The following is a 144,179-nucleotide window of genomic DNA, read 5'->3' as shown; positions in this document are numbered from 1 at the left end:
CTACTGAGTTGGCAGGGCGGGAGCCCCATGCTTTTGGGCGCAGCTGCAGCCATGCAGCCATGGCTCCTGACCTGGACATCCTTGCACTCTTGGGGGCCTGGGAAGCCCCCCTTGCCCTCGCAGGATCAGAAGTGCCTGCTCCTGCTCCCTGACCTCTTCCTGCTTCCAATGCCCACTCCAATTTTAGAGGAAATTTGAGACCGAGCCTGCGTGCTGTCACAACCCAGCTGAGTGTGCATGCACTCATGGTGGTGCTGACATGCCAGCCCCCCCCCCCACTTCCTCAGTCTCCTTCTAACTACAGGCACTAATGACTGTGGGAGAGAGGCCAGGAGTGATGCTGAGGGCAGCTCAGCATGGGCCTGCAGGCACCCCTTGGCATGAACAGCTTGGGCACCATGGACAACATGTTGATGGCAGGAGGCAGACGGGTTCCTGGGCAGAAAGGGGTGGGTCCCTGGTCTTTTCAAGCCAGGGATGGCCTGAAGCCTGGAGGCTGAGCTGTCAGTGCCAGGTAAAGTCCACAGCCCAGAATGAGAACTTATGATGCTTTCTCTGGGCCTGCCCGTGGCCACCCATTGACCAATCAGCATGCACTTCCTCTCTTCTGAGCCCATAAAAACCCTGGACTCAGTCAGACTCACACAGACATTGAGACTACTGGCTGCAGGAAGGAGCTACCCATTTTGGGTCTCCCCAACTTTTTGGGATGACTTGCCTACAGAAAGGAGCTACCCATTCTGGGTCCCCTCTCCTCTGAGAGCTGGACACTCATTGGATGACCTGCCTGTGGAAAGGAGCTACCCATTCTGGGTCTCCCTCCCTCCACTGAGAGCTGGACACTTGGGACTATCTGCCTGCAGAAAGGAGATACTCACTATGGGTATCCTCTCTGCTGAGAGCTGGATGCTTACTGGGATGACCTGCCTGTGGAAAGGAACTACCCACTTCAGGTCTCCTGAGAGCTGTTCTGTCATTCAGTGAGGCTTCTCTCCACCTTGCTCACCCTCCAGTTGTCCACATACCTCATTCCTCCTGAAAGCAGGACAAGAACTCAGGACCTGCCAAATGGTGGGACTGAAAGAGCTGTAACACAAACAGGGCTGAAACACACTCCCTGCTTGCCATGTTGCAGGTGATGAGAAGAAGAGAAGAGAGAAGAAGAGAAGAAATGCAGCCCTTTGGTGACCCCAGACCGAGGAACTCCCTGAGCCAGGGCTATGACTCCCTCTTTGGGGCTCTGCAGTTCCTTGCAACTCCAAGCTTCTGGGTGCCACCACATTCCCTGGTGCCTGCAGTGGTAGCCACTTGTGTTATGCCTGGTCCAGCTGCAGCCTTGCAGGGAGCCAGTACCTGTTCCAGTGCCTGCAGCTGCCCACCCCACTGCAGCTGGCATGCCTGGCTGTGCACAGTGGCCGGACCCCATGCTTGCTCACACACTGCTTGCCACTCTGCGCCTGGCTCACCCTTAGCAGTTATGGGATCTGGGCTGGTAGCATGAGTTGAGTGCAGCCTGCCAGGCCAAATGGGCAGAATGAGCCCAGCAGGCCTCAGCGAAAACTTGGGCAAAGGCACCACTGGCCACAGAGGTTTCTGGCTGGAAAACCAACACCCTAAACATCCCGAGACAATGGGATTGAAATTCAGGCAGGCAAGTTCCTAAATTTGTATTTTAATCATTGTACTATATTGCAGAGTATAGAGCACACCCATTTCTCCTGCATCTCCCAAAATACACACACACACACACACACACTTTAGGAAAATACACAAGAGGCAAATGACATTGGTTATTTGGAGAAGAGTGACATGGAGGAGTGAGAGGAAAGCTTTTAGTTTTTTATTTTATAGATTTTTGTGCTGCTTTAGTTTTCTAGCCATGTGGATAATTTATTTCTGCCTTAATATGAACAGAAATGCAATTTTAAAATGTGTACAAAGGCCTTGAGGTGAGAAAGAGCATTCTTTGAGAAACAAAAGGAAGTTTTCATGATTGATGCATAGAGCCAGATGCAGAAGAGAAATAATAATTGCTTGGAAAGGAAGGTAAGTCTTTGTGGGCCATTTTAAATATTTTGAATCTTGTCCTAAAAGTAATGGGAAATTATTTAGAGTTTTAAGCATGAGAGCAACATGATCAAATGAATGTTTATTTAATAGATCACTGGGTAAACATGTGAATAATAGATTGGAGATGAGCAAAAATAGATGCTAGGGACTATTTACTAGTGAATTAGAGTAGTGCAAAAAATAAGATAATGGTGACTGAGACTATGGTCGTGGTAATAGAGATAAAAATAAGGAATGATTACACAGCTACCAAGTAGGCAAGGTCAATGTGATTTGGTGATTGATAGGATGATGAAGGACAGGAACCCAGTGTTTTGGCTTGTATATCTCATGAGTAATGGTGACATTCACTGAAAAGAAAGCAAAAACTGGGGAGGAAAACCTATGTTCAGTTTGGAATATGCTGAGTCAGAGGTAGCAATAGAAATCCATGATATAAAGCAAACAAATGGATATATGGTTTTGGAGCTCAGAAGAGAGGTCCCTGTTCAGCACAACATGGCTTCATGGGAGTCAACAAGAGAGACATATGGGAGAAAGTGGCTGGTGAGCAGGCGGACTGAGACAGCCAGCTCCCAGGAAGGACCCAGCAAGTAATTGTTGAATGAATGAACGTATGGAGCAGCCAAGGAGACTGCGGAAGTTTTCCATGAAGCAAGTGAAGGAAAAGATGAGCATTATTTAAAAAAAGGAAAAAAGGAGTGATTAGTTTCGACAAATAAAGCTATGGAGCAGATTGCACTAATATAGGTTGATAAAGGTATTTATTTATTTATTTATTTATTTAGAGGAAGGATTTCACTCACTGTATCCTGGACCTTCCGAGCTCAAGCAATTCTCCCACCCCAGCCTCCCAAGTAGCTAGAACTACAGGCAGGCACCATCATGTCCAGCTAATTTTTAAAAAGTTTTTGTACAGACAGGTTCTCGCTATGCTGCCCAGGCTGGTCTCAAACTCCTAGCCTCAAGTGATCCTTCTGCCTCAGCCTCTCAAGTTTCTGGGGTAACAGGTGTGAGACACCATGCCAAGCCAAGGTATTTATTTTTAAATAATTCCAGGGTTAGTAGAGATCTGACCTAAAATCCAAAACCTTCTTCAAATATTGTATAAGTGACAAATGTATCGTATAAGTGACAAAATTATGGTGTTGCTGGGATAGTATAAGTTGCAGAATCAAAGAAAAATTTTATTTTGGCCAATATGCTCTGTTGGAAAATATAGACTAGCATATGATTCTGGAAATCATCCACTTATTTAAAAAATTAAAATAATCAGTTCATCCAATTTTCAAAACAGATAATTAAACAAAAGGTTTTTAAATTGAACCTCAATATAATGGGTATAATTTTTAAAAAGTAACATGGTTTCAAGTAGGTAAAAAATGTGATTTATAAATGTGTTAGAGTAGAATTTTTCCAGGTATCTCAGAAATAATAACTCATATGATTGATTGAGTTTGTGGTATTTCCATTCTTAACTTCATTTTCATGGTATTTCTAGAGTGATTATCATTGACCAGACAATGTTGTTGTATGAGGGATCTCAAGATAATTTAATTTAGTTCTTGTTCTCAGGAGCTTGCATTTGAGTGGAGAAGATAAAAACATAAGCATTTGTTTGCAAAGATACAAATATGCACAAATTATTGAGGAAGTTCAACACCTATTAGAGAGATCTCCTGGGCGATTTATATAAGAACTGAACATTAAAGACTGAATAGGAGTTGGGCAGAGAGAGTAAGGAATCAGTCATAGCAGAAAGACAGAAGGGCAACCTAATCTGAGAAGCAGAAACAAAGGAAAAATTAATTGTGTTCCGTACAAACAAAACCTATTGATATTAATACAGGGTAAAATATTGGACCTGCAATGAAAGCTCTTCTTCAGATTGAATTGCTAAGTATGAGTCTAGGCTTCTTGGAGGAAGAAGAAATATGCTCTTTAACCAGGAAGTGAATGGAGCCATTGGAAGAGTTTTGTATAGATGGGTAATGATTTCACACACACAAATCTTATTTATTCATTTATATGAAATCAGATTTCATATATTTCTGTGTTATATATTTAGATTTCATATATATCTGTGTTAATATATTTAGAGAGGAAGACTTGGACTCAGGCAGTTAAGAAAGTTCTAATGGTACTTTAGTTGTGAAAAGAAAGACAAGAGAAGCATAAGGTTAGAGAGGGAGAAATCAATTTGTAGTGGACGTGTAGGATTTTCTGTGCAGCACCTCTTTCTCTGATTGTTCTGATAACACCAACTTCTCCATTTAGGGATTAAATACTTGCCCTCCACCATGCCAGCTATGTGGATGGATCAAATCTGTCAGTTCCTTCTATCCTCTTATCCTCCAGCCCACCACACTAACTGGGGCCAAGCAGGGGAGACATAACACTAGATGGGTCAATAAAAATCAGTTCTAGGATTGGCATTAAAAGAAGAAGGATCCTTTCATCTCCACATGAAGCTGTAACTCTGCAATTTCCAGGAAGGATATACAGCCAACACACAGAGAAAGGCAGAAAACAGTGTGGGGTAATATGAGAGAGACTGAGAAATTAAGAGACACCTGATAGCATTAATTCCCTTCTCTCCCAATTATATTTCCCCCAATCAAGGTGATATAAGCCTATAATTTCCCTTTTGCCTAAGAGAAATTGAAGCTGAGTTTTGTTTCAGTTACTTAGAACCTAAAGTGTCATCATTTATACAAGACTTGGGTAATATTTAGGAAATAAAATAAGAAGGTCTTGAAAACTAATGCCATGTGGGGATGGGAAAGTGAGAAAATGAAAATAATACTAATATTCTAGCTAATGAAGGATGGAGCATGGTACTATTAACCGAGATAAAGTACACAGAAGAATAAGCAAGTTTTGGGAAAAAGCTAATGAGTTGAGCTTTACACATGTTAAATTTAAGGTGCTTATCAGCCATTCAGAACACACACAGTTGACAGGTGGATATAAAAGTCTGAATAGACTTATGTCCAGTTTTGGAAAGTACAGGCTGAAGAATTATCACATAAAGGTGATAGACAAAAACTTCAAAAATGATGAGGTTAGACTTGGAAAATGTGCAAAGTGAGAAAAATGGTGGAATGAGAATGAAAATCTGGAGAATATCAATATTAAGGGTCCCACGTGGAAGAAAGTATTAAGCAGATAGAGAAAGAAGTATTATAAAAATACAAAAAGAAACAAGGGTGCTCAGCAATATAGAAACTAAATGGTAGAGAATATCTTGAAAGAAGTTACTGTTTTAAAAGCTACAAAGAGCTCCAATAGTTCAATGTCTTAAAAGTCTTCATGGCATCTGGAAGGCTGTTGGTGGTCTCATAGAGAACTATGTTAATACAACGTGAGAAATAAATAAAGTTTCCAGTGGGCTGGAATAAACATGTGAGGTAAGAAAATTAGCTATAGCCAGTGCAGTTCTCCAATTTTCGTAAACAGATAATGAGAAGTTGGGCCATAGTTGGAGGGGAACACAGGCAAGGTTTCACTAGATTAGGAAAGACGCCAACAGGGAAACTACACAAACACACACACACTGAGTTATATATACAAATATATATTAAATACACACACACACACACACGTACACACTTACTTATTAGGCTAGTGCAAAAGTAATTGCGGTTTCAGACCGTGAATTTTAAATCATTACAGCTAGGCTCAAACACATCTTTATTAATCAAAATAGGAACCATTATAATCAACAAATTTTTGCCAGTGAGAAATAAGTTTGTTTATTCCTGTAGCATACCAATCTATGGTTCAGGATTAAATGAACACTTGGAAAGCATTTTCTGCATCCTGCTGGTTGTGGAAGCATTTTCCCTGCAAAAAGTTGTGTTGTCAAGATGCTTGAAGAAGTGCTGATCAGTTGGTGAGAGGTCAGGCAAATATGGCAGATGAGGCAAAACTTTGTTCAACTTTTGAAGCATTAGCTTTGCAACATGCGGTTGGGAGAAGAATTGGACCCTTTCTGTTGACCAATGCCAGCTGCAGGCATTGCAGTTTTCAGTGTAGCTCATCTATTTGCTGAGCATACTTCTCAGATGTAATGGTTTTGCCAGGATTCAGAAAGCTGTAGTGGATAGGAGTGGCAGCAGACCACCCAAGAGTGACCATGACCTTTTTTTGTGGTGCAAATTTGGCTTTTGGAAGTGCTTTGGAGTGTCTTCTCAGTCCAACCACTGAGCTGGCCATCGCCCACTGTCATATAAAATCCACTTTTCATCGTACTTCACAATCCAATCATGAGATTGTTCACTGTTGTGAAGAACAAGAGAAGACAAAACTTCAAAATGACGATTTTTTTATTCTCACTCAACTCATGCGGCACCCATGTATGGAGCTTTTTCACCTTTCCAATTTGCTTCAAACGCCGAACAACTGGGTTCTTTGGCAACTTCTCATGTAGTTGTAAAAGGATCATCTTCAAATATTGCTCTCAATTAGTCGTTGTCAACTTCTGATGGCCGGCCACTATGCTCCTTATCTTCACGGCTATTGTTTCCTTTGCAAAACTTCTTGAACCACCATTGAACTAAGAGTTGGTTAGCAGTTCCCAGGCCAAATGCATTGTTATGTTGCCAGTTGTCCCCGCTGCTTTAAGACCCATTTTGAGCTCAAATAAGAAAATCGCTCAAATTTGCTTTTTCTCCAACATCATTTCCATAGTCTAAAATAAATATAAAATAAGCAGCAAAAAAAAAAATAAAGTGAGAAATGCCCATTAAAATGATGTATAACATAACCACATTTATTTATGAATGGATTCCAATATCAAACAGCAAATTCCAACAATGCAAAACCCAGAATTACTTTTGTACCAACCTAATATCTTCTTGGGCCAGTACTCCTGGGCTTAAGTCTTATTAGTTTTTTGTGCCAGGACAATCTGTATAACTTCTCTGTGCCTCCTTTATTCTGTCTGTAAAATATGGATAATGGAATAATAATGGAAATTACTTATTGGAATTGTTGTAAGGATTAAATGAGTTAATGGGTGGAAAGAACATAGAACAGATACTGGTACACAATAAGCAATAAGTAAGTGTTAGCTATCATTACAGCAAAAATAGTCCATCTTAAAGAGCTTTTACAATTCACTTAGAAACCTCTTCTTTCAAGGCTGCTCAAGTGTGTAGGTGGAGAAGGATGCCAGCACTCACACAAATACGTCATTACCTCTATTCCTTAATAATGGACAGTACTCTTGATGCCAAAAATACTTTGGACAGGCCGGCAGAGCATTAAGCATTGATTTTCTGGCTTTCCTGTAGGTCTTTTTCCTCAGAAGTTATTTCTTTTCCTCACAACTCTAGGTCCTCAGGTGTCTTTGTAATATAATTAGTCTGACATGCATTCTCTTTGACTCCTGGAAGTGTTACTTCTCAGTGGCATGGTGGGTATGACATCATTATCACAGAGGTACACGTGCTTCATTCTGGAGCTGGCCATTATTGATGGCACCTGCCCAGGACTCAATCTTTCTGCAATACATCTAAACTCATTTCTCATAAATGTTGGATACCTACTCTATAGAATATGAAGAAATTTAAAAACGTATGAAGAATTATTAAGGATAAAATGCATGAAAGATGTTGTAGTAAAAATCAGAAAGCAAAAATTCATCCACACTATAATTTCAACTCTGAAAATGTATACATGTACGTATTCAAGTTCTGCTTAAAAACACAGACTGGAAGGAAAAACACTGACAACTTAAACTTGTATATATCTGAATGGTATGGTTTAATTTTCTCTATTCTTTTTCAAATATTTACAGAGGTCTTTTGTTACTTTACAATTAAAGAAAAAGTTTTATTTTGTGGGCTGGATATTCAGAAAAGTTACTGACATTCAAAACCATCCTCCTTTGTATTGTTCCCAAGCAACACTGTAGCCAACTTCCATGCTCTCAGAGCAAAGCTTTTGTGAAAGCCCATTCTGAAAAGTTCCCATGGCAATCCAATTCCTAAGCCATTTAAAAAGAAAAGTATTACCCATTTCTTCTGGTCCTACTTAAAGTGACTATATTTTTTGGTTTTGACATTCTTTCATACAACAAATATTTGTGCGCCTATGATGTGCCAGGCTTTATTCCCTGCAAATAAAGCAGGGAACAATACAGGCATTAATTCCTGTCTTCACAGAGCATTGCACCACAGGATATATTTAACTCTTAATTTTCTTATGATAGAATATTTGTCATTTAAGGATGGACACTGTGATATAGAGGAACACTCCTTCATCTCTGTCACCTAGTACATACACCTCACAGCCCTGTCTATGCTACCATCATTCTCCCTCTAGTTGACCCTGTCATTTCTGTGCGATGACCACCTGTCCCTGGGGTTGTCTGTCAGGGTTTCTGTTGACTCTTATTGCACAACTGGTTGTTCTAGTGATCAAGAAAGAAAAAGATAAAATAACTATCAAATGTCAAGCTTATTATTTTATGTAATCCTTACAGTTTCATGGAACAGGCGATATTAACTGCCTCTTATAGATGAGGAAACTGGTTTAGTGAGCTGAACATTTAGTGAGCTCTTTCCATCCTTCATTTATTTATTTTTCTATTAATTGACTCAACACATATTTGTAGAGTACCTAGGTGCTAGGGATAAAATGAGGAGTGAAAATAGATCATAAGCTCAAACATGGGAAGATAGGGTAAAGAATTTTGTGAAGAGACTAGAGAGGGCAACTTTTAGACAAGTTCTGCCTGAGGAGTCTGAGGGGCCCTCCAGGGAACCCTACCTATGGGGCAGAGAGAGAAAGAACAAGAGGCTCATAGGGCTCAGAAAAGGGAAATTTCCAGGATATTCTTTGCCTCCTCATTTTTTTCTCAGGATCCTGCCTCTAAAGTTAGTCACCATCCTAACTCTGATTTTTATTTTTAAACAATTTTTTTGGCATAATTTTATTTAGCTACAATAAAATTCATTCATTTTAATTAATGAATGAGTTTTAATGGATGAGTTTTGGCAAATGTATATATCCATGTAACCAAGCCCCCAGTCAAAATATAGAACATTTCCATCAGCCTAGAAAGTTTTTTACTGCCGTTGATGTTCCTCAGCCCCTAAACACTCACTGACCTAACGTCTATCACTCTAGATAGATTTTGCAAGGCTTTCAGCCAGCCCCCAGGTGGATACCTATCCATGGTGACTGTAATGTCTCATTGGCTGTGACTTTGCCCAGATTCTTGGCCACTCACTCAGTTTCTTGGAAAAAGTACAGTCATTAAAATCAATGGCACTATTTCTGGCATTGTAAAGCTACAGAAGTCACTTTCCACAAGTACCTACAGAACCCATTATCCTACAGGTCAAGACTTCTTAGAGGCTGAGCCAAGACCGAGCCTGGCTCCACAACCCTAGCTTCTGGGAATGTGGCTGAGCTGATTAAGGAAGGAGGTCTTCTCCCTTTTGTTTCTAGGAATGATAGTCACAGTCGTCCAAATAAGAACTCTCATATGTTTGAAATTATGTTGAATGCTGAGTGCTGAGGTTGTTTAACTTTCTTGTAAGAATTATAATAAAAAATTTATGAGTGTTTTAGTATTCAAAAAATTGATCTACTCAATGATTTTCTGTCCTGGAGTATCACTCACAGTCCTAGAGGTCTTAATATATTGGTAATTGTTACAGAAGAAACATCTGCTAATTAATAGGCAAGTGTGTATGTTTACCTACTGAGACATAACAGTAGAGATATCAGATATTCTTACCATAAGGTCCTCTGCTAGGAAATACTTAAAATTCATACACCTGCCTTCTCTAATATTTTCTTTATGGGAAGTACATGAGATACCCTTGTATCTTCTGAGACAAAGAAGGGAGAATTATTAGAATTCACCAGATTACCTTACTTCTATTCAGTCTCCAAACCTATACTCCTTTATGGAATTAACACTTATAAGGAACACAAGCTAAAAAGAAAAAGAAATCTGGAGATTTTTTTTTTGTTTTTTCAGTTAGTAATGCTGATAATATAAAATTTTATCAGTTCCAGGAAGCAGTTCTTTCCCTTATTGTTTTTTCAATCTGTATAAGAGTAGATCCTTTCTACTAAGCTTTAGAGCTGTAATATTTATTCTTCTGGTATAGAAAACTGCAATGAATCCTTATGCTTCAAAAATGCTTAGAGCTTCAAGAATTGTCAAATCCCAGGAAATCTTTGTAAGCCTGTGTTCTGAGCTCAAAATTGAAATGAGCAGAGAGTTAGGATGTTAGCACCAGGTATCTAGTAGATTTACAAGAAGACCAAAGCCCTCTATTTCCAGCCCAACCTTAAAAAAGAAAAAGAAAAAGAAAAAAACACCCTATTTCTCTCTAAGAGTATTACAAGTACATCTGGAAAAAGAAAAATGAGACAAAAGAAGAGGAGACAGAAACGCAATCAAAGAAATCTCCAGTATTCTGGATTCCACATGCCTCTTCTAAACCAGTCCTCAAGTCTATGGGATATTAAGAGTTTTGTTATTCCAGGCAAAAGGCAGCATTCCTTGACTGCTCCAGGTAAATTCCTAAGGCTTCCCATTTGAAATTTAGTTCTATTTCTTTTTCCTCCCATAATACTCTTTACTCTTTATTTACTATGACAATGAATATGGAATTGCCAACATGTTCTAATTAATTACATGTTTCCAATGGGAGCCCAGTTACCTCTTTGCTTCTCTCTGGAATTCTGATTCTTGCTTTACTCTTTCTTAGGCCACAGATAAGATGGATTTGGAAAGGCAAGTGGGGGAAAACAAATTGTAAATCACATTTGAATACACTGCTAAGCCTTTGCAATTTGTCAGGATATAAGGAGCCAAACACTTTGAAGCAATGAAGTAACATCCTCATTTACTGTTCTGATCATCTTTAAGAAAGATCACATAGGGAAGCATAAAGACCACAGAGAAAGATACATGAGACCCTGTTTTATCCTTTGAGTATGTATTATTTATATTTATTTTCCTGTCTTTACTTTTTTTTCTTTTTATAATCCACCTCAGATAGATGGAGAGACAGAGAGAAAGAGAGAGAGAGAAAGGTTGGGTGGGGGGGTGGAGAGAGAGAGAGATAAGATGACATCTTATTAGGGAAGACTGGAGGATCTTTTTAGGAAGAATGTATTTGTTTGCTCAGCCTGCCATAACAAAATACCATAGTCTGGGTGGCTTAAACAACAGAAATTTATTTTGTTACTCTTCTGGAGGCTACAAGTCCAAGATCAAGATGTTGACAAGGTTGGTTTCTTCTGAGTCCTGTCTTCTTGGCATGCAGATGGCCAGCTTCTCACTGTAGCCTCACATGGTCTTTCTTCTGTATGCGTGTATCTCTTGTGTTTCTTTGTGTGTCCAAATTTTCTTTTTTTATAAGGACATCAGTCAGATTAGATTCAGGCCCCCCCATTGGCCTCTTTAAAGGCCCTATTTTCAAGTACAGTTACATGTTGAAGTATTGGGAGTTGGGACTTCACATATTAATTTTAAGGAGGACACAATTCAGTCCATAGCAAAAGGTATAATGCTTTTGTTAGAGAAGACAAGAATACGCAGTGATGGTGATAGGAAAAAAATGGATTACAGATAATTTTCTAATGTAGAATTAAGATAATTTAATGATTGATCTGACATGGAAGGTGAGGTACAGGAAGAGTTGAGAATGCCTCCAAGTTTTCTAGCTTAGGCAGCTAGATATACAGCTGTAAAATTAACTAAAATTTAAAAAATACTGGACAAAAGACAGGTTTGGGAGTAAACCAGGATATTTATTAATTTACCACATATGTAGCAAGTTTTGACTACATCTCTAGCACTTCTCTAGAAAAAAATCTTTCCCGAACATCATCAAGTTTATACTCAAGAGTTCTCCGAACATGTAACACTTGTATCTAATAGATGCATGTAACACAGTATCTGTTAGATACTGAAAAGATTGGAAACAGTAGAGATGTTCAGTAAGCAGTTAAATATATAAACCTGAAACTCAGGAATTGGGTCAGCGATGCAGATATTAATTTGGCAGTAAGAGTATATCTACCACTAAAGCCATAAGTCTGAGTGAGTTCACCTGAGAAGCACGAATAGTGAGAACTAGTCTCTGAATCAGGCAAATGCATATGGGTTATAAAGAAGAGGAAAGACTAGTAAAGGAGATGGAAAAATAAATCAACCAGCAAAGCAGGAGGAAAACAAATGATTTCAGTTTTGACTATGTCCAGCTGAGATTGCCTGTAGAATTGTCATATATATAAAAATTACATTCTGTAATGCTAATTTGAAGGTGTATACATATATATATATATATATATAGTCAGATTAGATTCTGACTATATATATATTTGAAAGTGTATGTATATATATTTATATATATTTATATACCTTGAAATTAGCATTACAGAATGTAATTATTACATGCACACTTTATATGTTCAGGTCTTACCAGTAACTCTAATGAGTCTAAACTTAGAAGTTCCAAGGAAAGGACTTTATGCATTATCTACACCAATCTATAAGCAACAGGAAGCAGCACAAGTCCTTCAGGAGCCTGTTCTCTTTCCCAGACCTCTTTCCCAGATGTTTCTCTGCCTCTGGCAACCTTGTTTAAAGTACTCATTTGCTAAGCACGGACTGTGCAAGAGTAAACTGGAGCTGACCAGCCCTCGTGGGCACCGACCTTAAACACCTTGTGCAGTATTGACATAACTCCCACTGACTTTTGCTTGTCCATCTAAATTTCCCTTGTTTCCCATTAATCTCACTGAGACTCCCCACACTGCACTAAGAATCTCTTTCTTCCACATTTAAAGCCTTTAATTACTCCCCCAGACATCCCTTCCCAGTTTGGCAGTGCAAAAGCAGACTTTAGGGAAAGATTTCCTAGAATTAAACAAATAGATTACATCACTGTTTCCTGTTCTTTTCAGAATTAGGGCAAAATTATGTCTTTGTCATGTTAGTCCATGTGAGGTCAGGCCAAAGAGGAGGCTGGCAATTATTCCTTGGGGGGATTGCTAAGTGGTCCTTCATCAGCAGTCACAGCTGATAATGATAATTTTCAGAAAAACAAAAATGAAATCTCTGTGGCTTCTATGATAAGACCTTCATTTCCTTTCAGATATTGTTCTCCTTTCACCATTACCACATTCATGCTGCTAGTGAAGTGCAGCTCTAATGTGTCCTTGTCAGTTTTCTCCCCAGTCGTTCCCATTTTTAAGGTCGTCGTTCTCATTTTGTTTTTAAGCACGATCTACCTTTTGATGAGTAATCCTCTTTTCCAAATTCCTCCCAAATTTTGCTTTTCTCAAACCACACACAAAAAAATGAGTTTCTTTAAAAATACGCACATAAGTGTAATTTTGGCTTTTTTTAAACTTCCTCTAATGATAAGGCTATCACACACTCTCCACTTCCTAATGAGGCCAAAATTTGGAGGGGGGCTCACATTTTTGAAGCCTATTCTAAATGAATGGCACACTATAAATTAAATACAGACAAAGTCAACATAAATTTAGTCAGACAGATGAGGGAGAAAAGCCAAAACTCTGATTTACTTCTCTACCATCTTCTCTTAATTCCCTGGTTGTTTCATTTTGCTTGTTTGGTTGATTGTTTGGTTCCCCACCCCTTTCTTTTTTTCTCTCAAGCATCTCACCTCAACTTGGGTACAGACTGAAGACAAACCGCAGCCCTCACCCATGGAGCAGGCCCAAGTCCAGAATGCACAAAATAGTCCTGGTCTCTCTTAATGTGGTAAGGTAGGGGCAGTGGGCTATGCAAAACAAAGCCAGGGGTGGATACTCAAGGTCCCATTGAGTCAGGGAAATAAGGTACCTGGGAGAGCGCATCATTCAGGAAGAACATATTCTGATGTCTCCAGGGCCAAGAATGTGGCATAAATGAGCAAAGCCTAACAAAAAATGAGTGTGGGTCACTGCAGAGAATATACCCCATGTGGACAGAGCTGACAGTACATATCTGCAGCCAAATATTGCCATTTAGAACGATGGGGTTAGTGCTGTCTGATTTCTAATTATTATTTTGAGAGAACCAAAAACAAGAATTTTTTGTACGTGTGTAAAATCACCCAGTTTTGTAGTCAATTTTTCTTTAACATCATCATCTTAGAGACCACCAGTTTGAAACCTCTAGTTTTGCATTAAGAAAACAGCATTCCAGATGTCTGCCCATTAGCAATATGCTGATTAGCAGGCAGAGCTCAGATCAATGTATAAACACTATTTCTCTTGAATATTCTTTAACTGTTATTGGAATGAGTTTCCCAATTTATCAAATTTTGGAAAAGAAGATACAGAAAGCAATAATGCTTTTTAAAAAGGGAGATTAAAAAGGAAAAATAACAGTATTTTCCCTCCTTCACATATTGTTTTGATATATGCTTCTTGGTTTTTTTCTTTCTATGTCTTTTCAGAAAATAAAGAGATACACTCCTAGAGAGATAATTAAACCATTTTGAGGGCCTGCCATGTGCCAATCAACTTCTTCAGGACTTTTGGTAGGTTTTGCCTTTTAATCTTATTTAAGAAATTGGAGAGTAAAGTAGATAAACAGTAAATAAAATGAGATAAAAAATGTAATGCAAAACTTTACACAAAAATTTGAAAATAATTAAAGAATAACTTAAAAAATGATGTGTGACTTTAATTTCTTAAATATGTTGTAGGGTAAATATTGGGATGTAGGACAACTGTAAACTTGCATAGGATTATTTTAAAGTTATCTCTGATGATAAAGGTAAGAACTTCCAGCTTTACTTGAGGAACACAAGGCACTTCTCAAGACATATAAGATTAAGATTTTTTAAATTGCATATTTGAATACAGCTCTACTTAGAAACAGGCTGAGACTGAATGAATACAGATAACTAAAGGCTAAATTTTCTGTGTTAAAATGAGCACACTAGGAGAAAAGTAGAGTGTCTTGCCAGCCCAGAGCTAGTATATCTGGTACTTGTCATTTACTCCTTTTTGCCTTCATTCATTCAACACATATTTATTATATTCAAGCACAGTTCAAAATACAGAGTGATATAGCAAATATTGAAAAAGCCACAGAAGATCCTTGCCTTCATGGAGTTTATATTCCATCAAGAAGAGACAGACAAGAAAAAAACAGATAAATAAATGGTGTAATTTCCAATAATGCTAAGCACTAAGAAGAAAATAAAGCAGAGTATTAAGAAAGAGAGTAGTAATGGGGGGAGGGAGATGTTTTAGATCATTTACGTCAGAATCAGTAAAATCGAGAAGAGGAGACATGAGAAAAGAGAAATACAGAACTGGAAGTGCAAAGTACTGGAATTAGAATGAGCTTAATTAAGTTCAAGGGACAGAAAGAAGGTCTATGAGGCTGGAGGGTATAGCTCACTGCAACCTCTGCCTCCTGGGTTCAAGTGATTCTCCTGCCAGTAACACATTACAGACTCCCAGAAACCTTCAAGGGAAGAGTCTGACTTCAGTTGTTTTGTGCAAAGAAATGAGTTTGACTATATAAATACTGGCCAGAGCTGGAAGAATACCCAAATCTTACTTGTAAAATAGTACTCAGCCCATTAAACAACCAATCTGAACATGGACCTAAAGACATGGTTGGACCTGAACAGAGACAGTCCTCACCAAAGACAGCAATTATCACTGTGGATAACTGTAAGACTGTGCACTGCCGTCATTTATCTGTTCATCTTACTTTCCAGTCTTTGGTTGATTTTTGCCCTTTAATATAACCTCTTTAGTGTTTGTACACATTGTTGGTGGGGGTTTGTAGACATATGCATCAAGAATGATAAAACAATTTTACTTCTATGAATTTATCTTAAGGAAGTAATCAGAGGTGCTATAATAAGATAAACAGATAAAGAAAGGATAAATGCCCACCAATAGTATATGGGTTAGGTGCATTACGAACACTCTTACAGTCATTCAATATCATGTTCTGAGAAAATACTTAAAAACAGCAAAAAATTCCACAACATAATTTTAAGTAAAAACACAGGCTACAAAATACTATGTACAATATGAGCCTGGTTTTGAAAGTATGTACATTTATATGTACATATTTTATTTCAATTACATATTTTAATATATTAAAGTGATAATAGTGGTTCTCTCCTGATTATAAGTTGAACTGTCAATTTTTCTTTCTCCTTGATTATTTTATGAAGCTTTGATAATGCACATAATTTAGTTTTATAAATTTAAAATAACTCTATCAAATGTATTAATACTTCCCTTGAAAGCTTTGCATCTTCTAGCTTACCCAGCAGGGTTCTGGGAGGCCACCATGCCCAAGAGAACAGTGAGAGTTCTGAAGTATAATCCAGACCCTCCAAAGGCTATGTTACAAAAGGGTCACAAATACAATGTTCCCATGGCTCATGTACCTGAGGAAAAAAGAAGAAAAATCAGCTGCAACCCATTCCTACTTTGTAATTCCAACCATTTCATTTTACTTTTTTTTTAAATTTTCTTAATTTTTAAAACTTTTTGTGCATTTGGCAAAGATATGTTTTTCCCACTAGAATGTAAGCTCCACAGAGCAGACAAAAGTCTGTTTTGTTCATGCTGTATCCCAGTGTCGGGCATATACTAAAAACTGGGTAACTATTTGCTGAATAAATACATTAAAGAAAAATGCATTAATATGAATCTAAGTCCTATCAGTGGAGACTCAGAGAAAAACATGGCACAACAGCATAACAGGCGTGGGTGCATTCAGGTCAATGTTCAGTAAAAATGAATGTATAATGTTTAGGAGAACTGAATTAAACTTTTTTGTAAGGGCATACTGTCCTACAGATGTAGCTAGAAAGTGCCTTTTTGCTCCAACGGTATTTTAGAAGCTACTCATTTCTCATATGAGTGGCTTTAGACAGAGGTATCTTCTCAGCCACAAGCAAAAAAAGATGAAGGCCTATGGGAAAAAATTGATATTCATAGACTAGTATTGCTGCTGTTATCCTTGAAGGCATAGAATGAAAAGGGAGCACCTCATAGAGAAGAAAGAGAAGAAAATAAATGACACTATGCAAATTGCAAAAATTCTGTAATTATTTCTTCTATGCTATTCAAATTCAAAAATTATAAATTCAGGGAACATGCCACAAAGCCCTGTGGTATTTTATACAAACTAAATAAGTATCAATGATCTTAAAAATGTTAATATCTTTTGATGTAGTGATTCCACTTCAAGGATATAAACTAAGGAAAAGTAATTAATGCAGACAAGGATTTGTGTACAAAGTTGAACCCTAATTTGAAAAATAAATTTTATTTTATACATAAATCATAGGCAAATAGTGCTAAACTGGGCCTTAGATTATTTTCTCCAGAGAAAAATAATCAATAAGATGGAGAAAGGAGGGAGGGAGAGAGAGAGAGAGAGAGAAGAGAGAGAGAGAAGAGAGACAGAGAGGAGAGAGAGAGAGAGAGAGAGAGAGGAGAGAGAGATTATTTAAGGAACTGGCTAATGCAACTGTGGAGGCTAAATCCATATTCTTCAGGGTAGACCAGCAGTCTGGAGACCCAGAGATGAGTTGACATTGCCGCTTGAGACCAAAGACAGACTGCAGGAGCCAAGCATGGTGGCTCACACCTGTAATCCTAGCACTTTAGGAGTCCGAGGCAGGCAAATTGCTTGAGCCCAGGAGTTTGAGACCAGCCTGGGCAACATAGCAAGACCCCATATCTTAAAAAAAAAAAAAAAAAAAGAAAGAAAGAATAAAAAGACAGACTGCAGGTAGAATTCGCTCTTCTAGGGAAGTCAGTCTTTATTTATTTATTTTTTTCTAGTAAGGCCTTCAACTGATTGAATGAGTTGAATGAGGCCTACCTATATTATGGAGGGTTATCTGCTTTACTCAAAGTCAACTGACTTATATAATCTCATCCAAAAGACACCTTCAAAGCAACATTCAGGATGTGTTTGGCAAAATATATGGGTCCCCTGGCCTAGCCAAGTTGATAGATAAAATTAATCATCACATCAGCCAATATGCACATTTGGAAAGACTCTGAGAGAAGTGAATTTCCCAAGCTGGATAACAAATAAACCATTGACATCTTTCCTTAGTGTTAATATAAAGTTTTTCCTGAAGTTTATAAAAGGTCCTTCAGAGTCATGAAGCCAGAAAATATCAGACAATACCTTCTCTTCCTTTATTTTAAAATATAGAAAGCTTTGTTCTGAAAGTAGGTAATTCATATAGATAATCTTATTCACTTTGCATCCCAGAAGCTCTTAGCACAATGCTTTCCGTATTGTAGGCATCCACCACCTCCTGGAGCAATTAAAATCAACCTTGTTCTTTTTTTTTTTTTTTTTTTCCTTTTGATGTTGTAACCATAGGAAAGCAAGAGCCTTGTTCTTAATGAGCTCAATCAGAAAGAGGTCATGTTGCACAACCTAATTTATCTTCATTCTCCTAAAATATAACAGGATTTACAAATTATCTCTAAGATCATGTAAATGACAACTACACTAAGAACACAGGAGTTCAGAGGAGAGAGAAGGCAAGGAAGGCTCTTCATGAAGTAAGTGAGATTTGAAGGAGGAGTAGGATGCATATAGTCAGAGAGGAATGTGGAGTATTACAGTGAAAGTAAATAGTACGTAAAATGGAAGAGGTGGATATGTGCTCAGCAGGCAGTGGATTGAGCAGAAAGTTTTTAAGGGAAGCTATGAGACATGTGACTGGAGAAGTACCCGATAAACTTGAAAACAATATAAATAGTTTGCTTTTTAAAAGGACTGGGGAATTATTGAGAGTTCTGATTTGGGGTATAACACGATTAAAGTGGGATTTTATGGACAGGAAAAAAATATTCTTGCCATACTAATATATCCTCTTTAAACTAATCAATTTAATTTTTTCTTATGTCTCCCATGCCCCTGACTGTTTTTGCAATCACAGACAGAATAACCCAATTTCATGTACAAATTATACAATACTAAGCTGCAAATCTATGCACTACCAAAAACTAATTTAGAAGTAATTTTACCATACAAATTATTTCAATGTAGTTGTCACAACTAATTATCTGTTATTGCATTTATAAACGATCACTTGTCAGAGGAAAGATTTCAACAGGAAAACGTGGGCTGCAGAGAACCACATTAAAATGAACTATATAGATCTAGGGTAAAGGGAAGAGCATGATTTCAAAATTAAGAAAAAAGAGACACAAGCTGTACCCAGCTGTCAAATAAAATCTTCCAGGAAGGAAGGATTGGTGGCTTGCAACTTATCTCAAGCAGTAAAGAATTGACTTTTTCAGTGTATCAGACTGTGTGGTTGGTATTTGGGAAAGACAGAGTGTTGTGGGAATAATAGGAGTTGCTTTGAAGTCTGAGTCTTGTCTCTGTTACTATCTAGCTTGCTGACTGAGTGAATATTCCCATCACTAAGCTCTAGTGTCTCCATGTATAAATAGGCATAACACTATGCCCACAGTTAATAGTCCTAGTGTATTGGGTAAATGTGCTTAGCACATTAGCTCACATATAATAGCCCTCCTTAAGGACACCATTTACCCTCTGATCACCTTCTCTATTCTGACCATTGTCATCTTTAGCTGTAAAGTTGTAGCCAACACCATCAACCTCACAGTACCACTGTGAGAAAGGAAAAGAAATAAACCACTCTGAGTAACACCCATGAGGCTCTCATTGTACCAGGCCCCACATCATTATAACACAAGTTTGTAGACAAAATTATTTCTGTTTTACCTTACTGCTCTGTCCATTGAAAGAAAACAGCCTATATTTTTCTACCTGGTTAGAATCAGATGTATCTACCTTTTTCTTCACAGACTTCTAAAGTGAGCAAAAGAATACAAGGATTAAATAATTTCTGACGGAGTTCTTGTACACAAAAGATCTCAGAAAACTCTTCATCTTAGTAAAGAAATATAGCAACAATAATTTATGTTTATTGAGTTCTTATTATCTGCTAGGCATTCTTCAAAGTGGCTTACATGTATTGATTGATTTAATGTCCACAACATTTTGGTGGGGCCTATACCTTTATTATTGTCATTTTAAGGGTAGGAAAAATTATATAGAATTTATGAAGCATGCTTGAGGTCACCCTGCTTGTTAGTAACAGAGCTTGGATTAAGAAACACATATTCCTATGTACTTGTTGGTACATGAAGCATAAAGCAAATCATATTCATAATTGTGGCTTTCATTCTTTAAGTGAAAATAAATTTGAAAGCAAGTGAAGTATTAGACTTCTGATGTGTTTCAAATGTCTATACTTTCAAAAGAGTAAATTACATATCATGCAGTGAGAAAAACAAACAGCAAATTTAGTGTATCATCTTTAATCAGAAGTGTTTGGTTTTGGTTTTAACTAAATTTTATTTAAAAATTACTTTGGGAGGGCTGGGCGTGGTGGCTCATGCCTGTAATCCTAGCACTTTGGGAGGCCGAGGAGGGTGGATCACGAGGTCAGGAGATAGAGACCATCCCGGCTAACACGGTGAAACCCCATCTCCAGTAAAAATACAAAAAATTAGCCAGGCATGGTGGCGGGCGCCTGTAGTCCCAGCTACTCGGGAGGCTGAGGCAGGAGAATGGCATGAACCCAGGAGGCGGAGCTTGCAGTGAGCGAGATTGCGCCACTGCACTCCAGCCTGGGTGACCGAGCAAGACTCCGTCTCAAAAAAATAAATAAATAAAATAAAATAAAATAAAATAAAAACTACTTTGGGAGGCCAAAGCGGGCGGATCATGAAGTCAGGAGTTTGAGACCATCTGGGCCAACACGGTGAAACCCTGTCTCTACTGAAAATACAAAAATTAGCTGGGCATGGTGGCGTGAGCCTGTAGTCCCAGCTACTCAAGAGGCTGAGGCAGGAGAATCACTTGAACCTGGGAGGCAGAGGTTGCAGTGAGCTGAGATCGTGCCACTGTACTCCAGCCAGGGCGACACAGTGAGACCCCATCTCAAAAAAAAAAAAAAAAAAAATACTTTGTAGGGCCAGGCACAAGGACTCATGCCAGTATTCCCAGCACTTTGGGAGGCTAAAGTGTGAGGATCAATTGAGGTCATGTGTAAGAGACTAGCCTGGGCATCACAGGGAGACCCTAACTCTACAAAAACAAATGTTTTAAAAATAAGCTGGTCATGGTGGCTACTCGAAAAGCTGAGGTGGGAGAATTGCTTGAGCCCAGGAGCTCAAGGCTGCAATGAGCTATGATGGTGCTGGATATAGTTTGAATATGTGTCCCCACCCAAATCTCATGTTGAAATATAATCCCCAGTGTTGGAAGTGGAGCCTGGTGGGAAGTGATTGTATCATGGGGATGGATTTCTCATGAATGGCTTAGTACCATCCCCTTGGTACTGTCTTCATGATAGTAAGTGACCTCTCACAAGATCTGATCATTTAAAAGTGTGGAACCTCCCCGCTTGCTCTCTTGCTCCTGCTCTGGTCATGTGATGTGGCTGTTTCCCCTTTGCCTTCTGCCATGATTGTACGTTTTCTGAGGCCTCCCCAGAAGCTGAGCAGATGCCAGCATCATGCTTCCTGTACAGCCTGCAGAATCGTGAGCCAATTAAACCTCTTTTCTTTAAAAATTACCCAGCCTCAGATATTTCCTTACAGCAAAATGAGAATGGACTAATACAGTGCCACTGCACTCGAGTCTGGGAGACAGAGCAAGACCCTACCTCCAAAAAAAAAGAGAAAACTTTATGAAGAATTTGTGTACTATAGAGAGAAAGAATCTGTAGAATAATTTCCAGTTTCCAGCACTGCTGAGTCTTTTTCCCTCACAATACATCTGTGTTAAAGCTATGAGCATCTTTGGTATTGCGAAAGTTGAGAATACATATTGGGTTATTCTCATCACACCCGACTAAAACAGAGTTGAAAAGCCAGCGGGGAAAAGCACTCAGGGCACATAACATTGTTCCAAAAATGTAATTTGTCTGTAAGCCTGGCTGCTGAACCTACCAACTGTAACCTGATGCCAGTTTTATCTAAAGACTACTGAAACAACCTGCTGCAATTTTAAGATGAGTTTTACCCAGTTCAGTCACTCACCAGTCAGAGCTTACCAGCTCCCCCAAACTTCACTATTGCCAATGACCTTTCTTAAAGAGCAATACATAACGTTTCTCCTTTTAATAATACCTCTTACCTTCTCTTTGTTCTGCCATACTCAAGACCAGCCAGTCTGCATACATGCCCCAAATTGCAATTCTTTCTTCCCAGAAAAAACATTTTAATTTCAGACATTCATCTCTATATTTTATTTTACTTCAACAGTATATAAATAGCAGCTGAATTTATAATTCTTGGATATACTTTATTACTTTTAAAGAGATTTATTGAGATATTTAAATACTATAAAATTCACTGTTTTAAGTTTGCAATTCAGTGATTTTTTTAGTGTATTTACAGAGTTGCACAGCTATCACAACAATCTAATTTTGAAATATTTCCATCACCCTGAGAAGAAATATTTTCCTTATTTGTAATTATTCCCTATTCCTATTCCTACTCCTCCCCCTTCCCCACCACCCACCCTTTCCATCCCAAACTCTTGGCCTTAAGCAATCACTAATTTACTTTTTGTTCTATAGATTGGCTTGTTCCAGACATTTCATATAAATAAAATTATAAGATGTGTTGTTTTGTTTTGGGCTTCCTCAACTTAGCATAATATTTTTGAGGTTCCTCCATAGTATAGTATGTATGGGTACCTTGTTCTTTTTTATTGCTGTATAATATTCCATTATATGGGTATAAGGCATGCTTTTTCATGTCTTTTATCCAGTTGATTGACATTTGAATAGTTTCCACATTTTGATTATTATGAAAAATGTTGCTGTGTAAATTTGTCTTTGAGTGAACATACGTTTTCATTTCTCCTAGGTAGGTAACAAGTAGTGGAATTGCTGGGTCATATAGCAAGTCTATGCTTAATTTTTTTAAAGAAACTGCCAGATGTTTTTCCAAAGTGGCTACACCATTTTACATTTCCACAAGCAATGTATGAGAGTTCCAGTCTCTCCACATCTTTGCCAACACTTGTCGTTTTCTGGCTTTTTGATTATAGCTACCCTAGTGGGTGTAAAGTAGTAACTCATTTTGGTTTTGATTTGCATTTTCCTAATGATTAATGGTGCTGAACAAATTTTCACATGTTAATGTGTATACACTTTGAAAAATGTCTATTCAATTCCTTTGTCCATTTTTATTTCATTATTTATTTATAGGTATTCTTTCTAAATTCTGAATACAAGTCTCTTATGAGAGACATAATTTTCAAACACTTTTCTGCCAGTCAATGGATTGTATTTCATTTTCTTGACCATGTTTATTGAAGCACAATAGTTTTAAATTTTGCTAGGTACAATTTATCAAATTTTTAAATTGCTTATGCTTTTGGTGTTGTATCTAAGATATTATTGCCTAACCCAAGATCATGAAGATTTACTTTTATTTTGCCTGTATTATTTTTTAGGGTTTCATATATACATATACATACATGAAATCCTACATATGTGTGTGTATATATATATATGTATGTATGAAACCCTACAAAATATATATTTCTCATATATATAAACTCTATAATATACATATATTTCATACATATATACTACATATGTATGAAACCCTATAAAATAATAAATATGTAAGTAATTTAGGAATAAAGGTTCCCTGGAAATTAGGATGAAATGAAAGTCAAATTATTAAATGATATTGTATTAGTCTGTTCTCACACTGCTATAAAGAACTACCAGAGACTGGGTAATTTATAAAGAAAAGAGGTTTAATTGGCTCACAGTTCCACAGGCTGTACAGGAAGCATAGCTGGGAAGGCCTCAGGAAGCTTACAATCATGGCAGAAGGCAAAGGGGAAGCAAGCACTTCTTCACATGGCCAGTGGGAGAGAGAGCAAAGGGTGAATTGCTACATACTTTTAAACAACCAGGTCTCATGAGAACTCATTCACTATCACGGGGACAGCAATGGAGAAATTAGCCCCCATGATCCAACACTTCCCACCAGATCCCTCCTCCAACACTTGGGATCACAATTCAACATGAGATTTGTGTGGGGACACAGAGCCAAGCCATATGAGACACAAAAGAAAGGATGCAGACACAGCCACTCAATATTATGCACAGTGAAAAACTATGTCATCTATTTTTCTATGTTAAGGTGTATAGGAGGCAAAACACCCCCTTTACCATTACTTGTACACAGCATGATCAGAGTACAGTAAGACTGAATCAAGAGTACTGATGAAAGAAAAGCTAATCAACAAGGACTGTGCCATCAAAAAAGCAAGGACATATCCAGTTCTTACTCAGACTGTGGCTGAACAGTCAAACTGGAAAATACATAGACTAGTCAGCAAGAGGAGGTGATATGTTGACCAGGTAAAAGACACCATGCTCTGCCATGGATGACAATGGAAACAGTAAATTAGAAAGGTATTTAGAGGCACTGGAGTTTAAGGAAATTGATCTTAACCTATTTAAACCTTATGAATACTAAAGAATTAATTCATAATTCTCACCTTAATATGAAGTGTAATAGTGTTGCGTTCCTTGACCAACAGTAATAAATGTGTTTTAATGATCCGCAGAGCATTCGAAAAAGATGTCCCATTTGGAATATATTATCAATTTTCTTTATAAGGCTTTATAATTAAATCTACTATCATTAAAAAGTTGCACTATTATTTGCTTGAATGTTACTAATAACCTACTTGTTGCCAAATCTGTATGTCTTTTATTCTTTGAAAAGTAAGAAAAGGTTATTACTGAGTAGGAAAAGGTAACTTAAGGAATATGAGACAAATGTCTGTCAATTGAGAAAGCTGTTGAATTTTGAGGCATAACAATGAAAACTCTATTTATAGATATTAAGCTCTAGAATTTCACATTTTGAAGGAACATTAACAGCTTTTTTACAGCTGACGGGCTTGGAGAGATTGTTTAAAGGTTAGAACCCAATCTGGTAAATTACCTATGACAAGACTTCATATTCAAAACTTTATGACCCCGTGTTAGTCAAGGGTTATAATATATATGTTTCATCTCTTTAATAATATCAGAAGACTTTCAGGAAAAGCACTTTTTTTTTTTTTTCTGAGTCCTCAGCATCCAAAAGAGTGTTTGGCTCAAAAAGCATTTGTTGAGTAGCACATCTTAAGAGGTATTCACTTGAATTGTTATTCATTTTAGCTATTTATAAAAGCTTAATCCATTGTTTTCTTTGGAACTGAAACTTCTATATCACAAAATTTCACTGTTGTTTGCTTTTACATTTATCAGCTTTTGTTCTCTTTTATCTCACCATCTGATACCTATGTGTTGATGCCATCTGTTAATATCTTTTTACATTTTAGAGATAAGAAAGAATTCTAAAACTAATTAATTTAAAATAGTTTAAAAAAAAATAGGTTGCACAGGAAGAAAAGTGATTATCTTTGGAAGAATCTCCAAACAAATTATCTAGTCAAAGGAAAACAAAAAATAGTAATCAAAAAATTTAATTCAACTAGCACTGATTGAACATTTCTTATGTTTCATGCATTGAAGATATAACAGCAATAAGACATAGGTCTTACTTCAAGGAACTCGTATATCAGTAGAAGATACGTACTGTATAATAATGTGATCCGTTAGTTATATTTTAAAGCAGTAATAACACTTCATACATATAAATATGAAGTATTTTATATGTATTAACACATTTAATGCTAACAACAATTTTGCACATGAGAAAATTGAGGCATAAAGAGGTTAAATAATCTGCCCCACTTATGTAACTAGTTTTTGGCAGAGCTAGTATTTGAACTAGGCAGTCTGTAGACTCAGAGCCTGCATTCTTATGCCACACCGTACTGCCTCAGAACTCACTGCAACTTCTCAGTTTTTGTTTTTTCTTAAATTTTGTTCATGAGATGATTTATTTCTTTTTACACATATATCACCAAAATTAGAAAGTAAGATTTGCAGGTTATTTTACATCAGGACAATAAATCCATTTTTGACTTCTGAGAGATTTTTCATGCAGAAGTTTGAGGATTGTAAATGCCTTTACAAATATATGACATTATTAAAACATTTTTATTTTATGAATATGAAATATTTTAGAAGTAATGAGACAGCCAAATATAAAGGAGTCACCGGAGAACCCCCAACTGGCCTGTGTGCTGGGAGGAATGCACACTGGGGTGGAGCCTCGGGAAGTTCACTCTGTTTGCCCTGGGGAGGAGCCTGGCCCCTCCTCTTCCTGGGTGGAACCTGGAATTCAATCTGTGACGCGGGAAGCATATACTAGCAGGACTCTCACTCTGCTGAGGGTCCCTGTTCCCCCTTTTTCCCTTTTTGTCCAATAAATTCCATTTTCTCACCCTTCAAAGCGTCTGCAGGCCTAATACTTCATAGCTGTGTGGCAAGGACCCCATCTTTAGCTGAACTAGGGAGAAAGTCCTACCACAGTACAAACATCTGATATAACATATACATGCATTTCTGAAAAGCTTCTGATATAACATATACACGCATTTCTGAAAAGCTTGCATTAAGCCACATTGCACACTTCAAGTTACAAAGTTAATGGGGGAAAAAAAATAGAATTAGCATAGACCACTCAAAACTTGTGCCACTTGATGACCAGAGCATTAACAACAATAACAAATCCTACTCAATAACAATTTATCACAGTTTTTAAAAAATGTTAAAATCATAATAAAGAAAGCAATACTACAGTAACTAATAGGACTTTATTCTAAATACAAATGAAAGTAGGCTATCAGCATGAGGTAAAAGAAAGACTGCTGAATTACAGAAAAAAGCACAACATCATCAGAAGTTACAGGGGTAGCATTTTACATAATAAGCAGATGCAAGTTTCACACATACCATAGCAAAGATATGGCTGGTGATTTTGGATCAATATCTTGTCATTGTTTCTTTTGCACATGATCAACCTCTTGGGAAGACAGGATGAACGGACATCGTGTACAGTACTGTATTCTTCTATGGTTTGCTGTATGCAGCTTTGTTAGCATATTTTGCACTCTACTGCAGTGTAAATGCTGGCAGTGCAAAATGCAGGGGGAACATCCCTTAGGAGCCTTCTCACCACCCAAGTTATGTTCACATCATTCCCTCTTTAACAATCCTGTTTCCATTTACATTACAGAACGCGCTCTGTAGCAAAATAAACTATATTTGGAATGGATTACAATGAAGGAGAACATCAACAATTTTTATCACTAAATTATTTCTTATTTCAGGTTCCTTTCTCCTTTTCTGTCAAACACACTTAAAAGTTAAACATGCAAAATGCTTTTCTAGGTTAAGTTCAATTATAGTTAGTAGTATAGGTGTCACCGCATAGAAACTACTGCTTTCCAGACAGAGGTAGAAGGATCTCTTGAGCCCAGGCATTACAGACCAGTCTGGGCAACATGGCAAGACTGTGTCTTTACAAAAAAATTTTTTTTTAATTAGCCAGGCATGAGGTGGCTTGAATCAGGGAGGTTGAGGCTTCAGTGAGCCCTGATCATACCACCACACTCCAGCCTGGGTGACAGAGCAAGGCCATGTCTCAAAAAACTAAAATAAAATAAAAATAAATAAACTATTGCTCCCATTCCCAGGCAACAAGTATCCAAGAGGTCATTCACACATGTTCCTTTGCAATTTCAGCATGAGTGCAAATATTTTTCTTCTTTCATCTCTATCAACATTAATACAAAATTTAAAATAATATGGGATAACTATTATAGCCCTCATTCGCAACAGCCATAATTTAGGACTGAGGGATTAACTAAAGTTCAGTAACATTTAAAAGAGCAAAACAAAAATAGAAAATAGCACTTTTCCTAGTCATAATAAAAAAAGTTTTTGTCCAATTTACAAAAAGTTCCTGCTAATTAAAACCTACTTACACAGTCACGGTTGATATACCATCAAAGTTGTTATTTGAGTAGTCAATTAACTTTCCCCAAAGCACCACAACCAGATAAAACAATTTATTTTCTTGTAGTGTTGTCCTAATTTGGTCTTAATGAGGAGTTGAGCTTGTCTTGTATGTTTGTTCCTTGAGTTGCTGAAGGCTTGATTTACTTGTCCTAGTAAAAGTCTCTGCTTGTTCCCCTCCTTCTCTGAACAAAGACTGATTTTCATATGAAAAGAGTTAGTGAATGTTTTCCCTTAGGCACTGGGGCTAGCTTTTCCCAGAGAAGTAGGCTGTTGCATTGCTTTTGTCATTTTTCATCGCAGAAATGTTTTCAAAGGGCAGCATAAACAATGATAGTCAAGTTGGTCTCTGCTTTCATGAAGAAGGTGATGGAAGTGAATTTTAAACAATTTTAGCAACAAATGTTTGCTGGCACATGAATCTGGATTTACAGCAATTAGAGATATCTGAATTTTCACAGAATAGTCTAGGCAAATTTTTCTTTGGTCTACCAAGACTTGACACTCATTGTTGCTTTGGTTTTCCCTGGTACAGCTGATAACATCAAACACTTAAAATTAGCACTGCAGAATGCAGCTCCAAGCAGCAGCTTCAGGTTGAGTGATTTTATCAATGGTTACAAGAGTAACAGAACTCCAGAGCCGGGATTCTGTCTTGGCTTGTAAAATATCTTTCAGTTCTACCTTTAATATGTTTTTAAGTAGAAAGTAACTTAGTATCATTATGTTACTAAAAACCAGAATCTTTTTTGGAAGGGAGCAAAGGATTTTGAAACACTGAAGGTATGGTGACAAAATGGAGACATGCAAAATTATATTCTTCTATTGACATTAACTGTAACTCTTCAGTGGTACATATATATTAACAACAAATTTCAGGCATTCTAAACAACTGTTGAGGATCTGTTTGTGAACATTTTCAATGTGAGAAAATTCTTTACTCCCCCTAATAAAGCCCTATCTCATGATTTATGCATCAGTTCTCACAGCCTGGCTGCACAAAACAGTTTAATTCCAGAGTGCCAGGAAGCTGAAATGAAGAAGTTGAAGAGACTGAGAGCTTTCTTGGGAGTGCCTAGATACTTCTTCCCTGAAGATCCGTACCCAGAAGCCTTGAGAAATACAACTGATCCAGGAGAAAACGTGAACCTGCATCCTACGGCTCTAAATTCATTTCCAGACCCCCGCCCTCCAAACTCTGTTCCCAGCAAGTGACCTGACATTTTGCATCAGGCCCAAGAGCAGACAGCTGCTAGGGGGCTGGCTATGGGGCAGCCATACAGAAAATAAGCTAAAAAATAAATAAATAAACTTTGAGAATTCTTCTTTAAAATATAGCATTCTAGAACACTTTAGGTTTTCTCAAAAAAATGATTTACAAGTTAATGTTCAAATACATTAATCCAGAACTTTCAATTATAAGATGAGTAAGTCCTGGGGATCTAACACACAGCACGGTGAATATAGTTACTAGTACTGTATTGTTTACTTGAAGTTTGCTGAGAATAGAACTTTTGTCCTCATTCCTTCCCTGCCATGCATACAAAATGTTAACTATGTGAGGTGATGAATGTGTTAGTTAATCTCATAATTAACAGTAATTAGTTAATTGTAATTAATTGTAATTAGATACATTTCACAATGTATATGTGTATCAAACCATCACATTGTATACCTTGAATTTATACTGTTGGTGTTAACTTACCTCAATAAAGCCAGAAAAAAAGTTAAAATTTCCCCCCAAATTAATTCAAGAATGAAGATATTTGATTATATAACACTTGCATGAAATAGGAGTACCAGAAAGCATGATAATGGGAAAAGGCAGCAAATGTGAAAACCACCTTTTCCTGATGTAGTTCTGACTTTGCTCAGGGCTCATCCCAGGTGGTTACCTTGTGCATATGCTATATTCTAATTAAAACAGAAAAGAACATATTCAGAAAAAGAATGACTCATCTTAAAATTTTTCATTTAAATTTTATTCATTGAAATGTTTTCCTTTAAATTTCATTTTAAAATTTTACTGAATTAAGACAGAATTTGAAATCCCTAAAATAATTAACTATTACTAAGTATGTAGAAGGCCCTTAAATTCCATCTAACTTCTTTTGGTTCTGATATGAATCCCTGCATTTGTTTCATTTGCATTCCTTTCCCTTTGGATTTGAATAGGGAAATTGATTATTAAAATTATATTGCTATATATTAAAATATTGAAATGAAAATTAAAGTTTGAAAATAATATTTATCAGAAGTTAACCTTTTTGCATTAGGCCAGTTTACATTAGGCAAAGTGCTAAGAAAATTAATCTGTACAATATCAAAGGCATTATTATATTCCAAATCCCCAAAGTCTTTCTTGCCTCTTGTAGCAAGGTGCATTAGCTGACTAACAGTATTTCCAGGTAGAAAAATGGAAAGGAAAATGCTGAGCCTGTTATAGAGAAGAGCTTAATAGACTTGTGTGCATACATTAGCCTTCTGACTCTGGATTGATTTGCAGAGTGCCACTGCCAGCTCCATCTCAGGGAGTCCATCATTAACACTTCCACTGACCCCTCCAGCCCCACCACCCTGCCCCAAATTATTTTGCAAGTTTTCCAAATTGATACTTTAACTTAATATTTCCTTAAAGATGAGAAAGTTTAAGCAGATTCAAGACTAGTAGAATTGATGTCTCATTTTCTTGGGCAATTTCAGCAAATATTAAGTCTAGGATTTTCTCTAGATTTGTATTTATAGTGTCTACATTTCTATTAACATAGAGAATCAACTAATACTGAGTTCATAAAGAGGTGAGAGGAAAACAAGAAAAAGAAACCCTTCTGCTGTCCTTAAGTAATGACAAATTCCTTTTAAATTTCTTAAGATTTTCATCAGTTTTTAAACAAACAAGTAACACAAGGCGAAAATATATCAAACACACAAAAATATAGAAACTGGTGATAAATGAGTTTTATTTAGCTATCAAAATTGCTCCTCCTCCTTTTGCTTTCTGCCATCTTTCAACATGAGAACCAGAGATCTGACTGGAAATAGGTTGTTTTCCTGTGCATGAATAGAAAGTGACTAGTTTTGGGGGCCGAGGACGATGGTTCACGCCTGTAATCCCAGCACTTTGGGAGGCCAAGACAGGCGGATCACTTGAGCTCAGGCATTCCAGACCAGCCTAGACAACATGGTGAAACGCTGTCTGTACTAAAAATACAAAAATTAGCCAGGAATGGTGGAGCATGCCTGTAATCTCAGCTACTCAAGTGGCTGAGGCAGGAGAATCACTTGAACCCAGGAAGTGGAGGCTGCAGTGAGCTGGGATCACACCACTGCACTCCAGCCTGGGAGACAGAGTGAGACTCTGTCTCCAAAAAAAAAAAAAAAAAAAAAAAAAGTGACTAGCTTTTCTTTATCCCCAATCAAGTCCATAAATAAAATAGATTAAGATCTTGAAATTTGAACATTGAGATTTGTGTGGTGGTTTCACATTTCCCTTTTATATTTTCAAGAAGACTCTAAAGATATCACTTATAAGAATTATTTAAATGGGCTTTCTGCTATCATGTTTCTTGGGTTTGGATAGATGACTTGGATGGCTTCTAAGCAAAGCACGGACAGACAAAAACAATATTACCTACCCCCAAAGGAAAAAGAAATAATAAGATACACCTACAGACCATTACTGATTTATAAGCTCACCATATTCTAATGCTATTTCAGATTTAGCTGGAAGAGGAGTCTGTTTAAAATAGTTTATATTAGGATAAAAAGTAGTATTTAATAATGTATTCATTTTAATATTTCCAGGGTTCAGACACAGAGGGAGTTTTCCAGTTTAATCAGCAATGTCCTATGTGTGCTCACCTTGCCTTTAGATGAAATTTGACCGAGGATGTTTCATCACCACCGTTTTTTGTCCTAGAGAAGCCTCATTACTTTGTACTCTTGCTTGTTTCACCAGCTCACAACCCCAACCAGGCTCGACTGCTTTTATATTCAGATAGACAGCCCTCTTTCTCCTTTATCACTTTATCCAGTTCTGTTAGCATTTCTGTTTCCCTCATATCCTTTGTCCTTTCCTAAACCTATCTATTTTACCTACCTAGCCCTAATCTTTTTTTATTGTTAAAAATTTATCTATTTTTTTGTAGAGACAGGTTCTTGCTATGTTGCCAAGGCTGGTCTCAAACTCCTGGACTCTACAGATCCTCCTGCCTTGGGCTCCCAAAGTGCTGTGATTACCAACGTGAGCTATCACACTTGGCCCCAGCCCTAATCCTTAACCACTCCATTATCTTAGGTTCTTGAATTCTGGTGGGGAAACCACACCACCCTTTGGATAGGTGCTGCTCCAAATTTACACTCACAGTTGGCCTGCAGACTATCTGGCCAACCATGTTTATGCTCAAAGAATGCAGTTTTTGTCATCTTTCACAATGACAAGTCAAAGCCATCCACGTGCAAACTATTCAGTTGTCCTTCACCTTCCTTGCTGCTCCTTCACCCTAATCCCTTTCCCTAGCAGCACCCTTCTCTCTTACTTCACAGAGACATTCAAACCTGCCACCAGGTTTTTACCATCTGATTTCCAAGACTCGTGCATCTGTCTCTCCTTTAGATGGTCTTGCCTACTTCTCTAGGGTCTGTTAAGAAATATTTACCAGCGTCTCATCCCTCTCCTGTGTTTTCAGTTTCTTTCTCCTGTCTCCACATTCTCCCTGCCTTTAACAGACTATTATCTCATTTCTGTCTGCACTCTGCTAAAGTTTTCTGGCAAAGTTGGCCTGTAACTATCTAATATTGCAATGCAAAATACTGTTTTCATCTATATTAGCTGATTACCTGATTACACAGGTAATCATCTCATTCTTATTGAAATTCTCTCCTCTCTTCCCTCTGGGCACACACACTTTTATGGTTTTCCTCTTGTATTTCAGACCTTTCCATTCTAATCTTTCCCCCCAAAAGCTTGTGTGATTTATTTCCTGGAGCGAGGGGGAGGGCTGAAGTGGTAGAGCCAAGATTCTGAACCAGATAGTAGAACTCAGAACAGAGCTACACAGGTTCCATAATGCATAACAGCTTCAGAATTAAGATTTTTTAAAAAAGAAAGAAAAAAGAAAAGGAAGTTGAAATCCCAGCTTCACCAGTTACTGGATGGATACTCTAGGGCAAGTTAGTTTTGTTGAGCACTGCTTTTCTCATCTACAGAATGTAGCTAATAATACCGTTCAGATAAAGTTGTTCTAAGGAACAGCTCTGGTAATAAATGCAAAGAATCTGTAAACTGTAGCTTTCTAATAAATGACATTATTGAGTTTATGTTTCCTCAAATATATATCTTTGTTTTCAGTGTCAAGCATGAGACAAAACAGGGAGGTAGGGAGTCATTTAGGGCAGTGTTATGTTAGGGAAGGAGAGAGAAGCATTCTTGCCATAATACAGTCGAACCAATTTAACAATTACCTGAGTTTAAGAGACTTCCATTCTTTTGAGAGGCATGTTGATCTGAATTCCTTGCCAGCACTGTTAGCCAACCATTCTTCACAGCTTCCTTCTTCTTATTCTAGATTCCTCATGGACCAGTGACTCCAGATTCGCAGTTCCCGAAGCACATTCTCGTATTATCTCATTACTTTTACGACCTTTGTTCAACACCAAAGACAGAAACATTTAACAGGAGTTGACTAAGCAAATCAGAACACTTCTAATTTTGTGGAGAACTTTTTTACTTATAGGTTTATAATTGAAAGAAAAAACAAAGCATCTATAAATTGTTTAAAGCTCTTGATGAAGGATTTTTTATTGTAAAACTGTTACTACCATAAAAATAGAAAGCAAACTTTGTCAAATATTTTATTTAATTCATTAATTAATGAGAATACCAGTAAGATGTTATAATCACGTCAAAGGAGAATCTTTAGAGCACACATATACAACAGACACCCCCGGAAATTTGGAAGTGAATATACATGTAGATGTGATACTGTCAATACCCACCTAATAATAACTAATTAAGTTCTACCACACACAATTCATTTGCATTTCCATGGATACCTATTATTAGTTTTCTTTTCCTTTTTTAAGTAGAGTCTCTCTCTGCCACCCAGGCTGGAGTGCAGAGGTGCTATCTTGGCTCACTGCAACCTCTACCTCCTGAGTTCAAGCGATTCTCCTGCCCCAGCCTCCCAAGTAACTGGGATTACAGGCGTGTGCTACCACACCCAGCTAATTTTTTTGTATTTTTAGTAGAGATGGGTTTTCACCATGTTGGCCAGGCTGATCTTAACTCTTGACCTCAGGTGATCCGCCCAACTTGGCCTCCCAAAATGCTAGGATTACAGGCATGAGCCACTGCATCTGGCCCCATTATTAGTTTTTTTACAACATACAGAGTTGTGAAATAGTTCAAAGACAAGGAAAAGAGATAACTCTAACAGAACATTCAGTAATGATTTTGTCCATTGAAACGTTTTTCACATTTTTTCCTAACAGTTTAACTCTTAAAGTTAGGAAAGATACCAACTGTACATTTTTCTATGTCTTGATACTGTACTCAGATCATTTCTACTCAACCAATAATGAGACAGATTTAGAATGTATATAAGGGTTTCTAAAATAATATATAGGAATCAGATCCTGAATGGATTACAGAACCCCTGATTTCCACTTCTAGAGTCAAAACTTTGAACACTGTGTGTCCTGATTTCCTTAAATGTAAAATGACATTTACATTTTCTCTATTCTAATATTTCTATTTTAGAGTAGATGACAGAAATTACAGAAGCAGGAAAAATAAGATTCATCATTTGGGGATGCAACAGGTTAGTACAGCAACTGTTTCAACTTACATTTTCTCCTAATTCTTTTTCTTTCCCCCACCCTTCTGGGCTGCATGATAAAGCTTGATCGGGATCTCACTGGGAAGGGAAGGAGTGGTGCTGGTGCAGCGTACGAGGAACGTGATAGAGAATCATCATGGCATTTCCAGAACAAGTTCACAATGGAATCATTGTCAGAGTTCCCTTTGCTTTGACCCTGATGCTGAGCATGAGCTCAGGGCAAATGCCCCATAGTTCACCCAGCTGGAGCCCTGTGAGAACAAGGAAGGTGATGTCAGCTTTGGCACTCTGTTTAAGTACAATGAAGCCTGTGCCTAGTGAATTTCATGAAGATGGATCACCACCCTCAGCTCTGTGTTTACAAAGACATCAGGAATAAACACACATACCTTAAGTGAAAGAAAACCACAGCTACTCTTATCACCCTGAAAAATGAATCGATTTTTTTAAAAATGCATGAGTTATTTAGAAAATATCATAAATATACCATGAGACCCCTCTTTGCTAGTTAGTCAATATCATCAGAGCATTGGGAAAGCTGTTTTGCTTTTATTTTCCATGAGCCACAGCTCCTTGTCACTTACAGTTACTGCTCTAAACATCAGTTATTATGTCAGCCTTTACAATATTTTATCACTTTCACTTTAATGTTACACAGAAAAGAACAAATATTTTAGATCCAGAAGTAATTTGGGTCAGGCTTTCTTAAAATTCCTATAAAGCTCCTGGCACTTCTGAAGAGACTTCATTCTTTCTCCAAGAACAAAATTTTATTTGATTTCACCACCCCTAAACAACAATAGCAGTGATTAAACAATTGTTTTCATTCCCTTTACAAATAACTTTTTATTCTAATCTCCTCCTTCAAAGAAATAACTAATTACTGTTGCTTTTACAATCATACCAATTAGGCATGGATTTAAAAAATAAAGTTAATATGTCTAAGTGTATCATTGGAAAAGACTCTAAGGTAAAGAGGAAGAAAACAGAAGACTTACAGAGGTTGAGACCTGGGGGAGCTTAAGCTGGTTCAAACATCTGTAAACTAAACCTCCTTCTTTCCATGGAAAAAAAAAAAAAAAAGCAACTATCATTTGTCCACGAGTATTGCCATTAGTGTGTGTGCGTGTGTGTGTGTGTGTGTGTGTGTGTGTTTACTGCTTGTTTCTTTAAAAGATAAATGTTTAAGTATGTAATTGAGGAGAAAGAAATGCTTGTAAATATATTGTTTCCCTAAGCACACACACATAGGAAAAAAAAAAAGACTCAGTGAGAAAGGAACTTGCATATTTTCATTGAATTTTGACAGATAAAAAAATGAGAAAGAGATATAGCTGTTGATGGTAAACAAAGGTAGAAGCATTTAGCTTTTAATCGCCACAGAACAAAGTCAAAACCTGCTCTTTGTTTCAGTTCCAGAATCACAAAGGCAATTTTGAGATTTTTCTCACTAATTCTTGTCATTCACAACAGATAACATGTGACGAATGTTCATTACATGCCAGGTTGAGCTAAGTCTTTCACGTGCATTAACTATTTCTAACCCTTATAACAATTTTATAAGGCAAGTATTATTATTATCAATCTATCAACTATTATTATCCAACCCTTCATGTGAATAAGGAAATTAAGGATCTGAGAGGTTGAAATTGCCTAAAGTCACAGAGCCATAGGGATCCATGGCTCTGTTATCTTTCCTATGTTTTGTTTACAATGGCTTAGAAACTCCGCAGTTTTAGCACAGAGATTCTGAGACACAAGTAACCTAAACCTGGAAATGCTTCTCAGGCTCTGCAGCAATGTTTTCCAAATCCTTTGCACTTCTTAACATTCTAACATACACAGTACCTTAATTTATTTGTATTGCTTAGAGGTTTCTTTTCTCACTCTCTTTAGCTTAAAAATTCGATAAATTTTGCCTGCAAAGGCCCTTTCTCAGGTCCTTGTGCTTTTTCTATTCCTCCAACTACATTAAATTTTTATACAAATTTAAAAATCAATTTTTAAACCCGAGGCCTGCCTTGGAGTGCCCTACATACCCCTGCTCCTCCCCAATTCCTTGCCCCTGGCACATGTCCTTTTGCCCTTTACTTACCTTACTTATCTGTTTGTCCTTTGCTTACAGGAAGTTGTTTTGTCACCCTTTTGGTGCGATTTGGTGAGATTCAGCAGGAACCCAATCATATGACAAAGTAATAAGTAATGGGCTCCAGAGATTGTGTTAAGTAAAGGTATTGATTTGCCAGAATATTTTACACTTGTTACTGACATAATATTTTAATTGTTTACAATTTTAGATAATAGGAAAGAAAAGAATTGTTGTCCCAAACTGAAAAATAATGAAATTTGTATCTCAGAAAAGCCAAACCCTCTTCACTTTCTCTCCTGTGCTTTTTATGTCTTGGGTAGGGAATGAAGGCAATAGAGTTTTCCCTCTCCCATAAGCTCCTCAAATATTAGTTTCGTTTTCAAGATATGTGGAACTTCTATTAAACTGCAAGAAAGGAGGACCGATGCTTTATCATTAACATATTAATTATCCTGACTTCTTTCTCTGATTAGGTAACAACAACCTTCAGGACAAAAATAGCCCTTAGCTTCTAGCATAAGGGAGAGGGAAGCTTCCACTACTCTACGGTTGTTAGATTACACACGTTTCTTAATATCAGAGGTTATGGTCTCTGCTAAAGCAACACACACACATATCCATCCATGATTTTTACTTCTTATTCTTCTGTATTTCACTATCTTAAGTCTTCTGCTATTTAACACACAATTTTTGAGGATTCATTATTTTGTTCTCTTTGAAAGCTGAGATTACGTCTTAATTAAAAAGATAGTCTACGCTTAAGGAGCATACAGTTTAATGGAGGAAGGTGAAACTGACTAGGAACTTCTAAATACAATGCAATGTGCATAATATTATTTTAGGGAATTGAGTAATCTAGGAGCTGCTAGAATTCAGTTGACCTAGTGCAGAGTGAGAAGAAATCATCCTGTTTCTCCCACTCTAGGCCCCTTCCTGGACCACAGTAAGTGCAACTAATTTCCTCTCTGGGCCTGCTAAATAATTTGTGGGGCCCAGTATAAAATGAAAATGTGCCTTTAAAGGTATTAAGATATAAAACAATTTCCTTTCTTCTGTGGTCCTTGTCTCCTGACCTATCACAGTATTTTATACTTACTATTTGATGTCATATTCCCCCAGCATAGCGATGCAAGAGCCAACCTTCATAGGCACCCCAATGGTCCACCCCATGACTTGGAGCATACACATTGACTTAGCCCTCCAGCTGCTGGGTTCTCTTCCCACCAGCCGCTGCACCTATGCCATTTGGAATAAGTAATGCATGGTGCTTTCACCAGCAACAGGAAAGCTGAGCCAGGCATCATCTTCCCTTCCTACAGGACTTCCTCCCAAGCTATAGTAACCTCCATGAGGGTAGCAAATGCGATGTAGCAATGATGGGACTTACTTGGTACCTGGATTGGAGCTAAGTGAGAGGCCCACATGGGCTGAATTGCCTGCTGAATATGTCATTGTGCTGCTAACTAGGGGCAGTGACAGCCCCTGCCTTGTCTGGCCCCAAGATGTCCTGGAGCATTTGTGCCTGCCTCTGCTAATCCCCACTTCCTTGCCCATGGCACTGGGATGAAGGTGGAAAAAAATGGCAGTGCCAGCTGAGGTGGGAAATGTGTGCTGCTCAAGGGAAGTGGCAGGAGGAAGATGCATGTAAGCTGAGGTTCCAAGCCCCTGCGCAGGCTTTATTGTTGAAAGTTAAAATTATCATTTAGAATACCAAGACGGCAACCTCAGAGCATTAAATCCCTTCTAGTAGACCCTTCTGAGCACATTGAGCTGGGCCCTATGTGATTCCACTGACTTTATGTCCACATGGCCAGTCCTGTTCATTCCTACCAATCTCCCGCTCTATCATCTTTTACTGTTGTCGATTACTACTTTAGGAAAAAAATTTACTCTGCAGTTTTCTTAATTTTGATTTACCAGCTATTACTCTAGGATAAAGTAAAAGTGTCTTAACCTAGCAAAAATTAGGCTTCAAAATTTTGCATCACCTTCAGCTGCAGCCTTATCTCTTCCCACTGCTTTCCACTGTGCCTATCTCCTGCAGCTCTTGGGCTTTTTGCTAATAGCTAATGAACTCCCCCAAATGTGCTTGTGCTTCCACGTTTTTGCATTACTGTCTCCCTTTCTGAAAAATTCTCTAAACTTCTTTTCCACTAGTTCCATCTTAAGGCTTATATTGAAGGTTATGTCTTCCTAATTTCCCCAGTCAATCTCACTCCTCTCACCCAGCATCACACCTTGCTCCTTATGCTCCTCTGCATGTTTCTTTATGCCTTGGCACAGTTCCTAGATGTCCTTCTGGTGATCAAAGTCCAGGAAATTCTGAGATAATGCCAATTCAAATATTTGATCCTGAATTAAAGTCCACCCCAAATTTGCTGATACTCCTTTCACAGAGCAAGTAGGGTGGAGGGTCATCAGAGAAAGTGAAGGACAACGGAACAGTTTGCCAGTGGGTGGTTTTTGACTTGCCAAAGTGAGGGATGGCAGAGACTACTTACAGTGAGCATATACATGATTGGCCAAAGTGGACTGTAGGCCAGCACTGGTGGATAGGGGTGGTATGGTTTCCTCACCAGAACTGAAGGACTTAAGATATTAGATTGGTTTAAGATTAAGGCTAGGTAAGCTAAAGAGGTGAGGTGTAGAAAAGGACAAAGGACACAAGGAAAATGGCAAAGTTAGCAGAAGTGACTAAAGTGATCAAGGAGAAGGGGGTTGTCTATCTGAATATAAATCAGGTAAGTCTGGTTGGAGTCATGAGCTGATGAAACAAGCAGAAAATAAAGTAATAAGGCTTCTGTAGGTCAAAAAGTGGGAATGAAAAGAAAGGTGTTAGAAAGTTTGAAGAAATTTGACTCATTCTGCATTCTACTGATAGCATAAAATAATACATAGTACAGTAGATCCCTTTAAGTGCAGTTTCAGTTACCTACAGTCAACCATGGTCTGAAAATACTAAGTGGAGAGTTCCAGGAATAAACAATTTGTAGGTTTTAAGTTTCACCCCGTTCTGAGTAGTGTGATAAAATCTCTTGCTGGCTCATTGCATCCCACCCAGGACATGCCTCTTCCCTTTGTCTAGCATATCCAGGCTGCATACCCTACCTGCTCAGTAGTCATCATCACCACCTGCTCCTGACATCCTGCCATTGACATTGTCATGGCTAGATGTTCCAAGGTCTCCTGAAACAGATGATCCTCTTTTTGGTGTATCATCAGTAGGTAAACAGCAGCCAAATGCTACATCACAATGCCTGCGCCATTTGCCTCACTTCATCTCATCATGTAGGCATTTTATCATCTCACATCATCACAAGAAGGGTGAATGCAGTACAGTAAGATATTTTGGGACAGAAACCACATTCACATAACTCTTATTACAGTATATTGTTATCATTGTTCTATTTTATTATTCATTATTGCTAGTCTCTTAGAGTACCTAATTTATGTTAGACTTTGTCATTGTTATACAAGAAAAAAACATAGTACTTTTATAAGGCTTGGTACTATCTGCAGTGTCAGGCATCCACTTGAGGTCTTGAAACATATCCCTTGCAGAAGAGGGGAGGCTACTGTAATTTAGTTCAGATTGAAGAACTCTGTCTCTCTCTCTCTCTGTCTCTCTCTACATATATATACATATATATACACACTCACATATATATTGCTCTCTCTCTCTATATATATACACACACAGACATATATATATATATATATATATATATATATATATATATATATAGCTTTTTGATACTGAGGGAATAAAAAGGCTAAAAGCTTAAAAGAGACCTCGATGTGAATCTGATTGGTCCAGTAAAGTGGTTGTACCCTTTTACATACTCAACGTCAGTGTATAAGAGTTCAGTTCACCCATAACCTTACCAATACTTTCTTTCTAATTTTAGAAAGAAAGTAGTCTTTCTTTCTAATTTTAGAAAGAGGGTAGTCTTTGTTTCTAATTTTAAAAAGAGGGTAGTCTTTGTTTCTAATTTTAAAAAGAGGGTAGTCTTTCTAATTTTAGAAAGAGGGTAGTCTTTCTTTCTAATTTTAGAAAGAAGGTAGTCTTTCTTTCTTTCTGATTTTAGAAAGAAAGTAGTCTTTCTTTCTTTCTAATTTTAGAAAGAAAGAAGTCAGTCTTTCTAATTTTAGCAATTTTTATGGGTGTTTAGTGGTATCTTATTGTGGCTTTTTTTTTTTTTGCATTTCCCTACTATCAAATGATGTTGAACATCTTGTCATGTACTTGTCAACCATATATATTCTTTGTAAAATGTCTTTTCAACTTTTTGTATCCTTTTAAACTTTGGTTTCTGGTTTTTATTATTGTTTTGAAAGTTCTGGATATATTCTGTATACAAATCCTTTATCCAATACATGCTTTGCAAATATTTTTGTGTGTGGCTCATCTTTTCATTCTCCTTACAGTATCTTTTGAATAGCAGACATTTTCCATTTTGATGAAGTACAATTAATCCATTTGTTTTCTTTTTTGGATGGTGCTTTTCATATCATAACTAGGGAATCACTGCCTAACCCAAAGTCACAAAATTTTTATAAAGTTTTATAGGTTTCAGTCTTATAGTTAGGTTTATTATCTACTTTAAGTTACTTGTTTATACATTAAACAAGATAGAAATAAACTTTTTTACATATCAATAATTGTTCTACCATTATTTGTTGAAAATGTTATACTTTCTTTATTGAACTGCCTTTAAGCTTTTGTCAAAAAATTACTGTTCATATGTTTGTGGTTCCATTTCTGCATTCTCCTCTTTTCCTTTGGTCTATTTGTCTATCTTGACCCAAATGACACACTGTTACATGTTTATATATAGAGACGTTTATAATTAGTTTTGAAAACAGGTAGTTTTAGCCCTCCAACTTCTTTTTTTAAGCTATTCTACGTCTTTGCATTTTTGTTTGAAATTTAGAATCAGCTTGGCAATTTCTACAAAAATGTTTATTGGTATTTTGATTGAGATTACAGTCACTTTATTCATCAATTTTGGGAAAATTGACATTGTAACGCTATTGAGTCTTGCAACGTATAAACAACAACAAAAACTCTCACTGCATCTCTACCTCAAAGAATTTTTCTTAGTGGATTTTCCTTCATTTCTTCAAGCAATGTAGTTTTAAATGTACAGATTTTTGTCTGATTTAGTCCTATTCTATATTTCTGATGCTACTTTAAATGGTCTTCCTTTTTAAATTTTAATTCCTAAGGAGACTACATATTTACATTAGGACATATAACTCATTTTAATTTTCTAAGAAACTATTGTCTACTTTTCATTAATTCAAAATTCTTGCTGAAATTTTCAAGACATTCTTTGGCCTCCTTTCTATCTCTCACTTAATCCATCAAAAAAAAAAGTCTTATTTTTTTTTTTTTATATAAGAGTTCCTGTTTTTCTGAAGTATTATATAATAAAAGTTTGGGAAAGGTACTTAGTAAGAAACTGAATGAGGTTATTTTGAAGGTAGCTTTAAGGGAAATTTCTTTTTATAAAATTCTGAGTGTGATTCATCCAACAATAATAGTCTAGATACTGGACTTCTTTCAAGGATAGAACAGAAAATTAGAATATTTTGGTTGTTTTCTTTGAGCTACAATGAATAAACACTCTAGAGTATGTGTGTTTATCTACCTATATTATATTAATTGCTAGGAGACCAGAGTACCATTTAGTAAGTTACTTTTTCCAGAGCAGTGGATGGTGTTTGGCTCTCTAATGGGATTAATTTAACTAAGACAGTTAATTGAATCAATTCATTCTCCCAGAGAAGCTTTTACTCACCCTCCCTTTTCCACTGAATTAAGGAGAGGCTGCATTTTCTTTCTTTTTTGTGTATTTGTATTTAGCATTATTCCTTTGGTAGCTTAACAGCATTTAAGTTACAAAATGAGTTAAGAAAATGATTGATTATGGACTTTGGCAGAGCTATAAAGCTGTCTGGTAGAAGCTTAGAATGTAATCTATTTCTGAAATCACAGTTGAGTGTGGTCTTTTCTTAAGACACACTGAATCATACTCCAGAATGTGGGTCTTGAAAAACAAGTGTCTATCCAAATTTAATAGATTTTTTTGGAAGTCATATGACTTGGGAGTTTGAAAATCGGGAGCCATTTTTTGTGTGAATATTAGTATGTGGATCATCATATTCCTGGATTCCATCTCAGAGCCATTTTTACAGATTGGTAAACATAATTGGAAACTTTAAATGACATGCTACTCAGTCACATCATTAGCTACAGTACTGCTTGGAATAATATCTGTGATTCTCATAATATACATGCCCAGGGTTTACCGCTGTATGTATGAATCAACATAAGCACTAGACTAGGGTTTCTTAGATTTGGATTTCTGTCCTAGTTTCCCATGACTAACAGTGGCCAAGCAACTTTAGTATTAGTTTGTTACAGCTGCCCAACAAATTACCATGGACTAGGTGGCTTAAACAACAGAATTTATTTTCTCACAATTCTGGGGTCTGGAAGTCTGAGATCAAGGCGTCAGCAGGGCTGGTTTCTTCTGAGACCTCCATACTAGGTATGCATATGGCTGGCTTCACTCTGTGTGTTCACACAGTCGCCTCTCTGTGTATGTGTACTAATCTCTTCTTACAAAGACATCAATCACATGAGGTCTCAGCCTAACGACCCCATTTTACCTTGGTTATTTCTTTAAAGGCTCTATCTCCAAATACAGTCACATTCTGAAGTACTAGGGTTAGAACTTCAACATATGAATACATTATTTTTGAATTTCTTATCACGTTCATATGTCAAAGCCCTAATCCTAGTACTTTAGAATGTGATTGTATTTGGAGATAGGGTCACAATTCAACCCATAACACCCTTTAAGCTTTTGCTTCTTTATTCATAAAATGTGTGAATTGATTTGAGTATCACTAAAGACTATTCAAGGTCTAAAGGGTTAGTATTATTTTGAAAAGATGATCATTATCTTTTCTACAAATAAATATTGTGATTTTATGACTGCAAGCATCAGAAAATGACCCTGGATAACCTAAAGAAAATTTCTTGATTAACTGTGGGAGTTCTGAGTGTAAGAGGAGGCTAGAGGGTAAGGGAGGTCTCACACATGGGCTGTCCAGTGAGAGGCTGACACCAACTCCCACTAACACTACATACCATGTGAGGGTACAGGCGTTGCAGGAGACTCCTGAAAGGACAGGGAGGGGTCACAGAAAGATGCAGTGAATAGTCTAGAGCATCCCACTTCTATAAAATGACAGATAGCCACCAGAAACATATTATGGTATTTTATAACATTAAGCTAAATGTGTTTAGAAGAGCTGAAAAAACAATTAAGCAAACAATCTCCAGAAAGATAGTTAGACAGATGGATAGATAGATAGAAATGATGATAGATAGATAGATAGATACATAGATACATAGATATAGATATAGTTATCTGATAGACCCCTAAAGTGTCTTCTGATTTTTTTAATGGCTCCTCACAATTATATTTTGATAATGAATTTTTAAATAAAATTCAAATTAGAGGTAGAAGTAAAAATTACTATATTAAAAAGCTGCACTAGCTTTTTTTCACTCAGAAATCTCTTTAGACTTTAATGATCTTGTCTGTAAAATGGGAACAAAGCTACTTAAATTGTTAAAAGCAAGACAGATGAATTTTGGGCTTACACATTTATGATTTACAAGCTCTATGATTAAGTATTGAAGATGTGATAGATTTTTTTCCCTTCATCCTCCATCAGTGCCCTATTGTTTATCTTTCACTATTTTTCTTGGAAAGGTTAAATTGATGTTTTAAAAATCGATTTCCATAACTTCAATTTTCTTATAGATATTTCCTTGTAATCAATTCTGCTTACATTTTTTTCCAACAGAGCTCTTAGAAATTACTCTTTACATTATACTAAGATGCTAGTAATCACATCGAATTATCTCAATATTTTTCAGTTGCTTTACATCTTATCTTTTCCTCAACTCTGCTCTGAAATACAATTTTTTTGTTGTTGTTTGTAATTTTAACATATGTTACTATTTTTGGCCCAAATACTAGATACATAACAAAATCACTATTCAAAACTTCTCTTTAGATGTAAAGCTTTATTTTGGACATCTTAAGAATTTCAAGTTTTTGTTGAACTCAGTGTTATAACTTTCAGATTTCATGTTTAAATATTTTGAAAACTATACTGATTCATATTTTTGCTCGTTTTTAGTTGAATAAACTCTCTCTCTTTTGTTTTGTTTTTGAGACAGGGTCTTACTCTGCCACTCAGGCTGGAGTGCAGAGGCGCAAAAACAGCTCACTGCAGCCTCCTTGAACTACGGGGTTCAAGGGATCCTCCTGCCTCAGCATCCCATGTAGCTGAGACCGCAGGAGTGCACTCACGGTTGGCTAATTTTTTTATTTTTTTGTAGAAACGGTATCCCATTTTTTTGCGCAGATTGGTCTCAAACTCCTGGGCTCAAACGATCCTCCTGCCTCAACTTCTTAGAGTATTGAGATTACAGGTGTGAGACACTGCACTCAGCTTAAATGAACTAGCTCTAAAACCCTGATTGTTATGTATTTGGCTGTTTCTTTACATTCTCACTAGGAATTAATATCCACAAACTCTCATTCATTCAACAAATATGACTAACTACTATGTGTCAATTATTGTTCTTGACATATAGTAGATGTTCACTAATATTTCTTCATAGTCATGTTAATTGCAGTTTTTATTTGGCTTTTTTTTTGTTACTGAAAATTTGTGGTGAAAACAAAAGTTATTTTGCTCTACTATTTTTATTTTCTGAGAAATAGTAATGGATACTCTTTCTCATCCATTTACTTCTTGCAAATAAACATCAGGGCATAGGAAATTCTTTGAAATTAGAAGAGATCATTAAATTACTTCTTTGGAAGATATCTCAGTTTTGGAAGTTTCCAAACTGTTAAATGTATTCTTTTTCAGGTAATATCATACATATTTAAAATACCCAAAATTGCTATTTTTCTAGTACAAAGGTATTATATATTATATATCCAAATTTTTAACTTTTTAAAATTTCAACATCACTGAATAAGAACAATGAGCCAGATTTAATAAACATAAGTAGAAAATTAGAGCGACATTATGAGTGACATTTACAATCATGTCAATCTCAACATCTCATTTACTTTTGTAATTGCTAAGATTACACACTTTCACAAAGATATATAGTTGTTGTGTATCTTTAACGTAATCTAGAAGCTGGAAAGAGGAGGTAGTTGGACACTTTTATTTCAAAGTTAAATCACTGACAACATCTACCATCTGCTCACATTCCCCTTCACAAAAATAAAATTCAGCCAAGAAGCTTCCAAAACCTTCAGATGAAACCTGTAAAAGATATTATCACAATTCTTCATCCTACCCACTCACTTACTATTGCACAACTACTGTTAGGCAGTGATGAACACGTGTACAGAATACCGGCATCTGAGCCCTAACATTTAATTGGACTTGGCGCAAGTGTGCGGTGACAGTGTACTCAGACGTTTTTATGTGAAAGAACAAGCACAGACCTGAATTTTAAAAAGAAACAGAAAACAAGTCTTTCTAAACTGTGCACATTTGCAAGGAGCTCAAATATGTACTAATAGATATTAGGTCTTTTTTCCAAGAGCTTCCCTCAAGCAAGTTAACCTAGAAGAACTATTTAATGGGCTAAGTGGTTTTCAAAAACACAGTCTGAAATGCCCCATTTCTCTGCAACTACTTCCCTTCATGGGTGAGACACTGAGACCAGTGGAAGTCAAACAAAACACACAGTTTCTTCTCCATCCTTCGTGCTGTTTCCTTAACTTGGATTTCATACCCCTTCAATCCTACCTGGCAGGATATTACTCATTTTTAATAACCTTTCTTAGATACCAGGAAGCTTTGTTCTTCCTCAGACACGTATTCTTTCTCTCCCTGTCTCCCCATCCCCAACATTTGAAATGCACTTAACATATTTTCATATTTCATCCTGTATCAGAACAGAGGAACCTCCTGTTCTCACTTTATTGTAATTCTTACTACACTGTACAGCAGGCCATATACGTTATAGGCACTAATTAAACAATAACTTCATTGAGTTGTTTACCACAAAGATCTATAATCCTCAATAGATCATTTACATTAAAATGGCTTATATTTTGCCGAATTTAATGAAAGTGTTTTTCTGTAATCCTTTTCACATTCTTAGAATTTTGTGTATTTCTTCCAAGGTTTCTATATAGCAATATTTTTTCAGCTGCCTTAGTTCCTTTTAATCCAATTCCCCTAGAAACATTGTTGTTTAAGTTGGCAATTTTTGTAGTAAAAGAGAAGGCGCTACCACAAAGCTAGAAAGGCGTCAACAGTGTGGGATTTGCCTGTGGGCTTTGACTGAGGAGCTGATGAAAAATTAAACAACAGACATGCAATTTTTAGCCCAATTGCACTAAATAAATCTTTTTTTGTGTTTGCTAATATCTTCGTGCTGAATTGTATATGAGTGTGTTTTTCAGAATTTCCTCAAACACAAGATAGTATATGTCTAAATCTGTGTCATTTTATCTTTTGTTGAAGGCCTAGTTGTCTAGAAGCAAAGACTGAGACAAAGTCTGGTAAAGATAGGGGCTTACTATTATTATTAGGAGTTGACATCTTTGGAAGTGAAGGTCAGGAAGCAGGATGGCAGAGAGAGAACTCCCCATAGAGAGTGCAGGAATGCATATAGCCCATCAGACATGACTCACATTGGGCTGAGATGGCTGGGCCTCTATACCTCTGCCTTAATCAGGTACTCTGCCTGAAAAAAAAAGTGAGTGCTAGGCAATGTGGCTCTCTGCAGATGGGTCAAACCCTAACAAAGTTGACAACTGGAGGCTGTCTGCTGGGGCAGAAAGTTCCTTCTTTAGGGGTGATCTGGGTAGCACAACTTTATGTCCATCACACCTCTGAATGGAAACCCGCTCCACAAAATGGGGACAGAGACTACTTTTCAATTTTTTTGAGATTGAAAAACAGAGACAAATAGCTAATTGCCATCAAGGGTTCTGTAGCCAGGTAGGCTTTCAGTTAAGAAGCCTCATGACTCCTTTGGCAGATATTGGAGAGTTTATTTTTCTATAATCTCAGTATTGTGATTTCACAGCATTGATTATGTTCTGGCTTCATGGTTCCACACAGTGAATCCTGGCACAACATGACATTAGTTACACTGAAATTCCCAAACTCCAAATGCCAAGAAGCATCAGATTTTCTTAAGATTTCATTTTCTCAGATAAGTGGAACTGGCTAATTAACAGACCTCAAGAGGATTTAATTTCTCTGAGTATATCCACCATTTTTAGAACCTGGAGATTCAAATCACTTTTCTTTGAAATGTGGCAGTTATGACAATGTGATATGAATGATGAAAAATTAAGATTATAGACTGCTTTGAAGGAATTAGAAATCAATCTGGTTTGTAATGAGTCAATCTCTACTAGCAGAGAATCTGTTTCCTGAGACCTACTATGCACCTGTGCTTAGTGTCAGATGCCAAAGCCCAAATAAGGAAATGCCATCATATTGTAATAATTCAAATATGATAATAATTCTAAAATATTAATTGGTAGCTGGAAAATCCAGTTTCAAAGGTCTGCTTTAACATTGTGTTCATGACATTGAACAATTTCTATCTTTGGTCTTAATCTATGTTTACATTTTAAAATCTTAAGGACAAATCCTTTACAAAGAAGTTGTTTGTGGGGGTAGGGGATGTTTAACTCTTACAAAAATGATTCCATTAATCAAAGCTTTTGGTTCTTCTTTTGTAATTTTCTGTAAAATATTACTTTGAGAATTCTCAATAAGATAGTGGCTGGATTGAGAACAAGTGATTAAAGACATCTCTGGAATGGTCAGTGAGGTGATGCAGCAAGAAAGTGCCCAAAGGCTTGATGATAATCTTCGGTGTCTTGACTGCATAGCCCTTCTTTTGAAAGGAAACTGGAATAAGTTATAGGTAAGTTGATGCCTGGTTATTTTTTCAGTCATAGACATTTTCTTATTCTGAACTCTATGTTGCTCTCCTATCAACAGAACTTTTTTTTGTATTCTAAAGAGTACATCTTTAAATATGTATTGAAAATATGTATCGCACATTCTCAAAGTCTTGGATCTTAATAAGTAGCCTTCCAATTGGTTTCAGTAATTCATAGATCATTCTTAGTCTCTTATCAGTGTTTAATTATTTTTAAAACAAATACATTTATGAATGAATAATCATTGGTCCTGGTTATCATGGGATCTGCGATAAAGTTACAGACCTAAAACTATTTTCATTGAAACACAGCATGGTCTTCAAAGAAATTGAAACTCATTCTGCATTCTGATTCATGGGATAATGCTCTGGTGATTACTGTTGCTTCATCCACAGTGTTCTTCAACTTGAAAATGTGAAAACACTAGTTTATTTTTTTTTAATATGAAAAGGTATTTCAAAGAATAATAGTCAGAGTTTCTAAGTTAAAATATTTCACTTACTACTGCTATTATTTCATCCATGTACATCTAATAAAGCTATTGTCAAAATGACAGACTTACATGCTCACTTAAAATAATTCATATTCCCTGAAAAAAAAAACTTTACAGCATTGTATGTAGCATAATGGTGGCCATCACTTTTTTCCTCACTTCTTAATTACACACTAGCATCAAGCTTCTTGATCAGGGCAGACTTGTGAGGTGCCAGCACAGTGTACAATTCTACAGACTCCTCTGTTTCTGCAGTCCAAATGGATGGTAATCCCCAGGAGTGATACAGTGTACAGCCATGCAACTGTGGCATTGGCAAATAAAATAAAGAAAGACCCTGGTGAGGGCCCAGGACAGAACAGAAAGACAACATATAAATTGAATGCAGTTATCTTTTCAAATTCTATGTCTCTTTGTGGTTTCCTTCTTTAGGGGTGATCTGGGTAGCACAACTTCATGTCCATCACACCTGCTCCAGACACAGATTAAAGAAGAGACCGAGGAGACAAAAAAGTGCTTACAACTGGTCTGAAAAGTCCAGGAGGATCTTTTCACTGTGGGCAGGAGTTATCAAAGACAGACAGCTCCTTAGCATCAACAGCATCAATTACTAGAGACTTTAGAACTTATATAATCTGGGAACTGAAAATATATTAGATAAGGTTCACAATCTGAGAGTCTATGTTGAAAGATGGGAATGCTGCCAACTTCAGACAGGGCAGAGAGGACAAATATCAGGAAGCAGTTGGAAAAGAACTGTGCTCCTGAGAAAGTTAGGTGGGAGGTTCTTGTTGCTTGTTTCTTTTCTTTTCTTTCTTTTTAATTTTATGTTTTTGTGACAGAGTCTCTCTCTGTCACCCAGGCTGGAGTGTAGTGGCACAATCACGGCTCCCTGCAGCCTCAACTGATCTTCCCACCTCAGCCTCCCAAGTAGCTGGGACCACAGGCATGCACCACCATGCCTGGCTAATTTTATTTTTTGTAGAGACAGGGTCTCGCTATGTTGCCCCAGCTGATCTGAAGCTCCTGGGCTCATGCAATCCTCCTGCCTCAGCCTGCCAAAGTGCTGAGATTATAGGTGTAAGCCACCATGCCCAGCCAGGCTCTTGTTTCTAATGGCCCTTGTCTCTCACAATTTCCATCTTCTTTTCCAGGAATCTTCCACAGGATGCTTCTGTACACTAAAGCATGGAATATGAAGGACTTAATATGTACATTTGAATTAACTTAAAAATTCCTCTCACTATTTTAATTTCTGCCTTTACAGGCTTGGAACCACAATGTCATAGGTATTTTTATAGACAAGTATTACTTTTACTTTTAATATGGTTGTGAATATATATTTTTGCCCAGGAGAATAGTTTTGTATATGTGTGTGTGTTTGTTTTGCTTTAATAAGAAAAAGAAATGTAAGAAAATTCTAAAGAATATGTAGACTCACTGAATTGCAAGAAGCCCTCAAAAGAAAACTTGTGACTTTTTAAGAAAAAATACAGCAATGTGGAAAGGCCTATTTAAGGCATTGAGGAATGCTGAAGGCCAGGTAGGTGTACCTGTTCTCTATGAACTGCACAGAAGAGATGAAGTAAGCCTGTGAGGCCACATGGTCAGAGTAAGAGCACAATGTAAGCATGAGACAGCCTTCGTACAACTCCTTGGTGTAACATGTCTTCCCTCTTCACTGATGTGACTTGAGCAAGTTATTGAGACTTACTAAATGCCAGTGTTCCCTTTTGTAAAATGAAGATGATAATATGGGATTAGAGTGAAGGTTTAATAAGATAATGCATGTGAAATTATTAACATGGGGTCTGGAACAGGGTGAGCAATAATAAATATAAGTGATATTATTATCAAATGCCATTTTGAAAGATCAGCATCAGGCTGGGTGCAGTGGCTCACACTTGTAATCCCAGCACGTTGGGAGGCCAAGGTGGGTGGATCACAATGTCAGGAATTTGAGACTAGCCTGACCAACATGGTGAAACCCCGTCTCTACTAAAAATACAAAAATTAGCCCATTGTGGTGGGTATGCGCCTGTAATCTCAGCTACTCAGGAGGCTGAGGCAGGAGGATCACTTGAACCCAGGAGGCAGAGGTTGCAGTGAGCTGAGATCGCGCCATTGCACTCCAGCCTGGGCGACAGGGAGAGACTCCATCTCAAAAAAAAAAAAAAAAAAAAAAAAGAAAGAAAGAAAGATCAGCATCAAAGTAAATATAGAACAGTGAAAAGGAATGAAAGGGTGAGAACACTCAGGCAGTCGAAAATTTTTAAGAACAGTTGGCCATCAGTGGATTCATGGATTCTGAGTAACAATGTTTGAGGGTAGTAGCAGGAGTCTGAGAAACAACTTTGAAAAAAAAACTAAGAGAGGAAGGATAAACACTGGTAGAAAACATGTTTGCTTAGAAGCCCAGGTGTAGTTAACAGAGTACAAATAATATTTAAATTTGTCCATTGAATTTGATGATGCAGAGATGGTCAATGGCCTTTGCTAAAGCAGTATCAAAGGAGAGAAACCAGGAGGTTTAGAGAATTTGGGAATTGCTAAGTTTTAGAGAATTTGAAAAGCTGGGAAGGAAAGTGACTAGTACATTTTCAATAAGTTGGATAAGAGTTTCCAACATTTTCAATAAGTTGGATAAGAGTTAAAATAAGAGACGGGGGCACTTAAAGGAAAATGAAAAAGAAAAATTGGAGAGAACAGAAGATATTTATACGATGAAGGAAAGAGAGAATAGACAGGATACTAGGTGGAACAGGGTCCCGGAGCAATGAAATGAGATGACCTCATGAACTAAGGTACAGCATTTGGCCTGAAATGAGAAAATTGAGCACATTCTGTAAATAAAGGTAGAAATAGGGAAATATTGGTTTAGGTACTATAATATTAATAATAATTATTGAAAGAGACTCAGGAGGTTTGTGGTAGACTAAGCACATGCATGCTTTCCCTCCCTTTTGGAATCCTATAAAAGATGGCGCAGAAGTTCAAAATACAAAATATAGATGAATCTACAACAGTGGAAATAATCTATGTTGAGTCATCAAAAAAGTTTCAATAATTTCTTAAAGAGTGAAAAAAAAAGGAGTATTTTGAACAATAAAATAAAGCAAGGCAAACAGTGCAGAATACATACTGAGGGGGCTTTTCACCAGAACCAGAAAGAGCAGAAATGCCACCGAAAACAAATCAGAGGGATGAGTTAAAGGTCCACACAAGGAACAACCTCACTAGCCAGCACCTCCCCTCCCTTCTTCTGCTCCCATCTGAGTGAGCAGAAGCACTCATGTTTTCCTCCAGGCAGAAAAAAGAAGCCTCTGATCTAAAGATAAGCAAAGTCAAACTTCTGTGAGTGTTAGTGTCTCAAATGAAATTCCCTCTCATTAGAATGGTGAAAACCTTCCCTGTCACTTTACAGCAAACTCTGCCAGTGACATGACCGGCCCCAGTAATACCCAGACTCTCCAGTGACTTTCTACTCCAAGGGACCCATGGGGAACATACCTTTTTATGCAATGCAGCAAACAGCCACATGAACCCACCTAGACCAATCAGCCCATGATTTCAGACTTAAATATAAATAGGCAATGAGGGTCAACAGGCATGTAAAAAGAGCCACACACACACAAAAGACCACACACACACAAAAGACCAAAATAAAGACAAAAACATTGCCCTAAGATAATTTAGAGAACACAAAAGAATAGCAGCCAAGATTTGGAAATAACCTAAATGCCCATCAACAGATGAATGGATAAAGAAAATGTGGTACACTACTGAAAATAATGATATTTCTCTGAAAATGGAATACTATTCAGCCTTAAACAAGAAGGAAATCTGCCATTTTTGACAACATGGATGAACCTTGAGGACATTCTGCTAAATGAAATAAGCCAGTTGCAAAAAGACAAATACTGCACGATTTCACTCATGTGAGTTATCAAAAATAGTCAAATTCATAGCATCAAAGAACACAAGGATAATTGCCACAGGCTGTGGGAATGAGGAAATGGAAAGTTACTAATGAATTAGCATAAAGTATCAGTTAAGCTATGGAAATCTGCTGTGCATCATTGCACCTGTGGTCAACAATAATGGATTGTATTGTACATTAAAAAATGTATTAAGATGGTAGATCTCATGTTAAGTGCTCTTATTCCAATTAAAATAAAGTTTTTTAAAAACCTCCATCAAGTATTATAGAGATTCAAGATAACTTGTTTTAAATAAAAATAGAACAAAAAGAGTATAGACGAAAAATATAATTACTGAGATAGACGCATGCATACACACATTCATACATGGCAAAAGAAAACCAAATGGAATAAGATATAAGAATTAGAAAATCTGGCAAACCAAATTCAGTAGCACATCAAAAGCTTATCCACCACAATCAAGTAGGCTTCATTTCTGGGATGCAAGGTTGGTTCAACAAACACAAATCAATAAATGTAATTCATCACATAATCAGATCTAAATACAAAAACCACATGATTATTTCAATAGAAGCAGAAAAGGCCTTTGAAAAATTCAACATCCCTTCATGTTAAAAATGCTCAATAAACTAGGTATTGAAGGAACATACCTCAAAATAATAAGCATCATATATGACAAACCCACAGCCAATATCATACTGAACTGGCAGAAGCTGGAAGCATTCCCTTTCGAAACCAGCCTCTCTCATCACTCCTATTCAACATAATATTGGAAGTTCTGGCCAGAACAATCAGGAAAGAAAAAGAAATAAAGTGTATTCAAATAAGAAGACAGGAGTCAAACTCTGTTTGCAGATGACATGATCCTATATCTAGAAAACCCCATTAACTAAGCCCTAAAGCTTCTTAAGCTGATAAGCAACTTTAGTAAACTCTCAGGATGCAAAATAAATGTGCAAAAAATTACTAGCATTCCTATACACCACCAACAGGCAAGCCAAGAGCCACACCATGAATGAACTCCCATTCATAATTACCACAAAAATAATAAAATACCTAGAAAAACACCTAACAAGGGAAGAAAAGAACCTCTTCAAAGAGAACTAAAACCACTGCTCAAGGAAATCAGAGAGGACACAAATGGGAAAATATTCCATACTCATGGATAGGAAGAATCAATATCATGAATATGACCATACTACCCAAAGCAATTTATAGATTCAATGTTATTTCCATTACCACCATTGACATTCATCACAGAATTAGAAAAAAAATTTTAAAATTCATATGGAACCATAAAAGAGCCCAAATACCCAAGATGATCCTAAGCAAAAAGAGCAAAGCTGGAGGCACCATGTGACCCAACTTCCAACTATATTACAAAGTTACTGAACCAAAACAGCATAGTACTTGTACAAGAACAGACACATAGACCAATGGAACAGAATAGAGAACCCAGAAATAAGACCACATACCTACAACCATCTGATCTTCAACAAACCTGACAAAAATAAGCAATGAAGAAATGATTCCCTATTTAATAAATGGTGCTGGGAGAAGTGGCCAGCCATATGCAGAAAATCGAAACTGGACCCCTTTCTAACACTATATGCAAAGATCAACTTAAGATGGATTAAAGACTTAGATGTAAAACTCAACACTATAAAATCCTAGAAGAAAATCTAGGCAATACCATTCAGGACATAGGCATGGGCAAAGATTCCATGACAAAAACACCAAAAGCAATTGCAATAATAACAAAAATTGACAAATGCGATCTAATTAAACTAAAGAGCTTCTGCACAGCAAAAGCAACTATCATCAGAGTGAACAGACAACCTACACAATGGGAAAAAATTTTTGCAATCTACCCATCTAACAAAGTCTAATATACAACATCTATAAGCAACTTAAACAAATCTCCAAGAAAAAAACAAACAACCCCACTAAAAAGTGGACAAAGTACATGAACAGACACTTCTCAAAAGAAGACATACATGCAGCCAACAAACATGAAAAAAAGCTCAACATCACTTATCACGAGAGAAATGCAAATCAAAACTACAATGAGATGCCATCTCACACCACTCAGAATGGCTATTATTAAAAAGTCAAAAAACGACAGATGCTGGCGAGGTTGTGGAGAAAAAGGAATGCTTTTACGCTGTTGGTAGAAGTGTAAATTAATCTAACCATCATGGAAGATACTGTGGCGATTCCTCAAAGACCTGGAGGCAGAAATACCATTGGACCCAGCAATCCTATTACTGGGTGTATACACAAAGAGATATTAATCATTCTATTATAAAGATACAATGAACATGCATGTTCATTGCATCACTATTCACAATAGCAAAGACACGGAATCAACTAAATGCCCATCAGTGATAGACTCGATAAAGGAAATGTGATACCTATACACCATGGAATACTATGCAGCCATAAAAAGGAGTGAGACCCTGTCCTTTGCAGGGACATAGATAGAGCTGGAGGCCTTTATCCTCAGCAAACTATTATAAGGACAGAAAACCAAACACCGCATGTTCCACTTGTAAGTGGGAGCTGAACGATGAGAACACACTGACACATGGGAGGGAACAACACACACTGAGGCTTGTTGGAGGATTTGGAGTTGGGGGACAAGGGAGAGCATCAGTAAGAATAGCTAATGGATGCTGGGCATATATCGAGCTGATAGGATGATCTGTGGAGCAAACTACCATGGCACATGTTTACCTGTGTAACAAATCTGCACATCCTGCACACGTACCCCTGAACTTAAAATAAAATATAAATAAATAAACACTTGGAATAGTACCTGGGAAAAAAGATTTAGAGAATCTATGAGAATGTATTATACAAACTATGAGAGGCATGAGTGTTAAGTATTAAACAATTTAAAATGTAATATAAAAAATGTAATAATAGCCAGTAAAATATGAAAAGCCTAGGAAAATGTATATTTTCCCACATGTAAAGTATTTATAAAAGAAATAAAAAATAGTACTTCAGGCTACCAAAGAATAACTTCAAAATGGAGAGATATAACATGTTTTTAGAATTCATGATGCCATTCGTATAAACCTTAAAGCATATAAAGCAATGGTATAGGTTCTTTAGGAATACAGACATATGTAGCAAAAGTGTTCAGAAAAATATATGTTTACATGTGAGAATTGATAGTGTAGAAGATGGAAAAGGGGAAAGGGTTGATGGATGTGGTCAAGACAGGGTTAAGCAGTTGTCTCTAGCAGATTTGCATATGCTTCTTCCTTAATTTGATTCATGTATATATCCATGAATGTTATATTATTCCTGTACCTTTGTAATTGTTTTATATATTTTGTAATTTTGAAATATTCCTGGGAACTATGTGTTTCTTTCATATCTTAAAAAAATGCAAGCAAAATATGTAAGTTATTGAAATGTTTAAAAGTCTGACAGGTTTATTATACCTTGTTCCTGCAAAGCACATTCAAGGCTTAAATCTATTATGCTTTCAGGTACAACAATACAAACCATTTTATTTATTTCAAAGGCATTGATTCCTTGACTAATAACTATGTATTTAGAAGGGAAAAACAACTTCATTTCTTTTCGGTCACAATAATCTGGGTGTGCCAAAGTTTCTCTTCATTTGGCAGCTGTCATAGCAGCTGAGGCTATCATTTTTATCTCAAAGGGAAAATGGGAAGCTGCTGTAAATTATTCAAATCCTGAATTTACTGAAGCATTAATTACAAGCTACAAATCTAATTGATGCCACAAAACAGTCACTAACTTGCATCATTAGAGTCTAAATGCTAAAAATCTACATTTTCCCATTTAAAAATTCTAAGAGAAATATTAAGAAATCCTGGAAATTATCAAACATAATCAAAAGTGGGATTCTGCCCCCATTTTGTTTTGTTTTGCTTTCTTTTGTTTGTTATAACATATGGAACAGAATAGAATTACCTCACTTGAACAGCAATTTGTATAAGCAAATCCCTAGTTTCCTAACTATACAAAAAGGAGTGTTACAACATAATTTAAATAGTAATTTCCTGTGTTGATTTTAAAATATTTGATTTAATAATAAATTTCAAATCTCACATATATTTAGAACAAAGTTGCTTCTAAATTAGTTTGACCCTTTCTAAAATCACAAATCTGATTTTAAAAATTTAGTAATCATATCATTACCCAAATGAAGCTCAGATTTTCTCCATGTAACCCACCCTTAAAGAAAGACCTATTCTGTGCAATCTGCTGTGCCCCGAGAGATCAGAAACATGTGTTGCCCTACCATTGGAAAGTTCTGAAAATACAGAAAATTGATAAGTTTTTATAAAATACAATAGCTGGTTGATTTCACATATCAAAAATTTGAACTGGGATGCATACTCTCCATAGTATTCTTGCTCAGAATATTGATATCCTGTCAGCATTTTTCACTCTGGCACTTGATTTTTTTGGCTCTATTTTGCAGCATTTAAATTACACTATCTTATTTTCTTGTGGTTGTATGTGTTTAAATCTTATATTCCAGAGATAATAATGGTGGCTAATATTTATTGGGAACTTGCTTTGCCAGAGCTTATGCTTGGCCTTTTCTGTGAATTGGTTTACTTAATCTCCACAATAACTGAGGTAAATACTGTTACTACCTCCATTTCATAGATGAAGAGATTGAGTGATAATGAGGTTAACTAACTTGCCAATGACACCAACTAAGCAGTAGAGCAAGAACTTGACCTCAGACAGGTTGTCATCGGACCTGTAGATTTTAATCACCTCACCAAAAATTAAACATCAGATATTTATGTCTTTGTGTCACTTCAGAATGTATAAGACAGTGCATAATTGTTATTTTTACACAATCATGTCTTTCACATATGAAGAAATTAGACTCAGATTATAATTGACATTCCTCACATCACATAGCTAGTAGGTGTCAGAGCTGGGACTAAACTTAGGTGTGTTTAACACCAGGTCTAATGATTTTTCCACTGTATCATAGCTTTCTAGAAAACATGACCATTTTAGGTGGTACTTCAAAGTCTTATTTCTAATTTTTTCCGATTGGAAATTGAGACACTGGTTCATGGAAAGCAAATTATAGTTTAATGCTAAAAGCTGTGGAGGAAATAATTTGGGAAGAAAAATTTTTATCAACTCATACAGAACATTTTATTGCGGTTCTAAATTAGGAAACGACCTGAGCTGCTTAAAGATACATAATAGGTTTTATATAAAGAATAATAAAAATAATAAATAAATAAAGTGAAGCATTAGAACATCAATTGATAACATCAACTAAAATCTTGTCCAGGTATTACAGTCATTGACACAGTTTTTCTTCCCTGTAGTTGCTTCCAATAGAAGATAATATATTAGTTCTTGAAATAACTATAATTATAGCAAACATTATTTAACATTTACTATGTGCCAGGCATTGTTGTGATTCTAAGTTAGGAAACTACCTGAACTGCTTAAAGGTACATAATAGGTTTCAAATAAAGAATAATAAAAATAATAAATAAATAAAGTGAAGCATTAGACCACCAATTGATAACATCAACTAAAATCTTGTCTAGGTATTATGGTAATTGACATAGTTTTTCTTATCTGTAGTTGCTTCCAATCCAAGATAATATATTAGTCCTTTGAAATAACTATAATTATAGCAAACATTATTTAACATTTACTATGTGCCAGGCATTGTTGTAAGCAATTTGCATGAGTTGACTATTATCTTTAAAATTCTTGCAAGAGCTCTATGAGGCAGTTACTGTGGTTATCACCATTTTTAGATGAGGAAAAGGAAGCATAGAGAAGTTTAATAATTTGCCCAAGCTTAGATACCTGGTCTGTCTCCAGAGTCAGTGTTTTTTACTCTCGTTGCATAATAATGTGAGTGTCTACTATATGCCATGGGCTCTAAATATATTATTGCTAATCCTCTCCAGACACCAACATTACAAAGTAGATATGCTTAGGCTTGCTTCACAGACTGAAACATGAAGTTCAGCAGAGTTAAGTAATTTGCCCGAAGTCACTCACCAACTGTGTGCTTAAACCAAGACTCGCATCTGTCAAGCGCAGTGGCTCACGCCTGTAAATCCCAGCACTTTGGGAGGCCAAGGCAGGCAGATAGCTTGAGCCCAGGAGTTCAAAACTATCCTGGGCAAGATGGCAAGATCCTATCTCTACAAAATATACAAAAATTAGCCGGGTGTGGTGGCACACACCTGTAGTCCCAGCTACTCAGGAGGCTGAAGCATGAGAACTGCTTGAGCTAGGAGGTCGAGGCTGAAGTGAACTGTGATCACATCATTACTCTCCAGCCTTGGCAACAGAGCAAGACCCTGTCTCAAAAAAAAAAAAAAAAAAAAAAAAAAAAAGAAGGATTCAAACCCAGGTTCACCTTACTTGGAAAATCATGTTTTTCAACTTTACAATTTGACTTTCCACTCTATAAATAAATCCATCATGAAAAAAATAGTGTTAGCTGGTCACATTTGGCTATTACATCCATTAGCCTGTTTTATATACTCACATCAACTGCATTAACGTAGACATCACTGAAATATAAATTGCCTTTTCTTTGTAAAACAGCAGGACCCTAAATAGCCTATTTATGTTTTAAATTGTGCAGGATTTGATGTTTCTTGGAGAAAATATTTTATGGTCACAGTAGCCAAAAAGCAAAATGTTTCAAAGACAAAATGAATTTTGGTTTTCGAGATTGCCAAGTGTATGACAAAGTCACAAATCCCAGACAGTATAAACAGCCATGTCACATTATTTTCCTAGTAATGCAAGACAGGAAACTTCTGATTCTCTGAATCTGAGCTGACCCTTCAGGATGTATCAATGACATCTGATAAAAAATGAATCCAAACTACCTGAACATTAGGCTTTAACATTATTAGATGTTTGCTGCTAATTGCTCATTTGATTTTACTAAAGATAAGCAATAGCGTTAAATAATTTGGGATACAAAATATTACTAATAGAGTTGGATTTCATTGCCATAGGCTGAGTTAGAAGTCTGACCAAAAGTGCTCAATGGCACTGTACACTTTAAAAGTAAAGAAAAATGATGTGTCAATGTAGTTTCATCTATTGCAACAAATGTACCACTCTGATTCTGAATATTGATAGTGGGAAAGTCTGTGCATGTGTGGGGGCAGGGTATATGGAGACTCCCTACTTTCTGCTCAATTTTGCTGTGAACCTAAAACTGTTCTAAATAAAGCCTATTTAAAAACTTAAGAAAGTGGCTGGGAGCAGTGACCCATGCCTGTAATCCCAGCACTTTGAGAAGCCAAAGAGGGAGGATCTCTTGAGCCCAGGAGTTTGAGACCAACCTGGGCAACATAGTGACACTCCATCTCTACGGGAAAAAAAAAAAAATTAAAAAATTAGCCGGGCATGGTGGCACATGCCTGTAGTCCCAGCTACTCCAGAGGCTGAGGTCGGGGGATCACTTGAGCCTAGGAGTTCGAGGCTGCAGTGAGCTATGATCATGCCCCTGTACTCCAGCCGGGGCAACACAGTGAGACCTTGTCTCAAAAAAAAAATCATAATTTTAAAAAATTAATAAAGTAAAATATAAAATTTATAGACAGTTGACTTGCCATTTACACAGTAGACATGTGTAGAAGTGAAAGAATTATCTTCTATAAGTAAATGAAGATGTGAGGCTGCAATATTTGCCATTTGCCTACAAATGAAGAACATTATTATGGAACTTGTATGTACAAGATGTTGGCTATGACTATTTTCACAGGTAGACTTTCAGGGATGAAGTGAGACAGCTGTTCCTTAGTATGCATGGGAGATTGGTTTCAGGACCTCCCCAGGTACCAAAATCCACAGATGCTCAAGTCCCATATAGAAAAAGATATAGTATTTTCATATAACTTATGCACATCCTCTTGCATACTGTAAGTCATCTCTAATTACTTGTAATGCTGAACACAATGTAAATGTTATGTGACTGGCTGTTATATTGTTTATGGAATAATGACAAGAAAAGAAAAGTCTGTACGTGTCAGTACAGATCCAATTTTGTTTTTTCCCGAATATTTTTTATTGGTTAAATCCGTGGATATAGAACTCACAGATACAAAGGGCTGACTATATACATTCTTTACCTCATCCCAGAGTCATGTTTAGAGACAGCCTCATCATTTCTTAATTTTTGTCATTGAAAATAGAGTTAAAAATGAATGGAGAGTTTGAAACACTAGGGAAAAGGAAGAAAAGGGAACTGGAACTTTTTTGGTTCAGAAGGAGCTGTCATCAGAAGTGGTGGCCAGACTGCTTGGAAACAGCAAATTTTCCGGTTGAAGGAAAGCCCTAAAGGAGACACTGATCTAATGTATCTTGACCCTTCTGAAAGCAATCTTAGCTCCTCTTTAATTGTATTTTTGAATCAAAAACATTCAAATAATGTTTCTATGCTACTGTTTATTTGGACTCTGAGGGAAGTCGGTTGAATGAAACAATTTTTGTAACATCTCTATGCACAGTTACAGAAGTCTGTAATTTAGGGAAGATCAAAATTATCTTTCTGATGGTGTTTTTTATACTTTATTTTCTCTCTCAAAGTACAAAAGAGTTCCTTAATGCTTTACTCTACTTTACAGATTTGTTCTCTTGGCTGTTGCCCAACCCTCAACTTTTATGCTCAGCAAATTTGAAATGAAATTTTCTCTCTCTTGTTCTAATTCTAGTTTGTAGGCACTTCTGTTTTCTTAACAAAATAAGTCGGTGGCTAACAAAAGATGAACATCAGGGCTTATTGGTTCTGTCCCTGAAACCACAGGAAACTGGAGATGCTGGCCAAACATTTAATTTTTAGTGCTTCGTGCATAAACTTGGTCAATCTTTTGATTATTTCCTCAATCCTTTGCAGTCATCTTAAACTTTTTTATCTTACAATTTCCTGAAATAATCAATGCAATGTGGTATCCATGTCATACACACAATGGCTTTGAGCTATTCTTACAGATGTCAAAGCTCTCTGGAAGTTTTTAAATTGTGGTTTTTATTTTAGTGGTCCCGTACCTCAGAGACAATGAAAATGAACCAACTGTCATCACCAAAGGGCTGCTTAAAGTTTGAGCAACTGCCGTAGAAAATCTTCATCTTACCCGTCCTCTCTACTACTTTGGTTTTTATTCCCAGAGTCCCTATCTTTACTCGTGAAAAGACAACCTCTTTTATAAATATAAACTGTGTTTATTTTTAATTACTTTTCATGTTGTATTTATTTCATTTATGAATTGTTACCACTTTGTATAATTTTCCATCATTTTGATTCCTAGGTTATTTTCTAGGTAGTTGAATGCTATTCTTTATGTCTGTACCACTTGGGTCATACAGTTTCCATGGCAATAAGAATAGAGTGGACAGACATATCCTAAAGGAGAGATGACTTGTGGAGGCAATGCAATTTGTTCAGATAGCATGGTCCTAGAATAATCAAGAGGGCTTAACCCTACTCTCTCTAGTCCCAAAGGATACATATTAAACCAATGAGGGAAAGTTGTATGTTTGCTCTGAAGAATGAACTTTCTAATAATTAGATTTATTCAATATGTGCTGAGAAAAGGAGGTTGTGTGCATGAGTTTCCAAGCACTGGAGATGTAATAGCCAAGACCAAGGAGGGGTGTAGTTTAATGAGATCTGAGATCCCTCCCAACCCTGAGATTCCACAGCTGTCTATTTCATCATGGGATGGGCACCATATACAGAATATGTGTTCATTTACTATTCATAGAAATCATGGGAAAAACTCAGAGAGCTGAGTTTCTTCGATTCCTACTAGAACTACAACTTCATGTGCTGGTTTTCCAGCCCTGACTCTGTCTTGACTTGCAGTATGGGGATTTGGGGTGAGGGATTTAATGCTTCAGTGCATGTTATGCATTTGTAAATGAAAAGGTGGGACCATAGTGTCACAATGACTAGAACAGTGAGATCTGGGTTCCAGTCTTGGCTTTGTCACAAATTAGATTATCAAATCTCTGAGGTTCTTCCTGCTTTAATATTCTTTGAATAAGAACATAGCTCAGAGTAACTGATTAAAGCAACCAGTGAATATGATGGCACTTGGACTTATGAAGTACAAAGCCACTATTTTTTAGTCAATCATTCTCTTATAGTAATAAAACAAGAGATATCACTCTCTTTCCTGTCTGGTCTCAGGAAATAGTTTAAGTGTCAGTAGGCAAGCAGGAAAAAAATGTTATTCCAGATTGATAACATCTGTTAAGGTTAACTGTCAACTTGCTCTTACTAGCAGGAGAGTTTTCAAACATTCGGTCACTCAGCAACTATTTATTGAACGTCTACAAATTTTCAAACACTGGGATGCCAGGTGCTGGGGATAAAATGGTAGGTCACAGACAAGGAAACACACATTCCTTTACTTGAGAAGTTCTCTTTCTAGTGGAAAAGACAAATGTATAGTAGGCAGTAATAAGTTGGCCTACTGCAGCATAAACTAAGATTCAGGACTAAATAGAGGACAAGTGCTTGGAAAATGTACATGACTTGTTCTGGGCACTCAAAAAAAAAAAAAAAAAAAAGCTGGATGCTGAGTTCTTCGTCTCTCAGTTGCTAGGCACAAGGCTCAGCACAGTGAGTCACCAGGGCTTAAAATTCAATGGCAATAATACCTCCATTCGTGTGGTGCAGAGAGAGCAGTTAGCCGTCACAACTTGTTCCAGAAACAGATCAATGCTTGATGAGGTTAATCCACTTCGAACATGATAAGGCACGAAGAGGTTGACACACAGCACTTCCCTCAGCTCCATTTAAATTCAGCCTAGCGCCCCACAGCCAGCCAATGTATGTGCTGTTTGAATAAGACATATTTCTGCTCATGATTAATATTAACTTTAGAGTTTAGTTTGGAGAATCAGATCAGCAGGCATCAGTTTTCTGCTTTCCCTTTCTCCTGTCTTCTGTCCCAGTTCACTCTTCCAGACAGTAAATGGTCTCTGTTCTTTTTGCGAGTAGGTTAAGGAGTTTTAGACAAACATTGAAAGCCTCCCTTATTTGAAGATTTCAGCTTGGTACTGATGCTTTTGGTCTGTTGGAGAGCACTTGGATAGTGAATTACCTCATTGTTTTTAGATGAGAGCGATTCAGTGAGACGTGTGGGTGTCTGACTGAAAGACGACAGTTCTTCAGAACCAGCCTGGTAGTGATGCTGGTCCCAAGAAACAGAGTTGGTTTGTAATCTAATTCAAAAAGGCTGTTACAAATGCAAAAACAAAGCAGGCATTTCACATGTGCAAAAGGCCACTTGCAAAAAGCCTCCATGGAATTCACATTAATTTAGATTTGATAATTTTTTGATTGGGACACCAGCATTCTAAGCTATTTATCTAAAATACAAAAGTTAGGTACTAGAAGACCATTTAAAAATTGTTTCCTACACTGTTTTCATCATAACATAGTCTAAGCAGCTCTGAACTGTCTGTATTGAAGAATGCATTTATTTATTGTATTTATACCAACTTTGTTTCAAGAATTATTTTCAGTGGTCAGGTTATCAGTATGATCTGTACATTAATTACAAACTCAAAGCAGGCTTGGTTTCTACTTGGGGAGCCTATCTTACTGAAAATTTTATTCCTTTTCCTGAAAATGACAATGATATGAAAGCTCCAGGCCGTGCCAGAAGGACTGCTATTCAGTTCACAAAAGAGCAGGACTTAACTAGATATCTCAGTTGGAGCAACACTAGCAGCAGCCAGCTCCAACTCAGGCTGGCAAATACTCTTGGCACAAAGCTTAAGCAACAACAGTGCAGTAGGTGCCACAGCAGTGCCCTCGCAGGCCTGCTGACTGCTCAGGCAGGAAAGCAGAAAAGAAAGACAAACCTAGTATTTACTCAGATTTTTCTTGGCTATCCTCAAAAATATGGTCTCTACTGCAGCACTCTCAATCATGAGCCTTATTGAACTATCTTTAAAATGATATCTTTTATAAAAGCTTGGATTCTTTTATCCAGGGGAGGCATTTCAATCCACTTGAAGAAATATAAATTCCAGACAGGACTTTTTGAATAAGTAGATACACTCAGAGTGCATTTGCCCACCTTCTTCTATGCTAGATCCATTCCTTCACTTTGTTCCAATCCTAAGGTCTTCTGGCCCTAGAAAGTCACTGAAATTTTTCTCATCAAATTTGTGAATGACCACTTTCAAAAGTTATGTTACTTGGCTTCTCAGCAACATTGACCAATTTTGACCACTTCTTCCTTCTTGAAATGCTGTCTTTCCTTGTCCTCTCTGATACTTCTACCTGTTTCGGCCTTTCCTTCTCAAAGTTTCATTTCCTTTGCCCTTTCTTCAACACCATGTTTCCTTGGGTCCTGATTTGCATCCTCTTCTAGTTTTAGATTGTCTTCCTAGGCTGTCACATATGTTCTCAGTGCTTTAGCTGCCAAGTGTATCGAGTGATTTCAACAAGCACTTCCAATTCCAATGAACTCTAGTCCTATTTTGTCAATTGTCTCCTAACCACATACAGGCCCAACAGACTCCTCGAACTAAATATATGCAAAAGGGAGCTCTCTTGCATGTCTGCAACCTGCTTCCCTTCTTTGTTGTCCCATATGCCCTCAACTGGCACAGCATCTACCAGAAGGACAAATGCGGAGTCATCACTGACTCTTCCCTTTGATCACTCCCATACTTAATCCATCAGCAGATCTTGTTGAATTTACTTTTTTAATAGCTCCTGAATCTGCCCATCTTCTTTTTGTCCTTTGCTGCCAGCTGTCAACCTAAATTTTTGACCTCACATACCCACTTGGGGCCTACAAGTATATTATATTTTCCAACCAGGCTGGTTGTTTTAATAAGTATCTAACTTAAACCAAGTAAATGTCTTTCCATTGCCCTTGGGATAAATTCCAAGGTTGTAAATATGCCCCTTAAGTTTCAGAGTTGGCTTTTCTCCAGCATCATTTTGGGCCACAACTATTTGCTAGTTGTGATGAGGTTCCACTGGCTTCTCTTAAAGTATGGCCATCCCAGTCTCAAGGCATCTCACATGCTGTTCTCTGTACAGCATAGAGAGGTTTACTCTTATGTGTTCTTCCAATTTCAAACTCAATCTCCATTGCCTTGCCAAATGCTCTGTCAGCCCCATATATTTCCCCTATCGTAACAGTCATTAATTTTTATTTTCATAGCTTTTTTGACAACTGTTTTTTGCCAATACACTGTAAACTCCATAAGGACAGGGTCTAATTTGTCATTATTTCCCCCAAGTAACTGGGGACATGGACCCTTAATGAATATTTTTGAGGGTATAGAATAATGGATTTTATATGCATTTTTGTGTAATGATAAGTATAAACTATAAACATTTTTAAATGCTTTACAGAACTTTTAGTTATGAGATAAAATGTGTCTTCGCGTTTATTCATAGGATGAAATACTGGCATTTGTGTGCTGGTTGATATTTGAAGGAGATAATAATGAAGTAATATTTCTATCATTCCCTTAATATAGAAGGCATCTATTCTCTGTAAACCTCTTCTTTATTTTTAGCAGAAAACTAAACACAAATGAGTTGTGGCAAAATGCAATTGGGAAATTTTATGTCAATTTTTTTCCCTTTCCCCAAATTATTTATGTTGCTCTGCCTCTCTCCTCTACTAGCTGGAGATGATAAGAAGATACTGATGTAAAAACCAAGGCCTAGAGCTACAGCAGAGGCCAGAGAAGACAAAAGGACAATAGGCAGAGTATTCCTTCCCTCTGCCCTACTCCTGTGAATCTTCTCTCCTCACCCAAGTGTCAACCCAAGGAAAAGAAAGGGCAGGCCCTCGTGAGGAAAACAGCTCTTCCTGGGAGCTTGAACTTTAACTGATTGTTGGAATCCTGTATTACTGAACAATTACCTGAAAGGCACTGCTGTCAACAAACGTTGAGTTACCCACAAGTGTGAATATTGGTTGTCATTACACAGCAGACATAAAGACTTGTGAATTAGGTTCAATTTTTTGGAAAATCAAAGAACGTTAAATTTCTGTTCATCAGAGCCATAGTGCAAAGGTTTAAATCTAATGTGGAGTGAAGTCCAATCCTTAGTCTTCCTCAATCTAATATTTAGGAGACTGCCTGACATTTGAGTATAACAGCTAGGTCTCATCCACCTAATTGACTCAAGAAAGAAAAGTTTCAGTTTCAGATGTGAAATATTACCCTTTCCAAACTATCATTTTACTTAAAATATGAATAACAGCTATCTAGGGTCACACAGAAGCCCAATCCAACACTCATAGGAAAAGGACCAAATCTTTTCCCTTACTCTTGATATGAGGCAACTTTGTCTCCTCCATCTCTCCTCTTTTCAACACCACTGAAATCTTCTCTCTTTACCTCCTGTCTCTCACAGCCTCTATTTTTACCTATCTCACATTTAAAAAAATGAATACAAATTAAAAATGATTAAAAAATGAGTTTCAGTTTTTTGAAACTCTTCTAGCCTGAAGTGAACTATCTTTAAAAATGTTGACCAGGCATATAAATCAAGAGTTGATAAAGAAAAGGATTAAGATAAAATATGAATGATTATATATAAAGTGTAATGAGTGATAATTTTCTCCTTGCCCCTATAGAGCTGACTGATATAATTTTCTCTTGTCAGTTTTTAATATAAACTTAATTAGATCTATTGGTAATAAAATAATTGCAAAATTTTGACAAATATTTATCTGGAAAACTAAAATAATAGAAACCAAAGCTCCTGTAACTGGTACTCTTGATTAACATTTCTCAGTAAGGCGGCTGGGCGCAGTGGCTCACACCTGTAATCCCAGCGCTTTGGGAGGCCGAGGTGGGCAGATCACGAGGTCAGGAGATCGAGACCATCCTGGCTAACACAGTGAAACCCCGTCTCTACTAAAAATACAAAAAATTGACCAGGCGTGGTGGCAGGCGCCTGTAGTCCCAGCTACTCAGGAGGCTGAGGCAGGAGAATGGCATGAATCTGGGAGGCGGAGCTTGCAGTGAGCCGAGATTATGCCACTGCACTCCAGCCCAGGCAACAAAGTGAGACTCTGTCTCAAAAAAAAAAAAAAAAAAAAATTCTCGGTAAGGCAACTTTACCACATGATTAGTAAAGGAGAATTCTCTCTTCACCCTCACAAATGTACCAGAATTTCCAAAGCAGCCTGTGGCCTTAGTATTGTGAAAAGTTCTTATAGAATTTCCTAACAACTTCTTAGAGGATCAATAAACAATATCACATTGATACACATATACACATACATTACAAAAATTACATGTAACTCTGATTACTTCATCCAGGAAAGATACACATAGTTATATAGCATCATTCTCATTGCTGTGTTCCTTTCCATTGTATGACTGTGCCAGAATTTAATTAATTCCCTGTTGTTGAATGTTTCCACTGTTAATGTGTTTTTTTAAAAAGACCCAAACTAACATTCTCTCTGATAAAGTACCTTTGGAGCATTTATTTTACAGGGAGTTAAAACATGTATTTTCCTTCAGGAACCATACAATAACATATTACATGTCATCCAATGATGATGTGAGAAAGAAAATGTACAATTTGAGAATATTCCTTAAAACAAATAATAACTTGGCTGGGGGAAAAAGTTAATATAAGGTTTTGGCTTTTTAAAAAATGTCGATGTTATGCTAAAACAGAAAAGGAGAAATTATATTTCTTAAGCATTTAAAATACAAAGTTTATCTGGTTTTTTTTTGAGACGGAGTCTTGCTCTGTCACCAGACTGGAGTGCAGTGGTGCGATCTCAGCTCACTGCAACCTCCGCCTCCCAGGTTCAAATGATTCCCCTGCCTCAACCTCCCAAGTAGCTACGATTACAGGCATGTGCCACCACACTGGGCTAATTTTTTGTATTTTAGTAGAGATGGGGTTTCACCATGTTGGCCAAGATGGTCTCCATCTCCTGACCTCGTGATCCACCCACCTCAGCCTCCCAAAGTTCTGGGATTACAGGCGTGAGCCACCACACCTGGCCAAGTTTACCTTTTTTTAACCTGATCCATACTCCAAAATATTATCTTCTAGAAATAATTTCCAGGACAATAAATAGTGAAACACCAGTGTCCAAGGAAACACTTAGAAAATTATTTGAGAATGAAAAGCCACCTATTATTGAGTGTATTGGCCACCGCTCAACAGATGATAGGTTTAGTTTAATTTTTAAAGTAATTTGTCAGGTTTACCTTTGTTAATAAATCCGCTGAAAAGGGTTTTCAAAAAAAAAAAAAAAAAGAAAGGCGACTTCACTCCAGTGAGCAGTTTGTAAACTGGCGAGATGCAGCCTTTGGGATGTTAAAAGAAAAACCTTAGACAAATTAAATTTAACAGAATTTAACGAGCAAAGAGTGATTCACGAATCGGGCAGCCTCTTGAGCCAGAGTATGCTCAGAGAGACTCCAGTGCAGCCACGTGGTGAAGGAAGTTTTATGGACAGAAAAGGAAAGTGGCCTACAGGAAACAGAAGTGAGGTACAGAAACAGCCGGATTGGTTACAGCTGGGCGTTTGTCTTATTTGAACACTATTTGAACAGTTGGCCCCCTTTGGCCAAAACTCGGCTACTGGCACGAGAGTAGGTTACAGTCTGTTTCCATCTCCATTTAGGATATAGTTCACTTATGTACAGAGAAACCTTTACGCCAAACATAAGATATGTAAGGAGGCAGTTTTAGCCTAAACTCGATTTACACGTGCAAAAAACAAAAACAAAAACAGGTGTAATCTGAGAAAATAAGGAAGGGTTGCCCTTTGTAGAGAAAGTTCCTGCCCAGGTTTCCATTCTGGTCCACTATGCAAATGAGGGATGCAAATTTGTTTAGTTCTGATTGGTTGATACAGCTCACAGTCTATTGGTTAGGCCTAAGGGGTGAAATGGGATTTTCTAGCAGCCATTGATTCAGATGGCATGAACAAGAACAGACAGCTATGAAAGTCCCAAAGTTATGCTATTATCTTTTCTGCCAATGCAGAATACACATGTGACCTCTTTAGTCAGCAAATGACTTGGCTCTGTTTTGAATTAAGGCACAGTTAGCCACTCGGAATCTACCTTGAAGGACTGGCTCCTTCAGGATTCACACCTTTTATCTTATAGGCAGATTTTTGAAAAGTATGGGTTTTAATCTTTAACATATAATATTCATTGGATGCACATAACTATTCCACTTTCTTAAAACATCATGGCAACTATCTCTTTGATAACTCCAGTAGATTATTGGAGAGAAATGATTCTGCATATTTTATGCACATTTATTTTACAATGGACATGCTAGAGAATTCATAGTAACTGTATATAAACGGCATAATCATGGTTAATTCACTTTCAGTCCATAATATCGTTATATGAGATGGCAAATATAGTCTAGATACTTGCATAGTGGTGGTGACATGTATGGTATATAATCATGTAACTGTGAACAAAATTATAAGACTACATTCTTTTTTTTTTGAGACGGAGTCTCGCTCTGTCGCCCCCAGGCTGGAGTGCAGTGGGGCGATCTCGGCGGCTCACTGCAAGCTCCGCCTCTTGGGTTCATGCCATTCTCCTGCCTCAGCCTCCCAGGACTGTGTAAGTTCAGCCTGAGATCTAAGCATGTTTAAAGCTCCTCAGCATCGCACTGAGTACCATGTACATACTGGGCCTGTAGGAAGGGAAATTCGAAAGTAACAAAAGAAAACATGGGCCTCTTGTTTCATCAGGCATGTTATACCAACAACTGTGAGTAGCTCCTTCAGGATTCAGCCATGCAGCCCCACCTGGTGATATATGTAGCTGATCTCCATGAAGAGGGATCATGGAGATCGATGATCACAAATGAAGCTGGAGTATTGAGAGTAAGTAAGTATTAAGTGTATTGAAAGTCCTAGTTTTTAAAAATATAACATGTCATTGCCTGTAAGGGTAAAGACAGAAGTTATGATTCAAGGAAGTTCATACTTCCTGAAAATTAACTAATAATGGCAAAGAAAAGTAGGACTTTGCAATTGATCCTCTCTATACTGATATATGTTTAATGCAGGACTCTAAAGCTTTAGGCTCCTGCCTAGGAAGGATAGGAGAATTAATACTTTGCTTGCCACAACTTCCAAATAATTTTTTTTTTTTTTTTCTGCAAAGCCAGATTTGGAAGGCTTACAAAAGAGCAGCTTCCTTGGTTTGCTTCCAGAACCTCCACTTCCGGCAGAACCCAGAAACACAACAGCAGCAGCCCATCTTGTGATACTTTGGCTCCTCTACTCTGACCACTAGCCAGAAGCTGGGGGTGGAAAAAGGAATCAACAGCAATAGAAACGTTTCTAATTTTTAGAAAATACAAGATTGAAGCTAACCAAAAATATGGGGATGAGGTGAGGGGTCAGAAGTAAATGCTACAAATTATATCATATTTTGGCAACAAAATCACTTAGACATTAAGTTCCATGAAAGCAATGACAATGCCTGTGGTTACTTGTCCTTTTTCTCCAAAACCTAATATTGGGGTTGTGCACTTAATAGCTGCTCAGTAAATATTTGTGGAATGAATATAAAGAAAGACTAAATTATTTGTAGTCTGCTTGAAGGATAGAGACTTTAGTCAACTAAAGGTCATCTTCCTGTTTATTTTTCTTCAGGTGAAAAACATTACATGCTGGGCTTCTTCAAAATAAGAGGCTTAAAACAATTATTCTGACCAAGCAGCATCACAACTACATGTTATATGTTTTTAGAGGTGCATAGGAAGCAAAAGCAGAGGAGTTTTTAAGTCATCAATATTTGTACCCATAGAGCTTGACCAGCATTTCTACCGCCCGTCACCTTGAGGAAGATGCTTTCTCCAGGTTCAGCAACATCACTGACTTTGCTTTTGGAGGTAAAAAGCTTTGAAACATCACCTACAACCCTCATAGTGAAAGAGGATGGGGATGTATGTATGAAAGATTCCCTCAGATTGGTTGCAGGGTAAAGAGGTTGAGAGTTGAAGCAAGGATTGAACAGCTTCATCCATTATCCATAGACACTTGCCATTTTTGAGTACTGCTTTGTGAAAGTAGAGGTTGCAAAGACACACAGACACCAGCCCTTATCCTTCTAGGTCTTACACTCTGGCAACCCCTTCACCAGCTGTATCTTCTTATAATTTCTTCTGCTCAAACTATAATTAATTTTATTTTTTGAAAATTAATAATTAATTTAGGTTTATATATTTATATATTGTTCTAAAATCTATGTTGCATTTATCTATATTTTCATAATTACCATTTATATTATTAGGCCCCTTTTCTTCCCTAAGTTCTGCTTATATTACTATTTTTACACTCAAATATTTTAAGATATATTACAGATATGAAATTCTGCCCCTAAAGACACCTGCATTTTTTAAAAAGAATTAATAAACATCTTTAAAAGACTATTTCTGATCAGGTGCAGTGGATCACGCCTGTAATCCCAGCACTTTGGGAGGCTGAGGTGAGCAGATCACTTGAGGCCAGGAGTTCGAGACCAGCCTGGCCAACATGGTGAAACCCCTTCTCTACTAAAAGTACAAAAATTAGCCTGGCATGGTGGTGGGCACCTGTAATCCCAGCTATGCAGGAGGCTGAGGCACAAGAATTACGTGAACCTGGGAGGTGGAGGTTGCAGCGAGCTGAGATCATGCCACTGCACTTCAGCCTGGGCAACAGAGTGAAACCCTGTCTTAAAAAAAAAAAAAAAAAAAAAGACTATTTCTACATGTTCAAAATAACATTACCACACTTAACAAATGTAACAATAATTTTCTAATATTAACTAATATGAAAATTCATATTCAATTTTTCCCATTTGACATCAAAATGTTTTTTACAACCAAGTGTCTTTTTAATTACACACCTTAAGACTCTCATCCACATCCACAGTTCCCATCACATGCACATACACACACATACACACGCACTTACATTCACACACACACTAGCATACTCCAATAGATCATTTAGTCCCTGTCTTTCTTCAGGTTTACAGTATGGTGATACTATGCCTGTCCTTCCCTTGTCATCCTCCCCTGGGTCATTCTCTCTTCCTGTCAACCCTAACATTTCCTACTCAGCCTCCCCAGGACAGCATAAAAGATGCAGGTGGTCAGTCTTATAATTAAAAACACATTTCTGAACACACTGTTCCAGGGAAGCCCTTTTCTGCTCCAAACACAGGCTTAGGATTTGGACTGCTCTAGCTATTATAACAACTCTCAAAGAAGCACTTGTACAATTCGGAAGAAAACTTCCCTTACTGTTTGGCAGAATTTTCATGCTCACAGAAGCACAGAAGAACAACCAGCCTCACTAGCACTGGCACAGAAGACCAGAAGCTGGACAAGTGTCCCCAAAAATCCCTGGCCTGCTTTTATTCCCAACTCTCTGTAATCCCTCCCCTTCAGATTCTAGTTTCAAGAGAATGCCACAGATAAAGTTAGCTTGCACAAATATTTCATGCCTTTGAGAGTATTTATGTGAAAGCTGAAGCATAACAATGACATTCACACACACACTCAGTGTTTCTAAGGCACATGTGCACCCTAGTTGTGAACCTTGGGACTTTTATTGACATGCTGGAGAATGAAAAATTAGATTCGGATCAGGTGTGGTGGCTTAACACCTGTAATCCCAATATTCTGGGCTGCCGAGGTAGGAGGATCACTTGAGCCCAGGAGTTCGAGACCAGCCTGGGCAACATAGTGGGACCCCATCTCTGTAATAAATACATAATAAAAAATTAGCCAGGCATGATGGCACATGCCTGTAGTCCCAGCTACAGGTGGGAGGCTGAGGTGGGAGTTTGGGTCCAAGAGGTCGAGCTGCAGTAAGCCATGATGGCACCACTGCACTCCAGCCTGGGTGACAGTTAGACCTCATCTCAAAAAAAGAAAAAAAAAATTAGATTTGTGGCAGGGAGGGAGGGGTATTTTCTCATTTTCTTTTGGCAATTTCCAGAAAATGTAGAATGATTTTAATCATAAAAGTCAGTCTTTACATTTTAAAATTACCCATTAGTAATAGAGACATTCACAGGATTCACCCTGCAACCTTTTTATCCTTTGGAGTGTAATTCAGAATGCACTTCTTCAGGAACTCATCCAATTAAAGATAGGCCCTACTATGTGAGGTAGTGTTGATGGACATGGAGAGGAAATGAAGATGGTTGCAATGAAGCGGTATTGTTTGTCGGAGGTAATACCCCAGGTTCATCGCCTCACACCAAGGAAATTGAGGCTGTGGACACACACAAGGAGTGCGTTTAAGAGTGGAGGTTTAATAGACGAAAGAAAGAGAAAAGAGAAAAGCTCTCTCTCTTGCAGAGAGAGAAGGGCTCCTGAGTGGGTCTCTGGTTCCATGGTGAAATGCACGAGGTTTTATAGACAGGCTTGAAGAGGCGGTGGTCTGATTTACATAGGGCATGAGAGATTGGTGGGCCGGGTATGCCATTTGCATAGAGCATGAAGAAGCTGGCCATCCGATCCTAATCTTTTATTATACAGATGGGGTCTCTACCTGCCCGGCACCATGTTGCCTGTTTTTTCACTGCACATGCGGTGACAAAGAAAAGGGAAGAGGGGAACCTCCATGTTAAACATACCTAGCTTCCAGGTATCCCTTTTCTATTGGCACAGCTGCCAGCGTTTACCTATGCAAGCTTTTAGCTTGCTTATCTATGCTTGCAGCTTGATTTTTCAGGCTGCTTTTTGTTTGAAAAGAAGTGATTTGGGGGCTGCTTTTTATTAAAAGGAAACCTTACCAAGGACTCTCTTACCCTCACTATCTGCCTAAATAATTTCTTTCTAGTTCCTGTATCAGTAATGCACAGAACAGAATCTTTTGCTGACCCAGGGCTGTATGTGATCAGTAGATTATTGTCCCTTGGAGATATATTCCAGACTTTCTATGTTTTCAAGTCATTCAGTTTTCTAAACATTTCCTCCTGAAGCAACACAATTTTTTCAGAACTCTCTTTTCTTCTAGGTATGCACTTCCATGTCAAAGTCAGCTACATTCTTTAAGGTAGTATGTTTTTATGGTGTTTTAGAGGATATTAGAAGACTTTCACTACTGAAGAACTACCTCTAGCCTATAGGGCACTATTGTGTAAATTAAAAAGAGGACCTCCCTGGAGAAGATGAATAAGAAAAAGTGACCCCTCTACGCATATGCAGCCACAAATGGGAAGTCAACAGAAGCACCTTTTTGCAAAGAAAAAAAGCTTGTCTTCTACCCAGGGGAAGTACTCCACTTCAGGGGACAAGATGAGCAAAACAGAGCTCTGAATGGGCTGAGGATTCCACATAGACTGCACAGCCTTGCCTGGCTAACCTGCCCTCAAATTCCTAACTGACCAAATCCCTGAGTGCTGGCTTGTTGTATAAACTTCCATGTGTTTTGTTGCTTTTTTTTTTTTTTTTTTTTTTTGACAGGGTCTCACTGTTGTCCAGGCTAGAGTAAGGTCACATGACTCACTGCAGCCTCAAATTCTTGGGCTCAAGCAATCCTCCCACGTCATCCTTTCAAGTAGCTGGTACTACAAGGTGTGCACTGCCACATCCAGCTAATTTTTTAATTTTTAATAGAAACAGGGTTTCACCATGTTGCTCAGGCTAGTCTCAAACTCCTGGACTCAAGCAATCCTCTTGCCTCAGCCTCCTAAAGTGTTGGGATTACAGGCATGAACCACCGCTCCCAGCCTGAACTTTTATTTTAATAAGAGATATGACTCTGTCTTGGTACTTTTGTACCAAAACAAATGTGATAATATTTCCATTCATAGCTTAATCTGTAGTACGCTTCAAAAGTAGCGCTAACCTAAAGGGAAGATGCTGAAGCACAAAATACAATTTTAAGAGTTGACTTCAGCCAAAGTGAGGACAGCTTTCCAGAAGACTCAGAGCCAAGTAACCCTGGATATGAGCTCCTTTCGGCCTTTATTACGAGCATGTTTTTAAAGGCAAATATTGGGACAGAGAGTGGACTATACAAAGTATTTTGTCAGGAATTCTCATTGGTTTACAGAAATAGCATTGATTAGTGATTGGCTAAACATTATTAAGTTAGAGGGTGTGGGTCATAGTGACTGCTGCAGCACTATTTCATTTATAGCTACTTGTGACAATAGCAAGCAGTTTCAAAAGACAAATACATAGCTCAAAAGCGGGGAAGGAGGGCATGATTGCTGTCTCATTATAATGCCTTTCTGGGCCTGATAACTTGAAAGAGCTCACATTCCTTAGATAAAAGCTCTTTTCTTTCCTCATTATTCACCAAAACAAGAAAAATGGAAAGAAAATGAGACCACAGGTGCTTAAGCAAGATGGCTGGGCAGCACTCTCAAAGAAGAAAAAGGAGCCCTCTGCACTCCTTATGGAGAAAACAGAGAGCATTCTCTCCACTCATCTGGCTGACTACCGTGAGACAAAAGATATGTCATATGTACAATTCACTGCAGAAACAGAACTCCGTGCTAGTGCATGTCATTCTGAGATGAACAGCAACATTACACAATGCACTGTTGAAGACAGCACTAACTAAAGTCTGCTTGTAAGCACTGCACAGGCCTAGCCTCATATCCACAGATGTCCCTTTCACATGATGAACAGTTATGTAAAGCATGTATTCTCTATCTTTCATATAAATGCATTGCTTATTCATGGCTATGCATGTTATTCATGTTAACCTACTGCGATTTTCAGCAATGGATGTTTGTGTCTTTTAGTCTTTCATTATTCTACTTTTTTTTTTTTGGCAGGGGGAGAGGGGGACTGAGTCTCACTCTGTCATCCAGGCTGGAGTGCAGTGGTGCGATCTCGGCTCACTGCAACCTCCGCCTCCCAGGTTCAAGTGATTCTCCTACCTCAGCCTCCCAAGTAGCTGGGATTACAGGTACAGGCCACCACGCCCTGCTAATTTTTTATATTTTTAGTAGAGACGGGGTTTCACTGTGTTAGCCAGGATAGTCTCGATCTCCTGACCTCGTGATCCACCCGCCTAAGCCTCCCAAAGTGCTGGGATTAAAGGCGTGAGCCACCGTACCCGGCTCATTATTCTAATTCTAAAAGATTCCTTTTACCTCCCGACATCTCACTGTCTGATGAGTGGAGCCAACATAAACATTACTTTAGGCTGGGCACAGTGGCTCACGTCTGTAATCCCAGCATTTTGGGAGGCTGAGGCGGGCGGATCACCTGAGGTCAGGAGTTTGAGACTAGCCTGGCCAATATGGGGAAACCCCGTCTCTACTAAAAATACAAAAATAAGCCAAGTGTGGTGGCGCACGCCTGCAGTCCCAGCTATTCGAAGGGCTGAGGCAGGAGAATCGCCTGAACCTGGGAGGTGGAGGTTGCAGTGAGCCAAGATCATGCCACTCCACTCCAACCTGGGCGACAGAGCAAGACTCTGTCAAAAACAAAAACAAAAACAACCTTACTTTTATAACATATTTTTTCTGCTATATTTTAATGGAGAAAATTTTATTTGTCAAAGACAAGACTACAACAAATTTAGTTTAAAGATCTCAATTACCTTTATTTGCAATTCTAGAATCAGGCAACAGTTTTCTCCGTAAAATATAGTAAATGTTCCAATGAACTGGGCAGAAGAGAGAAGAGTTTGGCTTTATAGACAGACAAGGGTTGAAGAAAGCAGAAGCAAAGAACAAAAAGTGTATTAGTTACTTTTAGACAACAACAGAAAAATAACTGATTAGTTAATATCAGATTACTTCAGGCTACCTTTTTTGTGTAAAGATTAAAGCAGAAAGAACTTCATTATAACGTGGATTAAAGATTTAAACTGCCCTGTTTGGGAAACTGGCAGTTATCTCTCTTTTCTAATTTCTTGGCAGTTCAGATAACAACTTAGTTTAGGTTTGGTGACATGGAACTTTATTTAACATGAGTGACTCCATTTTGATTTTTATTCTGATCTGCTGGGGTCTGTGCAGAAGCTGAGTCCAAAACAATAGCCTCCTATAATTTTTACTTAACACATAGTAATTATTTATATTCCAGGCCATATAATTATAACTAATATACTGTAGTCATTTCAACATGGCAAAAAATATTTAAAACTTCTGGACAATGGCATAGGACAAGGAAATAGATCTTTAATAGGACACGACATTTTAACAACTGAGATTGCATATAATTTTATACTTTTGGGAAGTTTTCAGAGAAGTTATAGAGGTAGGAAATTACTTTGACCAAATTGGCTGCCACCAAAACAACTAACTCCAAATCTTTGTTGATGTGGAAATGGTAAATTCTGTACCTTTATTTCATTTTCCTACCCCTTAAATCTAGTGCCCAGTGCAAATGTTAAGGGGGCAAATAGAAAGTTATTGAGTTAGGAAAACGTAAGTTTACTTCCTAAATATGAGTCAAGAATTTCACTGTTTGGGGCTTGTATTATTTGTACTCAGAAACCTCAAGTTCACTAAAATGTAATGTACATTGTTGTAATTTGGGATACAAGGGACTAAGAATAGCAAGAAGAAACTCAAAACCCATTCAAAGTCCCTGCGCACAGGATAAGACTTTTCCCTTGCCTAGGAAGATATTTTATACTACCCTGACAACTTATCTGATTGTAGTAATTCCAAAGAGCTCTGGGCGTTTAAGGATAAAATACAACCTCTGATAAACCTGGCCTCAGGATTTTAAAATCTCAAATGCCTGAAGGGACCAGATAGAAATATGAGTGAAGCAGGAGGAGGGTTTGCCTATTAAACACATAGAACTATTTTGTGTTTCCATGAAGAAATACACTCTTCATTGCTCTTGAAACATGTGGCTGTGTTGGCATCGCATGACAATTGATAGAGACATGAGCAGCAGATAAATATTTCCAATACGAAAAGGAAAACAAGGAACTGGTTGTGCTGGTGTGATGATGATTGGCAACTGTTAGTCTCAAAGTGAGCGATCAAATTTGTGGCGTCCTAGAAAGCTCAAGTCCTGTCTAATGAGAACAGCTGCTTCTCAGCCAAGTGCATCATTATTGCATGGAAGTAGGTCAATCCATTGTTCCTCTATCTTTCAATTTTTCAAAGGAAGATGGAAACATAGATTTTTAGGTAAAATCTCCTGATTTTAAATTTTAGCTTAACTTCTTTAAAATTGGTTGAATCAAGGAAAACACACATGTTGAAACCTCTGGTCAACACTATGCAGTATGAGATTAAAAGAACCCCTCACATTCCTGGAATTTCTATGTTTAGAACAGAAATCAGCAAGTGAGCAGCAACATGTATCTCAGTGTGGAAGAAGTTTGATTTCGCATGTGATGCAAAGCAAATCTCTCAGCTATTTTTATTCACTGCAGAATTAAAGGGCTTGGGTCATCCCTCCCAGGTGTCTGTGATTTCCTGATTTACTGCTTGTAGCTTTTTTTCATCATTCAACATTTGTGTCATGTACTCAGGAATGACATACCCTATTTTGGCTGTGTGCTTGTATTCTGGATATGTATGTGTATCTACAGATCACTGGATGAGAAACTTCTTAGTGTTTTTCCATTGGATAAAAAATTCTGTCTGTGCTGGGAATAGTAGCTACATGAGTTCCTAGAAGATGGAGTAGATGCATTTAAAATAGGACCATGCAGGATCAAATGGGTTAATTACCTGTTAAAGATATGGGCAATGCCAAGAACCCAAACCTGTTGATCCACTATAGTCACGCTTGTGCTCTTTGTTCCAGTATATAAAATATTCCAGGCAACCTGGAGGACATCATGCACAGTGAAATAAGCCAGAAGGTAAAATGCAATATTCCAGGCAAACATACATAATTTTACTAGTTTGAGCATCAGTCACAAATCCATTCCTGGTCTCCTACTCTCAATAGCTGGCCTAGACATCTTGGGAAACTAAAGTCCCTTTAGCAGGAGGCCCAGACTCTAGAGGAGGCTGCCCCTAGCCCTCTTTGACCTCCAATTTTTATTCCAAGAAATAAATTTCTCTAGACCTTACCTAACCACCTCAGCTGTGTTAGAGCAAGGAGAAACAGATCACATTTCTATGTGAAACAGAGATCAAAGAAAAACTCTTCCTTCTTTAATGGCTGGCTTGGTCCAAGGTGAACAATGAATTCTTCCTTCTTTTTAGGTACTCTTTTTGGTCCCACTTGAACATTCAAGGATGAGGGCATCTCTAAAATAGCTTGCAAATCACAATTTTGGAATAACTACAAGCTTCTCTCTCTCTCTGTCTCTCTCTCTTTCTCTCTTCCCTCCCCCTTTCTGGCCTTGTCCCATTTTTTCTAAGCGAAGGCACTCCCAAATGTCATCCCACAATTTCCCAGAATACAATGGTGAAATCACCTTTGCAAAATTATGACTAAGACAGTGAAAGAGATCTAACCTAACTGACTCCATCTTGCTTCTAACCTTTAAGCCGTCCTTGTTCATTCCTGGGTGTAGGCTGAACTAACTTTGGGAGAAACTTAGTTTGTAGTTTATAGTTTAAAACAAAGATGATAACAGTCTTTTACCAAAACAAGCCTCCTTCTTGCCTGGGGACTAGACTGCCTTTCTAGTACTAACAAATTAGCCACAAGATTAGAAATGATGGTTTAGGGGTCATGCAGCTGGAGGCTACAAGATTCTGATCCTCCCTAAACTGATCCTAAGATCAGTGCTTGAGATATTTTGCAGATCCTGCTCTTGATGAATCAGTTGGCACCTTGTGCCCCCCACCCAGGAACTTACTCAGCACAAGAAGACAGCTTCGACTCCCTATGATTTCATCTCTGACCAATCAGCACTCCTGGCTCACTGGCTTCCCCCAACCCACCAGGTTGTCCTTAAAAACTCTGATCCCAGAATGCTCAGGAAGACTGATTTGAGTAATAAAACTCTGGTCTCCTGCACAGCCAGCTCTGTGTGAATTACTCTTTCTCTACTGCAATTCCCCTGTCTTGGTAAATTGGCTCTGTCTAGGCAGTGGGCAAGGTGAACCCACTGGGCGGTTGCAATGGCAGTAATTCTAATTTCACTTATTTATTCTAAGCAACACAGTAAGTTCCTGAGAGTAAACTAACACTCCTCAAGTTCTTCAGCATTAATTTCTTTCACCTTTAACCAGATTAATGACTTCCCTGGATTAGTCAAGGTAGTCATTTCCAAACAAGTAGCAATTTTTTGAAACTTCAAATCAAGAAACAAAAATAACAACAGGAAATAAAGAAAAAAATCCAAAGTTTTTAATTTATCCTTAAATTTAGACCAATGCCTCACATATGGAATAGTTTTTTTGTTGAAAACTCATCTCAGAGTTTCAACCTTTTAATCCACAAAGTGAATCCAGATGATCCAAATCTGATTGCTTTCTGTATGAGTGGCCTATTTCGCATTTTCTTTAAGAATTGATCTCCAAGTTCCAAAAAGAATTCTTAATTATACAGGCTAATCTTGAGGGAAAACAAACCAAATCTAACACAGAAATAAACCAATCTGTTACACCTTTATTAAACGGCTGGCATTTGCCAGCAATTTTACAAATACTGAGCCTTTGATAAATCTTTAAGAAATTCTTTAAAAACATGATTGTTTTGTAGGAAAGAGTGGGTAGACTGACTCATGGCCACTGTTTATATGCATGTCCAGAGATCTGTTAAGATTGTCAGGGCCGGGAGCAGTGGCTCACGCCTGTAATCCCAGCACTTTGGGAGGCTGAGGTGGGCGGATCACGAGGTCAGGAGATCAAGACCATCCTGGCTAACACGGTGAAACCCTGTCTCTACTAAAAATACAAAAAATTAGCCAGGGTGGTGGTGGGCACCTGTAGTCACTGCTAATTGGGAGGCTGAGGCAGCAGAATGGTGTGAACCTGGGAGGCAGAGCTTGCAGTGAGCCGAGATCACGCCACTGCACTCCAGCCTGGGCGACAGAGTGAGACTCCGTCTTAAAAAAAAAAAAAAAAGATTGTCAGGCAACCATACTGAACTCTATGCAGAAGCAGCAGTTCACATTCGTGTCTGAATGAGAACATCTGTGATGGAGGCAGGAAAAAGCTAATCCATGGGTGCTGCCCAATCTATTGTTGGAGAGGAAGGGAAGGCAGGTGTGACAATAAAGCACCTACTTTCATGCGCGTCCCTGTGAAGAGACCACCAAACAGGCTTTGTGTGAGCAATACAGCTGTTTATTTCACCTAGGTGCAGGTGGGCTGAGTCCAAAAAGAGAGTCAGCGAAGGGAGATAGGGGTGGGGCCGTTTTATAGGATTTGGGTAGGTAAAGGAAAATTACAGTCAAAGGGGTTGTTCTCTGGCAGGCAGAAGTGGGGGTCACAAGGTGCTCAGTAGGGGAGCTTTTGAGCCAGGATGAGCCAGGAGAAGGAATTTCACAAGACAATGTCATCAGTTGAGGCAGGAACAGGCCATTTTCACTTCTTTTGTGGCGGAATGTCATCAGTTAAGGCAGGAACTGGACTTCTGGATGTGTATGTGCAGGTCACAGGGGATATGATGGCTTAGCTTGGGCTCAGAGGCCTGACATTCCTGTCTTCTTATATTAATAAGAAAAATAAAATGAAATAGTGGTAAAGTGTTAGGGCAGTGAAAATTTTTGGTGGTAGTATGGAGAGAGAATGGGCAATGTGTCTCAGGGCTGCTTCGAGCGGGATTAGGGGTGGTGTGGGAACTGAGTGGGAGGGATTAAGCTGAAGGAATATTTTGTGGTAAGGGGTGATATTATGGGGTTGTTAGAAGAAACATTTGTCATGTAGGATTATTAGTGATGGCCTGGATATGGTTTTGTATGGATTGAAAAACTAAACGGAATAAGAGAAGGAGAAATACAGGTATTAAAGCACTAAGAATTGGGAGGACTTAGGACATCTAATTAGAGAATGCCTAAGGAGATTCAGCATAGTCCTGCCAGCAAAGATTATTTATTTACTTTAAGAGTTAAGAGTGGCAGTTTGGGGATAGCACCAGGAGGTATCAGCTGTGATGGCTTGGAGAAACAGTGTAAACCAGCAGTGTAAACAAGAGCAGGGCATGTATGAGTAGTTGAGAATGGTGAATAGGAGTATGACTAGACAGAAGATAGTAGGGATGACAAGTTTTTTGGGGCACAGTCCAAGTTGGTCTGGTGTCTGGAATGAGACTGGGGCCTAATAAAAAGGAGCATCTATACAGGAGCTCAAATGGGCTGTACCTTGTAGTATTCTGAGGACAGGCCTGACTTCTGAGAAGGGAAAGTGGTAAAAGTATTGTCCAGTCCTTTTTAAGTTGGTGGCTGAGCTTGGTGAGGTGTGTTTTTAAAAGACCTTTAGTCCATTCTACTTTTCCTGAAGACTGAGGACTGTAAGGGATATAAAGATTTCACTGAATACCAAGAGCCTGAAAAACTGCTTGGCTGATTTGACTAATAAAGGCTGGTCTGTTTTCAGACTGTATAGAGGTGGGAAGGCTAAACTGAGGAATTAAGTCTGACAGAAGGGAAGAAATGACTGTGATGGCCTTCTCAGACCCTATAGGAAAGGCCTCTACCTATCCAGTGAAAGTGTCTACTTAGATTAAGACGTATTTTAGTTATCTGACTCGGGGCATGTTGAGTAAAGCTATTTTGCCAGGCCTGGGTGGGGGAAAATCCTCGAGCTTGATGTATAGGGAAGGGAGGGGGCCTGAATAATCCCTGAGAAGTAGTAGAATAGCAGATGGAACACTGAGAAGTTATTTCCTTGAGGATGGATTTCTACGATGGAAAGGAAATGAGAGGTTTTAAGAGGCGGGCTAGTGGCTTGTACTATAGCATAGCCTGCCTTTGCTGGTGTGTGGCGATTAGGCCTGGTGGAACTGCCATCAGTAAACTGTGATCAGGGTGAGGAACAGGAAAGAAGGAAATAAGGGGAAATGGGGTGAACGTCAGGTAGATCAGAGAGATTCAGTCATGAGGGTCAGGTGTGGTATCTGGAATAATGTGGGAGGCCGGATTGAAGTCCGTGCCAGGAACAATGGTAATTGTGGGAGACTTAACAAAGAGTGAGTACAGCTGAAGGAGCAGGAGAGCAGAAAGTATATGCATCAGGTGTGAGGAAGAAAATAGGTTTTGGAACTTATGAGAGCTGTAGAGAGTGAGTTGAGCATAGTTTTTGATTTTGAGGGCCTCTAAAATTATTAGGGAGGCAGCAGCTGCTGCACGGAGACATGATGGCCAGCCTAAAACAGTAAGGTCAAGTTGTTTGGACAAAAAGGCTACAGGGTGCAGTCCTGGCTCTTGTGTAAGAATTCTGACCACACTAACCATGCCTAGGAAGGAAAGGAGTTGTTTTGTAGAAGGTGTTGGGGTTTGAGAGATCAGCTGGACATGATCGGCAGGGAGAGCACGTGTGTTTTTATGAGAATTACACCGAGATAGGTAACAGATGAGGAAGAAATTTGGGCTTGACTGAAGTAATGGGGGCTGTCTGTGAAGACTTGCAGCAGTACAGCCCAGGTAATTTGCTGAGCTTGATGGGTGTCAGGGTCAGTCCAGGTGAAAGTGAACAGAGGCTGGGATGAAGGGTGCAAAGGAATAGTAAAGAAAGCATGTTCAAGATCCAGAACAGAATAATGGATTGTGGAGGGAGGTATTGAGGATAGGTAAGTATATGGGTTTGGCACCACGGGGTGGATAGGCAAAACAATTTGGTTGATAAGGCACAGATCTTGAACTAAACTGTAAGGCTTGTCTGGTTCTAGGACAGGTAAAATGGGGGAATTGTGAGGAGAGTTTATAGGCTTTAGAAGGCCATGCTGTAGCAGGCGAGTGATAACAGGCTTTAATCCTTTCAAAGCATGCTGTGGGACAGGATCTTGGCATTGAGTGGGGTAAGGGTGATTAGGTTTTAATGAGATGGTAAGGGGTGCATGATCGGTCACCAAGGAGGGAGTAGAGGTATCTTATACTTGTGGGTTAAGTTGGGGGGATACAAGAGGAAGATGCAAAGGAGGCTTTGGATTGGGAAGAAGGGTGGCAATGAGATGTAGCTGTAGTCCAGGAATAGTCAGGGAAGCAGATAATTTAGTTAAAGTGTCTCAGCCTAATAAGGGAACTGGGCAGGTGGGGATAAATAAAAAGGAGTGCTTAAAAGAGTATTGTCTAAGTTGGAACTAGAGTTGGAGAATTTTAAGAGGTTTAGAAGCCTGGCTGTCAATACCTACAGCAGTTATGGAGGCAAGGGAAATAGGCCTTTGAAAAGAAGGTAATGAGGAGTGGGTAGCCTCCGTGTTGATTAAGAAGGGGACGGACTTACCTTCCACTGTGAGAGTTACTTAAAGCTCGGCATCTGTGCTGATCTACAGGGCTTCCGAGGGGAACGGGCAGCGTCAGTCTTCAGTCTCTAAGCTGAGAAGATCTGGGAAGGAGTCAGTCAAAGAGCCTTGGGCCAGAGTTCCAGGGGCTCTGGGAGTGGCTGCCAGGTAAGTTGAACAGTCCAATTTCCAGCGGGGTCCTGCACAGATGGGACACGGCTTAGGAGGAATCTCAGGCTGCAGGCATTCTTTGGCCTGGTGGCCAGGTTTTTGGCACTTGTAGCAAGCTCCTGGGGGAGGAGGTTCTGGAGGAATGCCTGGCCGCTGCAGTTCAGGCAGGCTGTGGGCATTCCTTGGCCTGGTGGCCAGATTTTTGGCACTTGTAGCAAGCTCCTGGTGGAGGAGGTTCTGAAGGAATGCCTGGCTGCTGCAGTTGAGGTGTTTGGAAGTTCTCATGTGCTGGAGATATGGCTGGGGTTTGTCTCACAGTGAAGGCAAGGAATTGCAACTTTTTTCTATTATTGTACACCTTGAAGGCAAGGTTAATTAAGTCCTGTTGTGGAGTTTGAGGGCCGGAATTTAATTTTTGGAGTTTTTTCCTAATGTCAGGAGTGGATTGGGTGATAAAATGCATATTAAGAATAAGGCGGCCTTCTGGCCTTTCTGGGTCTAGGGCGGTATAGTGTCTAAGGGTTGCTGCTAAGCGGGCCATGAACTAGGCTGGATTTTCGTCTTTACCTTGGGTAGTTTCTTTAAGCTTGTCATAATTAACAGCTTTGTAAGCTGCCTTTTAAGCCCTTCAACTAGGCAGGAAATCATGTAATCTTGCCTAGCTATACCTGGGGAATTTGCCTGGTAGTTCCATTGAGGATCCTCTCAGGGAACTGCTCTAATGCCTTCCTGGAGGTCTGGCTCATGAAGCCGGTGGTTATCAGCATGAGATTGGGCTAGAGAAAAAACTTTTCCGTTTATGTGGGGAGAGGGTAGAAGTCAGGATGACATTTAAGTCACTCCAGGTTAAATTGTAGGACAGAGTTAGATATTGGAATTCATGCATATATTTAGTGGGGTCTGATGAGAAAGAGCCTAAACGTTGACTGATCTGAGAGAGGTCTGATAGAGAAAAAGGTACATGTACCTTGACTACGCCTTCAGCTCCAGCCACCTCTCTAAGAGAAAATTGTTGGGCAGATGGGGAAGAGCTAATCAAGGAACTAAACTGTAAGCCAGACTCGGTGTGAGGAGGGGAGGTGGTAGAAGGATTATAGGGTGGAGGAGCGGAGGCTGAGGAAGAATTGGGACTTAGCTCGGCCTGGCGATGAGCAGCCTGAGGAGGAGGGGAAAGGTCAGATGGGTCTGTAGAAAAGGAAGACTGGAAAGACTCAGCAATGCTTGGGGTTGGGACTGAGGGGACAGGCGGGAGGGAAAGAAGGAGGATTTGGGAGGAATCACATTGGGAACAGAGACTAGGGAGGGAATGAAGTGTGAAAAATGCCTGGATGTAAGGCACCTCAGACCATTTGCCCATTTTTTGACAAAAATTATTTAGGTCTTGTAGGATAGAGAAATCGAAATTGCCATTTTCTGGCCATTTAGAGCCGTTGTCAAGTTTGTATTGGGGCCAAGCGGTGTTGCAGAAGAAGAAAAGGTGTTTAGGTTTTAGGTCAGGTGTGAGTTGAAGAGGTTTTAAGTTCTTGAGAACACAGGCTAAGGGAGAAGAAGGAGGAATGGAGGGTGGAAGGTTGCCTATAGTGAAGGAGGCAAGCCCAGAGAAAAGAGTAGAGACACGGAGGGAAGGGGTTCGGGGGTTCTTACCCTCCAGAAAAGCAGGAAAGTGGTCAGGGCATGGAGATAAGAGGTTGGGGGGTGGAAATAAGGGATTGGGGTGCAGAGATAAGGGATTGGGGCACAGAGATAAGAGGTCAGGGTGCAGAGATAAGGGATTTGGGGTTCTTGCCCCTTAGAAAAGCGGGACTTGCCACTAAGGGTGAAGGAGAAGGGGTTGAGGGGTTCTTGCCCTTCCCCCATAAAAGCAGAGAAGGGGTAGAGACACGGAGAGAAGGGGTTGGGATACTTGCCTCTTCCCTGGAAAAGTGGGACTTGCTGCTAAGGGTGAAGGACCAAGGCAGGCATCCCTGAGTTGTCTGAAACCTCTGAAACGTGGGTGAATAATCAGAGAGGTGTCCCTGTAATGATTAAACACCAAGGGAAGGCTGCCTTCCTAGTTCATGACCGGCGCTGGAGTTTTGGGTCCACGGATAAAACGTGTCTCCTTTGTCTCTACTAGAAAATGAAAGGAATTGAAATTAAAAGCAGGGAGAGACTGAAGTGTTCTGCCAAGATTGAAAGGAGAAAGAGGTTGAGGGATAATGAGGGAGGTTGGAGAAGAGAGTAAAAAGAGGCCACTTACCGGATTTGAAATTGGTGAGATGTTTCTTGGGCTGGTCAGTCTAAGGACCTGAGGTTGTAGGTGGATCTTTCTCACGGAGCAAAGAGCAGGAGGACAGGGGATGGAACTCCCAAGGGAGGTCCCCCAATCCGAGTCATGGCTCAAATTTTATACGCGTACCTGTGAAGAGACCACCAAACAGGCTTTGTGTGAGCAATAAAGCTGTTTATTTCACCTGGGTGCAGGTGGGCTGAGTCCAAAAAGAGAGTCAGCAAAAGGAGATATGGGTTGGGCCATTTTATAGGATTTGGGTAGGTAAAGGAAAATTACAGTCAAAGGGGTTGTTCTCTGGCGGGCAGGAGTGGGAGTCACAAGGTGCTCAGTAGGGGAGTTTTTGAGCCAGGATGAGCCAGGAGAAGGAATTTCACAAGATAATGTCATCAGTTAAGGCAGGAACTGGCCATCTGGATGTGTATGTGCAGGTCACAGGGGATATGATGGCTTAGCTTAGGCTCAGAGGCCTGACACCTACTGTTCCATATTCAGGTGCTGATCTGTTCTTTACATGAAGTTGCCCCCAGGGTGTCAAAGTAAGGGAACCAGCTCCTGTAAAACTCAATCTGCAGATGATTCTCAAACACAACACCTTTGCAAGTCTTCCTCTGCCAGCTCAGAGACAGTTACAGTTTCAGGAGAGTCATGTAGGATGATTATTTGGTTTATCAGAAAATAGTTAAGCCATTTGTATTGATAGAGCAGGGATCATGCCAGTTGAAACATTCTTACACAACCCAGCCACTCTGGATGATTTGTACATCTTGGATCCAGGCACAATAAGCAGCTTAACTTGGAGCTGAGAAATGAAAACAAAGGATGTGGTCTCACTGTGGCTCCCTGACCTCAAGGATCTGTATGGTTTCTATGATTATAAATTATCTAAGAAGAAGTTGAGTTCTAGGTCCAGAGAAATTATTCCGAGCAGCGGGAATATACTGACTAAACTGATGTGCCAAAATGTCAGATAGTTCCTCTGCTTTTGTTTCTTTTTAAATACTGTTGTTGTTAGGGTTATTTTTCCCTCCACAAGTCACTTTTTGGCTTGGCAAAAATGAACTGCAGACTGTAGAATATCAAGGAAGTGAGATCTGAGTTTTCCAGCTGTGTTGCTTTAAAGGATTCAATTAGAGCACAAATGAGCTCCATGCACATATTTGGGCAGTGCAAAGTTCACTCTCAGGGGGTGGGACCTTGCTAAAAGAACTCATTCTGCTTTGGCTGATAAGAAAATGTGCTTCCTGTTTCTCTTCAAGGACAAGAAACTTAAAGTAAAATTTTAGCCAGCATCGGAGAGCTATGACACTTTCACTTCCTAACTTGAGACTTAGGACTTGCTGTTTGAAAAGCTACATTTGAGAGAAAGAGCTTGAATCTTTGGCTTCTTCCATCTTGCTGTGAAGAAAAGGAAAGAGATTTCTGGTCTCTATTCTCTCCCTGACACGAGACTAAAAGATTCTTTGGAATAATCAGAACTGAGAAATATATTATACTTTATTCACTTAACCCTAGATCAATTATATTACCTCTTTTCTTTCTTTTCTTTTCTTTCTTTCTCTTTCTTTCTTTCTTTCTTTCTTTCCTTCCTTCCTTTTTTTCTTTCTTTCTCTTTCTTTCTTCTTTCTTTCTCTCTCTTTCTTAACTTAGTATTTTTAAAATAATTTATTATTATTATTATAATTTGAAACAGGGTCTCACTTTGTCACCTAGGCTGGAGTGCAGTGCCATAAGCCTAGCTCACTGTACCCTCAACCTTCTGGAATCAAGCAATCCTCCCACCTCCACCTCAGCCTCCCAAGTAGATGAGTAGCTGGGACTACATATGTGTGCCACTACACCCAGCTAATTTGTAAAAATTTTGTAGAGACAGGGTCACACTGTGTTGCCCAAGCTGGTCTCAAACTCCTGGAATCAAGCAATTCCCCCACCTCAGCCTCCCAAAGTGCTGGAATTACAAACATAAGCCACTGTACCTGGACTATGTTACCATTTTCATAGTAAAATATTTTTACCACAAAGCTAATTTATCACTAAATATACTCTGTTCTTCTTATAATGAACATGTGTCATTCTTTTTGTATGCCCAGCATACAACTTGCTTTTTTTGTGTAAGGAATTTTCTACCTTATAAGTATGGGTGGGACACAGTGATCTCTTTCCATAAAAAGTCTAGGAAAATTGCTTGAAGAGAGGAGACAGGCATGTGTCTTTGGTTTTGCCAATTAGATGCTCTCTTGGAGGATATGGATTTGAGAACTGATGATGAAAAGGCCTATCCTTTGGGTTAGGGTGGCAAGAGCTCTAGTCAGCATCTGGCACTATGAGTATCTGAAGTATAAGCCTCAAAATCTGTGCCTAGAAACAGTGGCATCAGTGTCTCTATGAGACCATTCCTACTAGGCTTTATGTTGGGCAATACAAAGTTGGGCTTGGGTCTTGGTGAAAGTCTTCAAGCCAATTACCTGGCCCACTTGGGAATAAATGATAATTCTGCTTAAATAAACCAAATTGATTTCTGTTGCTTGCAACAAAAACCCTGACTGATTCACTTCCTCAGCTTAATTTCCTTCCCGGCTCCTCTTTTCCCCTTTCCTTTCCCTTCTTTCCTCTTCCTGCTTCTTTTTTCCTTTCTTCCCTCTTCCTTCTCCCCCTTTTCCTTTTCTATTTCCCTTTGCTTTCTTCCTCCTCCTCCTCTTCCTCTTCTTTCACTCTCCTCTCCTTTCTCCTCTTCCTTCTCCCCATTTCTCTCTTTCCCTCCCCATTCTTTTTTTCTCCTTCTAATCCTTGTCTTAGTTCTTCTCTCTCCATTCCCCTTACTTTCACTCTCTCCTCCGCATTATTTTAGTTCTATTTTCAAGTATTGACACTCCTACCTTGAAAGAAAAAAAACCTCTAAACTTCCATTTGTAGTTGATGAAACTGAGACCTAACATGTTTAAACAAATTATTCCAAATGGCCAGAATTCAAGGTGCCTTCCTCTTAATTTAATGTTCTTAGCACCGTGCCATCATGCTACCTAAACAGTATATTTGATATGTTCCCTGAAGATGAATGAGCTGTTGATTCAATACTACATATGTAAGGGAATAAATTACTAATAACATTTAGTAAAAGGACGTTTATAAAATATTACACATTTCTATATTCTTCCACTGCCTTGGCATAGAGAATAAGTAGATGAGTGTGTATTTGTGTCCAGTCCATGTTTATTTGACTTATGTGGTTATGTGGTCATGTAAAAAAAAAATTGGAGTGGAGACCTGGGAAATCACCTCTGTTGATCCAGTAACTAACAGTAATCATCATCAGTATTAGTTATTATAAACAGGGAAAAACCAGTTGAGATTTTGCATAAAATATTACAGTGCTCTTTCAAAAGATACATCACATCTTGTCTTTCTTTAGCTTAAAATCACCTCATGGCTTCCCACTGCTCTTGGAAAAGGATCCAAAGTCTGAGTAGAGTGACAGTATCATTTCTACTCCCCTCTAGGACATGTGTGAGATAAAAGGAGTCCTATTAGTCAAGAAGAGGACAACAGGTACAAACTGAGACTGAACCTTACAAGGAAACCAAGATGCATGATTACTCCTTCCACGTAGCCTTGACTTTCTCTCTAATCTCATATAGTACCACTCATCTCCAAGCTCAGTTTGCTTCCAGCATTCTGTTTTTCTTTTCTTCTTTTTTATCCTTGAATATCCTAAGCTGGTTTTCTTCTCAAAGGTTTTGCCTTTGCTGTGCCCTCTGCCTGGAACACTCTCTCCCTATCTGTTCACATGGCTGCCTCTATATCATTTTGGACTCAGCTCAAATGTAGTTTCTCAAGAGAGGCCTCTTTGGACTAATCTAATAATATTCATTCTTCCACCCCACATCTCCTTCTGTTTATCCTTTATTTGAAATAGTTGTGTTTACAAGTTGGTTTAATTTCCAGATATCTAAATATGAGCCCATAAAGGCAAGGACCTTGTCTCTTAAGTCCATTTCTTTGTCTGTATTGCCTAGACAGTGACTGGCACACAGAGGTATGTGTATTTGTTGAATGAATGAATGTATAAAAGTAGAATTGGAAAAGAACATTTTACTTTTTAACTAATAATGATTGCAGTTGTGCAGTCAAAGACATGTTAACATTTTAACATTCCTACACATGCATATACAACGTAGCAAGAACACAATTCCTGGGAGAGCACCTTCATATTTCCAATTACTACATTCATTTTAATTGTCTAAAGGTACCAACCTATTTCAGAGAGTCTCGTGCACTGCATAGAAGATGAGATGAGATGATGGCTTATAAATGGAATCTGAACTTTAGCATCAGAATTAGAGGATAGAGCACTTAAATGTGGCTGTTTGTGGTAGGTTGGTAGTGTTCTAGGAAGGCTGATAGCACGGTCTTATGTTCCCTTCAGTCATCTAAAATGCTTTTATTTGCTCATGTCCTTCTCTTATCACTTATGTCACATTTCTCTGCTTGTTTGCCTGCCTCCCGTTAGACTGTAATCACCAGAAAGGCAGAGCAAGATGTTTTCTCTTTCTAATATTTGTTACTCCCCAACCCTGACTCCCACCCCCATGGTACCTTGATCACTTGGAGCTTATTAATGTTTGTTAAGCAAAATTGAATTAAATTATAGAAAATAGATCAATATAAAATTTTCAGAAATGGGGGGAGGAGCCAAGATGGCCGAATAGGAACAGCTCCGGTCTACAGCTCCCAGCGCGAGCGACGCAGAAGACGGGTGATTTCTGCATTTCCATCTGAGGTACCGTGTTCATCTCACTAGGGAGTGCCAGACAGTGGGCGCAGGTCAGTGGGTGAGCGCACCGTGCGCCAGCCGAAGCAGGGGTGAGGCATTGCCTCACTCGGGAAGCGCAAGGGGTCAGGGAGTTCCCCTTCCAGAGGTGACAGACGGCACCTGGAAAATCGGGCCACTCCCACCTGAATACTGTGCTTTTCCGACGGGCTTAGGAAACGGTGCCCCAGGAGAGTATAGCCCGCACCTGGCTCAGAGGGTCCTACGCCCACGGAGTCTCGCTGATTGCTAGCACAGCAGTCTGAGATCAAGCAGCAAGTCGGCAGCGAGGCTGGGGGAGGGGCGCCCGCCATTGCCCAGGCTCGCTTAGGTAAACAAAGCAGCCTGGAAGCTTGAACTGGGTGGAGCCCACCACAGCTCAAGGAGGCCTGCCTGCCTCTGTAGGCTCCACCTCTGGGGGCAGGGCACAGACAAACAAAAAGACAGCAGTAACCTCTGCAGACTTAAATGTCCCTGTCTGACAGCTGTGAGGAGAGCAGTGGTTCTCCCAGCACACAGCTGGAGATCTGAGAACGGGCTGACTGCCTCCTCAAGTGGGTCCCTGACCCCTGACCCCCGAGCAGCCTAACTGGGAGGCACCCCCCAGCAGGGGCAGACTGACACCTCACACGGCCCGCCAGGTACTCCAACAGACCTGCAGCTGAGGGTTCTGTCTGTTAGAAGGAAAACTAACAGAAAGGACATCCACACCAAAAACCCATCTGTACATCACCATCATCAAAGACCAAAAGTAGATAAAACCACAAAGATGGGGAAAAAACAGAGCAGAAAAACTGGAAACTCTAAAAACCAGAGTACCTCTCCTCCTCCAAAGGAACGCAGTTCCTCACCAGCAACGGAACAAAGCTGGACGGAGAATGACTTTGACGAGCTGAGAGAAGAAGGCTTCAGACGATCAAATTACTCCGAGCTACGGGAGGATATTCAATCCAAAGGCAAAGAAGTTGAAAACTTTGAAAAAAATTTAGAAGAATGTATAACTAGAATAACCAATACAGAGAAGTGCTTAAAGGAGCTGATGGAGCTGAAAACCAAGGCTCGAGAACTACGTGAAGAATGCAGAAGCCTCAGGAGCCGATGCGATCAAATGGAAGAAAGGGTATCAGCCCTGGAAGATGAAATGAATGAAATGAAGCGAGAAGGGAAGTTTAGAGAAAAAAGAATAAAAAGAAATGAGCAAAGCCTCCAAGAAATGTGGGACTATGTGAAAAGACCAAATCTACGTCTGATTGGTGTACCTGAAAGTGATGGGGAGAATGGAAACAAGTTGGAAAACACTCTGCAGGATATTATCCAGGAGAACTTCCCCAATCTAGCAAGGCAGGCCAACATTCAGATTCAGGAAATACAGAGAACGCCACAAAGATACTCTTCGAGAAGAGCAACTCCAAGACACATAATTGTCAGATTCACCAAAGTTGAAATGAAGGAAAAAATGTTAAGGGCAGCCAGAGAGAAAGGACGGGTTACCATCAAAGGGAAGCCCATCAGACTAACAGCGGATCTCTCGGCAGAAACCCTACAAGCCAGAAGAGAGTGGGGGCCAATATTCAACATTCTTAAAGAAAAGAATTTTCAACCCAGAATTTCATATCCTGCCAAACTAAGCTTCATAAGTGAAGGAGAAATAAAATACTTTACAGACAAGCAAATGCTGAGAGATTTTGTCACCACCAGGCCTGCCCTAAAAGAGCTCTTGAAGGAAGCGCTAAACATGGAAAGGCACAACCGGTACCAGCCACTGCAAAATCATACCGAAATGTAAAGACCATGGAGACTAGGAAGAGACTGCATCAACTAACGAGCAAAACATCGAGCTAACATCATAATGACAGGATCAAATTCACACATAACAATATTAACTTTAAATGTAAATGGACTAAATGGTCCAATTAAAAGACACAGACTGGCAAATTGGATAAAGACTCAAGACCCATCAGTGTGCTGTATTCAGGAAACCCATCTCACGTGCAGAGACACACATAGGCTCAAAATAAAAGGATGGCGGAAGATCTACCAAGCAAATGGAAAACAAAAAAAGGCAGGGGTTGCAATCCTAGTCTCTGATAAAACAGACTTTAAACCAACAAAGATCAAAAGAGACAAAGAAGGCCATTACATAATGGTAAAGGGATTAATTCAACAAGAAGAGCTAACTATCCTAAATATATATGCACCCAATACAGGAGCACCCAGATTCATAAAGCAAGTCCTGAGTGACCTACAAAGAGACTTAGACTCCCACACATTAATAATGGGAGATTTTAACACCCCACTGTCAACATTAGACAGATCAACGAGACAGAAAGTCAACAAGGATACCCAGGAATTGAACTCAGCTCTGCACCAAGCAGACCTAATAGACATCTACAGAACTCTCCACCCCAAATCAACAGAATATACATTTTTTTCAGCACCACACCACACCTATTCCAAAATTGACCATATCCTTGGAAGTAAAGCTCTCCTCAATAAATGTAAAAGAACAGAAATTGTAACAAACTGTCTCTCAGATCACAGTGCAATCAAGCTAGAACTCAGGATTAAGAATCTCACTCAAAACCGCTCAACTACGTGGAAACTGAACAACCTGCTCCTGAATGACTACTGGGTACATAACGAAATGAAGGCAGAAATAAAGATGTTCTTTGAAACCAACGAGAACCAAGACACAACATACCAGAATCTCTGGGATGCATTCAAAGCAGTGTGTAGAGGGAAATTTATAGCACTAAATGCCCACAAGAGAAAGCAGGAAAGATCCAAAATTGACACCCTAACATCACAATTAAAAGAACTAGAAAAGCAAGAGCAAACACATTCAAAAGCTAGCAGAAGGCAAGAAATAACTAAAATCAGAGCAGAACTGAAGGAAATAGAGACACAAAAAACCCTTCAAAAAATTAATGAATCCAGGAGCTGGTTTTTTGAAAGGATCAACAAAATTGATAGACCGCTAGCAAGATTAATAAAGAAAAAAAGAGAGAAGAATCAAATAGATGCAATAAAAAATGATAAAGGGGATATCACCACTGATCCCACAGAAATACAAACTACCATCAGAGAATATTACAAACACCTCTATGCAAATAAACTAGAAAATCTAGAAGAAATGGATAAATTCCTCAACACATACACCCTCCCAAGACTAAACCAAGAAGAAGTTCAATCTCTGAATAGACCAATAACAGGAGCTGAAATTATGGCAATAATCAATAGCTTACCAACCAAAAAAAGTCCAGGACCAGATGGGTTCACAGCCGAATTCTACCAGAGGTACAAGGAGGAGCTGGTACCATTCCTTCTGAAACTATTCCAATCAATAGAAAAAGAGGGAATCCTCCCTAACTCATTTTATGAGGCCAGCATCATCCTGATACCAAAGCCTGGCAGAGACACAACAAAAAAAGAGAATTTTAGACCAATATCCTTGATGAACATTGATGCAAAAATCCTCAATAAAATACTGGCAAACAGAATCCAGCAGCACATCAAAAAGCTTATCCACCATGATCAAGTGGGCTTCATCCCTGGGATGCAAGGCTGGTTCAATATACGCAAATCAATAAATGTAATCCAGCATATAAACAGAACGAAAGACAAAAACCACATGATTATCTCAATAGATGCAGAAAAGGCCTTTGACAAAATTCAACAACCCTTCATGCTAAAAACTCTCAATAAATTAGGAATTGATGGGACGTATCTCAAAATAATAAGAGCTATTTATGACAAACCCACAGCCAATATCATACTGAATGGGCAAAAACTGAAAGCATTCCCTTTGAAAACTGGCACAAGACAGGGATGCCCTCTCTCGCCACTTCTATTCAACATAGTGTTGGAAGTTCTGGCCAGGGCAATTAGGCAGGAGAAGGAAATCAAGGGTATTCAATTAGGAAAAGAGGAAGTCAAATTGTCCCTGTTTGCAGATGACATGATAGTATATCTAGAAAACCCCATTGTCTCAGCCCAAAATCTCCTTAAGCTGATAAGCAACTTCAGCAAAGTCTCAGGATACAAAATCAATGTGCAAAAATCACAAGCATTCTTATACATCAATAACAGACAAACAGAGAGCCAAATCATGAGTGAACTCCCATTCACAATTGCTTCAAAGAGAATAAAATACCTAGGAATCCAACTTACAAGGGATGTGAAAGACCTCTTCAAGGAGAACTACAAACCACTGCTCAAGGAAATAAAAGAGGATACAAACAAATGGAAGAACATTCCATGCTCATGGGTAGGAAGAATCAATATCATGAAAATGGCCATCCTTCCCAAGGTAATTTACAGATTCAATGCCATCCCCATCAAGCTACCAATGACTTTCTTCACAGAATTGGAAAAAACTACTTTAAAGTTCATATGGAACCAAAAAAGAGCCCGCATCGCCAAGTCAATCCTAAGCCAAAAGAACAAAGCTGGAGGCATCACGCTACCTGACTTCAAACTATACTACAAGGCTACAGTAACCAAAACAGCATGGTACTGGTACCAAAACAGAGATATAGATCAATGGAACAGAACAGAGCCGTCAGCAATAATGCCACATATCTACAACCATCTGATCTTTGACAAACCTGAGAAAAACAAGAAATGGGGAAAGGATTCCCTATTTAATAAATGGTGCTGGGAAAACTGGCTAGCCATATGTAGAAAGCTGAAACTGGATCCCTTCCTTACACCTTATACAAAAATCAATTCAAGATGGATTAAAGACTTAAATGTTAGACCTAAAACCATAAAAACCCTAGAAGAAAACCTAGGCAATACCATTCAGGACATAGGCATGGGCAAGGACTTCATGTCTAAAACACCAAAAGCAATGGCAACAAAAGCCAAAATTGACAAATGGGATCTAATTAAACTAAAGAGCTTCTGCACAGCAAAGGAAACTACCATCAGAGTGAACAGGCAACCTACAAAATGGGAGAAAATTTTCGCAACCTCCTCATCTGACAAAGGGCTAATATCCAGAATCTACAATGAACTCCAACAAATTTACAAGAAAAAAACAAACAACCCCATCAAAAAGTGGGCGAAGGACATGAACAGACACTTCTCAAAAGAAGACATTTATGCAGCCAAAAGACACATGAAAAAATGCTCACCATCACTGGCCATCAGAGAAATGCAAATCAAAACCACAATGAGATACCATCTCACACCAGTTAGAATGGCGATCATTAAAAAGTCAGGAAACAACAGGTGCTGGAGAGGATGTGGAGAAATAGGAACACTTTTACACTGTTGGTGGGACTGTAAACTAATTCAACCCTTGTGGAAGTCAGTGTGGCGATTCCTCAGGGATCTAGAACTAGAAATTCCATTCGACCCAGCCATCCCATTACTGGGTATATACCCAAAGGACTATAAATCATGCTGCTATAAAGACACATGCACACGTATGTTTATTGCCGCATTATTCACAATAGCAAAGACTTGGAACCAACCCAAATGTCCAACAATGATAGACTGGATTAAGAAAATGTGGCACATCTACACCATGGAATACTATGCAGCCATAAGAAATGATGAGTTCATGTCCTTTGTAGGGACATGGATGAAATTGGAAATCATCATTCTCAGTAAACTATCGCAAGAACAAAAAACCAAACACCGCATATTCTCACTCATAGGTGGGAATTGAACAATGAGAACACATGGACACAGGAAGGGGAACATCACACTTCAGGGACTGTTGTGGGTTGGGGGGAGGGGGGAGGGATAACATTGGGAGATATACCTAATGCTAGATGACGAGTTGGTGGGTGCAGTGCACCAGCATGGCACATGTATACATATGTAACTTACTGCACATTGGGCACATGTACCATAAAACCTAAAGTATAATAATAATAATAATAATAATAATTACAATAAAAGAAAAAAAAAAAAAAAAAAAAAAAAAAAAAAAAATTTTCAGAAATGATTAACCACACATTTTAGGAACAATGTCAATGATATACAAAGCAAGCATGTGGCAATATAAATGTTGCCGATTTCATAACTTTTTGCATTATAAAATTTGAGATGCTTCAGTATCAGTTTGGGCTAAGAGCGCTTTTTAACCTGTCTCCAGTCTGCAGGTGATTTCTAGTCTCTGAGGTCTTCTTACGTCCCACAGGCTAGTGTGTGGGCAGCGCCCAGGTGCCACAGGGATGTCAATTACCTGCAGTGGGCCTCAGTCTAACACCATGACCCTCCTTGGGGGTTCTGAGTTTTCAGAATAGGCTGGGATCAGGAACCAGGCCACCTTAATTTGTTTCCATATTTGTACTTCACATTTCAGACTCTTTCTTACCGATATTTTCAAACACTCCCTAAAGTATGAAATATGGTTCATTGAATCCATATGCCTCCTCACCCAGCTTCAACCACTATTCATTTTCTGCTATTTCTTCCTTCATCTCTTTTTGTGCCTACCAAACTTTTATTTTTTCATATAATTTTGAATTCCGGTTTGCATATTATTTTATTAATAGATTATTTGATATGTATATCTCATCAGCAATGCTTGTTAGCATGACTATGGCACTCTTATCACATCTAATAAAATTAACAAATAATTTATTAATATCTAATAAATAGACTGTTCAACTTTCTTCAATTATCAAAAATGTATTTTTATAATTGGTCTGTTAGAATAAAAAAACAAATAATGCCAAATATTGCTTTTCATTGATATGTCTCTTAAGTTTCTTGTGATCTATAACACTTTCCCCTCCCTTTTGTGCCATTTATTTGCTGAGGAAACTGAGTCACTTGTCTCATAATTTCTCACATTCTGGATTAGGCTGACCATAATCTTCATGGTGTCTTTCAACATGCTTCTTTATCTTCCATACTTTCTTAAAATTCATAATGATTCAGAAACTTTTTGGGGGGGTGGCTGTTGGTAGTATATACTTTCCATTATATCACATCAAGACGAATATAATGCCTGGACATCATATTTTCAGTAATGTTTAGATTGATGACAGGGTTCAGGTGTTACCAGTCTCACATATGTTCTACAAATCCCTCCCCACTAATTGTTCACCTAATGGTTACAGCCACCATCAGTGATAATTGCCCAAATCTGTTACTTCATTAAAATTTTCAAAATGGGATTTTTTTCAAGCCTATTATTATCCTTCTTTTATCAAGGATAACTTTGTTTCATCAACTATCTAGTTGCCTTAAAACCTGGTTCTTGCAGGAAAGGCAGGATATATGCTTGAGTCTCTTTCCTTAACTATAAATTTCCAGGGTAATTTTTGCTGGTATTCTAACAAGCTCCAAAAGTGACCACTGAGTTTTTATTTTAAATACCATCATAAAGTCTTTGATTTTTAAATGTTTTTATTTAACATGTTTAATTCATTGCAGTTATTTTTCTTTTTTGATACTTAAGTTCTCCCAACTTTGGCCAGGGGAGTCCCTTCAAGTTTGTTTGTCTTTTGACACCATGCAGTTTCCTTTGATAGTTTTGCTTTCAGGCACAACAGTATGTTCCAAATTCATCTTGTCTACTTCCTGTTCCAGACCTGGAATCAGCAGTTTTTTTTTTAAGGAGTCTTGGTTCCTTTTAATGGGAAATATTTTTTTTAAAAAAAACCACAGCCTGGGCACCAGGAGTATTCATTATTTCCTGGTTTTCATTGCTTCTAGGTTTTTTAGTGGAACAAGTAAGAAAATAGTGAATATACTTTTGTAGAAAAATAAACATCATTCCTAAGTTCATGCTGTTATTTTCACCAATTGCAATGAAAGGTATCAGTGTTTTTATGTTCTTAGTTTTTATATTTATATCTCTTTACCCTTCTTCTGAACATATCTTAACTCATGAAAATATTAACATAATTCTTTATTTTATATATATACACATAATAGTTTCAAAATAACAATAGCAATATTTTCAGTAATAACCTGCTGAATATATATTAATATTTCTTTGTGGTTTTCTTTTTTATCCTTAGAATGTGTGGTCAAAATATTATTAATCAAAGTCAATTAAATTGAATCTCCTCCGTGTCATTGTCACCTACATGATATATAGTTTGGTTCACTTGTTTCAGGTTTTGAAAATTATTATTTTTTGATACAACTTTTTAAGTTGTGTTAAATATAAGCATGGTTTCAAAATGAAAACATAAAGCGAGGTATATTCAGTTTTAGAAAAGTCAAGTTTCCATCCCTGACCCTACCCACCTCTGTTCTCTCCCTTCTTCGTAAGTGACATGTTTGTTAGGTTTTAAATACATATTAAAGCAAAACCTAATGTGTGTGTGTGTGATAAAAGCATAAATAAACATATCTATATAATTAAAGCAATATAAACATATATTTCTCTATTTGTTGCACAAAAGGTAGTGTGCTATGTACACTCATATAACTTGCTTTTAAAAAAATTTCAATTAACAATATATCTTGGTAATAGCTTCATAGAAATATGGAGAAATACTCCTCATTTAATTAAGGTTATATACTATTCCACTATTTGAACATACCTAGTTTATTCAATGCATTATTTACTGGTGGGAATTTGGGTTGTTTCCAGTCTTTTTCTGTTACAAATAGTGATCTAGTCCAATTTTTTAACTATATCTCCCTGACAAGGGATGGATAGCCAGATTCTGAGAGAACAAACTTTATTGAGTTGCCACTATTTTTTTTTTTCCCCAAGACACAGTTTCACTCTGTTGCCCAGGCTGGAGTGCAGTAGCATGATCTCAGCTCACAGCAACCTCCTCCTCTCAGATTAAAGCAATTCTCCTGCCTCAGCCTCCCAAGTAGCTGGGATTACAGGTGCGTGACACTATGCCCAGTTAATTTTTATATTATTAGTGGAGACGGGGTTTCTCCATGTTGGCCAGGCTGGAACTCCTGACCTCAAGTGATCTACCTGCCTCGTCCTCCCAAAGTGTGGGATTACAGGTGTGAGCCACTGGTCCTTGCAGAGTTTTCTCCATCTTTAATGTCCTAGGGAAGTACACATATATTGAGATGTGATTTGTGGTCTAGAAGAATTCACACTCCATTTGAGCTGGAATTCTAGATCCTTTTGTATATATGACTGTATCACTGAATAGCTGTGTGACTTCATAGCATGTGATCTTGGGCAGGTTAATGAACCTCTGTGGGTCAGTTTCCTTATCTGTGAAAAGCAATAATGGGATCTACCTCCCAGGTGTGTCATGAACATTAAATGAAACAAGATTTTAAAAAGCATAATGCCTAGTCCATAAGTGCTCAATAAATCTATCTACAAATGGATATAGACATTTTGGCTAAAACACACCATCAGCAAAAATTAATACTATTAATATTTTTGAAGTAATGTGGCAAAGTAGGAAGAGCAAGGACTTTAGCAACAGTAGACCCAGGCTTAAGTGCTAACTTTACCACCTCTTGTGGCCTGCCTTGGCTTCTTTTTTTTTTGCCTTTGAGCTTCACCTCCTTCACCTATAAAATGGGAATAATATCAGTTATCTGGCTTTAGAGTTTTGGTAATTATAAGAAATTATACCAAGGACAACATATGGCTCAGAGTAAGCAGACAAGAAATATTGCCTTATGTCTCTCTCCTGCTCTAAGACTGCAATACAAAGACTTAAATTGGCAATTGGGACCCAGCCATCATACCAAGTGTGGTCCTCTTAAGGGGCTGCTGGGAAAAATGTCTACTTATGGTAAAGCAGAGGCACCAAGTAATTCCTCACTAGGATTCCTCCTGTTCTGCATTGTTCCATTTTCTTGAAACCTGGGTATTTTCTAATTTATCTTAGGACCTATCTCTCTTCTCAGAGATATTCTCTCTGTTTCTGTCTCCTGCTCTCTACTCTACCCAATAGCGTAATGCACCACCTACAAGCCTGTACTGGAAACTGCAGTCTGGGCTCAGATCAACATCCAACTCACAAGGCAAAGTAAGCTTCATCCAGCCCGAAGTATTTTTGGCTTTAAGATAAGACAGGAAACAAGCATGTGCAATAATGGCACAGTGGAAGATTCATGATTCCTCGTCAGTTTCTGATGTCCCAGTCACTTTACCTTTGGGGCACATGGTGGTCACAGGAGGCAGGCCGAGTACACGCAGACTGCTTCAACTCAGGGAAGACAGCAGAAGAACGGTCCCTTCACCCTTCCTGCCTAGTGAATCACGACCCGTCTCCCCTACTCAGATGCAAGTAAGTTCCTTATGACTGCATTTCAATGATAAGGTAAAAGAGGTTCATCCAGAACATAGTCAATAGGCCAATCCTCATTTATCTTGGATATGACATAAACTCTTAAACAAGTTCTTGAGTTAATGCTGCAGAGAGGTTAGACCGAATCAAATCCTTAAGTGTCTCCAAAACTAGAGGAAAGGTTATGAAACCAGCTGTTAATCCTTGCCGCTCCATGTATGTGTGGAGGGGAGTAGAGTATAATACAATATAGTATACTAGATACAGACACAGTGCGAAATGCTTCATATAAATCTTATTCAACCCCCCATGACAACCTTACAACAAAAATACCATTTTATTCTAATTTTACAGATGAAAAAATAAATTACAAGTTCAGAATCAAATAGGCCAAAGTTCAAATCCTGATTGCCCCACTTACTTGTTGTCTGCCCTAGGGAAGAATACATAGCCCCTGAGCCTTCATTTTCTCACTTAAAATAATAACACCTACTTCCAAAGCACTATGAACATTTGTGAAACTTGTGTATTGCATGAAAATATGATTTGGGGCTAAAATCCAGCCTGCATTCCCTCACCAACCCATGTGCCTTACGACTTTTTCTTTCCAGATTCAAGAGCTTTTTCTAACTTGCACAGAGGAATTCTATAGGCTAGTGGCAGCCAGTGCTGCAACCCAGTAGAGTTCATAGTTTTGTAAAGATTAAGGGAGATAAATTAATAATGCCTTGTGTATAGAAAGCTTATAATTAATATCTGCTCTCTTTATTCCCTTTAATGTATCAGTGATAGATTTTTCTTTCAACAGAAACTATAAATGGCCAGTAACAAATTATACTTAGAATTATTACAGCCAACTGGCTATGCCTTTCAGCAGAGAGATTCAGATCAAGAGTTCAGTCTCCACAGTAGAATTTGAGGCACACACTATTAGCAGAAGAGAATCCCAGAGACATGGGTCTCCTCATCTTCTGACCACAGTACACAGTTTACCTGCTCTCCCTTTTTATAAGGCAGTGAGCATTTCTAAAGCAAAGTGATGTCTTCATTTACATGTAAACCCCACTGTTCCAGCCTATCTAAAAACTCCAGCCTACATTTAGTAGTCTTAAAAAATCAGCTTTGACCAGCCTGGGCAAAATAGCGAGACCCCATTTCTATGGATAATAATAAAAAATTAGCCAGGCATGGTGGTCTGCCCCTGTGATCCCAGCTACTCAGGAGACTGAGGCAGAAGCATCACCTGAGCCTAGGAGGTTGAGGCTGCAGTGAGCCATGATTGAGCCACTACGCTCAAATCTGGATGACAGAGTGAGACCCCATCTCAAAAAAAAAAAAAAAAAAAAAAAATTCAGCTTTGCTGTCTACTAAAGAAAATTTTCCAAGTTCATTTGATTCACAAAATTTCATGTGATTTAAATGATTTGTATCAGGACAATCAGTAGTACTAATTCCACCATCATCTACTTTGACTACTTTGTGTACTGTGTATACTATATAGGTAGATGTAGCAGATTTAAGCATATCCTTACAGTATACCCTTAAAATTATTTAATCTGAAGATTCACAGAAAAAAACAAATTTGATCCCATAACAAAGGGCATACAAGAAAGAATTTGTTTACTTTTCAATTAGATGTGATTTGTGCCATTGATTTTTAAAGTCTGGGTATTTTAGTACTCATTTTTATGGTCATAAAAGGTAAGAACTTTTAATACAATAATAATCACGATGCAAAATATATTTTTCTACCACCTGGTCAACAACATAGCAAATGAAGATGTAAAATACCAAGCTGCAATTATACTAGGAGAAACTGAGTGTTTTCAGCAATGGTAGAAGCAAATGGGAGGTCAAAGATTTTCTGTCCTAGGGTGAGGCAAGGTGAAGTACAGAGATTTCCCTAAAGGGAATGGGGCAAGGGGCAGCAGTGGTTACATCAAATGCCAGGCACTCCAAACCGAAAAGAATGACTTGAGAGGCTGTTCTTTGCCAGGCTTTCTGGGAATTCTTGTTCCTGCCTGAGAACCTCTCATTTGAGGTTCTTCTGAGTCAGCCCACAAATGCTTTCTCATTTTCTTTTCATCTCTTTTGTATCTCGTTCATTTAATTATAAAATTTCTCAGAAAAGGCATTTTTTCCTTAGATATTCAACTTTCTTTGCTATTCATTTCCCCAAAAGGACAACTTTAAACAAGATTTCACCATTTTTAGACCTAATTTCAACTCAGTATCACTGCAGTGTAAACTCTAGTGATGTGGGCAGCTCGGGTGTGCTACAGGTCATGAATGATGTCTGTAAATAGAACAGAGTTCTCGTCCTCTGGAAGCTTGTAAACTACTCACACTATGTTGGAAATGTCTGTCACCTTGTCTGTCTCTGACCTCTAAGTTGTGAGCCAATGTGAGGGGTAGAAACAGGACTTCCGCAGTTCTCAGTAACTTGTAGGTGGTGATGCTAACTATGCACATAATATTTATTGCTTGGATGAGTGAATTAATTAAAGGGAATCAAGGTGGTAACTTGGTTAAGCTAGAAAATACTTTAGGTGGAAAAGAAAGACAGAAGTAAAGCATAGAAATGAGACAGGGAGCCACTGGAAATGTATGGGATCTCAGGCATCTAGGTCCAGGGACTATGTTGAAAAGCAATCAGGGAGGTAACTTGATTTCCAAGACAGACTCCAGTCTTTGGAATAGGACAAAAGATGAGACTAAATTTCATCTGCAGGAGATTAAAGATTTTATATCCTAAGCAGGGGACTTCAATAGATTAACTCTCTGGTGTTGTGCAGAACAGAGAGGGGTGGACCTCTTCCTTTTACTCATGGCATCTGCACATGTGCACAGATAGCAGAATGTGAGCTAAGAGTTTGAAAATAAATATAACAAATGTTTCTGGCTATGGAGTAAAGAGATTGATCCCTCCTCCCATGGATACAGTTTGCATGCAGTTATGGCCTCCTTCCAGAATTTTTCTTCAGATGCTAGATCACTGCTGATCGTTGTAGTTGCTACATTTTTGGCCAAGAGTCAGGGGCTAAACCAGGCCAAAGTGTGGTGTTTCTGCTTCTGTTACTAAGCTGAGAAACTCAAAGTAACTTTCTAAGAGTACTTCATTGAAATCATGATGATAAGAATTAGAAATTATGGGTCATATTTGTTGTCATAATAGCCTATCAGTATCAACCTTCAGTCTAAGAGGATCTGTGATTTACCCCAAAGAGCTGTTCTGTGTGAACGTTCTTTATGGTATGTTAGAATTTAACAGAATTAATAGACTTAAGGTGAATTGGGATAATGAAGTTTCTGGGCTCACAGCCCATAAAATCTTCTTCCCCACTTGTCTAAAGGGAACTTTCCATTCTATCTGGAGGTGCATTAGAGATGGAATATCTCCTGACTCGGAGCATTTCGCCCTGTCTTATCCCCACCCCCATCCCACCCCTGCCCCTTGTGACTGATGCTTTGACTCACAGCTGTTTTTCTAATGCGTGTCCAGTCTTCTTTTAGAAGCTGCCTTCAAATTGAGTCCTTTGACTTAATCACACCACCTTTTGCCAATTTCCAGCTCTACTCCATCTGAATCCAGTAAACTAGTGGCTCTCAACTTTTAGCATATATCAGAATTCCTTGGAGGGTTTTTTAAAACACAGATTTCTGGTCTTCACCTTTAGCATGTCTGATTCAGGAGATTAGGGATAGAGCCTGATAATTTGTATTTCTAACAAACTCCCATGTAGTGATGATAGTATTCTTTGGGGGCCACCGTCTGAGAATCATTGCAGCAGACAATTTAGTGCTACTTGTGTCCAAAACCTGGAAATAAAAATAGGGACAGAAGTTCAGTTTCAGGGTTCCATTTATAGGGAGTTCAGACATAAGAGAGAGGAAAAAATCACATTTCAACAACAACTAACATTTAGTAGGTACTTATTAAATCATTACATTAACTTTGTAGGTTAGGTATAATTCATGTGGTATTAATGTCCCAAGATAAGACAATTTTAAATAAATCATAAAAATTGCCTGATGCCACACAGCTGGGTTTAGATTCAGATTTCTCTGCCCCCAGTAGGAAATTTTGGTCCCTCAAATTGTGCCTCCGTGATGGTGTGCTGCTGGGGAAGAAAGTCTCAGATTTGCATGCTCAGAAATGGCAGTTTTTCCCAGTGAAACTAGAATAATCAAATGAAGGCGGACTGTTAATTATTTTCATTTACTCTGGAGTACTCTACTGTGGGAGACATTTCAACCTAGATAAACTTTTAATCCACAGCTTTGGAAAGTCACGTCACCCTCTGGTTCTCAATTTCCAGATTTGTGAAAGAAGGAGGTTGAAATGCTCTTAAAGTTTTCTACCTACTTTAAAGATCTGTGGTCTTCATCTTATTAGTCAAGATTCAGTTGCATTAATTTATACTGATAGAGAACCGCCAAGGAGTTAGAACGTTCACTGTATCTCTTTCCACAAGGAACATCTGCATTAGAAACCAGCAACACTGAGAACTGTTCTATCAGAAGGCTGCAGCCAGAACAAAGAGAGTTAGGCTCTTATAATGGAGAATATCATCAGACTAAGGTAAAGGCTGTTTTTCACATTTTCCATGAAATAATAGAGCTGAAAAGGCATCATGCTACTTATATAGAGTCTAGAGTCCTGTTTAAGAAATGAGTCCTTTTTCACTCATTATCTTTCTCCAGTACCTTTGTGGATACTGTCTAATTAAATGCATCTAGTCTTTTCTTGCATTAAAATTACATTTGCTCCCTTGAAACTGGGCAGATACTGTTGTTTCATCTTCAGTGAGTCCACATAAGAACCCAGTTAGGGGCTGGACTGCTTCTCCAAGTGGTGAACTTCATTTAACTTCAAGCAAAAGGCTGACATTTTCCTGTACCTCGTTGCCAACTTCTAGGGTGACACTCTGTTTGAAAACTACAGACCATATGTACTGACAACAAGGAGACTTTGTATAAAGGATTTGACTTTTCCTCTCCAGCTGTCTGGAGAACAGCACAGGAAGTGTATCTTTCATGCATCATGTTTATGAAGTGACCGTTCTTTGTAAAAACAAATTTATAACTGGTGCAATGTGTGTGGGAGATGTCTGGTGGCCATCATGATACTAATCATGGATAAAATTAGAAGCTAGTATTATGGATTTGGAAAACTATGACCTTGATGCACAGCATTTCTCATTTAAAGAAACACCTTCTTAGATATCTTTTATTTATGCAATCTAATTTTTTTTTAACATTGCAACATTCAAGTATTTCGTTGGGAAAACTGATATGAAAGTAGAGCACTTGTGAAATATTTTATACAACAAAGGTCCCAAAAATTCACAGGAGAGTTATATATTCACAGGAGAGTTATATAATGTTTCATGTGCTGTTAAGCACTCACTAATTTTCTGGGAATATGCGAAATTAATTTAGTATGACATAACCAGCATCAAAAAATAAAATGGAATAAAATAGAACTGAACTGGAGTAGAAGTCCCTCACTCATTATAAAGGAAAGTATTATGTTGTTAATATTTTGTTTTAGTTATGTGTGAATACAAGTGTTTGCGTGTGTGTGTTTGTGTGTGTGTGTGAGAGAGAGAGAGAAAGAGAGGGAGGAGGAAAAGGAGAAGTCTGAAATGTTAAATGCATTTTTTCTGTAGGTAGTGGTTGTTTTTCTTTTCTTTATTTTTCTTTTTTAGAGATTGGGTCTTGCTATGTTGCCCAGGCTGGTCTCAAACTCCTGGCCTCAAGCAATCCCCTCACCTCAGATTCCCAAAGTGCTGGGATTATAGGCATGAGCCACTATACCCAGCCATGGTTATTTTAATTCCACTGCATTAGTAGACAGCCTAGCACTTTTTGCCCAATGGTATAGAAATAGATTGCAGCCTGCTTTCATGATATCGCTCTCCTCTAGGAGTCTGTAAATCAGACTAATTAGATCTTCAAAAAAACCATGCAGTAATCCAAGATTACATAGAGAACATTTGTATGGTATTTGGTATCACAATTTGTGTGAAATTTGTACCCTGGCTTCCAGAGTGAGCAACTACATGTAATACAGTTTCAGTAGCCATTTGAGTTCTGAGGTATGGCAACTAGCTGAAAAATGACCCTTGTAAACATCTTCTCTTGCCAGCCAGGATTACATGGACAGTAAAGGATCAATGACAGGACAAATACAGGCTAAATTGAATAATTAGTCCAAATAAGTCCCACAGGGATCCAGAGGATAAAATAATGAACTCAGCCAGGGATAGGAGTAGAGAAAAACTTCCAAAAGAAAGAGTGTTGGAGCTAGCCAAGCAGACGTAGGGTGGGTGGAGGTTATTTACTTGGGGAATGGCAAGCAAAGACATGGAGATTTTCTTTTCCCATCTTATTTATGTGATGACAAGGAATACATAAAATGTCATGAAATGATTTTTAAAGAATTTGTTTTTTAATGTGCTTTAACTTACAAATACTTAATTTTCTGTTTCTAGCTTATGGATAGATAGACATATAATTACCATCTTTTGGTACTTAAACCTTGCTGGGTCCCCTTCTAGGTGCTTTCCATATGTGATCTCGTTTATTTCTTACCTCTGCAACCTCATATAACAGATGACATCATTTCTCTTTTATAAGTAAGACAAGTCACAGAATGGCAAAATATCTTGCTCAAATCTGCAGAATTTGAAAGTCAGGGAGCTGATCTCAAATTTAGATTTGTCTGGCTCTAAGGCCGACTCTTCTAAGAACAAACTAATTCTTAGGCAGAAAGTCCAATTCAAAAGTTTTCTGGCAAATGGCACTCTAGTTGCTCATGTTTGAATGCTGTTCTGTAGATGAAGATGCAACAAACTTCTCTGAAAAGTTTGATTTTGTTCTTAAAAGAATAATGTCCTGAAATTTCCCTCAATGTCAATTACTGCCATATACTAAGTTGAGGCCTCAAATATGCAAGTGATTACTTCCTGGCTGATAATTACCAATGTCAACTAAAGTCAAAAGAGTTCAGTGAAAAGTAATGTCAACCATTAGATTCACTGTCTACTTTTTAGTGTAGGAATAATTTTGAGAGAAACTTAAAGTAGGGTTTTAAATTTTACAAAATGAACATTTTGAAAATATCTAAATTTAAATGAAACGGACTTTTTTTTTTTTTTTTTTTTTGAGATAAAGTCTTGCTCTGTCTCCCAGGCTGGAGTGCAATGGCGCAGTCTTGGCTCACTGCAACCTCCGTCTCCCGAGTTCAAGCGATTCTCCTACCTCAGCCTCCTGAGTAGCTGGGATTACAGTCGCACACCACCAAGCCCGGCTAATGTTTGTATTTTTAGTAGAGATGGAGTTTCGCCATATTGGCCAGGCTGGTCTCAAACTCCTGACCTCAGGTGATTCCACCTGCCTCAGCCTCCCAAAGTGCTGAGATTACAGATGACAGCCACTGTGCCCGGTCCATATATCTTCTTTTGAATATTGAACATGATATGCCCTTTTACTCTGGGTTTTCTCATAGTTCTCTTGCAGTAACAACCCACGATTTTTTTTTTATTATTATATTTTAAGTTTTAGGGTACATGTGCACAATGTGCCATGCTGTCAACCCACGATTTTTAATGAAAAAAGCTTTTCTCCACAATTTCATCTATTTAATCAAATTATAGCCAATATGATTAATATTTATTGCAAATTTACTCTGCACCTGATACTGTGTAGAATAAGGTTTGTAATTTAAAATCTCACACAAATTTTTGAGATAGATATCACTATTCTATTTTTTGTATAAGGAAACTGAATCTTAACAAGAGCAAATAATTACTAGGGTATAAGCTTGTGTTTATATTTAAGAAGTCTTATTTCAGCACCAAAGCTTTGAAGCAAGCATCTTTAACATTGTTTCCCAGACTGGATTTCAAGGGAATAGCTCTGCAAGATATTAACAGTTATTTTTCAAAACAAGGTTCCAATCTGAGTAGTTTGCCAATGCATGAAAAGTTATTGCACAATTTTTCAAAACTTTTAACATGTTAATAGGCATTGTGAATCTTTAAGAAAAAATATTGTGTTTCTATGTAGTGTTTCTCAAATATATATGTGTGTTCACATGCACACATGCATGATTGCATGTATATATATGCATATGTGTCATTTTATTTACATACTTTAAAAAATTATTATACATATTATAAATAAGTATATACATATGTCTTTACAGTACACTCATAGGGAAGCACTGGTTTGTATTCATCAACGTGTTCACATTAGTGAGGTCTTATATGGACCCTTGCATATCCCTGGCCATTTCTATTCCCGTGCTCTAAATGTAACATAACTCAAAAATGATAGTAATCTCCTACATTTTTCAGAATACAGCATAAAAAGGGAATATTTTAATACTCTGAAATTTACATCCCTTCCATAGGATATAACACTCAAATGTATTCCCAGTGACTAAGGAAAGTTATCTAATAGGAACATTAGAATTAAAAGAATCTGTCACACATCTTCTAGTTAGCCTTCTTCCTCTAAGAAAAGTTATACAGACCTTTTCAAGACAAATTGTTTTTTAGAAATTTCTAGTAACGAAAGTTTTGTAAGTTCAATTTTTAAACTCTTTCCTGAGTTATACTGACCTCGCCACATAAAAGTGGCTTTTAGTTTAAAACTAATTTCTTCCTTTTTCTCCAGTTACATCCTTAGAGCAATGTTTTGGAGCCCTGCTTTTAGAACTGGGGAAGAGTTAGTCCTCGTTTCATTAGAAAAGTCATTTTTGTAATGGTAACTGTATTAAGATTTGAGCACAGCGTAGTAAAATGAACTTTATAAGAATAAGAGTAATTATTTTGTGGAATTGTATAATCTGTATGGCGTAGCCTTTATGCATGTACACACAGGTACACACACGCACATGCATACACACAGGCATACATTTACACATGCACAGTTTTTCTTGATAATTTTGCCTTACGATGATCTAAGAAAATTTACCATAGTCCACTACTATCCACAGTAACCTCCTTTAACTGTGATTTATGCTACCATCTACTGAAGAACATTAATGATTCAAGAGACTTGGGTTCTAGTTTGACTCTAAAAACTATGGGGTTCATGTCTTTTTTTGGCAGTTTATTTACAATACCTATGACTTGGTTTTCTCATCTGTAACATGGGGTTAAATAATATTGTGTCATGCCTTAATTGATTGGTATAAGGATCAAAGTGATACGTGTGTGAGGGTGCTTGAGTTCCTTTTATTTTTTCACTTCTCTACTCATTATGCTTATATTCTCTTTTAAATACTTTTCTTCCTTGTTATGGGTCACATTTTCCTGATTCTTGTCATGCCTGAGATTTCCTATTGAATGTTGGACATTGTGATTATTATATTGTTAAGTGTCTGGATTTTCTGGTCTTTAATGAGTGTTTTGACACTTAAGTTGCAGACCAGTTTGATTGCTTTGAGTCTTGTTTTGAAGATGTATTAGGGCTGGGTTTGTTGTTGTTATTTTGTTTTGTTTGGTTTTGTTTTTGAACAGGGCCTTGCTCTGTCACCCTGGCTGGAGTGCAGTGGCACGATCACAGCTCACTACAGCTGTGACCTCCTGGGCTCAAGTGATCCTCCCACCTCAACCCCCCCCAGTAGCTGGGATTACAGTTATGTGCCATCATGCTCAGTGTATTTTTTTGTAGAGATGGTGTTTCACCATGTTGCCCAGGCTGGTCTTGAACTCCTGGGCTCAAGCAATCCACCTGCTTCAGCCTCCCAAAGTGCTGAGATTACAGGTGTGAGCCACTGTACCTGGCCAGGAATGGTTTTAAGTAGCATTTACTCCTGGGATAATTTCACTAAAGCATGATCACTTGGAGTCTGTACTGAATGTCCTCAAGTGATTACTGAGGACTCTTTATGCTGATTGGTTGGTGCTTGAATGACACCCTGGCTTTTGTGAGCTCTAGAAATTATTCTGCTTACAAATCCGAGGTTGCTTGTTGTCTGAGGTCATGGAGTTTTATTCCTATGTGCACTGTCTAGTACTCAACAAAGACTCAAGGTGATTCCAGTAACAAATCTGCAGCTAGGTTTTTGTTTTGTTTTGTTTTTATAGTTCTCTCCTTTCTGTAACTCTGTCCTACAGCTTCAAAGGAATTCAGCCTCTCTGAACTCCAATTTCTCTCCTCAACTCCCTAAGACTGCTAGATTCTGTCTGGTTTCCCCTTCCATGTGGCCATGGTACAGAAATTTCCTCTAGGCAGGAAGCTAGGGAGGTTGTAGGGCTCACACCATTGTTTCCCTTTCCTCAGGGATAATAGTCCTGGGCTGCCTACTGCCTAAAGCCTAAAAATACTTTATTTTAGATATTTCATCCAGTTTCTGTGTTTATAGCAGGAGGTTAAGTCTGGTCCTTGTTATTTCATTATGGCCAGAAGTACAATTTTCATATGAAGTTACTTTCAATTCTTTAAATTATTATATTTTTTACATTACTTCTTTCAACTATCTAGTACTCAAACATTTAGATCAATATATTCTCAAATTGCCATTATGTGTTTGAGTGTGTGTGTGTCTGTGTGTGTGTGAGAGAGAGAGAGGGAGAGAGAAAAGAGATACCAAGCATGCTACAGAAAGATATCATTTTTTATTTTCTTCTCTTCAACTTTCAGGTTTTGGCTTTTGAGTAGTAGACATTTTCTTTAATAGTTATGTTTCTTTTCATGGGAATTATACAAAAAATAGCATCAAAGTTATCATTTCTCCATTTTATTATCTAGAATGAAGCTAAGTAAACGTGAATTTAAAGAAAAAGGATTAAATAAATCACAGTAAACATAAAAAACAAATAAGGCAAAACCTGTGAAGGTGGTAAGCTGGTATATGACTGACAGGTTTGGGGCCTCCTTTACACGGTAGAAGGACTAGATAAAGTAAGAGAGCAGAGGAGTAAAACACTCAGCTATTCTGCGTCTGATCTAACATTTTATTTTTGTTCCCCTTGAAAATTCTGTCTTCCAAAGATGTATTCATATAATGGTTCTAGGGGGATCCTTCTGCATTTGTGTTGGCTAATGGAAGATACTTGCAGTGTTTGGAAGTCAACGATATGATGTTACTAGCAACATCCACTTTAATCAGAAATAAACTAAGGAACACTTAGTCCTGAACATCTCTTCTTCATCCATACTTTCCTCTTGACAACTAAACACTTCTTCCATTTATTCAGAGAGAAAAAAAGACTGGGAGAAAAACTTAAAATAGAACTATTAAGTTATAAGAACAGAGAGTAAAATGAATGAGGACAATTTCTAACAGAAGGAAGCAGAGGGTTCAATTTAAAACCTGTATCTATTTTACAGTTGCCTATGCTGTGGTTGTGTTGGATTGCCAGAGTTTAGAAAGCAGACACTGTCCTTATGGATTAATTGGATGAACCACTTACTAGGGAGGAAAAGAACTGAATGTGTTCAGAATCTGTGACTATATTATTCTAAGCCTAGGTCTGTGTATCTGCCTCCCAGTGCCATATGGCAGAAGCATAGGTTGGTTATTTCCAGATTATTTCATTCCAAACTTTTCCACGAAATGTGGTGATTTTATTTATTAACACTGAGAAGGAAGATATCCTGCAATATGATTAACAATGGTGGAAAAAAACTATAGAGGTAGCTTGTTATAAATATAGTCAAAGCTCTGTAAATCTGTGGTTTTCTTGAGTTCCAAGGCTTTGAGACTAAGGCAGCAAAGATTTAAGTTGCAAGAAGCTCTGTTTTACTCTTTTTCTCTACATCTTCTCTACATCCCTCCTGTTGCTACAATTTCCTCAGAGCTTGGGACTGTATGTAGAGTTATTTGACTGACCCTTTTAGCACACAGTAGTTGTGAGAAAACATCATGTCAAACCATGCTGTGAGGGGGAAAAAAGTTAAATTCTGCCAGTTGGTTGTCGAATATCTTGTAAGAAAAATTGAATGCTTAGCCATCTATATAGGACTGCCAATTAAATATTTAAATTAAAAAAATTAAAGATAAGCCAATCCTTCTAAATGGAAAAATACAATGATGTGTCACTAAAATACAATCCTGATGAAGTAATTTTCTATTCTTTTCCATAAGAGATAAGCACCTACTGAGATAAGTATAGGCTCCTACAAGTAGAAGAGCCTTGGAAAAGAACACAAATTAGAGATTATTGGAGAAGCAATGGCAGTGACTTTACTGTTTCTTCATATCTTCTTTTTTAAAAATATTGAAACTCAACCCCCCCAAACAGGAACAGATAGCATTAAAGTTGATGTTGGCCACTAGGTGGCAGCGATGCCTCAGTAACATTACTTGAACAATGAGGACACAGTTTGCCAAGCTTTCTCCATCTCCTCACCTCCAGATTCATAAGCACCATTTTCCATGCTTATAACTATCACTAGTGGAATCATAAATTCTATTCATAGCTCCACTCATTTTCATCTTTTATTCCTAAGAGGAAAACATAACTTCTCTTATGCTCTTTATGCTGTGGATAATTTCTGGGACTTTTATTCAGAGTTCGTTTTGCTGGGATTTTTTTCGACCTTTCACTCCATTTTCAGCTTTTTTCTTTCCACTTGTGTCCTCTCCTTTATACACAGTATGCCCAGAAATATTCTTAAAATTCTGCACAGCTAGGCATTAAGATCAATCTTGTCTGTTTCTCTTAGCTTTTTCTCTTCATCTCATCTTTCCTCTGTACCATAAGAAGACTTTCTCTGAGAGGAGAAAGACGAACTATTTACTTTTAGTTCCCAGTTCCTAGATCTACTAAATCATGTCTTCTGCCCCACAGAAGTAGAAAAAGAAAAACGCTATTGAGCATACATCTCATGATTTTGTCTTCTTTGAACAGACATTTCTGTCAATTTGCCTTTAGGGATGTTGAGCTTTGAGAATTCTTTCACCCATTTTTTCATTTTGTTTCTTCAGCTGGGGTCCGTATACAAGAGGACTTCTTTAGTGAGATGTCATGGCCAACATCCACTTAAAATATAAACTTAGTTAAAGCACCTGTACTTCTATGGGGAATCAGCATAAAATCACAGAAATAAAGCTGCAAGTTAACTTGGCAATAATGTTGCTCAAACATCTGAAACGTTCTTACAGGAAGGATCTATGTATGTATTCTCCAGAGCCTACAGGTGGAAAGGGAGGGCCTTGGTAGGGCTTTACTGAAATCAGAGTCTGACAATGGGGTAAGGGAAAAGGCATAACCATCAATTATATTTTCCTCCCAGGAGGGAGTTTCTGCACAAGACATCGATGCTGGATCATGGTGGAGTGTTATATGTAATGGCAGTACCTGCTGGTGAATCTCTGAGATAAGATAGTTTAAGTTTCATAGGTGGAGAGTACATAATTGCTTAGAGAGTCACCAGCCAGATGCTCATTTATCTAAAAAGTTGGTTCTTGGGAGGCATACATATGTTTCTTAAGATTTTATGTCTAGTTATGACAGAACTCAGATTTCTGGAACAAATACTGCCCGTCTGTACAATAGGGTTATTAAATATTTATTATTTATATTGCCATGGTAAGGAATAAGTAACATATGCAATTCACCCTGCATAGTATGTGATAAGAATTAAGGAATCAGTACATGTAACTTCCCTTCTCTCAGTAATAAACAACAAATGTCATAAGCATGGGTTTAGAGCAACATATTTGCATTAAAATTCTGCTTACCCACTTACTGGCTTTATGTTTTTGACTTTTAAGTTTAGTTTTCTTCTCTGCAAAATGTAAATATAATGGTACTTACCTTACAGGCAAGGTGCTTTTTCAGGATTTATTGGCCATGTGTGCTATACAATAAATACGCATTGAATTTAATCTATTACTATTACTAGAAAATGTTTTGCAGTAAAATTAATGAAACAACTGGAAAGGCCAAATTAAGCTGGGCATTAGGACTGGTTATTAAGCTGGGCAAGTGAAGAACTGTTTATTAAATGTCTTAGGACACAATTGCATTATCTATATACTGTTTTCTTCTACAGAAGAAATGTATTTCTAGAAAAAATTGAGAATGAAATAAAATAACTTTCTCTTGTTTTGCCAAGAGAAAAGTTATTTAAAAGGGTTGGGTGATAAAGGTAGCTAGATTTCATAGGATCATTGAATGTCTATTCTTACCAATCTTTTTCCTTCTATTACTATTTCAAATGCACTTAATTTCTGCCAAAAATTTGATTATTTTTAAAAAATTACAATAATAAGAACACTTATAACTAGAGACATATATTTTTCCTTAATTAAAAAAGTAGAAGTCAGAAGCTAAGTCTGATTTTCTATGCTTTAGCACTTAATAAATATATAAGTATACAAAAACCCCGAAGATCTGCAATAATAAGGAAAATATTCAATTAACACAGCAGTGCCTGAGTAGGATCACTGAATATCCAATCTGTGTTCAAGTCGTAACTTAAATACTTTGGTTGTAAAGGTAATTTCTTTACGGTAGTGACAAATTAAGCAATAAAAAATGATTTGGTGACAGAAGTGGCAAGGGCATTACCAACACACCCAATCTTCAAAAATTCAAAGAATGTAATTTTCTTATTTAGAAAGAAAATATTAAAATGGTATTGAACGCTAAGCATAATGTATTTAGACACATCTGAAAACTAAATTTGTCTTTCTTCATGTTTTGTAGAACTCAGTTATAATTCACTTCATTGTTATCATCTTCTCTAGAGAAATCAGAAATAAAATTCTGCCCTTACCTGTCCTCCCTGTGGTCACTGTACGGACTCAATTATAATACCTCAAAATACACTCTTGTGAATCAAATTGAGGAGGTCATATTGAACAGGTATGTGTAGTTTAAATTGTAGGAATTAATAGATATGTCTGTGACAATAGCTTAACTCTAGGGGACAAAAGAATGTACTTTATCATTTCTTTGCTAAGCTCCTGGCAACCTTACCTCGGTATTTTGATCATGTATCCCATGTTAAAGAACAAGGGACATAATTGAAGATGAAAAAATGTTATATTTTATGAGAAAACTAATTAATTGTGTATGTATAAGTACATTGGCCTTTAAAAATAAAACCTCTAAAATCATGTGCTTGTTCTAGCATTGCAAGACTTTTTCATTTCTATAAAGGAAGATTAAAAAACCCTAGGTTCAGCACAATGAAAATAAAACAGCAAGTCAAAACATAGCTATCTTATTCATAAAAATATCCTAGATCGGGATAAGAAGTTGATTATAATGGCAGGCATATTTTTGGCCTCATACATGCACAAAATAAAGGAAGTACAATGTTCAGAGATTTTTAAGTGAACAATAGTATGCCATCACCACATTCTCTCTTTCACATTATTATGCTCAGCTAGCTCATCATTCCTTTTTTTCTGAACAAAAATGTACCAGAGCTATAAAGCCCCAAGTATCAGATCAGATTGTTCTAGCTATATCTCATCAAGCATTTTCTATATTGAAAAGTTAAAAGCCATTATGTGGAAGCTCTATTAGAAAACAGCACACACACACACAAATAATCTTCTAAATAGGGTTTTCTAATCTTAATCAGAGCACATTAGTATTTCTTCTGTTTCCTTTTAAGGAGGAGATGGTATGAGTTTAACTTGAAGATTATAAAGCTTAAAACTTTTCAGAAGAGGAAACAGGAGACCAATAGAAGTAAATGAAACATATTGGGTGACATTAAAAACTGATGTAGTGATCATAAAATGATTCTAGAGTTCATTCTCATCTTGGGATAACCCAAACCACGGGTTTCATTTTAAGACTTAGCCAAGTCCACTGACCTCTCTATCATTCACCTACATTTCCTGGTCATTAAAGCAATTAAGCCATTCTGTTGATCACTTTTGATGTTTTAAGTCAAAAAGAAAATAAATCTTGCTGATTTCATTTAACAATTTATTTAACCAGTCCTTTCTGAGTTCCTGCTATGTGCCAGGGATGTTCTATGGAAAGCAATAATAAGACTATTTTATTCACTCTTCCTGGAGCTTTTAATTCTGGTAATGGCAAAGAGACAATAAACAATACATCATGTGCAAAGTAGTGATTAAAGGGTATGAGAAATAACACAAGGGAACTTAACAAAACAATGGGAAGAGAGAAAGTCTTAATTTCATATTATATCCTTGAGAAAGACCTCTCTAACAAGGTGACTTGTTAATAGAGAACTGAGGGAACTTAGAGTGATCTGAGTGGCCATGGCTGAAGTAAAGAATTCCCGGGATGGAATGTAGAAATTGCAAAGTCATTGAGACAGGATTATACCTTGTGTGTTTGTGAGTGGTGGGAGCTGGTAAGAAGTGGGAAATGGGTAGGAGATGAGGTCTGAGATGTAGCTGGAGGCAAAGTCATGGGGGATTTGGGTTTGAATTCTAATAAGATGAGAAGTTTTGTTATCTGACTTACGTTTTGAAAGAAGGTCTGAAAGCTGGGAGCCATGGCCTGTGCCTGTAGTCTCAGCTACTTAGAAAGCTGAGGTGGGAGGAACCTTTTGGGACCAAGAGATGGAGACCAGGCAGGGCAAAGTAGAAAGACCCTGCTTCTAAAAAAGAAGATGGGGGTGGGGTGGGGGAGAGGGTGGGGGGAAGTGATTAGAAGTGATTAGGCCTTCTGTCCCCACAGGCCACAGTCAATGCTGCTGAAGATTCAGCTTTGTTTCAGACTTCACACCCAAGCTCTGCAGCTTTGTTTGGGCAGGTGTGGAGGGAAGCTCCCTGGAGGGAGTATGCAGGCTTAGTCCTGTCCTTACCTGGCTGTAGAGAAGGCCTGCAATGGCATCTTGTTTGCTTTTAGGTATATTTTGACATTTTCCAACAGTATTAAGGCCAGTGTATTTCTTTGCATTCTAAGACCAAAATCCAACCAAATATGACCATTAATGGTCATATTTTAAGTTACAGATGCATTTTCATCAAAATAAACAAGATCATCTGCCCTCCTTTCAGCTAGATTTAAAGGAGGCAACCAACAATAAGCATAAATGAATATTTGTTGTGAAAAAAATGAACCAAAATATGACCAGTAATTTTTTGTTTTGTTGGTCAGTTTCTTGAAAGACTCTTTGTTTCACTGATGGCAAAAGCCAGGGAGACACTGTTGAAATTACAGCACAAACAATGACTTAAGGAAATGAAGAAAGAGTTTTAAAAATTGTAGGAGTCTCTGAAAAATGTAGTGAAGGGAATTTTAAATCTAGTTCTCTCACTCAAAATGTAAAGTGAATGTTTCTCCCAAAGTGGCAGTCTATAAGACGTATTTTCATTGTACCTAAAAGCATTTGTACATGTGTTAAACTGAGTAATGAGGCAGGAGAAAAATTATTCATTGCTTCTGAACCCCAAAACTTATGAATCTCATCTTTCTTCAACTTCTTCCAATGATGAGATTTTACCAAGGATGAATTTAGAACTAAAATGTAGCCATACTTACTATGCTCGGTTAACTTTTAATGTAAATTTAGGGTCTCTTCTAATTGTAAGCATTACTTCTTAAGCTTAAATATGGGATGGCACAATGGGACTATGATGGAGATTTGTTGCTGTCAAAGAGATATGAGAATGAAGCCTTCCTTCCCTGCTTAATAATTCTATAATCCTGAATAAATTTATGATCACATTTGAGCTTGCATTGTTTCTTCCAAAGAACATCAACAATAATATCTACATTTTAGTATCATTATGAGGATAGAGTTACATCCTATCATTAATTAATATAGGGAGTTAGTAAATATTTGTCCCTTCATCTATTTTTTTTCTTTTCTTTTCTTTTTTGAGACAGGGTCTTGTTCTTTCACCCAGGCTGGGGTGAAGTGGAACAATTATAGCTCACTGCAGCCTTGAGCTCCCAGGCTCAAGCGATTATCTCGCTTCAGCCTCCTGAGTAGCTGGGACCACAGGCACGTGCCACAGATCTAGGTAAATTTTTTTTTAAAATAGAGATGAGGTCTCCCTATGTTGCCAGGCTGGTCTCACACTCCCAGGCTCAAGGGATCCTCTGACTTTGGCCTCCCAAAGTGATGGGATTACAGGCTTGAGCGACTGTGCCCAGTCCTTCATCTACTTCTAAGAATGACCTTTAGGTACAGGTTAATATTCATGCATAAAAGTACAGACAAAAGCTGAAAATGCCCTAATATACATACTAAAATAAGAACAATTATACTTAAAATATTTATTATGTTTTCCTAAAGTTACTTAAAATTTCCTTTGATAAATTAATGAAATTTATTAACCTCAAAAAGAGAACCAACTTCTAAAATTTTTAAAAATCAGATCTGTTGTGAAATAATACAATAAATGATACAGGATAATTTTTGTGTCTTCATTTCTTCTATTTTAAACATTTTAAGCATTCTGACAGTTGCTGGGTTACATTATCCAGTGGTGGTAACGACCGGTAATTACAGATGCCTGTGGGTTGATTTAATCAGACTGAGCCCCCATAAGCTCACTCAGAAAAGTAAGAGATGTCAAGAATAGGGCCAAAGAGTGCCAAGGTCAATAGAGAGTCTTTAAGCAGCAACGTTAGGCATGGATTCAGGAGTCTTGTCCCTGTCACCTGCAGTGAAACAGCTATATTTGTCTTCCTGCTGAGATGACAAACTCTGGTTAGTGCTCAATGCAAGCTTTGATTCCTTATTTATGAAAAAGGTGATAACAGGGAATTTGGAGTTTGAGAGACACACTTCAGCCATCTGGGAAAAATTTCATAGATTTGATGGAGAAAATGAGGAAAACTAAACTAAATAATCAAATATTATGAAGTATTGGCATGATGAATTTAATATCAAGGTTAACAGACATAAATTTTAGAGTGTAACAAAGAATAGGTGAAAGAGAAATAATGATGGGCACAAATGCAAGAAAAACCATGTGCACTTCTTCCCATAGAAGAATAATTCAAACCTTCTTGTACTGATAAGTTAAGCACTATTAGGGCAATCATGTTTCACTATTTTTTTTTCACTTTTGAATTCCAAGTGCCTAGAACAGTGCTGGTGATAAAAGATGCTCAATAAACATTTACTGATTATATGACTAAATGAATGATTGAACGAATGAATAAGTGAATGGATGGATGGATGGATTAAAAGCAATAAAAAGATCTAAAGTAGACCCCCAAGAGATAAAAGTTTGAAGAAACTTTATTCAAAGGCAATAAAGAAACATGAAGTGAGGTCCTTTGCAATTTATTAACAGGGCCATTGTTAGGGGAAGAGACTTTGAAAAGCTGGGAGTCAAAACATCATAGAAACATCATAGTCTAGTGAGGGGTATCCAGCCTGTCTATTGCTACAGTTTTTCATCCATGGCCTTTTTATGTCTAACTAAACCCTATTTAGACTTCCCTGGTAGTAACTGTAACAGATAGCATTTATGTGTCTGTCTTTTCCAACCAGACTATAATCTTCTCAAGAGAGATTCTAGTGGATGTGCACTGATATCATATTGTGCTTTTAATTTTCAACTTTCAACTTTCCTGTTGGTTAATGATGCTAAGCATCTTTTCATGTGCTTATTAGCCATTTGAATATCTTCTCTGGAAAAATGTCTAATCATGTCCTTTGCCTATTTTTTCATCAGGTTACTTTTTTTTTTTCTCTGTGAGTGTTTTCTGTCTCTTTTTAATTGGGTTATTTTGGTTTTTGTGGTCGAGTTGTAAGGGTTTTTTTTTTTTCTATTCTGGATAGAAGACCTTTACTGGACATATAATATGCAATTTTTTGTCCAGTTTGCGACTTGTCTTTTTATTTTCTTAATAGTGTCTTTTGAAGTACAAAAGTTTTTAATTTTAGTGAGGTTACATTTATCATGCTTTTTTTATGGCCCTAGCTGTTATGGTTATGTCTAAGAACTCTTTGCCCACACCAAGAAAACGAGAACTTTCTCCTGTCTTTTATTGTAGAAGTTTTATAGTTTTAGCTGGTACATTATGTCTGTGGTCCATTTTGAGCTAAATTTTGTGTGTGGTATGAGGTAATGATCTAAATTTATTTATTAAAATATGAATATCCACTTGTCCCAGTACCACTTGTTGAAAAGACTATCTTTTCACTCTTATATTGTTTTAATACCTTTGTCAAAAATCGTAAGCGATTATTACAAACTCTTAATTCTGTTCCATTTGTCTGTATACCTATCTTTACAGAAATACCACACTGTATCTATTATTATAGTATTACAAAATGTTTTGAAATTGAGTAGTAAAAATTTTTTAAATTTGTTCTTCGTTTTTCAAAATTATTTTGGTTATTCTAGATCCTTTGCATTTCTTTACAAATTTTAGGAGAAACCTGTCAATTTCTACACAAAAGCCTGCTGGGATTTTGATAAAGATTGTGTTAAATCTACAGATTAATTTGAGGAAAATTGTCATCTTAACAATATTGAGTTCTCCAATCCATGATCACAGGCAGTCTATTTTAAATTTTCTTTAATTTATTTCAAGAATGGTTTATAAAATGCAATGTACAATTATTGTACTTTTGTTAAATTGTTGGTAGATGCCCTTTATCAGAATGAAGTTTCTTCTAGTTTGCTGAGAATTTTTATTATAAATGTTGGGTTTTATCAAATGCTTTTTCTGCATCTTTGAGGTGATGTATTTTTGTCTTTCTGTTAATATGATGTATATATTACACTAACTGATTTTCAAATATAAAGACAATCTTGCATTTCTGAAATAAATCCAACTGGGTCATGGTATATATAATTTTTTATAAGTTTTATATGCTGTTGAATTGACTTTGTTAGTAAGTTATTAAAGAACTTTGTATCTAAGTTCGTGAAGGATATTTGTTTTCTTTCTCTGTGATATATTTGTCTTTGTATCAGGCATGTGCCACCATGCCCGACTAATTATTTTTGTATTTTTAGTAGAGATGGGGTTTCACCATGTTGGCCAGGCTGGTCTCGAACTCATGACCTAAATTGATTCACCTTCCTCGGCCTCCCAAACTTCCAGGATTACAGGCATGAGCCTCTGTGCCTGGCCTAGTCACTGCATTTTTAAATGGGGTCAGGTACAGAGAAATTCCTTTCATTCTACTTTGTTTCTATAAACTCACTCAACATTGTAGTCAGTGAATTTACTTTTTAATAGACTTATTCAATTGACTGTTAGTTCTAGTGTGTTTTTACGTGTGTGTGTGTGTGCGTGTGTGTAAGCACATTTTACTTTTTTCTCTGATTTCCTTAGTATTTTGGTTGGACGTTGAGAAAGGCAGTTCCAGGATATACTAATAAGGTGTCAGTCAAGTCCAAAGTAAAATCTAATTTTCAGGATGGCAAATTTCACAAGTTCAGAAAATAAGTACGTATAATAACATAGTCTGAGACTCTGAAAGGGGTGGTGATTTGAGAAGGTTGATAGCCACATGAAAATTTAATTTCATTTACATTGGCTGAAATACTTCCAATGTAGAGAAAAGGAAAGGGTCCATATTGAATCTGAAATGAGTGCACAAGTAGTTATATAATGAGCTCGGCCACTAATCAAACACTTAACTTAGGTTAATACAGGCACCAGACATGTGAGATAAGCGAGAGAAATTTTAGGCTTAAAAAACAAAGTGGCTGGGCACAGTGGCTCATGCCTGTAATCCCAGCACTTTGGGAGGCCGACGTGGGCAGATCACAAGGTCAGCAGATTGAGACCATCCTGGCCAACATGGTGAAACCCCATCTCTACTAAAAATACAAAAAATTTTAGTTTCTACTAAAATACAAAAAATTAGCCGGGCATGGTGGTGCCCACCTGTAGTCCCAGCTACTTGGCAGGCTGAGGCAGGGGAATCACTTGAACCTGGGAGATGGAGGTTGCAGTGACCCAAGATCACACCAGTGCACTCCAGCCTGGTGACAGAAAAAGACTCTGTCTTAAAAAAAAATCATATAAAGTACATAAAATGAATAGGTACATTCAGCTGAAGAACAAGAAAGAACTTGCTTGGAAGTAGGAAAGTATAATGAGAACATATAACAGTGAATAATAAACTGTTCAATTCTTTACTTTTTTCATACCGTCTGCCAAATAAAATCATTCTTAGGCTAGAAATCTGGGAAGAAACATTAGTAAGAGAGAGATGAAGGTCAAAACAGATGAAGACATCTTCAGATATCACCAATCAACATGTAATTAGTTCAAGTCTCCTGTTTCAGATTCATTACATCCCAGGAGCTGAGGGAACTTGCAGATGACATTGTTGAGCAGCTGCCAATAACCATGAAGCCCAGCTAAGCTACCAAACAAACAAAAACCAGACTAATCTTATTCCAGTTTTCAAAGAGGAAGAAAAAGTATATGCCACAAAATATACCTGGTGAGTCTAAGAACAACTCTAGGTAAAATTTTAGAGCAAATTATTTAATTTAGCAAAGGAAATGACACTCGATGAAGCCACCATGAATTCAATAAGAACAAATTATTCCAAATTATACTTTTTCTAAAAGAGTGGTCTCCCTGGCCTCAGGAGTGAAGCTGCGGACCTTCCCGGTGAGTGTTGCAGCTGGAGCTTGTACTAGGGCCTGCTTTAAGGTTTTGAAGGCTGTTTCTGCCTCTGGTTCCCATTCTACTAGATGAGTATTTGCCCTCTGGGTTTCCTTGATTAGAGTGTAGAGGGGCCTGGCTATCTCACTGTATCCAGGGATACATAGTTGGCAAAAGCCGGTAATTCCAAGGAACCCCTGCAACTGTTTTATTGTTTTAGGGTGAGGATAAGCCAGTGTAGGCTGTATTCATTCCTTGCTGAGGGCCCTGGTCCCTCTGGCTAAGATTAGGCCTGGATATTTTACCAGCTGTAGGCTAAGCTGGGCCTTCGACCTAGACACCTTGTACCCTTTATTAGCTAGAAAGTTCAAGAGATCTAGAGTAGCCTGCTGGCATGAGGCTTCAGAACTGGTAGCCAAAAGTAAATCATCCACATATTGAAGGACAAGAGTGCCTGGACTTGAGAAGTGGCCTAGACCTTGAGCCAGTGCCTGACCAAACAGATGAGGGCTATCCCTAAACCCTTGGGGCAAGACCATCCACGTAAGTTGGGACGTGTGGTCTGTGGCATCCTCAAAGGCAAAGAGGAACTGGGAGTCAGAGTGCAGGGGAATACAGAAGAAGGCATCCTTGAGGTCCAGAATTGTGAACCATTCTGCTTCCTCTGGTATTTGAGAGAGTAGGGTATAGGGGTTGGGTACAACTGGATATAGAGTAATTACTGTCTCACTGATGAGTCTAAGATCTTGTGCTAGTCTCCACTGACCATTCGGTTTTTGTACTCCTAGAATTGGGGTGTTGCAGGGACTGCTGCATTTCCTTACTAAGCCTTGAGCTTTTAAATGTTTAACAATATTCTGTAATCCTTTATGAGCTTCAGGCCTTAAGGGATATTGCCTTTGATAAGAAAAAGTGGTGGGATCTTTTAACCTGATTTGGATTGGGTGGGCATTTTTTTGCCCTTCCAAATTGCCCTTCCAATGCCCAGACTTCAGGGTTGATTCCCTCCTCAAGCAGGGGACAACAAATGGGTAACTTGTTCCCCATATTCATGTAGAAAATAGCTCCAGCCTTGGCTAATATATCCCTCCTTAATAAGGGTGTGGGACTTTCAGGCATAACAAGAAAGGCATGTGAAAAGAGCAAAGTCTCCCAATTACAACTATGGAGGTGAGAGAAATACCTGGTTACAGGTTGTCCCAGGATTCCTCGGATGGTAACGGACCTTGAGGACAGTCGTCCAGGACAGATTAACACTGGGAATGCCACGCCTGTGTCCAGGAAGAAGTCAATTTCCTGGCCCTCAATGGTTAAATGTACCCGGGGCTCAATGAGGATGATGACATGAGCTGGTGCTTGCCCTGGGCACCCTCAGTCCTGTTGTTGGATCATCTGGTTGGGGGCTTCTGACCCAGGGAACCTTCACCCTCTGGGGCAGTGCACCTTCCAGTGATTGCCTTGGCATAGTGGACATGGACGAGGGGGCAGCTTGTTTTTCACTGGACAATCTTTTTTAAAGTGTCCTAGTAAACCACATTGAAAAAAAGCCCTACCGGGTGATGGGCCTGCTCCATTTTCTATCCTCTCTGAACCACCAAGGTTTGTTTGTCTGAGGGCCATGACTAAGGCTGTGGCCTTTCTCTGATCTTGCTTTTCCTTTTGGGCCTGTTCCTCTTGGTCCCTATTATAGAACACTGAGGTTGCCAGGTTTAACAATGCCTCTAGATTTTGTTCAGGGCCCAGGGGTTGCTTTTGGAGCTTTCTCCTGATATCTGCAGCTGTGGCTGATTGGGTAATAAACTTATCTTTTAGAATCAATTGACCCTCGAGTGATTCAGGTGACCAGGGAGTATATTTTCTTAAGTCCTCCCATAGCCGCTCGAGGAAGGCAGAAGGATTTTCTTCCTTTCCCTGAGTTATGGTGGACATCACTGAATAATTCATGGGCTTTTTTCTAATTCTCCTTAGTCCTTCTAGAACACAGGTCAATAGATGTTTATGACTCCAATCCCCATGATCTGAGTCAAAGTCCCAGTGGGGATCCATACTGGGGATGGCTTGCTGACCAGTAGGGAATTTGTCCCTTTCTTCAGCTGTCATTCTATCATTTAGTTGACTAAGATACCAGGTATCTCCAAACTCTTGGGCTGCAGCTAAAGCTGCATTATTTTCACTAAATGCCAGGGTTTGATCTAACAGTAGCATGACATCTCTCCAAGAGAGGTTGAAGGTTTGCCCTAGACCCTGTAAGACATCTATGTACCTATCAGGATCATCTGAAAACTTCGCTCTGCCTTGATCTGCTTTAAATCAGAGAGGGAGAAGGGGACATGTACCTGGGTTGGGCCAAATTCCCCTCCCCCTACAGCTTGAAGGGGACATAACTGATAGCCCAGGGGTTTTTATGGTCCTTTGGAGATTTCTTTGCTTATTTCCTTCTGTGCAGCAGAGATTAGAGGAGGATTATCATTAATAGGAAGGAGAGCTATAGGGAGGCTAGGATACGGGGGTAAGCTGAGAGGTCTTCCTGTGGGATATAAATTGTAAGCTTTGCATAGTTTTGTATTCTCCCTCAATGAAAAGAAAGCTTGGACATAAGGTATTTCACTCCATTTGCCTTCCCTCTTACAGAAAAGGTCAGGCTTCAGGGGAGTATTATAATTTGTACTTCCCTCAGGTGGCCATGTTTCCCCATCAGAGAGAGAATATTGGAGCCATGCTGTAGTGCAGAAAAAAATGAGCTGCCTCTTTTTCAGGGTTTGTGGGTCAAATTGGTCCCAATGGCTTACGATGCATTTCAAGGGTGAGCCTGTTGATGCCTGAGTTTTTCCCATCAAAGACAAAACCGCCTGCAGTTTTGGTTTGTTTTGTCTCTCCCCCTGCCCAAGAACCCACAACGGTCCCTGGACCCTGCTGATCGGAATAGTTGCGCTCACCGACACAGCAGTAGAAACACTAGCTTTCCTCCCAGACCACATGGAGGACTGAGGAAGGTCGGATTTAGTGGCCCTTACCAACGCATTCTCAAAAACCTGCACCCTTGCCTGTCCTCCTAGACCACAAGGAGGACTGAGAAAAATCGGATTTAGTGGCCCTTACCGATGCATTCTCGAAAACCTGTTAGAGTCCTAAGCATTCACCTGTTAGTACTGGGACTTTACCCCTGTCCTATAAAGATGTTATGCCCCAAAAATGAAGTGGAGGGCCATATCTTGAGGGAGGGAAGGGATCTCCAGAGTTGGAAGAGTGACACCTTTTGTCCTCACTTATATGAATAGGAAGGATACAATTTCTGAAGCTCCCCATATCCTAGCTTCAGGAATAGCTTTTGTTAGGCCTGTTAGCCTGAGGAGGGATCCTAAAATTCCAGGTAGTCCCCCCTACAATGGGGCTTTGGGCAAAAATTATGTCTTTCTGATTGGTGAGCCCGGGTGCCTAAAGAAGGTAACAGAGTTTATACTAGAAGTCATTCTTATAGGAGAAACTAGAAAAGCACCAGAGACAGGTAGCAATTTTTAGAAGCAGGACTAACCTCGAAGAAGAGAGGTGAGACGAAGTTTGTCTGGCAAGCATTAGGACTTGGGCAACATGCCTTTCAGAGTTCTGCTAAAGGCCGCAGGGTCAACCAACCTGTTGTTGGGAACCTGGAGCCGCATGGCTTTCTTCTGTCGACCCTTGGCTCAGCCCAGAAGTACAGGAAAAGCAGAACCTGGTTCTAGGCAAACCAATGCTCCCAATTCTCAAGAGTTGGGGGTTGTTAGAGAGCCCTTTCCCAGAAAGCCTGACACCCGTGTCTTTAGTCCAGCAGCCATGCTAGTCACTTTTAACTGGCCGACAGGTGCCCGGTATTTAGACCCTGAATTCTAAGGAAAAATAGGACAGAATAGCAAGCGAAAGGGGTGTGATGGTACTCACTGCTTGGCAATAGGTGACAGTCTCACTGCTTAGCAATAGGCAATGGTCTCACTGCTTGGCGATAGGTGATAGTCCCTTCGTGGTCACCAAAATGTGTCTGGAATTGGTGGGTTCTTGGTCTCACTGACTTCAAGAATGAAGCTGCAGACCCTCGCAGTGAGTGTTACAGTTCTTAAAGGTGATGTGTCCGGAGTTTGTTCCTTCTGATGTTTGGACATGTTCGGAGTTTCTTCCTTCTGGTGAGTTTGTGGTCTCGCTGGCTTCAGGAGTGAAGCTGCAGACCTTCACGGTGAGTGCTACAGATCTTAAGGCGATGCATCTGGAGTTGTTCGTTCCTCCCGTCCAGAGTTGTTCATTCCTCTCGGTGGGTTCATGGTCTCACTGGCCTCAGGAGTGAAGCTGCAGATCTTCACAGTGAGTGTTACAGCTCATAATGGCAGTGTAGACCCAAAGAGTGAGCAGCAGCAGGATTTATTTCAAAGAGTGAAAGAACAATGCTTCCACAGTGTGGAAGGGGACCTAGAGCAGGTTGCCACTGCTGGCTCAGGCAGCCTGCTTTTATTCCCTTATCTGGCACCACCCACATCCTGCTGATTGGTCCATTTTACAGAGAGCTGATTAGTCCATTTTACAGAGACCTGATTGGTCTGTTTTGCAGAGACCTGATTGGTCTGTTTTGACAGGGTGCTGATTGGTGCATTTACAATCCCTGAACTAGACACAAAAGTCTGGGGCGGGGGGAGGGGAGGCTTGGGCATGGCAGGCTGCAGGTCCCAAGCCCTGCCCTGCGGGGAGGCAGCTGAGGCCTGGTGAGAATTCGAGCACAGTGCCAGCAGGCCGGCACTGCTGGGGGACCCGGTGAACCCTCTGCAGCTGCTGGCCCGGGTGCTAAGCCCCTCACTGCCCAGGGCTGGCGGTGCTGGCTGGCTGCTCCCAGTGCAGGCCCGCCGAGCCCACGCCTACCCAGAACTTTCCCGCCCGCGCCTCTCCCTCCACACCTACCTGCAAGTTGAGGGAGCCGGCTCCGGCTTTGGCCAGCCCAGAGAGGGGCCCCCACAGCACAGTGGTGGGCTGAAGGGCTCCCCAAGCATGGCCATAGTGGATGCCAAGGCCGAGGAGGCGCTGAGAGCGAGCAAGGGCCGCCAGCATGTTGTCACCTGTCATCAGGAGGCGGAGCTTGTGGTGAGCCAAGATCATGCCACTGCACTCCAGCCTGGGTGATAGAGCGACAATCTGTCTCAAAAAGAAAAATAATAATTAGACCTCAATAAAACTGCTAAAAAATGTATGGCAACTATCTGTTTAGATTCTCCATGGAATAGAATCCCTTCCTCTATAACAAAGTTCACAGCATATACCCAGCTCATTAGATGGCTTGAATATTAAAGAAATGCAGAGAATACCTGATAGGTGGGGTGCTGGAAGTCATGTTGTGCTCACCAAGGAATTGTTTGCAGTGTCTGACAAGTCATTGGATATAGCAAGTGTAAATCTCAGTCCACAAATTCTTGTGTGCAAAAATTATCACAGCCTTCTCTCCATAACCCAAATCAATGTCTGTGTTCAACCTTCATCCTGCGTGGCTGGTGAAACAATTACCTTTAGAGCTTATTGCTTATTAGAATTCCTACTTCTTGCTCACCCCCAGAGTTAGGCCACGGGGCCAAAACATTGGCAATGAAGGTGTCTTTTGGTCCTTGGTCATCAGTTTGCAAGTTACTAGGGCCCCTATCTACATGACTCCATCAGGCCAACCCTTTCAAAGCCCTCTGCTGCTTCTGTGCAACCCTCAGAAGAATCTTTGCTGAGGTGGCCTGCGGTCCTGCCTTGACTAAAGGTTGCAAATCATTGGCATAAAAATCTACATCTGGCCTGCAGATGTGTCTTGTTTGGCTCACTCTATGTTTTAAAATCATTTAAGCCAACTCTTAAAAGTCAGGAGAGTTCACTAAAAATATCAAAATTTCTGCCTTCTCTTGAAAATCAGACTATCTAGCAATAATGGACCACCTCTTCATGTGTCAACAACCACAAAAGCTGAGAAGTGGGTGCCTGTTTACCTCTCCTATTTGCTGCAGACCCATCCAACCTCATTATCTCCCTGAAGCTGAGGCAGGGAGCCAGTTGATATTGACATTGTTATAATCATTGCAAGACTTTTTTTTTTTTTAAACACCAGGCCCTTTTCACCTGTTTATATTACCTGCCTTTAATTTACCATAGTAGGTGTTTGAGATTCCTGGTGCAGGTATACCATGCAGCCACTCTTTTTACTGCCTCCCCAGGGTCACCCAGTAGATTGGATGCTATGGACTAAATGTTTGTGTCTCACAGAAATTCATATGTTGTGACATTCTAACCCTGAATTTGATGGTATTAGGAAGTAGGGCTTCTGGGAGGTAATTAAGTCATGAAAATGGAGACCTCATAATGGGATTCGTACCCTTATAAGAAGAGACATGAGAGAGTTGCTGTCTCTGCTCTCTGCCATGTGAGGACACAATGAGAAGATGGCCGTCTGCAAATCAAGAAGGGGCCCTCACTAGACAGTATATCTACTGACACCTTTATCCTCAGCTTCCCAGCCTTCAGATGTGAGAAATCAGTATGTATTGTCTAAGCCACCCAGTCTATGGTAATTTTGTATAGCAGCCTGAACTGACTGAATCACTGGACATAGTCCCTTCTGATTCCCTCTCCCCGACAGTGGTTATCTCTTGCTAGTCTGTGAAAGATCCTTCTTCCTCCTTTTTGTTCTTTTTAACTAAGCCATTTTACTTTCATTAGAAACCCTTTTTAATCCCTAAGGTTTAACATTTTGAAAACCAAAAGCAGGAAATGACTTTTTCTCAGATAGCATGGCCTTTTGCCCTTCCACAGACCTCACTTGAGAATGAAAGCAGATTCAGAAAATCTGAGAGAAAATCTTATAGAGAGAGACAACATTGGTTAATTTATCAAAATATTTAGCCACAAGACTGAGTTTGTTTTCAGGTATCTAATTATAGGACCTATCAGTTGACCCAAATAACCCCTCATAAGCTATCACTACCACATTACATCTTTCATCTGGAGCCAAAAAACAATCTGTTTAGCAGTTAATATTCCTTGTACCTGTAGTAATAAGTTTGCTAGGCTGTTAATGCTGGTAGAATGTGTAGTTATATAACTAAATGTCAAGGTCTCCCTGAAATGGGGAGGAGGTACTTCAAGTCAAACCTTAGTGAGTAACTTGCTCATACTACCAAAGGAAGCTGAGTCACTGGGTAACACTTCCTATCTTGGGCATGTGTCTGAGAGAGCAGATCTAGCTGGCAGGATAGAACTCTGAAGAGGCCAAGAATCCAGGCAGGGAAAGGGCTGTGCCCAGTGAACTCTCAGGTTAAGGAGGACTGCAGGAGGCCAACAAAAAATACTTCATTCCTGGGGTTCACAATAAAATAATAGGCAGAGCATTTAGCCAAGCACACTGTAGAGGAACAGAGGACTCTAGAGACTGCACTTGGAGTGAACTTTGAACATTTACAGATGGGAAGGCTGAGGGCTCTGTAAATAGTCAAAAAGGCCCAGAAACAAAGAAGCTGCATCCCAGTACAGAATGTCATCAGGTCACAGAAAAGAATCTGCTGGGCTGAGAGTAAAAACAAGAATTTCAGGCCAGAGTGGAGATAGTCACTTAGCTCCTAGCTAGGCTTAGTAGGGGGGACCTTAATACTGGAAATTGTTATCTAGAACTCTAACTAAATGATATTAATAGCTCTTACTCCAGCATTTGTCTTCCATGATTCTCCCTAAGTCCTTTGGTAAATTTCACTAATTTACATAAATAAATAAATAAATAAATAAAATACTTCCTCTCAGATACCTAGAGTAAGACTTCTACTCTACTTGACTTTATCAATGAACATCCTAACCTTCTTTTGAATCCTACCTCAGCAGAATCCAGTTCTGTTTGCCCATGCCACGAGTAACATATGTTGCTCAAGGGGTCAGAGTGCAAATCTTCACTCTTTACTCAAATCACTGTTCTTCAGACTGGCTTCCTTACTAGTAAACCCTGGGCGATAACCAGAAATCACTCAAAATATTAATTATTCAATTATCAGGCTCTGGCTGATAAGTACCATTCTCGTGTGAATTCAATTGACACAGAAGCAAACAAGATTTTAAAACAATTTACAGTGCCTGGGAGAGAAAAGAAATTGTGTCAAAGACAAAATAGTGGGAAACTAATAGTAGCAAGAAAGCCATTACGTGCCTTCAAGACTGATACTCCCATGGGAACGTCAGGTTTAGCAAATTTATGGGTTGTTAAAATATTGCAGTAATTCTGTACTGGCTGATAATAGTCTAAGAGCAATGGTATTAAAAAGCACTAGAAATTAATAAATCAACCGATCAATACCAATTATAACAGCATGCCCATTGTAATTCCAAGACATTTTCCCCTTTGGGTACTGAAGCTGAGATTGAAGATAGTGGCCAGATATAAATCTCCTGTTGATTATTTGAAAAGATAATGGGGGTGCGTGGCACAGCATATTAAGGAAGACCTATTTTTTCAACCCTTGAAGAGATGCCTCACTGCCCAAGGAGTGACACACATGTTTTCAGGTTTAGTTATTAACTGAGGACATAAACAGTTGCTTGTGTGGCATATATTCCCTTACAGTGTGTTAGCCTTCCTTCACGTGGGTTTGGGGAGCTCAGTTTATCAGACAGTTTAACCCCTGGTGGAACACAAAAATCTCTAGATAGGGGGAAATCTGTAGGTATGCATATCCTGAAGACTCCCATTGACATCTAGAATAGTAGACTCTTCAGCAAGCAACCTATCCTCACGAATGGTCCCTGGCCACAGGAACGTCACATGAGACTGTCCATCCTCTCTGGGTCAGCCTGCTCTGGGTCTGAGCCTCAGGGGATGCCCTGACTGAGCCCTTGTCTCTTCTAGTCCATCTTTTATACTTTATATTTCTTTCTTTTCTCCATTTTTTATTCTTTTCCACTTTTGACTTTGTCCCATGTATCAGCTAGACTGCAATCAGCTGGAGCCTTGCTACTCTGTAGAATGAAACAAGGTCCTGGCAAAGCATTGGCTTTGGCAATCAGGATGAGAAAAATCCAGCCCACCTCATCTCCTATTTTTATGCCACTCTGGCCTCCTCCTCTCTCTCCCTTGTCCTCTGGTTCAAATGTTTCCAGCACCAGTTCTTGGCATACAGACAGCATCTGGATGGTATGGTAAATATCATTGTAGTTCATGGTGAAAGAGTCACCGAGAGGCCAAGAAGGCAGTGAGGAAAACAGAAAGCTGAGAAGTAGGGCAGCATGTGAACCCACCCTCTTAGGTGCCTGGCAGAATTCCCAGTAATGAATGACTATAAATTCTATGAAGAAATCATTGGAAGAGATACAGTCAAAACATAGCTCAGATAGAAGCTAGAGTCACATCAGAATTGAAAATTATTGGAATAATTTGATCAATGACTAGCTGCAACTTGTATCACTTGTTATATAGTTTTATAATTTATAGAATTTAAACCTGTGCTTTCCAATATGGTAGCTGCTAGCCAGATGTGGCTATATAAATTTAAATTATCTAAAATAAAAAATTCAATCACTCAGTTACATGTCACGTTTCAAGTACTCAAAAGCCACACGTGGCTAGTAGCTACCATATTGAACTGCATGGACAGAATACTTCCAGCATTCCTGAAACTCCTGTTGAATAGTTTCAGTTTAGAGAATAAAAATGATATCATTTTTCCTGTTTATGTTGATGTTTATTACCTTAACATGAATAGGTATTAGAAGTTTTTATTTTCTCCAAGTAATTTTAAATTAAGAAGTGAACAGCACATTCTTCGTTCAATTCAATAAAATAATGACAAGGTGAAGTGAGGTATACTCAAGATGGGAGTTAACATTTAATACTATTATAAGCTGTGATAACACTTTAGTAACTTATTTAATTCAAAAATAAATGAGATATGCATTCTTCTCCCTAGGAATTTATAGTTTAGTTGGGGACATGAGCATAGATACATAGCAGTATGACATAGTGATAAAGAGCTCCAGGACTGGGAGTCAGGGAGACTTGTATTCAAATCTTTAGCTTTGTGATCTTTGGCAATTTACATAATCTGTCAGTATCACTTATATCACCTGTAAAATTGTTATACTAATAGGGCCCACCTCATTACTTCTTCCCCAAGAGATGATGTGCAAGTCTAGTCTTTAAAGATGGTTGTAATCTGCTGCAAAGATTTCAAGGGAAGTTAATAAAGTTCATGCTGTTATAACTGATTCTAAGTTATCAATTATATTCATCATCTCCCTCCTCTACCATCCATTCTAGATTTTCTCACTTGTGTCCAGCCCTTTAAATGATTTGAGTTGTTTCCTTGTTGGGGTAAGTTGACCACTCATCCCAATTTGCAATTAAGATGTTTCTGGGATGCAAGATTCAGTTTCAAACTTTATTTTGCCTACACAAAGGGGTTTCTGGAATGCAAGACTTTCTGTGCTAAAAGCTGGCAAAGTCTGAGGCAAATTGGGGTGAATTAGTCACCCTACTGGGATCATCCAGATGTTCAATCCCAATAGGTCTGATTTCTTACTGGCCTTATTATTGTTGGGCCATGTTTGGTGTTATTGCCTATGTATAGTTATCAATGGGCACAGAAGCATCAAATCTGTGTGGTGAATCCTCTGGGTTCTAGACATGTTTCCTCTCTGCCCTTAAGGTTGTAACTCATTTGTCTAAAATTGGTTTCTTATTCTGAGATAATGTTGTATGGGATATCATGTCAAAAGATCAGGGATTCTGCAATTCTTTAGATGGGAGTTCTACTGACAGCACTGTAGGCAGGCTGGGAAAACCTATAGTTAGAATATGTAACACCTCTGGCGAGAACTAATTGCTGTTCCCTCCAAGATGCAGTAGAACTTCCACCGAGCCATTTACTGGTATTCCTGAGGAATGGTGTTGTATTAAGGGGTCAGCATTGGTCTTTGTTGCCAGTGCGTGTACATCAGCAGTGGCAGCTGCCAAGTCAGCCCTGGTGAGACAGAGCCTATGATCTTAAGCTCATACATGATTTTTATTCCTATCAAAATGGACACTCTGCTCATAGAGTGTTCATTCCTACCAAAATGCAAGCTTTATACCCACTGTATAAATATTGAGATGATCAAGAGAGAGGCTGGCCAACATGCAGAGGATGAGTCATTCTAATCCCTTGGTTGTTGAGGATCTCCTCAAAAGTGTTATATCCTATAGTGAACATTAATGTGAGTTACCAGTGTTTGCATACTTTGTGCTGCCAATTTTAAAAATCCAGACTTAGATAAAAAGGAATTTTATTTAAGAAGATTATTGTAATAAGGAGATGGGGACTACTGTAATACAGAGAATGTTCTCATCATAGGATCTACCATAAGACTTGTAAAGATCTTAAGGGTCAGGCACAAAATGCTTTTCTTTTATAAGGAGGAGTAAACAGGGCTAATGTTTTACTCTGTAGTCAGCCAGTTCTTAGAAGGGGGCGTATAAAGGTTGCTTTTGCATTTGATGCTTATTTAATTTCAGGGACAAGTTACAATTCAGGGACCTGAGTGGGGGGTTGCTGACTAAAGTTTGGTCAAAACAAGTTAGTGAATGGGACAAACAGTTTAGCTACTCAGTTATTAAGCAAAGAAAGGGAATTTGGAAGATCTGCGTCTGGCCTTGTCATAGGTAAGCAAAGGGTCTTCTGTGAGTCTTATCCAAGTCATTTGGAAAAGAGTGGTTCTTTGCCGTAAGTTGTTTACTAGAAGGCTACATGGGAGTTTCTTAACTATCACTGTTTTCCAAGCAAACAGTTCAATAAAGTGATAGTATTGTCAGTTCCCTTTTTATGACAAATAAGAGAGCATGAAAACTCTAAAGCAAAACAGTGAATGTATACTGCCTTGCTGTACAAAGTAAACTGTGTTATTATACTTCTCTACTCAAGAAATGAAGAATGTGTTGTCAAACAATACCAGAGGCTATGCTGATCTGCTCCAGCAAAGATATTACATCTGGTAAAGCAGGTGTAATTGGGCCACATCTGATTAAATGTGTCCATTCCTTTCATAACAACCCTTTTCCTGAAAGGCCCAGAAGCAAATATGAGGGTCTTATCCATAGCTATCTTTCCCAGTTGTAAATTCTAGAAAGGGGAAAATAACAACAGGTTGAGTCTACAGACTCATTGACCCCCAGTGAAATGGACTTGAGCCCACTTTCCATTTATTACCAGAAATCTCTAAGTTCTCACTCCAATCAGAGGACCATAATGCCAGCACCAGCCCAGACTCTGGTCTATCCCTCATAAAATACACATGGTATTTTTTTTCTGGAGTGTGCCATAACCCTATAAGACCATGGAAAAAGCACAAGCTGTTATAAGCAAGAGAAATACACTGTGGTATATAAGCTGAATCTGTATATTTCAATGATTTCTTCTAAGACTCACTGTGTTTCTTCCATAGGTTTACTTTATCTATCTCTGTGCTCATACCAAAATGCCTTCATTGCTATAGCCTCATTAAAATTTTATCATCTGTTAGAGCAGTTTTCTTCTCTGGAAATGTCTTGGATATTGTTAATCTTTTGCTCTTTCATTTAAGTTACAAAATCAGCTTGTTAAGTTCGTGAAAAATCCGATTGCATTTTGAAATGAATTTGACTTCTGGAGGGCCATATTTGGGTATGGAACAGCAGCTTGGATTACAGGTAGCTACAGACTAAAGATCATCATGGGAGTGAGGAGTAAATGAAAATTGAAGACAGTATTAAGAATGCATTTCTGATAACTAATATTTTTCCCTACAATGTTTTTACTATTTTATAATAAATGTAAATGTTCATATACACAGATGTTTGAGAAGACAAGTGATAAAGGGAAAGAATGAGAAGGAAATATAGCTTGAAAATAAAGCCTGAAGGTTGAAGGATTGTATTTTGGGTTTCTTTACATTGATTAGGAAAATTTGAAAGTACTTATAGATATAAGGAAAGAAACAAACAGAAAGGGTGAATGTAAAAACTGAGAAAGAAAGAAGATGATTGAAGCAGCAACAGCCCAGTGAATATAGGGTGGAATAAAACTGAGAACATAGATCTCTCCCCCTGCCCCTTGTGTGTGTGTGTGTGTGTGTGTGTGCATGTGTGTGTGTGTGTGTGTGTATGCAGTAGATTATGCTCAGCAAACAATTTCAGTAGTTCACAGGATTAAAGAGGAAAAAGTTTCCATTAAAAATTAACCCCATAGAGTGCCTTTTTGTGTTATTGCTCTAATAGACTAGAGAGTCCAAAAATATGCCCTCACATTTATAATCAATTGATTTTTTGACAAGGGTGCTAAGACAATTAAATGGAGAAAGAATTGTCTTTTTTACATATGGTCCTGGGACACTGGATATCCACATGTGAGAGTTAAGCTGAATCCTTTTCTTACACAGTATATAAAAAGTAACTCCAAGTAGAAGATAGATGTAAATGTAAAAGTAAAGAGCGTAAAACTCACAGAAGAAAATACAGGAGTAAATCTTCATGACATTGCTTCACAAAGCCCTCTTAGCCCTCCCATGCCACCAAAAGCATAAGAAAAAATTTAAAATATGGATAAGTTGGACTTCATCAAAATTAAAAATATTTGTTTCACTTTCATCAAGACAGTGAAAAGACAATTCCAGAAAATGGGAAATAAATGAATTACATCTCAATACAGTTGTAAAAAAAAAAAAAAAAGCAAAAAGAAAGTAATTTTAAAACTAGAATCATGGTCTAGGCACTGTGGTACATTTTGCATGGGATCACAGATCTAGCATGACTTCCTGTTCAGTGTCAAGTCATAGTTTTACTTAGTTATTCTTTCTTTCACATCACCTCTCCCCATACATATGACCAATGATGAAACAGAAGAAATCATCACTATATACCCCATGAATATGTAAAATTAATATTCGTCAATTAAAAAATAAAAATTTTAAAAGTCTACAAAAAAAGAATGGTTGTTTTTCCAGGAAACTTTTGGAATATTTGTCTAACTCAGAATTTTACTAGGACTGAATGAAAATCCTGAGCACATAATCTTCTTACTTTACAAGTCAAAATTATCTACATGATTACTGTTTAATGATTTCATATTCAGTCATCCCTCTGTATCCCCGGGTTCTGCATTTAGTGATTCAATCAACTTTGGATCTAAAACATTCTTTAAAGAAAAGAAACAAGTAGAAACAATATAATAATTTAAAAATGCAAATAAAAATATGGCATAACAGCTATTTACATATCATTTACATTATATTTGGTATTATAAATAATCTAGAGATGACTTAAAGTATACAGGAGAATGTGCATAGGCTTTATGCAAATACTATGCCATTTTATATAAAGAACTAAAACATCCATGGATTTTGGTATCTGCAGAGATATTAAGGGATGACTGTATTGCTGTCAGTTATAAAAATCAAGAATCCCACCCATTAGTTCCTCAAAGAAAAAAACTTGCAGCATATTTCTTAGAACTGCTTTAGATATATCTTAATTAAGTTATAGCTTGTAAAATATTGCCTCCAGATGGTAAATTAACTCTTTTTGAAATTAACATTTTAATAAATTACTCACCTTGGGAAAATAAGAATATAGGCTTAAGTAGATTTAAACTTAAACTTTCTCTTCAATTCTTTTACCAAGATTGCTAATACTCCCTAAAGAGCTATTAATTTTCTAATTTGTTCATTTTTGTTACTTAATATACCAGTGGGAATACTATATCTTTGGCCATGTCTAGACATACAGATGGTTTTGATAAATTCATTTGAAAAGAGGTTGAGTTCAGGGAAATGGCCAATTAATTTCTTTAAACTGAACATATTTTCTTAAGAATTTTCCAAAATTATCTTGACTAAATTATTCACCTTTCGACTGGTTATTTTGGCACCATGTAACCCAAAAACTTCTTGTTCAAGGATGTGAATCTGATATTAGTTCCACAGATACTTGACAGAGTCCTGCCTTTGGGGGAATGGAGAAAAGCTTTTTTTTAGTGACCATAAGGTTAAATATTACCAAATACACAGTCCATCATTTTCACAAGGAAAATCATATCCAAAAATCTAAGCACCATTTTATTTCTAGAGGAAATAGACGTTGTTGAGGAGGCCACCTAGGATTTATTCTTTGAACTATACACTGGAAAAATCTTTAAATCAGGACAAATAATAAGCATGATGACAAAAGGTGCAGCTTACTAATGTGGCAAAAAGTAATGCTTCTCTTGCTGCTATCAAAAGATGAGATTCAGAAAATAACAAGACTCACTATGCACCTCTTGAAAGATACAGGTACAATTATCTCTTGTTTATTTTATCAGACATATTTCTGGATTATAAATTGAGAAAGAGTATGCATTGCTTACGCATGATCCTAGAACACAATCATGCTTGTTCCTTTACTCATTCATTTATTCAACAAATGTGAGAATAAATATTTGATGAGCAACTACCATGTGGCAGTTCAAAATTAAGTGAACAATTTATAGAAATCTTATATAATTCTCAGAATGATTCTATAACGTAAGAAACTGGAGCCCAATAAAATTACATAATTCATGCAACATCCCACACTTTCCTTAATGACACAGCCAAGATAGAAACAATTTCCTCTGACTGTAGGACATTTGTTTTCTACTTTGCTAACATTTCTTTAAAGATATTATTTTATTTTAATTACAAAATATTTTATACATTCAGAAAAAAATAAAAACAGCATGTCATCCAAGAACCAAATTTAAGAGAAATTAACACTTTGCCACATTTGCTTCAGATCTTTTTTAAAAAAGAAATTGGATGTTATACATGTTATAGATTTAGCTATAACTATTTCCCCTTCCTGATTTCCTAGAAGTATCCACTGCCCTATAAACACTTTATATCATTCCTATGAATGTTATAGTAGCCAGTGTCTATGTATTTATACATAGTAATATTGTTTTTTGTGTTTAAATTTACATATGTTTGTTACAAATCTGCAACTTCCTTATGTAAACAATATGCTACAAATCTGCAACTTCTTTTTTCACTTGATATTTTATCTATCACGCATCCATTTTCATATATGAATATTTGATTATTTATTCTTTAACCAATACATTATATTAGCACGCATTTAAAATTTTTCAAATGCCTATATTTTGACCATCAAGTTTTACAACTTATTACAATTTAATTCCAATTTTGTTGAGAGTTTCTTGGTGGCCAATGCATGTTTGTTTTTTAAAAGATTTGGTGCTTGGGAATAATGTGTTCTCTGTTTCACACACATTTCATGTATGGCCATTATATAAAGTTTATAAATTGTATAGTTCAAATTCTCTATCTTGAAACCAAATTTTTGTCTGCTTAAGCAACTAATTTTTAAAATTATATGAAGTAGTTAAAAATCTTTCTCTATGATTGCATATCTATCCATTTCTATTCATAATTTTTACTTCATGTATATTACAGCATGTTGCTAGGGTCATATAGCATCAAAATCTTATCTTCCTTTTATCATGTAATGCCCTCTAATCCATAATAATATATTGAATTTAAAATCTATTTTTTGTAATCTTTTGTAACTTTGTTATTACTATCTTTTATAAACAAGGTATAGCTGAATTTTATAGTTTTAACCAAAGTGAGAATTTGCTTTACCCTGTGATTTCATCTGTTTGTGTTTATGATGGTTCCTTGTAGTAGATGTATTACTTTCATATTATTGTGCGCTGTTAACAATGTTTTTCCTTTTTCATTAGTTTTCTTTTTTCCTCCATTTTATTAGATCGATGGGTATCCTTAATTCTATTTTTATTCCTTAATGTTTTTAAAATATGCATACTTCTATTCACAATAGCAAAGACATGGAATCAACCTAAAGGCTCATCAATGGTAGAATGGATAAAGAAAATGTGGTACATGTACGCCATGGAACACTATGCAGCCACGAAAAACAATGAGATCATATCCTTTGCAGGAACATGGATGGAGCTGCAGGCCATTATCCTTAGCGAACTAAGCAGTAACAGAAGACCAAATACTACATGTTCTCACTTGTAAGTGGGAGCTAAATGATGAGAACATATGGCCACTTACATGGGAACAACAGATCCTGGGGACAACCAGAGAGTGGAGGGTGGGAGGAGGGAGAGGATCAAGAAAAATAACTAATAAGTACTAGGGTTAATACCTGGGTGATGAAATAATCTGTACAACAAACCCTTATGACATGAGTTTACCTATGTAACAAACCTACTCATGTACCCCTGAATTTAAAAGTGAAAAAAATATGCATACTGTAACTGAAAAGCTTTAAGTTAAATCAACAATATTACTTACTTACTGGATAACAATGAGAATTTTTAATTACTTTGATTCCTATTATAGCCTTTTCCATTGTTCATATTGATCACATACCATCATTCAGAGTGGGAGTTAACACTATAAGTGAAAAGAAATGTAAAGGTGTTATGTGTTATGCAGAGATGAACAGAGGTACAGAATGGAGACAAAATCCTGATGGTATTTCAGGTGATTGCCCTAACTAATTCCTCTTGTCAAGTGGAATTCTCTTCTTTGGGCTCTATAAAAAACAGTATCACATAATAAGTCCTGCTCTTTGATTAAATTAGTATGAGTAGAATCTATGTCCCTTGAACAAAACTAGATTTTTGTCACTTTTAAACTAAAACAGAGAGCAAAAGAAAAATAACAGCAAGTAATTAGGTGAAGTTAGAGATGGCACATCTATACAAAATAAATGCTTGGATACCATGTACAATTCCTGGAGATGGTCCAAAATTTAGCTGTAATATTTCTAGGTGCCTGAGTAATGAGTAAAGTACGATCATCTTAAAGATATGTTAGTGTCCATAACATAAAATGTGTCAGTTGCTTAAAAAAAAAAAAAATCAGGTTATCCAGTTACTATCACCTGGGGAAAAAACAGTCCTACAGCTAATCATAAAGCAACTACCATGTCATGTGGAAAACTCTGTAATAAAAAATAATCCCTATAAATATCTGAGTTGTGACTTTGATTATCCTTGTGTTAAGTTAATGTGGTACATTTGTTAGTATGATTTGAACCAAGATAAATTTGGGACTAATTCGAGGTATAAGTCATTTGTTCTCATAACACAGTTTCTGTTAAATTCTAATGGAAGAGCACTCAAAGTTCTAATAGTAAAAACTCTAAAGCCATATTTATGAAGTTAGTACACAAACACCATTGGAAAGTTTGAGTTCTAGCAATAAAAACTGACATGCTTGGCTGGGCGCGGTGGCTCACACCTGTAATCTCAGCACTTTGGGAGGCCGAGGCGGGAGGATCACAAGGTCAGGAGATCGAGGCCATCCTGGCTAATGCAGTGAAGTAGAATGCTGTCTCTACTAAAAATACAAAAAATTAGCTGGGCATGGTGGTACGTGCCTGTAATCCCAGCTACTCAGGAAACTGAGGCAGGAGAATCACTTGAA

Source organism: Pongo abelii, chromosome 2, assembly GCF_028885655.2.
Source record: "Pongo abelii isolate AG06213 chromosome 2, NHGRI_mPonAbe1-v2.0_pri, whole genome shotgun sequence".
NCBI lineage: Eukaryota > Metazoa > Chordata > Mammalia > Primates > Hominidae > Pongo > Pongo abelii.
Note: the sequence above shows the minus strand (reverse complement) of the source record.